General features: G+C 35.2%; 1 protein-coding gene across 12 annotated transcripts; it reads left to right on the forward strand.

The window, feature by feature from the left end:
- Positions 1–27,820: 27,820 nt before the first annotated feature.
- On the forward strand, positions 27,821–98,534 carry LOC138715423 (uncharacterized). Of its 12 annotated transcripts, none has more exons than XR_011336310.1 (5): positions 33,106–33,358; positions 42,747–42,956; positions 51,036–51,229; positions 55,634–55,753; positions 85,681–88,884. XR_011336310.1 is itself a non-coding variant. In XM_069848313.1 (5 exons), the coding sequence occupies exons 4-5, from the start codon at positions 55,751–55,753 to the stop codon at positions 95,609–95,611; spliced, it is 5,874 nt and encodes a 1,957-aa protein (XP_069704414.1). In that variant the 5' UTR covers positions 33,106–33,358; positions 42,747–42,956; positions 51,036–51,229; positions 55,634–55,750; the 3' UTR covers positions 95,612–98,534. The 12 variants fall into 12 exon arrangements, 8 of the variants coding, with proteins under 8 accessions (XP_069704410.1, XP_069704412.1, XP_069704414.1 ...); XM_069848313.1 differs by lacking the exon at positions 85,681–88,884 and adding an exon at positions 89,741–98,534; XR_011336307.1 differs by lacking the exon at positions 51,036–51,229 and having other exon boundaries at positions 85,681–88,442.
- Positions 98,535–128,633: the final 30,099 nt, after the last annotated feature.

Here is a 128,633-nt window from a genome sequence, read left to right on the forward strand (position 1 = left end):
CCCTGCAACTCACGAGTTGATTCTCGTTCATTACCCGACTTATATGCAGCCATTGTACCTAAACAAAAGAAATCATACTCGTGTCGTGTTTATTATGAAAATATTTTTGTGATAAGATACGGTTTTTAAATTATTATGATTATTATTATTATCATTATTATTATTATTATTATTATTATTATTATTATTATTATTATTATTATTATTATTGTTGTTGTTGTTGTTATTAATTTAAGTTACGGTACCTATTTCCTTAAGTACAGTTCAACAATGTGAAAGCTCTTTCTTACAGATTTAGTCCTAGATCATATATACTAACAGATAGCTCTTTTATATAGGCTTTAGGGTTTGCAGTCGAGGCCGGCTTGATGTAGTTCAATAATCGTCAACAGATGGCACAATGACCAACACCATCACGAGACACGAACTCTGAACCGGTCTGGTCGGTCTAAATCGATTATTTCTTGCTTACGTGATATTCTCGTAAGCAACGGTATGTACTGTCGACAATTGATGACCATGGATAAATATTATTGGCCTATATGACCTAGGCAAGTTCGGAACGAGGGAGTTCTAATTATAGTTGTCACGTGGGCGAAGCGGAGAGATAAGATAAAGTACGCCTTTGTATTGAATAGAATACAATGCAGAGTCTCGCGCAAAGCCAATCTACCTAGAATTTTTAGACCATGTTATAAAGTTATCGGTGGGCTAAATTATGATTCGTTATCTCTTCTGTTTTTATATATTTGTCGTGAATATTATTTATATTATCAACTGAGTGTATAACATAATTTATCCGTTAATTGATATTTCACTAATGATAAATCCAAAGAACAATGGGAAATAAGGGACTAAACACTGAAAAATAAATAAAATAAGAGAATTTGACGTTCATAATTATAATGTTGTCGGAGTTTTGTTATACTTTACTTTGAATTATTTTAATTTGCACCACAAAAACTTATGAAAATTAATTTAACATTACCTATTTAGTTATGATAGTAGTATATTGGAAAATTTGTGCATATAGCCTGATTACAATATATAAGTAATCCTATCCTAACCTAACCAATGGTAGTCTTGTTTATTTCAGACTTGTTCGTATAATTATACAAAAACAAGAATAATCTAGTTTGCAGCCTGTGATATTGTCTCGTTTACAGTATTATATAATATACATATTACGATATTTACTAGGTACTTTAACAATATATAGTTAATAATATTATAAAATATACAGGCCTAATCCATTACCAAGAAATAGCCCTTCCCTCACATGTTCAATACTGTTTACCTCAAAAGGCCTTCAAACCTTAAAAACTATTAGAAACTGGATTAAAATAGTCATGTTGATGTAGGCCTACAACATTACATTTTTTGTCACTACTCCTGATCCCATTCTAACAGTTTCAGGTTTTGTAATTTGTAACAATACTAACAATACTGATGGGTCATTCCATAGTCACACACGTAACATTTTCGAACTATGATCTTCACAGGATACTTAATCAAATACTTAGGAGTTCATGAAAGACACATCACTGTTTTTTAACGTAAGCATTCTAAAATATAAACAGAAAATCATAATGAAAAGGAATAATTAATAATGTAAAAAATATTAAATATTATATGGTGTGACACATGAACATTTTCTTGCCACTTAATTTATTACCAAAATGGAAAATGTTCATATTATTGTGCCAAATGTCATAAATGCATTTAATTGTTTTTGAAACAATTGAGACATTTGTGAAGTACATGTAACTGCTAAATCGCATACTTTAATAAAAATAACAGTGCCATTAACAAATAAAATATTACAAATTATATTGTGACACACGAACATTTCTGTCAAGTTGATTACTAATCTTTTCAAATGCATATAGAGATTTACCGTATACACTGTGTCTACAGTTCTTATTATACAAAGCAACACTTGATTACACACCTGTGGAGTAACGGTCAGCGCGTCTGACTGCGAAACCAGGTGGCCCGGGTTCGAATCCCGGTCGGGGCAAGTTACCTGGTTGAGGTTTTTTCCGGGGTTTTCCCTCAACCCAATACGAGCAAATGCTGGGTAACTTTCGGTGCTGGACCCCGGACTCATTTCACCTTCATATCATTCAGATGCTAAATAATTTAGATGTTGATACAGCGTCGTAAAATAACCCAATAAAAAAAAATTACACTAAAGTACACTTTCAGATTTAAAATATCCACGGTTGTTTACAACTATATGTGGTGATATCTCCTGTGTAATGTCACGTAACAAATACATCAATATAAGCTATCCACTTTTTCTGCCATTTGTAGTACTTCCCTTTTTTTTTTAACAACACAGACGCTTTAAATTCTTCGCCACTACAAGCTTTTGTAACTTCCTCTGCTTATCTGACGTCTTTTTTTAAATTGATTATTTAACGATGTTGTATCAACTACTAGGTTATTTAGCCTCGATGGAATTGATGATAGTGAAATGATATTTGGCGAGATGAGGTTGAGGATTCGCCATAAATTACATGACATTCGCCTTACAATTGGGGAAAACCTCGGAAAAACCTCAACCAGGTAACTTGCCCCAATCAGGATTTGAACCCGGGCCCACTCATTTCACGGTCAGATGTGCCTACCATTACTCCACAGCAGTGGACCGAACATGGGTTATGTACATTAATTCTTTTGACTTTCGGTTAGCTTTCTTAAGAATACGCATAAAGAAATGTAGTGTTTTCCAGGCTATCCTTGTAATATTAGTGACTTATTTCAACCAGTTTGTTACTAAAATATATACAGTACCTAAGTGTTTACTTGTGACACTGGTGATCCATTTAATTGGTATATGAGACGAATTTAATTTTGTGTTTTACAGAAGGATACATATTGATTTACTTTTGCTCACATTGATTTTAATTTTATTTGTTGTAGTCCAGTTTTCAATAACGTCAAGCTAGTTTTGCAAGGCGGTGATATAAGATTTATCACTAATTTTTTCTGTATATTATACAGTCATCCACGAATAACTTTGCCTGAGAAGTGACATTTCTAGTCAAATCCTACAATAATTTTCAGTAAATATTTTGCACCGAGAAGCTATTATACATTTAATTTTACTTCTGAGACCAGTGAAATATATGCCAATTTTATTAGAAAGGTGCATGTATAATTATCCAATAGCATGATATTATCTGCAACAAAAACTAAAGGGCATGAAAGAAAAGAAGAAAACATTAATGCTGTGGTTCTTAGAGTTCCATTAGAGTTACACGTTCATTGTCCACTGAAAGTTGTATTTCTCTATTGAAGTGTAAAAGAGAAACTCTCATAAATTATGTCAGAAACAAAGAAAGGCACCACCCAAATATGTGGGATAATTAATTTAATAATGTTATTACCGGGACTTGAAAAAAGCAATCATATGTAATGGGTGGGGAAAAAAATACTTTTTAATCGCGCTTCTATAGTTCGACAATGCTGACTATTCAGAGTTTTGCCTGACAGGTGAGCTACCATAAATTCCTTGAAGTCCTAGTTATTACTGAAGCCAAATGTGTGTCTCTTGTCAAGAGTCCATTTTATTTATACTTGTTAAGACATCATTCATAGACTAGTTACCGCTTTCAGTTTTGATACTCCATACACTGAAATTAATCTATTATTATTCGTCCTATTTATACATTTATATTGAATGATTCGGTCTACCTTCATAACACATCTCATCACAATACTCGATAAAGAGTTGAATTAACTTCCATGCTGCGTTGTATTTATTTTGTCATGTTCCTATAGCAGGAATATTAAATAGGAATTCCTTAAAACAGATTTATATTCACTCCTATGCCTTTATATAGAATACCAGTACATATACTGTATTTCTTAAGATTTGGTTACTTTATAAACAGTATGTTAGTGCAAGAACTCTTTTTTTCATATATAATAATTCTGGCATGTGTCAATAAATATGCTTGAGACCTCTGTCTCTCTGAATTACTCTTTACTAACTGGAAAAATATTCCAAATTTATATTTTAAAAAAGTATTAAAATATCCTCACAATTTAGAGCATAACAATTCCCGAAATAATCATCCTACATTAAATTATTAAGATAAAAATGATTCAATCTATCGCTTGTAAAAATACCTTTATGGTCCTAATAAATTAAGAAATAATTTACATCCAACAGATTTATTTTAAAATGGCCTGCAGTTATTATTTTGAATTTTATTGTACCTTAATAAATTGAGTTAAGGTACAATAAGATTTCATCAAGTTTCAAACAAAGTAATTCCATCTTTCCAACAGGGGGACAATAAATACTTAAAGTAATGCTAAATTCGAAAAACTTACTGATGCAACTTAATTTCATATTCTATACCACTGGCACCAAAAAAAAAAATGTCCTATTGTTCATACTGATTCAAGATGAATAGTTTCTTAGTGTTTGTCCATTCCACTTTTTTTTATTGTCCTTCCCATTTCTATTTCTCTCATTTTTAGTAGGTACTTCACATGTAGTATATGTTTTATTGTAATACATATAATGACCATGAAGATATTTGGATATGTCTTAAAAAATTCTTGCTGAAGATCACTGTGGTAACATTCTGCCGCATCTGTAGTTTGTACATTTTGAAATTTTCGTGCTTCAGCTCAGAATTCAGGCGGGGGGAGGGGAGGTTGATGTGCCAATGTAGTTTTCCAGAATATAATAATATTCAAAACATTCTCTAATAGGAGGGGCCTCTGATATTAGCTCTGCAAAAAATCTGATACTGGTACTTCTGTTGCTGGTAAATAAGAAAGAACGAAATGTAAAAATTTTTAACCACTTTCGAATTTCAGGTGCTTTGTGTCTCAGCTGCTGGTTTGACGTACGGTTTGTTTCCTTTAATTTTCCAGAGCAAAAACTGTCCTAAGCGAAATTTACACTCTGTAATTTTAACACTGGGAACATTTATTTTGGTAGCATTGCGTGATGCTATTTCATAATATAACAAGAGCTTTGAAATGATTAACTGCTAACTACTACCTGGGTGAAAGTAGCACTGAAGCAGTTCCTGTGATTTCTGAAGTGAAAACTGTTCAATTTATAAGGAATTTTTTGTGGAGATGCAATTGATTGTATATGCAAGGTGTAAAAGTGCCTAAACTAACTGACCCCAGTGCTGTCATGGAGGCCACACGAGGCCATATATCGTATGGAACCTACAATTTTTTTTTTAATTAATCGTATGGAACCTACAATTTTTTTTAATTAATCGTATGGGGAAATGAAAATTTTGTCTGTAAGGAGCCATACGGCATATGGGTGCCTAAGTTTTGTACATGGAGATCTATACAGATCTTAGATCATCTCTTGCTGTTCCTACTGTACCTACCGGTATTTTGTTTGATGTTCATAAACAAAAAATTATCCACCTCTTCAGCACTGGAATCCAGAATTATATAAAATAATGGTTGAAAAACGAGAAGTGCTGCAAATATACACTCCAGGATTCATCGAGACAAGTGTGCATCAATGGTGGTGCTACATGGTGTATTCTTTAAATCAAACTTGTACAATTAAATTGTAAAGCAAAACAATTTTACTTCTTCTTTAATATTAAAAAAAAAATAATTAAATGATAATTGGAGAGATAGAGAGAGGAGAGTAAAATATATTTCAAGGGAGAAAACAAGGGGTGGGGTGCATGGCCAAGAAAAAAATTACCATTACAGCACTGACCAAACCTAACCTGGTTACAGACTCATGTATGGAAGGTTAAGAAGCTGAGTATGAAGGAAACTACCTCAGCGCTAATCAAGATTTTCAGGTATAACTCCCTGCAAAGTTGATTTGAATAATTTATAGGGAAAAATTGTTCCGGGGCCGGGCATCGAACTCGGGACCTTTGGTTTAACGTACCAACGCTCTACCAACTGAGCTACCCAGGAACTCTACCCGGCACCGATATATTTCAAGGGAGAAAACAAGGGGTGGGGTGCATGGCATAGTGCAGCGCTAGTTTAACTCTTATAGATGAACTATATATATATATATATATATATATATATATATATATATATATATATATATATATAAAGAACTTCAAGTGTCAATATTGTCTCAAAGGTTTCTGTGTAACAAACTTCATTTAGAAATGTCCATCTGCGATTATGTTAAACTGCAGAAGAAGGAAGAAATATTGTCGTAATATGAAGTTACTCAAATTTTCAATTAAGGACAAGGAAAGGCTACAAAAATTATTTTTGATTTCACCCTTATAAATTGAACGATTTACACTTCAGAAATCACCGTAACTACCTCAGCACTAGTTTATGTAATTTAAGGACCAGTATAAATGAAATTTGATTAAAGTGAGAAAGAAATTCGTAAGGGAGGCGATCGGGAGGGATTGAGGTTGTCTACTAATTCGTTACAAACAACTATTATAGACTATTTCATTTGACTAACGATGATTTGTAGAGAGCAAAATATCTACAGTAGGGTAAATAATCTAAATCAGTACGTTTATGAGAACGGATATAAAAGTGCCAGGAAAATAACAGAATTACCTTATATTGCAATTAACTCTGCATTGGCAGAGAAACGGCATAGGGTATCGTAAATCTGCTGAAAATTAGAAAATTGTATAAAAAATGCATGCAGAGCGAATTTTCCAGCCTGATATCATCTCGCCCACGTTATGGACATAATTCAATACCGTAAGACTGATATGAAACGAATACTAGAACAATTTGTTAACCAAAGACGATGTTCAGTAGTTATTTAACAACATACAGAGCAAATAAAAAAACAAACGCATATTCTAGCAATAGTTCAGATGAAAAGAAAATGATTTGTACGACCGCTTATTCGTAAAAAGAACAGTGCCAGCTGTGTAGCCTACATGAAGCAATATATCAGGCCTACGTAATGAACACATTGAATTTAATGTGGACGAGAAACGTACCGTTATTATTTATCTGCTTCCATATCGCATCATATAATACACCTGTAAAATGAAAACATGTAGGCCTAGCAAAGAGGAAACATGTTTGGGGGGGAGGGAGTTGTAATTCTTCCCCTATCGGATAAATTTCAGAAGACGAATACCTGCTTTTCCTTCATATTAAAAAAAATTGTAATCTTGTGCACACAAAATAAATTAGTGCCTTTTCGTGAGCATCATGATGTGCATTCAACAAACGCAGACAAATCTGCTCTTTTTAGTATTTTGTGTCAATTGTTGCTAGTGAGGTATTGTATACTGAAAATTAAAAACAATTAGATATCGTACATCAAATGATGACAGATTATATATTGAACGCAAACAACATTATATCAGCCATGTACCAAAATGTCATCTATGTGTGTTGATGAATTTGGGTAAAACAAGCTTCTGTATGCTACAATTTAGCGACACATCAAAGTAACATAACCTCACATTACAATGAGAAAGATATTTGGAGGTGGCATGACGTAAAAAAAGTCATCCCACAGTCGTATTACTCTCTGTACTTTTCAGGTATTCTGCCATCTAGTGTTGGTTATTGCAAGCTCATTTCTCGACACTAGCGACGCATAGCGTCCGTTATTTTCCAGTTGCGTCTAAATTTAATATAAGCTTGATCAATCTGTTTTATATATGATCTAGGATATTATCCATGTTCCACACTGCCTTCGTGCAACAGTAGCCTATGTAGGATCGCGCAATTTAATTGTACGAATCATATTCTCTAATAAATCTGATATTATTTATTAGCTGTCCATTGATGGAGAATATGTTCATGGTGCTGTGCCCTAACATAGTGTTTAATTATTAATATACCGCGAAAAATATAATCGGCTAATGTCATCGTTATGAAACTCCTAGGGTTATAAGCATTACTTTTACTAAAATCGATTTATTTTGAATTGTAGTTATTTACTGCATTCTTTAACAGTAACCTACGAAAAATGACTTTCGTCGTCATAATACACTGAACAGCTGATTTAAAGACGATTCAAGGACTTTGAAACATGTTCCTGAAGCAGATGAGAGATTGAAAGAGTTGGAACAGTTGGCACTGATGTTGTAAATACATTCTTATGGAACTGTTTCTTTGAAACTGTTATTTTGGAACAGTTTCGTTCATGGAACAGTTACAGTCGAAACTGTCTCTTAAAAAGAACAGTTTATCCCATCTCTACTATGTTCACGCATGATTACGTATGTTCACACTATTTGCTTACATTGCTATGCTATGTCACACTCATGTATTGGCAACACTGCCAAAGTCAAACTTTGTTAATTTTTGTTATGACCATGGCGTCAGTAAAAACCTTATCAGTACACGTTCGTCTCACTCGTTTCATTCCATCAACAGACACCTTGTCCATCACAGCTGTAACTATGCCTGACCGGGACACGAACCCAGATTTCTGACCACTTTGCCACCGCAGAGGTCATTGGGTGTACCGTATAAGATAAAACACTGATGGAGCAGGAATACAAGTGTTGCAAGTGTTGTACTTATAAAAGGAATTATCTGATAAAATCTGCAGAGTTATATTACTTCCACTTTGTATGTCCTGAATATGTTAATAAATTCTTAAAAATAAAACTGTCAAGATAGATCGTGGCGTAATTAAAAGGAGTTTATGGCAAATATCACCTCGAATTTTGAAATCAAAATCCCTTCTAATATTATAGGTGACATAGAGAAGTTAATTAAAATTGGTAAAGAAAAGAGTTTCAAGTTTAACATTCCCTTGCACATTTTATTATACTAATGTCAGTTAATAATTTTTTAGTGTCTGAGATGTAATTTACCTGCAGTTGAATTATATTATCATTTATTTTAGATTTTACAAAATAGTCTATATTTCCTGCTCTTATTTACTTCAATAATGCAATGTCTATAGAGAATAGCGACAATAATGCGCCAGTTTTATTCATATCATAATAACGATCTGTCACTTGACATCTCGCCCCCATTACACACCCTACTGTAAGCGTGAAATATGAAACACTGGCTTGGGGTTTGGCCGCCACTGACGAACAGAAAGATCCTGTATGCATTCTGTGCTTTATGAGAAGCTAACCCACGCCGTCTGTTTAATATTGCTGAAAGGTGTTGTGAAAGTGTGTATGTCTGGTTCTGTACTCCAAGAAAGCCAACATATTACAATTAAGCTACGGCATTAATCGAGCTAAATGTTCAGATTTCACAAGTCGCTGACCACCCAAATCCTCAATTGAAATGTGTGTATTCAGTGTTATAAATGCTTCTGTGAATTAATCATTCGGCCCGGCCGCAGGCAACTCGAACACATCAGAGTGAGGGAGAAGGACGGTCGAGGGTTGAAGTTGGCCTTTAGCAAGCAAGTACCAGGACGCTCGAATTCCTTTAATCTCTACTACAGTACACTTCAGAGTCTCTTACAAGGATAATACAACTGTAGTGTCGAGCTCAGATTCCGACGACGATAGTTTGGCACACGAGAGATTGTTATTATTATTATTATTATTATTATTATTATTATTATTATTATTATTATTATTATTATTATGTTGTTGTTGTTCGTGTTGGGAGTGGTGTTGTTGATCTCCTCCATTATACAGACTTACAATCCTATGCGCTGTAGGACAGAGTGTCTCTGGACCAACATTAGACTAGCTTACAATGCGGGCCTCCCTGACCGTGTGGTCAGTAATTCAGGGCCACTGCCGAGACGTTACAGGACAAATTCAAGACAAAAGAGAAACACCCAGATAAATCTCCATACACGCCATTAGCGGACGGTGGGTTTGAAAGTTGAGGAGGCCAAGACGTGAATGATGAGAATATAAAAATATAAGGCCTGTGACGTACCTCATTACCAAGCGCAGAATTTATAGATTTTAAGAAATTAAAATTAGGTTTTCCAATTTATGTTTTAGGATTTTAAATCTTATGTTTAGGAATTTACATGATTTTAGGGGAAAAATTAATATAAACAACATACTGTTAATATATTACAACGGCTTGGTAAAGATTGCCACTCTTTGGGACACAAGTCCTAACCTACGAATTAGGTCTTTTTAGGTCATATTACATTAAAGAATGTTACTCTTTGCTACATAAAACGAACAAGAAAAACAATATTTCGAGAGTAACGAGATAGCAACAAAATTGATTCGAACCTAAGAATCCGGGGCTTGCTCATTACTATTACATAGCCTAATTTTACAGCACATTAACTGGACGGTCCTCTTTCTTCGCAAACCGATCAAATAGGCCACAACATACTGAATAACTGCTACTAGAAGAAGCTAGAGACAAATCTGCATTTGTTTCTAAACTCTCGATATATTTAAAATACTGTATAAGTAAATACATCTCGTAACACAAAAGAATAAAATAACAAGAACACCCGCAAAAAAGAGAAAATCTAAAACCAAGAAGAGAGAAAGAGAGAAAGCTTCCGAATACAGCCGAAACCGGCCGTGACTAAGCAGTACAGTTGTCAGCGGTGGGTAGGACATCTCCAAATCGGCTCCCTTCGCACGTTCTAGTCAAGTTTAAACACTGTTCTAACCAGCTATCTTATTGGTTGAACTGCTGTTGTCATGGTTACCGGGGAGTAGCGTCATGTAGCCGACTCCTCTCTCCCGCTCTCACATAGACACTGCAGGCTGCTAGATGTCGACTATACAGGTTACAGCGCTATCTGTTATTTTTCAGTACGAATTATTTGTACTATGTACAGTATAGCGAGCGGGCATCACCAACAGAATGTGGTCGACTTTACGTAACTTACATCTTAGTCGTAGTGAATAATAAAATTAATATAAAAGGAAAAATGTTCGTCATTTGCTGTAACTTATCTGTGATCTTAATTCAGTTGAAATTATTACTGGCATATTGTCTTCTGGTAAAATATTAGGGGAGGCTCGGCCTCCCTTGCATCCCCTGAAAATCCGCCGCTGAATTGCATGCCAGGAATACTGACGGACACATTTACCTAAAAAATCCATCCATACACTCGCTAATTATTTTCAAGCATTGATAAGGTCAATATACTTATATATTTATGCTACTCAGTTCTGATAACACATCACATATCAAGCACTAAGATTATGCCTAAATACCAAGCGAGTTCATATCACGCAGTGTTCAGGACGAGCAGCTAAATAACACATCACATACATTATCAAGCACTATGTCTCAATGCCAGGAGAGTTCATATTATCACACAGTGTTCAGGGTGAGCGGCTAAGTTAATGCATCACATTTCAAGCACCACAGCATGTGTAAATGTCAAAGGAGTTCATATCACGCCCATATGCCGAGAGCTTCCATAGATATTGTGTGAGAAATATTTCCAAGTCATGTCATTTCTCAGCGTCCTGAACATTGTGTGACATGAACTCTCTTGGTACTTAGGCATAATCTTAGTGCTTGATATTGTGATGTGTTATCTTAACCGCTCGGCCTGAGAACTGGGTAGTATAAATATATAAGTAGATTGAACTTATCAATGCTTGGAAATAATTAGCGAGTGTAGGGATGGATTTTTTAGGTAAATGTGTGCGTCAGTATTCCTGGCATGCATGGACATTTATCTGGGTGTTTCTTTCTCGTCTTGAATTTGTCCTGCAACGTCTCGGCAGTAGCCCTGAATAAAACTGACCACAGAGTCAGGTAGGCCCGCATTTCTCGGTCATCTGAAGTTTCTGTTTGAGATCATTTTCTTTTTTACGTATCTAAAAAACAAACTATTCGTCAGCACACCTCGCATAGTCACTTTACTATTAGAGACTGGATTTTTATTATTTTAAAAATACAATAAAGGAAATCAAAATGGCATCAATGGCTGTGTAAAGCAACAAAATAAAAGTAGTGAAGTAATAAAAATTAATTCTGTAATTATAAATTGGCACCCGTCAGATTTGTCCACCGCACCCTGCACTTCAGCCCTGTCCAACATGGACATTCCGCGGTATCTCTTTATGGCGCCCTTCGCAATGAAATTTCAAATTGCCGATTTTAAATTTTAATTCATATTTTAAAACAAGATATTTTTCAGTATTTGAATAAATATTTAAGTTTAGAGTTGAGGTTAAATGTTTTCGCAGTATTTCCGTGAAACATGTCATTGCTTACAGATAAAGGAATGCCGCACTCATGTATTGGCAACACTGCTAAAGTCAAACTTTGTTAATTTTTGTTATGACCATGGCGTCAGTAAAAACCTTATCAGTACACGTTCGTACCATACCGATTTTATATATTTCATCTTAAAAGCGCCGTTCTCAAGCCCAGGAAATTTGTTCTAACGGCATTTTTATTCCGTCAAACAGGCCGACTCTTGGCATTCACATTATTGCAGTGCCTAGAGATGGGAACGATATATCGGTTTTTACGAAATACCGATATTTCGTTTCGATATATCGATATCGAAATTTTTATTCAATATATCGTATTATATTTCGGTTTTCTCATAAATTTATCGGTTTTTTATTTGTTTTTGTGGAATTATTATGAACAATAAAATCCACACTAGTCAACTGCGTTAATACCTTGAGAGAAGGTGTTATGAAAGTGAGCAGTTACATAATTGTGCAACTTTGAAATATCCAGTCCAATCAATGCCTTTCTCTGATTGGTTGGTCTGGAATTCGAATTCGAACTGTTTATTATGTAGTACCAAATTCAAAATGCAACGTATGCGAACGTGAAACTGAGACGGGAGGTTTATCTACTACTGTTTTAGTATTAATGTTCTCCAGGCAGGACCAACTGCCACTCTGAAAAGAAACCGTCTGACTTCAAAACTTTTATTTTTTTATGTTTTGAAATTAAAAGAGAAACAAGGATATAATAATGGTTTGAGATTTGTTTATGGCTAGAATTTCTATGCACAGCCTAGTACTCACATTGTTTTTTTATTATATATTTTAGTACACAAAAATTCTATCATCATCATCATCATCATCATCATCATCATCATCATCATCATCATCATCATCATCATCATTGGTGTTTGGAATGTTGGAGTGTAACAATAACTTGCAATGGGAACTTACTGCAGAAGGATTGTATCAAATCAATTGTGAAGTTTGTTAAAACTTGTAACATTCTAAATACAGTTTACTTACGTACATTTAAAAATGAATACAAGTAGTCTACTGTTTACTTACATTTAAAAATGAATACAAGAATTGTTTACTTAAATTTAAAAATTATTACGTTGTTATCTAAAAAAGAGCATTATATTTGTGTCCTGGATTGAATCTTATATAAAATTAGAATAATTAAATCGTAGATTGGAATCCTAAAGAAAATTGAGGTGGATTGGAAAGAGAGAAGGGTTTTCAGTAACCTATAAATGAAACAACGAGTCAAAGGAGAAGAAGTTAGAAGCAAGTGAAAAAGGGAGAAAAGTACGACAAGAATGCCGTTTATCACCTACCCTGTTCAACATCTACTTGGAGGATTTAGTGAAGAACTGTTTTCAGAACATGGGAGGAGTGTTAGGAGGGAGAAGAATAAAATGTTCAAGATTTGCTGATATGGTGTTGTTAGACGATACTAAGGGATAAGCTACTGGAGCTAAATGACAGCTGTGAGCAGTATAGAATGAAGATAAATGCCAACAAGACGAAAACCATGGTCATAGGAAGAAAAGTAAAGAAGGTAAACTTGCGAATTCTAAATGAGACAGTAGAGCAAGTGGGCAGCTTCAAATACTTGGGCTGTCCTATAAGCAGTAACATGAGCTGCTGCCGAGAAGTCAAAAGGAAATTAGCAATGGCAAAGGAAGCTTTTAATAGAAAAAAGAGCATCTTCTGCGGAACTCTAGAGAAAGAACTAAGGACGAGACTAGTGAATTGCTTTGTGTGGAGTGTAGCATTGTATGAGGCAGAAACATGGACATTACTACGAAGTAAAGAGAAGCGAATAGAAGCATTTGAAATATGGATATGGAGAAAGATTGAGCGTGTTAAATGGACAGACTGCGTAAGAAACGAAGCTGTGTTGGAAAGAGTGGATGAAGAAAGAATGATGCTGATACTGATCAGAAAGCGGAAAAGGAATTGACTGGGTCTCTGGTTAAGAAGGAACTGCTTACTGAAGGATGCACTAGAAGGAATGGTGAACAGGAGAAGAGTTTGGGGCAGAAGAAGATATCAGATGATAGACAACATTAAGATATATAGATCATATGCGGAGACAAGGAGAAAGGCAGAAAGTAGGAGAGACTGGAGAATGCTGGGTTTGCAGTGAAAGACCTGTCCTTGAGCAGAATATATATATATATCAAAGAGGAAAGCGGAAAATAGGAGACTGGAGAATGCTGGGTTTGCAGTGAAAGACCTGCCCTTGGGTAGAACACTATGAGTGAAGTGAAGTGAATAATGTTTCATTATCAAATACTGACCGTTATAGAGTTCACGTAACACTTTCCCATTGTATCATTTAAGCTCATCTTACCTCCACCATAATTTTGATTTAGGCTAGGAAGTACATAATAATTATGGTATTGAAAATTTATTGTTTCTCATTGCAATTTTACATTTAATATTTTGACTGTTATGTTAATTTCAATGCTAATAAGGAATAGGCTATTAAGATTTAAATTTATCGTAATAAATATTCACCTGCAAATGTAATTGTTTTAGAATCTATTAGTTTCCTAAAGAAATAGCGATATATTGTTAATCGTTTCGATATACCGATATATTTTCTGCAATATATATCGTTCATCGAAATTAGGTTTGCAATATACTGCAATATCAATATATCGATATTTAAATTATTTCCTCCATCTCTAGCAGTGCCATAAACCTCCTACAAAAACAGAGATTTGCCAAGACGACAAAGGGAAACCCAATGTCAGTATTTCCTCAAGTTTCTTTAATCCCAACAAATCAGTGCCACAAATAAGAAACGAAATATTTATAACGTCATACAATAAGAATGTAAAACAGTTTTGATTTCCAAGTTTCTTGCTCTCAGCCGAACATTCAGTATTAGGCCTACTTGTGAGCTTGTGAACTACGTTGTGAGTGCTAGTTCAATATCATTGTGTCTTGTGTTGAGATGAGTTGAATATTCAACGTGTTATCAGTGTTTTTTCATTAGGATATAGAGGGGTAATTCAGATAGGTTAGCAAAAATTTTCAAACTCAGAAAAAGCTTGATGTTGTACAGAGCAAAGAAGTAAACATACAAATAGAACATTATTTTGACGTATTGTGGAATTAATTTCACTAAAGAGAAATTACTATTGACACTGAAATTAAGCTATCCGATTTACCCGACCAATTTGAAATGAAGAGGGGCTAATTGGATACTGCTGCGGAGTAATATGGATAGCAAGAAAATCGTATGTAATGTTGATTTTTTTATGCACTGAAACAAATTTATTAATTACAAGATTAATTTATAAACAATTATCACAAAGGAATTGCTTTCGTCCTTGAGCTCCGACGCACTCTCATGAAATCATACCTTACATTTCTGGGAGCGAATCCATTCACCTTTGAGAGTTGATGACTTGGAGTAATAACTGATCATGCAAAACACACATTTATAGTAATTTCCTCTTCACTTGCCTTTTAGCGTTTTTATTTTTTCTTTCACTTTCTTTGACATTGTGCTAAGGCATATCGTTGAAATGAAGTCGATTTTGTTTGCCCTTTAATTGGACCCCTTTCTTTGCCTTAACAGCTGCTACATTTTCTGGTTATGTGCTGTGACAGGCTGTTTGCTTAGCTCAAGACGATTTTTGCGTTGTTTTCTTCTGAGGGCTAGGAAGAACTTCTCTAAGATTTTCAGAAGCGATTTCCACAGGAGGCTGCGAAGTACTAGGTTGTTTTTCAGGTTGAATTACTTCTTCGTTTTGCATGTCTTTAGTAGTGGCAGCAGTGAAAGAAACTGCAAAATGGAAGTCCTGGATTGTTTGCTCTGAAGGGGAAAATTCCTGTACAGAAAAATACATTTATTGCCAGATGCAGTTGCCTTCCAAGAATATAATTGGATCTTAGTTATATTAGATCGTGGATTCCTGTGTAGCCTGATGTTGCTTCACAATGATAATTTATTAGCTTTGAGTGACTTGAAAACACAACGATCGAGAGCTGCGAAATATGCGTTGTGTGTGAGGGAAGACAAAGGATTTGTATGTAATTGTCCTGGCAATATTGAAGAGCAGAAAGTGCTGCATGGGATGAATGATCATCTACAATCAGAAGAACTTTCGCTGGTGTACGATGTTCCTGGAAATGATGGAGAAATGTCACGAATATTCATTCGTTAATAGAAAGTAACTTTTAGTAATTATGCACAAGAAAAAAAAAATATAGTAGAAACGTTTTGCGGGCTATGAGGCCGTGGTCTGTTGGTTGTGTGACCAAACGTTTCGTTCACTGCTGCGGTGACCATCTTCAGTGGTGTATATTGCTGGTGCGGCTGGTTCTACTGCGCGTGCAATATACACCACTGAAGATGTTCACCGCAGCAGTGAACGAAATGTTTGGTCACACAACCAACAGACCACGGCCTCCTAGCCCGGAATACTTTTCTACTATTGACGCCGGCCGTGAAAGCCTACACTCTAATATAAAAAATATATACAGGATGTTTAAAAAATACGGGGCATAATTTCAGGTATGTATTTCCCACATGTAGACAATCAAAATAGTTCATTACAACATGTGTCCGGAAATGCTTCATTTCCGAGTTATGGCCTTCACAACATTGAAATTCACCAGAACGTTTTTCTTTCCGCAGGTCGTTGTCATTACAGAAGATGTTCAAAATGTCCACCTCCTGCTTGAATACAGACCTCACATCGATGTCTCATTGACCTGCGAACACGATCCCAAACTCCAGGAGTATTGCGTATGTATGTCCTCAGAACATGCCACAATTCGATTCCGAAGGGATTCCAAATCAGGCACCGGAGACGAATAAACCAATGATTTTAAATGGCCCCACAAGTAGAAATCGAGAGGGTTCAGATCAGGTGAGCATGGAGGCCAAGCAATTGGGCCACCTCTACCTATCCATCGATCAGGAAACCTTCGATCCAAGTACCGGCGAGCCGTACGACTGAAGTGTGCAGGAGCGCCATCATGCAAGAAGTGAATGTGTTGACGATTGATCAGTGGAGTGTCTTCTAAAACATGAGGTATGAAGTTTTCCAGGAAGTTTTTGTACGCCTGCCCCGTAAGTCTGTTTACAAGTACATGGGGTCCAACTAATCGATCACCAATGATACCGGCCCACATGTTGAGGGAGAACCGCACCTGGTGATGAGATGGAACAGTTGCACGTGGGTTTTCATACGCCCATACATGCTGATTGTGGAAATTTGTAATGCCATCTCATGTTAACTGTGCTTCATCTGTAAATAATACTAAGGCAGAAAGTTCGGATTTACACCACACTGCTGCAAGAACCACTGACAGAACCTAACTCGTGCAGGGTAATTGCTGGTGATAGGGCCTGTACACGTTGCAAATGATAAGGATACAATTGATATTCTTTCAACAGTCTCCAGACAGTCGTATGAGGAACATTGACTTGCAACGTTACCCTTGTGTGCTGATAGAAGGAGTCATGTTCACAGCCTCCAGAATCTCCTCCTGTACTTCTGGAGTTGTAGATCTTGGTCGTCCCCTTCCCAAACCAGGAGAGTTAAATTTTCCATACTCGCACAGACGGTAATGGAGACGTACAAATGTCTTCCGATCTGGACATTGTCGCTGTGAGTACCTCTCCTGGTACAAACGACGAGCCAGCGCAGCATTGCCGTCCGCCTTACCGTACATGAAGTGTATCTCAGCCAACTCTTGATTTGAATACATGTCGCACAGTCTAACACCTACACAACACTGAATGTAACCTTCGCCTCGGAATGAACTGTCAGAGTGCCCTCTTAATGCCTCCTTTGACGGCAACGACCTGCGGAAAGAAAAACGTTCCGGTGAATTTCAATGTTGTGAAGGCCATAACTCGGAAATAAAGCTTTTCCGGACACATGTTGTAATGAACTATTTTGATTGTCTACATGTGGGAAATACATACCTGAAATTATGCCCCGTATTTTTTAAACACCCTGTATGTTTGATATCGGTATGGCCCCACGCAAATGTATCCAAATAGCCCCGCAGGTTATCTATAACCGAGGAGGGCGTAGTTACTGAACAATGCAAGATATAGCGCCGCCATACAGTCTGACGGACTGTTACATACCACGGACACGATCACAGATAAAAGCGATATGATATTTAGTGTGTGAAGGCAAATAAAGCTTACGTTCACTGACCACAATATTACATACTGCAAATACTAGAGATGTTTCTTACTTACCATCCGTTAGAATAACTCGTGTTACTTGTCTCAGGATGGGGCAATTCTCACCAAATTAGCCACAAATGTTAACAACACTCATTCAATGTGAAACTGAAAACGACCATATAGCGTCGTCGGTACACACAGAGCATGCGCAAACCCTTAACATTATCCGTATAGCCCCGCTATCTGATTTACCCCTCTGTACCCTACTGTTTAAATTATTCAGTTATTAATAAGTAATATTTTAAACATGATTCTTCTTAATATGGCAAAAAGACAAAGAAATCATAGCTTTAATAGTGAATGGGAGGACCAATATTGTTTTATTGAAAGCAGAGGAAAACTTGTGTGTTTATTATGTAATACTGGAGTATCTGTTCCTAAAAAAATAATGTAGATCGACATTTTTTGGCTAATCACAAAAACTTTAACAGTGAATTTCCTGTGAATTCTGAACTAAGGAAACACAAAATGAAAGACCTAAAATCTAAATTAACATTGCAACAATGTGTGTTTACGTCTGTTCAGCAAACCCATAACGAGACTATAGTTTCTTACAAAGTCTGTTACGTCTTAACTAAAAGGAAATTAAAAAAAAAAAACTTTCAGTGATGAAGAAGTAGTAAAAGAAGCAATGATAAATGCCACTGAGTCTCTGTTCGATTGTTACAAATATAATCTGCACTCGGACCATCAAAGGACCTCAGTTGTCTTACCAAACTGTTGCTAGGCAGGTTGAACAGATTTCTAATAATCTGGAATCTCAATTACATCTGGATTTGAAATCGTGTGAATATTTTACACTCCAGTTGATGAAAGTAGTGATATGTCTGACATTACTGAATTGTGTGTATTTGTTAGAATGGTTCTTAATGATTTTACAGTAAATGAAAAGTTTTGAAACTATTGCCACTTCATGAACGTACCAGGGAAGAAGACATAATTTCATCCGGTCCTTAAGTATGTCAAAGACAGTAACTTACAACTTTTGAAGCTTGTTGCAATAACAATAGATGGGGCGCGGTATATGACTGGCAGAAATAATGGATTTCTATCTCTTTCTGCTAAGGATGAATCATTTCCAAAATTTCTTTCTTATCATTGTATTATCCACCAGCAAGTTTTATGCGCAAATATTTTGAAGTTCGATCATGTTATGAAAGTTGTAGCTCATGTGGTGAATTACATCAGATCGTTTTCTACTCATCATAGATTGTTCAGACATATTTTTAATATGAAATGCTGAATATGGTGACGTAATTTAAGCAGACGTAAGGTGGCTTAGTAGGAGGAAAACGCTGGAACGATTCTGCTGTCTGCTGGATGAGATAAGAGACTTTTTTAAATCAGCTCCCGAGCAATATTATCTCGAACTTGATGATATATGATGGCTAATAGACTTAGCTTGAGTTAAATTTCGAATTGCAAGAAAAAGATGGTAATACTTCAAGCAGAGCGGGTAGAAGAGAAAGTGACGTTACTTCCTCCTGTTCAGTGGTTCGTCGCCGAGTGGCGCTAGCCCTATTTTCCGTGCCCAGTTTCAGGATCACTATTCAAGTGAATGCAAAATATTTAAAAAATAACCCATTAGATAAGAATGTATTGTAGAGTACAATATTTTACTTCTTTAAAAATGTAATATTACTACATTAAGAAATTGTGAGTTATATAACACAACCCTGAATAGTAAATATAATAATTAACGGAAAAATGGAACATTGTGCCGGCTTCAGCCAGAAATACGCAAAAAAAAGTACAGCATCGCAAAACTTAACATTTTTTTATGGCATTATAAAGTACGCATTGATATGAAATTATAGTTTTTATACACAAGAAAGAATGTAATATAATAAAGGAGACACTTTATCTTCACCAATAGTTTTTATCTACTATTTAGTCATTAGTTGCAGTTGTATCTGGTTTATACATAATTCAGGGGAACAAAAAATATTACGTACAATTTAGACTCATAAATTAAGCTTCGATATTATATCTATGCTAATGTAAGTTTTGATCTTTTGAAATAGCTAGGTTATTTTGTGTTTTGTAAAATTAAAACAATTTGGTAGCACTATATTAAGTAGTTGTATGTTACTTATTGGAGAATATTAAATTAACGACTTTTCCATAAGATCTATTATTTTCTCATACGCTCGATTAGAAATCTCTTATGATGTGGAAAAGTAATAAACAAATGTAATAAAATTGTAAACCAGATTAAGTTCTAGCCTAGATGCGAAGTAGAATTATGCTGTACTTTTGTTGCCGAAATAACTTTTACGTTAATTACGACTAAAGTGCTATTATTAAAAATAAAATAATTAATAATTAAACATGTATATTTAATGAAGTAGAAGCTAGGTGCTCGGATTCGATTAGGAGTTCACAATTAGCTCGTGAATACAGCACATTTTTTAACTGGCACATAGATTGAAAAATCTTCAGATGTAGAAAGTCTATGGTAACCATCACAAGATAATCATTTTCTAATTCCAAAATGTCGCTCTAGGAGATTCTAGTTAATTTTTTTCTGTCAGAATATATTTAAATCTGCTATCCCACAAGAATGAATATATTTCGCTAGTGCTCTGAATTGTCAGTCTAAATAATTCAAGGGTTCTTTCTTAGGCAAACGTGTTCTTTGTATTGTCAATTACGTGTCATATATTTTCTAAAATCGTGTAATGCTAGAATCCTTTGTACAGGGCAGACGAGAGAGTCTTTGAGTTCAGCGTATCTGCAAGGTCGTTCATTCACCTTTGAATTCTTTTGTATTTTCACTTTCCTCGAACCCATCATAGTTTATGACTCTAAAAAATATATCGATTTTGAAAAACTCACACTAAACAGCTGAAATGCTGGTCTGGAGTTCATTCACTGGAAGGAATTACGGTGAATGTAACTAGACATAATTTTGGGCATTCAGGTGTGGTGTAATGGCACATAAATGCATACAAACGCATGATTAGCTAAGGTGTACTTCTGATTTTCGGGTGGCACATCCAATTATTTTTTACTCAGATATTTAACGATGCTGTATCAACTGCTGGGCTATTTAGCGTCAATGGAATTGGTCATAGCCAGATGGTATTTGGTAAGGGTACATTGTTCTGAGAAAGGATTGTTGTCCTCATCGTTGGATATTTTCTCTTCTTTTCTTTTTTAAGATATCGAGGCAAGTTCGGGAAAATATGTGTTATGGCATACGGTTTTGGTCGCCAGTTCTTGCGTGGAAGTCCTACCTCTTTACTGGAAATAATAAATTTATCGGCTCTTACAATCAAAAGTCGTCCTCGGTAGCACAGTTGGTATAACGCTGGCTTTCTATGCTTGAGGTTGAGGGTTTGATCCCGGTCGAGATCGATGGCATTTAAGTGTGTTTAAATGCGACAGACTCATGTCAGTAGATTTACTGGCATGTAAAAAAACTCCTGTGTGACAAAATTCCGACACACCGGCGAAGCTGATATAATCTCTGCAGTTGCGAGCGTCGTTAAATAAATCATAATTAAAAAGAATCACAATCAAAACCGCAGAAAAATGGTTATCACAGATATAAGAACGAGCATACAATTTTCTGTGTTCGTGGAATTGCTGTACACCACTTCTGAAAAATAGTCTAGTTTATGGATGGATAAAAGAAACGTCTCTTCCTTACAGATTATACAGTATAATTGGATTTACATCAAGAACAAAACAATTAGGCTTATTACTACTCGCTCACATAAACGGCACAATAAAAATCACCCGAACACCACAAGAAATATCCTCTTAATTCCATAGCAGAAGGAGTTCTATCTGCTCTGTCCACAGTATTAAGAGGAAAACTGGCACCTTAGAACGATCGTCACGCCAATGTTTCGCTCAGTTGCCGTGGCGACACTAGGGGTTTTAAAAGTCCCATTAGACCCTTGCCGAGTTACCGCACTTTCTATTCTAAACGCTCTGCTTCAAATATAAATGCCCATTTAAATAGAAGTTCGTCTTCACACTTTCCAAATTTGAAATCTATGGCAGAAACAGTAAATGGCGGCAAGCATGATCTTTCATCTTTTGCCAAGCATCCTGAAACTTTTGGGTCGAAATTTGGTAATATATATAGCCAGTTTTCATTGCTAAAACCAGTGATACTGTTTGTCAATAATTATTATTGATTCGCTTCTGTTGACGTTTGTGAGCTTGGTGGTAGGGTGTGTGAAATCTTCGAAAATTATAATCTTTAAGAATTAGAATTGGAAATCTTCAATCTGATCTTCAATCAGACTTTTCTTTGAAATCGTCCTACTCAACATGTAGCAATTTCTGGACTCTGGTGGACAGAGAAAAATATCCATTGTCCATAGCGTTGCTCTGAAAATTTTGGGAGGGGAAGCCATGATCCCCTATCTAGTGCGTATATTTTAAATATCAATTAACAATGGTACTGTCCCGCGAGATTGGAAAGATGCAATAGTGGTGCTAATTTATAAGTCAGGGTTTCGCTCAGATACAAAAAATTACAGACCGGTCAGCCTCACCTCTGTGGTTTGCAGATGGAACACTTGATTTCAGCATATCTAAGGCAGCATTGGGATGACTCAAATTGGTTGCATAACTGTCAGCATGGATTTCGGGGGGGGGGGCTATTCATGTGAGAGTCAATTAGTAACTATGTCAGGATTTAGAAGACTGAATAGATTCCAGTAGCCAAGTAGATGCAGTGATTATTGACTTTTCATGCGCATTCGATGTGGTCCCACACGATATATTGTTGATTAAACTACAATCAACGGGGATTGACTTCAGAGTGCTCCAGTCGATCAAGGAATTTTTAACTTGTCGCACTCAGAGAGTACGGGTAGAGGAGGAATTATCGAACCCAATTGAAATTACTTCCGGAGTCCCACAGGGGAGTGTCTTGGGGCTTCTTCTATTCCTGGCTTTTGTAAATGATCTGCCAGTTAATATCTTGTCTAGAGTTCGCTTATTTGCGGATGATTATATGGTATACAGGGAAATAAAAAGTTATGAAGATACTACTCTTCTTCAGAATGACCTCAATAGAATAAACGATTGGTCAATAGCCAGCAAAATGAAAATAAATTCTCTAAAGGGCAAAACCATCAGCTTTACAAGGAAAAGAAATAAAATAATCGCATCGTATACGTTAGAGGACCATTCTGGAAGTTAGCAAATGTAAATACCTCGGAATAACATTTAGCAGCGATCTCGGCTGGGGGGAACACGTTACAGACACAGCGAGAAAAGCATGGAGAGCGTTACACTTTGTGATGAGGGTACTAAGAAAAGGCTCTGATAAATCCAAAGAGATTGCATATAAATCACTAGTACGTCAGTAATGGAATATGGTGCTGCATGTTGGGATCCTTACAGATTAGAACATATTAAGACACTGGAAAAGATTAAAAAACGGGCTCTCAAGTGTTGTCGGAAAATTCACCATTAAAATGGGACACACTCACGGACAGGAGAACGCGAATTCGATTATGCGCACTGTTCAAAACATACAGAGGTGAGCCTGCCTGGAGAGAAATAAAAAATAGGTTGCAGCCGACAAATTACTCTTCAAGGAACGACCACTGATATAAATTGAGGGAAAGAAGACAGAGGACGGACACTGGAAAGTTTTCTTTTCTCAATCGTACTATAAGGGACTGGAATGCTTTATCTGCAGACTTATTAAAGGCTTTACCAACAACCAAAAATGTATTTAAAAATAGGCTTAAGGACTTTACTAATAGGCGATAATTATACACAGTATTTAAAGGGTGTAATTGATATCTTGTTATTGAAGTGTTGTATCAGTGAAGAATTATGTTGTATCAGTGAAGTGTGTTGTGTAAGTGAAACGTGTTCCTGTCAGTGAAGCTTTATAGTTTATAGTGGCAGTGCAAAGTATTTGAACAGTGAAATGTTTTTGAAGTGTTAGTGAAATCAGGATAGAATCAGTGAAATGTGTCGTAGTTCCAGTGCAGTGAGTGAGTTGACAGCGAAATGAGTGTAGTGTTGAAAGGTACTCGTGCAGATATGAACATATCAAACTCGTGGGTTTTAGTTCGAACTTAGGTCTAAGATACAAATTAAATTCACTTTAAATGTTATTTTAAGTGATCGTGCTTCATTTAATTTAGGATGTTCCCTGTTATTATTATTATTATTATTATTATTATTATTATTATTATTATTATTATTATTATTATTATTATTATAAATTATTGTTAGTATTAATTATTAGTATTATTAGTAATTGCATTTTTTATTAATTGTGTTTATTATTGTCATTATTGAGTGTAATTAGTTACCACTGCCACCGGGTATATACCCATTGCAGTGTGAATAAATACATACATACATACATACATACATACATACATACATACATACATACATACATACTCGTGTTTTGGTTAAACATATTTTTGTGAAGTTGCATTTTCGCCTATGAACATCATCAAAAACAAATACCGATTTTGCCTGACAAGATTCACACCTGGATGAAGAGTTAAGAACAGTCTGTTCCAGCTACACACCAGATTTTTCTCAACTTGCAGCGAGCACGCAGTGTGAGTAAACATAATTTCATATATTTGTTCTTACTGTTATTATTATTATTTTATTATTATTATTATTATTATTATTATTATTAGTAGTAGTAGTAGTAGTAGTAGTAGTAGCAGCAGCAGCAGTAGTAGTAGAGTCGAAGTAATGGAATTGTAACCTGGCACCCGCGTACCTCTAGTTATCATTCAAATGTGCCCAAGTACAAACATACGTTGGACAGGCCTGCTGTACTTCATTGGTACAGCTTGTAGCATGATATTGCATAAAAAATAAGTTTTTACATTTGTTGTGTGTATGTCATTTCTTTCGTGCCCGTGCGGATTCTTTAGGTCTCGTATTTTCAAGTTTTACTTGAAAACCGTCAACGCAGGTCCCTAGCAGCCATCTCCACCTCATGTCAAAGCCGGATGCACTCACCCTCCGTGCTATAGTGCAGAGGGGGTGGGAGTCCGGGTTCCTAGCCGTCGGGTGACCACATGAGCAAGCAAGCGCGTGGCTTGCGACAAGACACAACGTTTTCGCGGGCGTTCTGACGTCATAGCGTCATAACGCTCAAACCCCCGCCAAAGAGGGGGAGAAATGGCGCGAAGCCCGACTGTGTATATAAGGCGGACCCAATTGCCATAGGGATATTCGTTGCCGGCGAGTTTAGCGCTGGGACCTGAGGTATTCTTGTCATCGGTGCGGGGGGGGGGTTGCAGGTAGATTCTTTTGTTGCTACAGCCAAGCCAAGCCGAGCGGAGTGGGAAGTATTAATCGTCCAAAAATATGCAGTCTTCAGTTCTGTAGTGTGTTCTAGTAGTGTGTGACTGTGTGCACGTGTTAGGTACTCTATATACGAGTGAAATGTTTTCAGTATGATTGTACTTCCAGACTGCCGCTGTCACTGTTCCCTCCCACTCCAGTACCGCGCTAGACTAGTCGGAACCGCATTCCTCTCAGCACTAAACTCCTCAGAGGATGACAGTAGGTGGGCTGCTACCATGCTCCCTCTGCCACCCACATCTCTTTCTCTGATCCAGCGTGCTGTACTTCGTCGGACCGGGTTTTCACTGCCGACACTTTCCCCGGAACAGAAACGCCTCGCCGGCTCTGTCTCCGCTTCCCCGTTTCAATCGCCCTAACCAATCTATCCTACTATTGCTCTTCTTGACTACCTCCCTCACCCGTTTATCACATTGTCTTTTCTGTCTTTGACTTCCCTCTCTGTGGACGCCCATCGCCGGCCATTTGTCAGCGGATCTCGTTAGCAGAGAGGTCTTTACTTCATCGTGCTCGAACCCTTTTAGAAAACACTCTCATTTCTCCTCTCTCCTCTTTTCTACGTTGCTAGCCCGTTCTCTTCATACCAGCCCCTCGCTACTCTCTCTCCCTCGTCTTGTCTTCGTTTATACCCAGGCACTCCCGTTACCCCTGTCCAATATTCTCAGTCTTGACAACAGTACGCTTTCAAGTTAACTTCAGCCAGAGTCACAGGGACAAAAACGGCAATCTTCTACAGTTTCTCAATGATCATCATGAAAGAATTCGTCAATGCTATTGAGCAAACACTTCCTTGCCGAAAATTACAATAATCCTCATTTTATAGATACATGAAGACTCCGCATATCAACAAACATACAGAAAAATCCTTTCGCGCCCTAACCGATGATTCGTCCGTCTTTTCGCCAGAAAATGAGGCATGCATCGACACGTGTGGACAATGACAGATGACGTGACATAACCGACAATTATTTGTAACTAATAGCCTAACATAAAAAATGGAATGCATGCGGTCTTTATACAAGAACGTATTGTACTTACATTACGAATTCTCCACGTTAGGTAACGGACTGTACCTAAAGGGTTTCTCCTTATGATTCTATGATTTTTGGCCTGAATTGCCAGTAACTGGCTACCCATTATAGCTTGAACTATTACTGTACATAATATCGTCGTTGTTTTTATGGAACCTCCTATGTAACAGTACAGAAATTAATTTTTCAGAAGAAAGAAAAAAATAATTAAAAATCAATAGGTCTACGCTGATCCTCGATGATGTTATTTACGTTCATTATATTCACCAACACTTTCTACCGAAGTATTTTATATTCTTATGTGTAGCCATTGATTTATATATAAGTTTTTCTTCCTCCTGAAAACAAAAATGTTCTCTATTGTCACATAGGAGATGTCATAAATACAACGACGATATTTCGGAGGTCACGCAATTTAACACTGTACAGCACTGACAAGGTACGCGTATTATAGTAAAGAACAAATAACAAATAATAATAATAATAATAATAATAATAATCATCATCATCATAATGAAATCTGACTGACCGACCATCGTTTCTACATTGGGTTAATGTTTTGAGTGCTGACGCATCATTACACAATCAGTCTTATTAGGTTATCACGTCTCATTGCAAAGATTCGCTATGGACCCTGCCTACAAATCACATTATTTCGTGACAACCTTAATTAATTGTTCAGCTGCTTCAAATGTCGTACTGCTTCCACGTATTCAGAAAAACAGCAACTCTGACATTAGTAGGCCTATTTTGAAAATGTGTAACAGATGTGCTTCCAGGAAGGGGTCTTATTTAACAACCTGCAGGGATTTCAATTGGGATCCGTGTCTTTGCAAGTCCAACTGAGCTACTACGGCGGCTAGAGAATACCGATACAAGTGAATGTATTGTTGGGTATAATCTTAATAAAACTGACGAAATAGTAATACAAAGGACCCCAACTTTTAAGACAAACTATTGTAATTGCCACAGCTTAAAATAACTGAAATTCAGCTGATTGTTTATTAATCTTCAACTTATTGTATTTTCCCATATTAACAATTTACTTATCGCAAGAGATTATTCAACACGTGACACGGTATGATATCGCAATCTCGACCGGATACGGAAATGGGGAGAAAATAACGGAAGCTCTGAACATACGAGTAGATAGACACGTAGCTTTGAAGTTCTTCTCGTGAAATCAGTACATTTAGCAGAACTCCAGAATGCTGCAACAACGATAGTGATATTTAAAATGTGATCCTTACCAGAGAAGGAAAAAGAAGTAAGTATTTTTCAGTTTCGTTGCCAACTTAGCCTTTATTCACTTTGATATGGAAACTGAACAGAGAGGTAGATGTGGGTAATCATCCAGAGAAATTCAGCTTTATAATTCCATTATATTATTTCTTTATTTATGGGAGAAGGTGGGTGAAATTTTGGCCATTTTTGGGTAAAAACCAATTTTAGAAATTTATTCGTCATTTTTTTTTTTGTGTAGGTTCTTAAGCCTGCCATGTTAAGGGATATAATAAGCTAAATTTATCGATTACATTTTTTAAACTAGAATATTCATTATGTATACACCGACCCTTTGTTATTACTTATTACTGTTAATGACCCCAAGTTTCGTAAGTAGCACGATAATAATTGTCTTCCAGTTATTTAAAAGAAAAAAATTCTTCTGGAGACATTATGTTTACAGTCTCTCATACAGGTTTCTTAAGCAGTAAGAAAGTTTACAGAGAAGATGATATGAGCTGTGACAAAATAGATCACCATTACGTGTTCTTAAAGTAGCGACCTATAATTTGTACTATATTTTAAGTTACATTCCATGTTCCTGATTCGTAACCTACACATTTAATACGAATAAAAGCCGTAAGATGGTTTATAGGCAATGGCTGTAAATAGGCAGACTGAGTATAGAAGTGAACTTTTCCTATTATAGTCGAGCGGACAACGTGATTTCTACTAGTTTATCATTTTTTTGCGTGAAATGGACGTTGTTCTCTAGGATGCCCAAAACTTTAATGATGTCGAATATCTTGAAGTAAATTTTTTACATTATCTTCAAAATTTGTATATATGCAAAATAAAAACTGAAGTCATTATATTTTATATTAGCCAGTCAGAATGTGCGTAGGCCTACTGGTTTTGTCGAGAAGTTAAGTGACTTGAAACATTTTCATACAATGAAGTACAGATTGAGAACGCTATCGACAATATTATTGAATGATTCCAAAAATATTTCATTATATCCAATAATGTGCTGCAATGTCTGAACATGAGAGAGGCAACGGAGACATTACAACTTCGTTTTATTTCATACAAACAAATTTTCTCTTTCTTCCACTCATTGGAGTTCAAAAACCAATCAGCAACCTTCTCGTCATATCAGGTTGAGTCAATTGTCAAAATATTTTCAGTTTGCAGGGATGTTAGGATAGTTGTATTCAGTACGGTCACAGCTTTGGACTTGGATTCTCATTGTTTAAAATGTTCTATTTCTTCCCTCTGCACTTAGCCCTACTCTCTTCCCTCTCGGAATTTATTCTCCTACTGGCGCATAACCGATTTACTGAAGCTACTTAGCTACCACGTGCGGAGACAAGAATGGGCAGCTTCGAATTTCCAAGAATTTCAAAACCGGCCACATCTTAGCAATGAACACACTTAAACCGTATTTGCGTGATTATAATAGGCTACGCACATTTGTTTTTACAAAATGTTGTCTTGAAAATTGGGATGCGTATTAATTCGTACTCAAACACTCAGATTTTAACAAATTAAAATTAACGCTCTATTTATGTTACGGGATATGGTGGGAAACAGCTGACAGAAACGGAGCGTCTTTAATTAAGCCAAAAGATTTACAAATAATTAACTTACAGACGATAGTTAGTTATTGTCAGTAAATGTTCTGACACCCCTGTTGACCAGATGTTCGAGTTCTGATATTGCAAATGAGGGTGAATGTGATGTACAGCTAGAGATAAGGCTATGCCTTTATTTAACCTGTCTTGATGTAATTTTAAACTTGAGTGGTTTTTAGCATAGGTGTGTATTGTATTCGCCAGTTTTTTTTTCTGTAGGCTATTTTACGATAAAAAATTGGCGCGTGTATTATATTCAATGGGGTAAATACGGTACTTTCGAGTTCTTACATTTTCACGGCAAACCTAAATTTGAGAAAAATTTAATTAGAGCTTATAAGTGAATGTTTTGTACCTCTCGGGGTATAAAATTCGATCGTGTGAGAAAAATGAATAACTGAAATAAATTGAAGAGTCCACTGCAAGAATGATGGATGTCACTTTCTTGTCGAAAATGAACCAAGACTGTCAATGCATAGCTTAAGACATATAGAATGTTCATACAGAGTTATATGGCATTAACACTGATAGTTATTGTCCAGAAATGATCGGAAAATCACAGTTAAGCTTTGAGCGCTAAGCATTTCAAACTTTCAATTGCTTCTCCTGCAAAATGTATTCCAAATGACATCAATCATTCTTGCAGTGGACTCTTCAATTAACATGGAAGATATTGGAATTTTGCGGGGACTTAAGAAAAAAGTAGCCTATAAGTGAGATATTTATAAATGAAATTTTACTGTAGACCTAATTCATAGTTTCGACCAATGTGCCTATGTTACGTTGAATCTCTCTTAAACATACCTGCAATAAAATATTATATCATTGATTTAAACTTCAATCAGTTGTACATTTTAATTAAGAAACCGATATCCGTGCACACTATTATAATTTATTATTGTTGTAATTTCATATGCTTATAATTAAAATACTGAAATATAATTAATTTGTCATATAGATGTAACAGACAGGGTGTAGTGTACCATGATTATGTAAAGAACGGAATTTTTTTCTTTAAAACATTAAAATAATTTCGTTTCTTTCACTATGTCTTCTTAAATGAAGTTTGTGAATTATGAAAACCTGACATTAAATAAAGTTTGTGTATTATTACAACCTGATTTCTTTTTAAAAACAGTTTCTGTGTATTTAATCGCATAGCGAAGTGGCGTGTAGTATGGCTTCCCGCACCTCTTCCCCCCTACCGTCACCTGGCACGCTTCCCCTCGTCCATATTCGCCTATAGCGCCAACTCCATATTCTTACTCCCTCCATGGTGGCACCATATTTTGACATATGGTGTTTCCTCCATTTTAGTATTATCACAGTCTAATACATACAGTCACGAAACTTCAACACTTTTTCTGCCAACATTCGCGACACTAGCGCCCAAGCGGCAGGCAAGGCACTGGTCATAGTCTCGTTCAGCCAGCACGTGCTTTAAAGGGATGAGAGATGTTATAATAACGTTTTAATCATGCATCGGAAATCGGAATAAAGGCAATGTGTGCAATGACGAAAATTGCAGTAACAAGTTTAAATCTCCGAATTTCAGATTCCCTAAAGACCAAGAGAAAATCATAACTCAGGAATAACCAATAATCCACGCTGTAGGTAGCCTACGTTTTGTGTTCTATAAAACATTTATTAGTTATCAGTTACCTATTTGTATGTCAGGAAGGAGAGTTTAAATAAAAACAAAGTAAATACCTGTTACAGTATATTATTTTTTTTGCAGAAATCATATGTGTAAATGTGTAACCATTCCGATTTTGGATAATGTATCTACAGTTTTTAATGCAAGTAATTCCATACCTTTTGTATTCGTGTTTTTTTTTCTATATATTTTTCAAAAGTTGAACGTTATATTGCATTCAAGTAGGGATTATGGTGTTAATTTTTCAAGAATTCATGGAATATTGTAATCCTTTTGCAAAATATTCACTTCTTCAATAAATCCAGACTGTGTCGATAGATTTCTGATGTGTTGGTGTAGATTCATGTGGCAGACATATTAAGTTCTCAAGAGCCTTTTTAAATGTAATATAAAAAGCAATCTTTCCTGTAATAATTTGCATGACTGTTATTGGTGTTGATTTTACATTTCCAGTGATTATTTGAGCCGTTCAGAGCAGAAGTGGTGTAAGTCAAAATTAGGTAATGAGATTTAAAGTAAATATTCTGTAAAATACAGCGCAAAGTAGCAATTAATATAGCCTTCGTGCTATTCACTGACTACTAATAGTTTAAATAAATTCAATATTAACTGCTACTTTGCGCTGTATTTTAAAGAATGTTTACTTTAACCCTCGTTACCCATTTTGACTTACACCACTTCTGCTCTGAAAATAAAATTAGGCCTACATTTTCTGAGTTAATTGAAGTCACAATTTTTTCAACAAAATTGTGTGTTCATTTATTTGTTCTCACCTACGTCATATTAACAGTAAGGGCATGTAAATTAGGGGAGAGTCGGGTAGTATCGGACATCGGGTAGTATCGGACAGTGCGTTTCTTTACCTTTTTTTACTATACGATGATAGTACCTGAATGACATGGTTACGTTTCTGTGATGTCGCATAGAGAAACGTAACCATGTCATTCAAGTACTATCATAGTATGGTAATGAAAGAAACGCACTGTCCGATACTACCCGACTCTCCCCTACGTATTATATAGGTAGGATAAGTTAAAATTAAGCTTATGTGTGAAAACTGTAAATGTAATGTAAAATGCGGTGAACTTGCCATAAACATTTAAACCATAATATGAGCACTATTTGTCACTCAAAATAATAAAGGAAATACCGGTTCTTAAGAAATGGAAAAATAATGAACTTCATAAATCAATGTCTGTCATATTAAGGTTTAAATCTTCCCCTTTTTTATTTTCAAGTTTACCTCAGTGGCCGAGTTAACCCCAATTTGCGGTATGGAAAATAGTTAATTTCTCAGGAAATAGGGAGAGGAGTTCACCACGCAATGTACCCTACAATTTTGAAGCTACTAATTTTGACTCTTCTCATAGGAAATATAGAGTTCTAATGATTCATAAATATATTCAGGAATGAATTTAATTAACCATCCACGTACGAACAATTATTATTTCAAACCATGATACGTGAACAGTTCCATGATTCAGTTGTAAGGAGCAGAAAGAATTACGTTTATTCTCAGCTTCTGAAACTTGTAGATTAACTGCGTGTGAAATTCTTCTAGGATTCTAAAGTAAAATTAATAAGAATCATATACACTTACTGTATAGCATAAAAATATAAAACAAATTACGCAAAACCCGTTTTCTGATGTGTTATCATATGTCGTGTGCACACTTTTAACTTGCCTGCCGCTAGAGGGCTACTGTCGCGCCAGCTGTCAAATGTTGGCATATTTTATACGTATGAGTTGCGTGACTGTAAGTATTAGATTGTGGTATTATATAAAACTCAATGACTGCTTTACAGCAGGGTTTCAAGGATTGAGTTGGCGACACTGCATCTGTGCCAAGTCAAGGCTTTTTAAGTTCAAATGTATTGGTGCGAAGCAAAGCAATCCCCCCCCCCCCTCACTTCCACAGTCCACCATTCCAAAGTCCTCACTAAAGCGGCTGTAGGAGTCAACGAGTCAACGTACAAGGAAGTTTCGTCTTTTGCGTTACATCAATTTTGTAGAATTTGTTGTTCGTTTCTACACCTAAAGCAACTACATTATGATTTTTATACATTGCATAATGTCTCGTACAAAATTCAGTGACGTAAGCTAGTGAGTGGATAAGGGGAAGAGGTCAACAATCAGTACTAAAAGTTACCTGCTAGGCCTACTTGATGAACTGGTAAGTAAAAGCCCATATTCTTAAGAGTAAAATATGTCCTCGTAACACAGTTTGCTCATGTTAATTACGGTAATGGTCATATAATAATAATAATAATAATAATAATAATAATAATAATAATAATAATAATAATATTAATAATAATACAATAATAATTGTAAGAGTAATAATAATAGAAATGCCAATAAAATAATAATAACAATAATAATAATAATAATAATAATAATAATAATAATAATAATAATAATAATAATAATAATAACAATTATGACAATGGAAATAATTGTGGTAATAATATATTATTATTATTATTATTATTATTATTATTATTATTATTATTATTATTATTATTATTATTATAATCTGAGCCATTTATACCCGAACCCACACTTTCTGAAGTCGAAATTGCGACAGAAAATCTGAAAAATTATAAGTCTCCAGGTATCGATCAAATTCCAGCAGAATTAATACAAGAGGGTGGAAGCGCATTATCTAACGAAATTTATAAGCTTGTACTTGCTATTTGGAAAAAGGAAATTGTACCTGAGCAATGGAAGGAGTCCATAATCGTATCTATCTTTGAGAAGGGGGACAAGACTAACTGTAGTAACTTTCGAGGAATATCACTTTTGATGACGTCGTACAAAATTTTGTCCAATATTCTTTTCAGAAGATTAACTCCATATGTAGATGAAATTATTGGAGATCTTCAGTGTGGTTTTAGGCGTAATAGATAAACTATTGATCAGATATTTTGTATTCGGCAGATAATGGAAAAAAAAAAAAAGGGAGTATAAGGGTACAGTGCATCAGTTATTCATGGATTTCAAAAAGGGATATGACTCGGTTAAGAGAGACGTTTTATATGATATTCTTATTGAATTTGGTATTCCCAAGAAATTAGTTCGATTAGTTAAAAAGTGTCTAAGTGAAACGTACAGCAGAGTCCGTATTGGTCAGTTTCTGTCAGATGCGTTTCCAATTCACTGTGGGCTAAAGCAAGGAGATGCACTATCACCTTTACTTTTTAACTTTGCTCTAGAGCAGCGTTTCTCAAAGTGTATTCCCCGGAACCCCGAGGTTCCGTAAGCAACTCTTAGGGGTTCCGCCAATTCCTGATGTGAAATTATTTACTTTTTAATCTCTAAAATATGTTATAAAACATGAAAAAGAATAAGAACAAAACTATAACTGTTTATTCACCCATTCTATTGGCAATTATCAGGACAACAATGGGTACCGTTTACGGCAATCCAATCACTAATGCACATTATTGAAATAATAATAGGTGCGCTTGAAATAACTTAAGTGTTTGCAGCTAACACATTTTCCAACAATAATGCACAGGTGTAAATTGTATACGGAATTAATTGAATATTCTGTGAAGGATATTTCGCAGAGTTGTTTTGACGTTCCTTCAAGAAAGCACAGGAAACTTCTTCTGGAGAGGAAAGGCCATTATTTTGAAGTTCAAGGTCAGTTACATATGTGTTAATTTTTTGTTTTAGTTGGTTATTTAACGACGCTGTATCAACTACTAGGTCATTTAGCGTCGATGAATTGGTGATAGCGAGATGGTACATGGCGAGATGCGGCCGAGGATTCGCCATAGATTACCTGGCATTCACCTTACGGTTTGAGAAAACCTCGAAAAAAAAAACCGAACTAGATAATCAGCCCAAGCGGGGATCGAACCCGCTCCCGAGCGCAACTTCAGACCGGTAGGCAAGCGCCTTAACCGACTGAGCTACACCGGTGGCTAGTTACATGTTAATTTTGTGTCTCAAAGTTTATTTAATAATATTAGAAAAAAGGTCAAATGTTTTAAAGAAAAATTGTGCGAGTTTTGTCATCCCTCCTTCAAAATTGTGGAAATAGAGGGCGAGACCGATCATTGCGAACTACGTCATCGTATTTTTAATACAGAGATAGAGAGAACGATCCTAACTCTACTTTTTTTTAACACAGAGTGACACCGTATCATGGATCGGTGCCTTAAAACAGGATCATTAAAATAATCAACATCCAAGTGTGCCACTACAACTTCAATTATTCCTAAACAAGTAGGTGGGTCTAATGAAGGCGAAACGGAAACACCAGGTTTACAAAATAGCTGCTCATCATTTGAAAATGTGAAGAGCCAACATCCAAAATACAACATGAACCTGTAATTAAAAAAAATATACATGTAATGAGAGTTACTTAGCCTTGGGTTTCATGAATGCTGAAAATTGCCCTCACTGTGTAATATGTGGCAGAATTTTACTTAATAGTTCGACGCACTTTCAAAATTACGTCACCATTTTGAAACAAACCATGCTCAGTTTCATGACGAGAATATTGATTTCTTTGATAGGAAACGTCATGAGTTACTAAATTCACAAAACTTCTTAGCTCAGACATCTTATAGTACAAATGCAAAAGGAACAGAAACATCTTTCAGTGTAAGCTACAGAGTGGCTCAGGCAAGTGAGTCCCACACAGTAGCCGAAAAATTAATAAAATTCTGCAACCTCAGTTTAAGAATCTTCCTGTGATAGATTTTTGGCACAGCCTGAGAAGAGAGTACCCAGTCTTATCAAAGAAAGCTATTGCAATTACACTTCCTTTTGTAAGCGCTTACATATGTGAAACTTGGTTTTTCTGTGTATACGTCTATCAAAACAAAACAAAATACCGAAACAGACTAAATGCAGAACCAGACACGAGACTTCAACTTTCCAACATTAACTCCGATATTAAAGATATATATGCAGGTGTAAACAACAAAAACACTCGTTCCACTGATCTATTTCAAACAAGTGTTTTTTTTTCTAAAAAAAGATTAAATACCTGTATTTTAGTGTGAATTACAAAACAATGTTACCAATGCAAGTGGGCATAATTTTATTTATGCTTGTTATATTTACCGATCTTTGTAACAGTAGCAAATATATTTCAGAAACATTTTTAATTTTTAAATACGAGTATGTGTAATATGTGATTTCAGAAAACATGTTTAATATTAGTGGTAAAAATAAGTCAAGTTACTAATCTTTGTAACAACAGCAAATAAAGTTCAACATTATTTATAATTTTTAAATATGTATAATATGTAACATCAATAAAAATGTGCAATGTTAGTAGTAAAAATACATTTGGTAATTTAATATTTGTCTGTAATATATATACACATACACACATCACTAATATTCCGCTGGGTTCCACAGATTTTCTTTGGGTTTAAAAGGGTTCCGTGGATAGAAAACTTTGAGAAACGCAGCTCTAGAGTATGCCATTAGGAAAGTCCAGGATAACAGACAGGGTTTGGAATTGAACGGGTTACATCAGCTGCTTGTTTATGCGGATGACGTGAATGTGTTAGGATAAAATCCACAAACGGTTAGGGAAAATACGGAAATTTTACTTGAAACAAGTAAAGACATAAGTTTGGAAGTAAATCCCGAAAAGACAAAGTATATGATTATGTCTCGTGACGAGAATAATGTACGAAATGGAAATATAAAAATTGGAAATTTATCTTTTGAAGAGGTGGAAAAATTCAAATACCTGGGAGCAATAGTAACAAATATAAATGATACTCGAGAGGAAATTAAACACAGAATAAATATTTGAAATGCCTGTTATTATTCGGTTGAGAAGCTTTTATCATCCAGTCTGCTATCAAAAAATCTGAAAGTTAGAATTTATAATTACCGGTTGTTCTCTATGGTTGTGAATCTTGGACTCTCACTTTGAGAGAGGAACATAGGTTAAGGGTGTTTGAGAATAAGGTGCTTAGGAAAATATTTTTGGGCTAAGAGGGATGAAGTTACAGGAGAATGGAGAAAGTTACACAACACAGAACTGCACGCATTATATTCATTTCCTGACATAATTAGGAACATTAAATCCAGACGTTTGAGATGGGCAAGGCATGTAGCACTTATGGGCGAATCCAGAAATGCATATAGAGTGTTAGTTGGGAGGCCGGAGGGAAAAAGACCTTTGGGGAGGCCGAGACGTAGATGGGAAAATAATATTAAAATGGATTTGAGGGAGGTGGGATATGATGATAGAGACTGGATTAATCTTGCTCGCGATAGGGACCGCTGGCGGGCTTATGTGAGGGCGGCAATGAACCTCCGGGTTCCTTAAAAGCCAGTAAGTAATAATAATAATAATAATAATAATAATAATAATAATAATCCTTGGCGCTACAGCCCTTTAAGGACCCAGACCGACCAGCCGGCTGCTGACCTCACATCTACATTCCTAGAGGTGGACGATCATTCAATCAGAATGGGAGTATCTTGTGGTTAGCACGATGATCCCCTCCAGCCTTATAGCTGGCTTTTGTAACCGGATTTCGCTACCTATCGGAACGCGAAGCTGGGCGGATACCGGTCCCGTACATCACCCGAAATTTCATGAGAAAATTTATTGCTCTATAAGGACTCGAACTAGAGCGCATTCCGTAACGCGAGTCCTAGGAAGGATGTCTTATGCCATGACGCCGCGGCGCGAGACAGTCTAATGTAGTACTATGATAAAAACTGGAATTGATTGAACACCTCCAGAGAGTATTGCATAACAACAGTAACATTTACAGTTTTAAATACAAATTTGAAAATAATTCAGAAACAGACGGCTTAAAACTTATAATAAGCAAAATTTCACTCATGAATAATCTTCATTTCAAAATATAATATATTTAATTCAATGGTATCATTTGTAACAAGTGCAACGAAGCGCACGAAATGGCTAGTATCTAATAAGAGTATAAATGTACAGTTGCTTCAGAGATAAGATACGCCCACTGGTTACATTGCGCAACGTTTCCTGTGACCATGACATAAGATTTATTTCTATCTTAATTCAATTTAATGTTATCTGTTTTCTTAAGTTGATATAGCTCTACATTTCGCATCTTTTGCAATATTGATTAACTGTAGAAAGCTTGTTCATTTTTTTTACATATAGCTGTGCTTTTTCATAATATTCTATATATTGAACCAAAATGAAATATTCAATTTTACAGATATTTTAAAACGATTCCAATAAGAATAGTTTTGTCATCAATTTCCATATTGTGCAATTGTTGTTCGAACTGCTTCATCACTCATAATCAATCTAGTAGAGGAAGCTAATTTTTATTTTTTTATTTTATTTATTTATTATTTTGCTAATAATTATAACATAACATATATTATATATAGAAAAAACTTTAGCTCGCCCCTGAAAGAGGAGAACTCGTGCTCAGGGGCGGATTCCTGAATTGAAATTAATACGTACACAATACAATTTGTCTTATGTCTACTATGCAATTATAGTATATAAATTTAAATTTACAGTTTTTCAATTTTTATAAAATCCATACATAACTTTTTAAATTTAATACTAGAACTATTAGAATTGACAAGATTAGGATATTTAAATATAAATTTGTTATATATTCTTGTGCCTAAATTACTACTATGATTAAATACTGTAACAGTGTTGCATTTCGGTTCAAACAATCTTAAAGAATTCATACCTTTTGTTTCATAACTATGAGAATACAATTCAAAATTATTTCGATTTTTATGTATGAATTTTATTAATACAATATAATAAATTTGTCTTACATTAAGTACATTAAAGTCTGAAAACAAATTTTGAGATGGAAAATCAATAGGTTTATGAAGACATATTTTAATTATTTTCTTCTCTAATAAATAAAGTGGATTAAAATTGGATTTAAATGAGCTACCCCGTCCTATAATTCCATACATAATTGCCGATTGAAATAAAGTTAACTATATTGTGCGTAATAAACTTATTGACAAGTAATTCCTCATTAAAACAAAATAATATACTATTTTACGTAATTTATTACAAAGGTAATTAATGTGTTGGTTCCATTTTAAATGATTATCGAAAATTATGCCTAATTATTTAACTTCAGAGGACTCTTTAATAATCGGACATTTACACTGTATAAGACAACAATCAGAATTATGTAATATTTTAATACTTAATATAGACGTAGGAGGTTTGTTACATTTTTCAGATAATGAGAATGGAATAATTATGGTTTTATTTTCGTTGATAGAAAGGTAATTTATGTCAAACCATTCTTTTTATTAATTTAAGTCCATTATTTGAATTATTATATGCATCATATCAAGTTTTTCCACCAAAAAGTAAAACTGTGTCATCTGCATAAGAATAGTGAACTCCATTGTATTGTTGTAAGTCAATTTTTAATAAGTCATATATATATATTGAAAATAGAATAGGGCCTAGAACTGTGCCTTGGGGAACACCTATATTAATAATTGAAGGTTTCATTTCAATAATTGTCAATTTTCGTTATTTGAATTCTGTCATTAAGATACGATTTTATTAAGTTTAAAGCATTGCCTTTGATTCCTAATAAGTCTAATTTCTCAATTAATATATCATGTTTCACTGTATCAAATGCTTTTCTTATGTCCAGAAAAATATCAATACATTTGTTACCTTGATCAAATTCTCTAACAATTTTTTTAGTAACTTGATATATTTCATTATCTGTACTGAATTTTTTTCGAAAACCAAATTGATTATCACTTTATTATTATTATTATTATTATTATTATTATTATTATTATTATTATTAATTATTTGAATTATTATATGCATCATACCAAGTTTTTCCACCAAAAAGTAAAACTGTGTCATCTGCATAAGAATAGTGAACACCATTGTATTGTTGTAAGTCTATTTTTAATAAGTCATTAATATATAATATAATATAATATAATATAATATAATATAATATAATATAATATAATATAATATAATATAACAGCAATGCAGGTATTATTTTATATGGCAATCCATTTTTATCAGAATTTAAGTTCTCGATTTTCAATAACAAGTTTCGTTATTAATGAAAATTTGTCCCACAGAGATGACCCATTCTTTCTCGTCGTACGTTTTACAGTATTCAAGTTTGTACCTTTATTTTCGCTTTCCTTTGACTGTTATTAAAAGGATATAAATAAATTCTAAATTTTTGTAGTTTATGAACTCAAAAAAGAAGAAAAAACTCAAATTTCTCTGTTACTCACAAGAACATTTTAAATTCAAAACAGTAATGCAACTGGTTTCATAAGTAGGCTATGTAACTTATTTCAGTATTAACCAGCACTACAGCGTAACTGGAAGTGCATAACAGACATGCCTCCAGAACTCAAGAAGAATGTCGCTGTGACATATGCAAATTCGCTTCTTCTACTAAGTTATATCGATTTCCTGTTGTCCCATTCAGAGATTACTAAAATGGTCCTCGCATCTTTCCCTTCCTTTCTTGCAAGGGTTATCCAACTTAGCCTCTTCCTGACACCTCTCTTCTCCCAAGCTTTTTACTCATCGTTGTTGTCCATTCTATACCTCTTGCATTTAAGTTCAGCCTTATCTGGTCCAACTACCTCTTTCTTGGCCTACCCAACGGTTAATTCATTCACACTGTTCTGTACAAGGGCAGGTCCATCACTGCAAACCCAGCTTTCTCCCATCTTCCCTATTTTCTGCCTTCCTCTTTGTCTCCACATGTGATCCATATTATCTTAAAGTCGTCGGCCTGGCTAGCGTAGTCGGTATAGCGCTGGCCTTTTGTGCTCGAGGTTGCGGGTTCGATCCCGGCCCATGTCGATGGCATTTAAGTGTGTTTAAATGCGACAGGCTCATGTCAGTAGATTTACTACCATATAAAAGAACGACTGTGGGATCAAATTCCAGCACACCGGCGACGCTGATATAACCACTGCAGTAGCGAGCGTCGTTAAATAAACCATAATCTAAAATGTTTGTCTTAATGTAGTCTATCATCTCATATTTTCTTCTGCTCCGAACATTTCTCCCGTTCACCATTCCGTGCATCCTTCAGTAAGCAGCTCCTTCTCAGTCAGTGACCCAGCCAATTTCTTTTTTTCTTTCTCACCATTTTCAGCATCATTCTTTATTCACCCATTCGTTCTAGAACAGCTTCATTGTTTATTTCGTCTGTGTATTTCATATTCACTCTTCTTCTCCAAATCCACAGTTCAAATGTTTATAGTTGTTTCTCTTCACCTTGTCGTAGAGTCCACTTTTCTGTCTCGTCCAATGTCACACTCCACACAAAGCACTTCACCATTCTCTTCCTCAGTTATTTATCCAGAGGTCCGCAGAATATGCTCCCTTTTCTATTAAAAGCTTCCACGGCCATTGCTATTGTCCTTTTGAATTCTTGGCAGCATCTCATATTACTGCTTATAGTACTCCCCACGTATTTGAAGCTGTCCACATGCTCTTCTGTTTCATTTAGAATTCACAAGTTTACCTTCTTTATTTTTCTTCCTATGATCATGGTCTTCGTCTTATTTGCACTTATCTTCATCCCATACTGCTTACAGCTGTCATTTAACTCCAATAACATATCCTTCAGCGTCATCTCCTCTTCTGTTAACAACGCCACCATATCATCAGTAAATCTTATGCACTTTATTCTTTTTTTTCCTACTATCACTCCTTTCATGTTCTTAAAGCAGTTTTTCACAAGTAGATGTTGAAACGAGTAGGTGGTAAAGGGCATCCTTGACGTACTCCTCTCCCTATTTCACTTCCTTCTGACATTTCTTTTTCTATCTCCTGATTTTGACTCATTATTTCATATAAAGATTATTATTGAACAGCGGTCCCAACGGTAAGCACTGTAAATGACGGCTCAGTGCAGTTTGAAAAATGAGTAAGGACGTTTCGGTTCACAATTGTTTGATCGGGTATGCTATATTAAACCTTACGTACACGGCCAGTTACTGTTAGTCTGTCAATTCCTTTCCATTGTTTTCTCAGAATATTAAATGTCATTGTAGCTATTTTTAGCGTAATTCCATACAAGTAAATCACTGACGGTTTATGAATGCTACAAGTTTATTTTTGCTTAGAGAATGAGAACGACGCCACGAGCCATTTCATACATATATTGCTAATTATTAATTATCCTTTGTTGTAGCAAAATTATTTTATTCGCTTTGGGCTTCTTCGAATGTCGTATCATGGTACTTTTTTGGAAAGATTACATGATACAGATTTTAAGTACCAATTTTTGAAATGTTTTTTTTTTCCCCCTCACTTATACCGAAATTCAAGAATGTTTCACAACCCCCAAGGACAAAAAATGCCGCCTCCAAATTCAGCTGCCCCAGACTACACATTGGTAAATATGGGCGCCTCTACCTGTACAACTAAATGAAGTACGAGTCTGTAAACACATTTGTAGAAATGTAATATTTTAAACTTCAATTCCATTCTTTGAAAAAGTTTTCTATAGGACGTGTAATTATATAAATAACCTGCTAAAATAACAGTATTTTAAAACGCAATTTTGTACAACTTTCAGTCATTTTTATTTGTTCTGGAGGCCTGACTCGGGACGTCGCAGAGCCAGAGTGATTCTGCAGTATTGCTGAATTAAGATAATTGCGAGGGGAAACGAGACAATTGTCGAAGACGTCCCTCGCGCTCACAAATGTCTTCGTGACCCAGACGGGGATCGACCCGGGTCGTCATGGTGGAACGAAGAAAAGCTAAAAACGCGACTCCAAGCAAGGTAAAAATAGTTCATAATGTGTCAAAAAATAATTAGGAAAATATAACACTGACACCATTTTATTTTTCACAATATGCTGATGTGAAAGACAAAAAGTACAGAGAAATCTTGTGAGGCTCATTTTAAATAAGTGAGGTAATACATGCTATTCTCATGTGTCAACTTATTTTTCTCTCCAAATGAATACACTTCACGCAAATCATTCCTAGATGAAATTATTAAATCTTACTGAATATCAATATAATTTACCCAAAACTTCAAGAGAATTTCTTCTAGACAAATACAGCAGTTGCTTTTGTTACATTCCAATTTTTAGATCTGCATTTTACTTTCTTTTTTCTATTATGTAATATATTCACATTGTTTAGTGTGGATTTTGATATGCTATTATTTTTTGTAACATGTCAGTATTCTGTTCTTTAACTTTTTGTCAAATTTTCACACCTTGTATACTTTGTCACCTGGTAAAGTGTAAGAGAAGGCTCTACGACCTTAATTATGCCAGTATTAATAATTATGCCAGTATAAATAAGTAAGTAAATAAATAAGTAAATAAATAGATAAAGGTAAAACGTATCCCCGTAACATGCCATGAAGGCACATGGGGGGCATAGAGGTAGAGCCCCATGCTTTCCATGACCTCGGCACTAGAATGAGGTGGTGTGGTCGGCACCACGCTCTGGCCGCCTTTTACCCCCGGGAAAGACCCGGTACTCAATTTTATAGGAGGCTGAGTGAACCTCGGGGCCGTTCTGAAAGTTTGGCAACGAGAAAAAATCCTGTCGCCACCTGGGATCGAACCCCGGACCTTCCAGTCCGTAGCCAGCTGCTCTACTAACTGAGCTACCCGGCCGCGAAATAAATACATAAATAATTAAATAGATGGTGGTAATAATAATAATAATAATAATAATAATAATAATAATAATAATAAAAATTATTATTATTATTATTATTATTATTATTATTATTATTATTGTTATTATTATTATTACAGCAATGTATAATATGGCACAATGCAAGTAACTTTGTATGTGCCAAGGATGCTGAAAATATGTAGGTCACTTAAAACACAAGTAAAATTTTGCATCGTGGCCGTCGTAAAACTCTCAGTTTGCTAATTTACATATAAAAATTAAAACTGCCATGAAGATGAACACATTTCCTCATTATACACTTTGCGTCTTTCACAATTAGACAGTTCTTTCATCATGTTACAAATGACATTAAAGTTTACATTCCTAGTCTTTAATATTGTAGTCATTTTCAAGAAATCACACTTGATAAAAATAAAAAGGTACACACAAAAGTAATACCTTACTCGCAAAAGTAAGACATATTTTGTCTTCATCTGTAAGTTGTAGGATTTAAGTAGACAATGTGAACTAATCCTCTCTCATTTACCATTCATCTGACTGGAGGAATAAAATCCTAGCAGAGAGGCACAACAAAATGTATAAAGAATTCTCGGTAATGTACGATAATGATGATAATGGTTATGACGGTAACAGTACTACTACTACTACTACTACTACTACTACTACTACTACTACTACTACTACTACTACTAATAATAATAATAATAATAATAATAATAAATCTGTAGCCGAAATTTTTCTGGTAATTTTCTATTTTCCAAAAATAATTGGTCCTAACATATATAATTAACCACCCTGAAACCGAAAATCGCATTTTTGAAATTTTTGTTTGTATGTCTGTCTGTATGTTTGTTACCCTTTCACGCGATAATGGCTGAACAGATTTATATGAAAATTGGAATATAAATTAAGTTCGTTGTAACTTAAATTTTAGGCTATATGGAATTCAAAATACTTTATTTAAAAAGGGAGTTATAAGGGGACCTGAATTATATAAATAGAAATATCTCGCTTATTATTGATTTTTGTGAAAAATGTTACATAACAAAAGTTTCTTTAAAAATGATTTTCGATAAGTTTTATTCTTTATAAAATTTTGATAGGACTGATATTTAATGAGATAAATGAGTTTTAAAATTAAAATAACGCCATCTAAGACGGTGCAATGAAATAACAAACGACTTCTCTATAAGGGGCCTTGGACAACAACAATCGAAAAAGGGGGACTTGGATAGCAACAATCGAAAGCTATTAAACTTAGCCTATAGACAATGTTTCTGTGTTTGCATGAAGTAATATCGGAAGCTAAATTAACCGATTTGTATAATTAATTATTATTTCACCATTGGAAAGTGTAGTTTCTCTAGAAGGACATACTGCTATAATGTTATTACAGTTACTTCTTAGTAAATCGAGGACAGGTAAGATTAAAATAGCTTCCTATGCACAGAAAATTTGATAGGCTTTTTTGTACATTCGTTTTCTGTATTTCTTAAAATAATATTTGTGTACACACTCATTTTAATTTCAGAGAATTAACGAACAACGAGAGTGTATTGATTTAGTATGCAGTAATAGTACATTAGCTTAGCAATCCATTATTTTATAATTCAAATTTTAACTATGCTCAATCGAATCGTGTTAAAATACATAAAATAGACTATATATGCAATAAATGCAATGCAAAAAAAAATTGGGTTATGAGCCAAGCAGATTATGTTGCGCTGCTGTAAAAGTTGTTGCTTCTAAGATTCACGAGCCCCCACAACAAATTAAAAACTGTCTTATCGGAGTACATCCGTTATCAACGCACTTTTTATATAATATAATATAATATAATATAATATAATATAATATAATATAATATAATATAATATAATATAATATAATATAATATGTATACTAATAATAAATATGTAGCCGAAAATTTTCTGGTAATTTTCGCTTTTCCAAAAATAATTGGTGTTAACATGTATAATTATTCATCCTGAGACCGAAAATCGCTTTTTTGACATTTTTGTTGGTACAGTATGTCTGTCTGTCTGGATGTTTGTTACCTTTTCAAGCGATAATGGCTGAACGAATTTCGATGAAAATTGAAATATAAATTAAGTTCGTTGTAATTTAGATTTTAGGCTATATGGCATTCAAAATACTTCATTTAACGAGGCCTGAATTGAATCGAAATATCTCGCTTATTATTGCTTTTTTGTGAAAAATGTTACATAACCAAAGTTTCTTTAAAAATGATTTCCGATAAGTTTTATTCTATGTAAAATTTGGTAGGTCTGATAGATTTTTAAAATAACAATACAATACGTTTTCACCGCCGCCTCAGATTGTAGCGTTGTTGTTCCTGCAGTAATTCCCATGTGCAAAATATAAAATTTTTGAGTAGGAAGAAAAAACACATTTATTCATTCCATGGCAATGGTACATAGGAGATCGTGAATTTTTACATTTTCGAAAGAAAGAAATATAATTACATATCACTGTTTATGCTGTATCACTATTTAAGTTATTTGAAGGTTTCAGAATCATAGTGGGCCAAGCGTCATTTACTGAAGACGTAGAAAACAAGGGTTAAAATTAAGTTATTACCATAATTCAATGGAACCATATAGCAAGTAATATAAAGTTTACACATTAAAACTAAATGATATGTCTATCTTCATTAAACTATTGCGTGTAATAACAAATAAGAAACATGTTAAAGGAATTGTCATTGCACCAAATGAGTGCTCTCTGGACCAAAATGATCGCTATTTAATTATTTAAATACAATTTCAATTAAGTAACATATTAAAGGATTTATCCTTCTAACAAACACAAATGTTCCCTGGATCAAACGTCCTATTTTAATTATGTAATTACTTTATATTTATTTCTAAACGGTGCAGCGGAGCGCACGGGTACGGCTAGTAGTAGTAGTAGTAGTAGTAATAATAATAATAATAATAATAATAATAATAATAATAATAATAATAATAATTCCATTATGATACATTTTACTCCAATATAAGCTACATCATATATTATTATCAAGTGTATGAATTGTTCTATAACACAAAAAATCAGGAAGAAACTGTATTGGAACGGATAGCCACTGCTTTTTATTCCGAACAGAGACATATTAATCAAATATACAGAATGAACCGTAAATAATGTAATTAAATTCAGAAGGTTCTTCTTTGAGATGTTGCAAACAAAAAAGTTTCATATAAAGTTGCTCGTTTTTGCTTCCTTTTCGAAATAAAAATTGTGTCTTATATGAAAAAATTCATAATGTGTTTTAGGAGAGTCATTGATTTAATTCCAATATAGCCTATTCAATCAATTTAAGAGTGCAGGGTATTATGATAACATATGATTGAAAGTGCCATAGGCGCCGACTACGGGTACGCTCGGTCGCTCAAGTAAACCCCAAATTTGAGTGGGTATGCACAGCATACCTCATTGAAAATTGTAGTATTATTTTTTCTTTACGTTACTATTCTGTAAAAAAAAATAAACGTCGTCATCGTACCCAACCGGCACTATAAAGGTTTGCTTCTTGGCCATAATTAAAATCGACTCACTCATCGCATTGATGGGCGGCTGGCTATTGTAATACACGCTGTAAAAAGGTTATCTTAAAACAAACGGCTAATTGAATTCGTAGGAATTAAAATCCACGTTAACATAAAAGTGAAGTGACCGTTTTCTAAATAGTCCGAATATTAAGAGAATGCCGCTTGTTAAGTCAATGCGTACTGTACTCCAACCACGAGAAAGTCTCCAGGGAATGAAAAGGAGCGGGGTGATGCTGTGAATGAATGTTGATGTCATAAGATGTCATAAGGTCACACACGTGGATACTCATATCTCTATTGGTTATCTCTCAGAGCACAAACCATAACATTGATATACACATTTTTATACTACCCTAGTTACAAAATTAGTTCACTGTTAATCTCCTGGTCTTTTAATCCCTCCATACAGGAAATAACATATGCAGGAGAGCGCATGATTTTTAAACTGACGTTATAACTCTAATATTATCTATCTACTTCGCTCCAATAGATGACGCAATAGTAAGCACATTCCTTTCACGGTTTATCTCCTGGTTGGAGAACAGTAATGTAAATTGAAGGCGGTAACCTTTAATAACTAGAAATGAAGTCGGTTGGGTACGATACGATGAAAACGTTTGTACTACGAATTTAATTAACGGTTTCTTTTAGGATAACCTTTTGACACAACACATACGTTACCAGTGAGCCGACATACCTGCTGCGCAGAGTGCCCCATCCCTCCTAGCTAAAACATTCAGTAAATGGACAGTACTTATAACAACTTGGCGAAGTTCTTTGTGCTTCAATTCGCAGCTCTGCAACAATCACGAAACGCAACAGCCAGCGAGAGATTTTTTCTTGTGAAATCATGTTGGATATAGTGTAACTTATACTGAATTTGAATTTCCAGACTTCAACAATTGAACGAAGTACTCAGAAGTCAGAACGTGTAGACCGCTAGACGTTAGTTTGTGTTCTGTTTGACCTGTGTCACTTATGCTTGAAATTATATTATGTCTTCATGTCTTGCGTATCAAAATCGTTAACATGGAGAAGTATATAGTGAAATACAAAAGGACTTTGACTGATAATCGTGATGGTGATATCGAATCGACAGCGTGTAGCAGTAAATGTGAGCCATCTTCGGCAGCTTGTGACAATGAAATCCGTTACTATTTCTGGTAATTCCACGAAAAAGGATACAGCCGCAGGGGCAGGACTTTTAAAAAACATTGGGTAAAAACATATACATGGATTCAGTATTACGAAAAAGATGACAGAGTTTATTGTTTTCTGTGTAGGTCTATGTGTGAAAACAAGAGATTGCCTCCAAAAACTGTTACTGCGAACAAGGATTCCTATAATGGATTCGTTAAATACGGCTTTAAGAACTGGTCCGTTGCTCTAAAACGATTCAAATCTCATGAAAAAAGTAAGTTGGATATGTGTTCAGTTAGTACAAATAATTCTATGAAAAAAGGAGTAAATATTCTGTCATCAATTAGTCATTCTAAAGAAAAAGAAATGCAGGCCGCTACTGTTTGTTTAAGGAAAATTTTTACTTCAATATTGTTCTTGGTTTGCCAAGGATTGGTCATGTTGATGAGTCTTCTAATTTTGTCAATCTTCTGAAATTACGTTTCGAGGATGTACCCGAACTGAAACTAGGGCTTAATCAGACTAGTTACAGGTGGATGTCTCATGATATAATTAATGAAATTATAACATTGATAAGCATGTCTCTTCAGAGAATTTTGATTCAACAAATAAAAGAATATGATTTATATGCATTAATGTTGGACGAGACAACCGATATATCAATTAGAGACCAGATGTCTGTTTGTTTTCGTACTGTTGACCAAAATTTTGCTGTTCATGAGTTGTTTTGTGGTTTTTATGAGCTCTTATTAACTGATTCAGATACCCTGTTTAAATCTGTGAAGGATATATTATTAAGATATTCTACAGAGGTGTGAAAATTATTAGAATAATCTTAATTTTAAAGGTTTTTTAATAGTTCCTTCACTAATATTCATTGGATTGATGAATATTGGTATATAACATTACTATACTGATGTAGGATATATTTACTACTAACAATGCCGGAAAGCATTGTTGTACATTGGTATTTTTCTTATTTTACAATTGTTATGGGAATTCAGAAATTATTATATTATGTTGGCGGAATTGGAAACATAAAAAATTAATTAAGAAATGCTTTAAACAAATTGTTCTTTGCGTTTACATTGTTGTGAAGGTTCAAATGAACGTATACATATGTTTCGTGCATATAATTTTTTATGTTTCCAATTCCGCCAACATAATATAATAATTTCTGAATTCCCATAACAATTGTAAAATAAGAAAAATACCAACGTACAACAATGCTTTCCGGCATTGTTAGTAGTAAATATATCCTACATCAGTATAGTAATATATACCAATATTCATCAATTCAATTAATATTTGTGAAGGAACTATTAAAAACCCTTTAAAATTAAGATTATTCTAATAATTTTCACACCTCTGTATTTCTGTGAATAATTGTCGTGGGCAATGCTATGACTGCGATAAAACATTACCGGTTGTCTGCAAGGATTACTGTCACGGGTAAAAGAAATTGAACCCAGGGCTAATTACATTTACTGATTGGCTCATTCCCTGAATTTAGTTTTTCAAGACTCATTTAATAACATTCCAATATTAAGAGATATTCTGTCAATTCTCAAAGATTTGATTTCATTTATTCGTGGTTCACCCAAGAGACTAGGAAAATTCGGAAATCTTAAACAATTGCTTTCAGATTCTCATGACATTGAAGCAGGTCAAGGTTTAAGACCGTTCTGTCCAACGAGATGGTGTATGCGTGTTGTGTCTCTGTTGTGCATAGATAATAATTATGAAGTTCTTTTGCAATTCCTTAATGATACGCAAGATAAAAGAAATGATGCTGGTGCAAAAGCTAAAGGTTTCTAAAATGTCTGCAAAATGTGAAACTCTGTGTCATATCAAGATGCTAATTTTTGTATTCCAAAGAATATAAAAACTTAATGCAGTACTTCAAAAAGTTTCATTGAATTTCCGCCTTGCTCGTAATTCTGTAGATGCTGTTTTGTCTTCAATAGAAGGAGCCAGAAATACAGATACATTTTTATCACTTTGGGAACATGCTAAAGAAAAGTGTGATGCATTGCAATTAAGTCTCCCCACTGTTTCACGCCCTAGAAAATTGCCATTGAAATTAGGAAGTGGTGACAAGCATAATTCATCAGATATTCAAGAAAAGTTGCGAATTATACATTTTGAGGTAGTGGATCAAACAGTAAGCAGCTTTAAAAGCAGATTTCCGCCCGAAACAATGTCGCACCTTGTCAAAATAGAACAGTTTTTATTAGGCAAAGAAGATAGTAGTTACGTTACTTCTTTTTACGGTGACGATTTCGACTGTGTAAGACTGATTCTTCATAGAGATATTTTGTTGGATGTGGTAAAACAACATAATGTTACACTAGATAGCTTTGAAAATGTAGTTCAATACTTGAGTAGGACAGAGGATGACAAGTGTGTAGCTCTGAAGAACATGATACCAGAATATGTAAAATTATTGCGACCTCTTTTAACGATACCTGTATCAACGTGTACTGCAGAACGTTCGTTTTCTGCACTTCGAAGACTGAAAACTTACACCAGAGCCACCATGAACCAAGACCGGTTAAATCAAGTTTCATTATCGAACATCCATTCCGATATCGCAAGGGAACTGAACCTGGAATTTCTAATCTACGAATTCATCAGCAAAACAACTGTCAGGAGGAGCACGTTCCAGTCTCTCCCTATTTAGGTGAGTGATAATGTATTTTAAGTTAATTTTGTAGCATTTACATTTACTATAATTATACAGGGGGTAATTATGAGTTTTAAAGTGTAACATGATGAGCATACCCCAAGATTTTCAAAAGTCGGCGCCTATGGAAGGTGCTGTACTGTCTTACTATAGGCTTTTATTTAAAAAGTGTGCTGACAGCGTTTGTACTCAGATAACTAATTTTTTAATTGTTGTGGACGTCTTGAATCTCAGGAAACGCAACAATCCGTTTAGCTCAGCCCGTTGTTTCCATTGCATTTATTGTATATTTATCCCCCTTATGTACTGTAACACAATTCGAATGAGCATAATCAATATTTGTATCGTAATGGAATGCTAATATACTATTACTGCATACTGACTCTCTACACACTCTCTAATTCTTGTAATACACTGTTGTTATTCGTTAATCCTCTGAGAAAGTTCAACGCTGTTTTCTCTTTCTCCACTCTGTCAAGTTCGAACTCAGGTATCGACAAGCAGCTCAAAGTGTTCGATACTAGTTTCTCTTCGTGGAACCATGAAATATTTGCATTGTTATTTCGTAAACGATTTTCATTTTCTTCCTCACTCTTATTAAGTATCCGAATTTTGCTTTGTCTTGAGGAAAAAGTGTTTCGGGATAACTGAGAATTTTGTTCAATTGGCATTTTGAAGTATGTGAAAAATAATATTCAATGTTATTGTGTAGAAGCTTTTCAGAGTATACCACCCGAAATTATTAATGTCGAAGTTACACTTATCCACTAAAATGAACGAAGCACAAATCGAATTCAAAGCCCCATACGTACTATCTCTCCTTGAGCAGACAGCGGAGTCTGGATACTGTCTGCAATGAACCTCTGTGGACGAAAGCACACCCGCGCATAATACTGGATATAGAACATACAAAATGGGACACATTATTTATTACTCTCCAACGTGCACTACAAAGTAAGTTGAAACTTAATATTCTTCTATTCCACAAGGGAAAATGCACTTAAATAATTGAAAATTTTAACAAACCACAGCTGAGACACGATTTAATCAACGAGAAGTTTATATACTTAATAGGTAAGAGTTCTGGATAATGCACAACACTTCATATTGGATAATAACAAAGCAAGATCTTAAGCACGAATTCTAGCTTGTGGGCCATCATCCCAAACCCCGACTTCCACCTTTCTGAGCGCGACTCCTTATTCACTCGGTCATTTATGTCTAATGTTGTTAATAAAAACATTTAACAATAGGTAACTCAGTCACAACCTCATACAATGCCAGATGATACAATTGCGTTATTACAATAATTAAATAATAATTAAAAATAAATAATTAGTAAATAAAATACAATCATTTTGTCCGTGGAGAATTCCTTCTTGGTATAAAGGAAAACTTTTAACGTGTTCCATAATTAAAATATATGATTATTTCAGTCCACGGAGTATAGGTACATCTGGTGCAAGGATAATTTCTTTAACATGTTTCTTAATTGCTATTGTATCTAAGTAAGTGAAATACTATCATTTGGTTCAGAGCGCACCCGTTTTTGGTGCAAGGATAATTCATTTAACAGGTTTCTAAATTAGTCTTGAATACATTCTCTAATAAATCACTTCAAACGAATGTCAATATAGCATGGAATGTGTACAAAGATTATTTGTTTTGTGTGTTTTTTTATTTAATGTTACTGTCAGAGGCCGTTTCCCCAAAGATTTTTTCACTGCTTTTCCTTTTTCTGTTTTTCTTTTTCCGCCAATCAGGCTGATTGTATTGGCCCCACTGTGCACCATTTTTTAGGTAAAAAACAAATGAAAATTAACATTATACATAAATATTATTTTAAGAAATAGAGGGAAGAAATATGGGCAAATGATAATCATAGGCAATCCATTTCGTTTCACTTTGAACTTTGAAAAATGATTCGGATAACTTAGACAATGGAAATGAAAGCCTCTAATGAGCTCCACAGTAAAAAAGAAAACTAATTTTTACTTCATTTGTACTTTATTTTTGGCCAGCAAAAATATTACTCTTTTACAAAAACACTCTTAAAAATACAGTTATTTCACGGACCAAAAAAAAAAAAAAAAAAAAAAAAAAAAAAAAAAAAAAAAAAAAAAAAAAAAAAAAAAAAATTAAACTTTGATATTTTCCCAGACCGCACACGAGACTGATGTCTGATTGAGTTGCTTTATTTCATTATCAAATGAAAGTAAAAAATAAAATAATTTTACAAATATATACATGGCACATAATAAATATTTCGTGAAGTACACAGTTTCATTACCGTACTTAATTATACTTCAGTGAACCAAAGTAATGTATAGGCCAACTCATAGTTTATTTGGTCCACATAGAATACTAATATTATTTTTACAACATTTTAATTTTTGGTGAAACTCGATGTGCTCCTAAACCATGCACGGTAAGATAAACTTACTTGAATTATTGAAAATAACCTAAAAATTGTAACAATGGCCTTAATTACATAAAATGAATTAACTAATCAAAATTTGTTCATTGCAATATATTGAATTACCTTTGATTATCTTTTGCATAATTATTTGACTGTATATTATGCCACTTACCAAACTTAAGGGACTTCGAAATACCACAACTGATAATCATCATCATCATCATCATCATCATCATCATCATCATCATCATCATCATCATCATCATCAACTTTCAGGTTTAGGCCTTCAGACCTGTTCCGTCCTCAGGGAATATCGTCAGTCCATCTTGTTCTTGGGCGCCCAACATCTCTACGTCCTTTGGGCTTATAATTTAGCATTATTTTGGGAAGTCGCGTTTCATGTGGTCATGCCAATTTCTCTTCTGTTGTTCCACTCTGTTGTTCATATTAAATATGTTCAGCTCTGTTCTGATATCAGTGTTTTTCCTGTGGTCTAGGAGGGTAGTCCCTGCAACTGATCTTAGGAATTTCATTTCCGAAGTCTCTATTTTCCTCTTATCTTTCCTATTTAAGGTCCAATTTTCGCATCCATACATTAGGACTGGTGTGGCTACTACTTTATAAAATTTCAGTTCAGTTCAGTTCAGTTCACAACTGATAATACCGTTCTTAATTAATTCTAGAGCTGGTGAGAAAAATTGTAAGATATTACAGTAGTCTGTTGAAAATATTAATCCTGTCCATAGTTTTATAATAACAAGCTAACAGTAAAATAAATACCAAAATATTACAAACAAACGTCATGCAGTTTTTTTTTGGTGAAATCAAAAAAGTATATCGCTTTGTAATTACATATCAGCGTCTTTATCAATTTTTAATTAAATATTCACTTAAGACACCATATTAATCGCGGTATGATGAAAGAATTATCCAAATCGATCAGGTATCTTCTGAGATTACTTCATATAAACACACAACACTCTCTCTTTACATATTAATATTGACAAACATTTATATGCCTGTAATACATTACAATGACATCCATATAAAATAGTATTAACTGAATATCTTCCGTTTCTTGTGCAAGGCCGCCTTAAATAAACGCAGAGTCATTTGTTTTCACTTCATTGTTTGAGGCGGCATTGACATAAAGCGCACTGTTATATGAAACTCATATAATTTCGTTAAATAATAGCCCTATTGAATTTTTTTTATAGAATAAAACTTGTCGGAAACATTCTGTACAACTTATGTAGTTCTGATATAACATTTTTATAAAAAGATCAATAATTAGCGAGACATTTCGATTTATTGAATTCAGGGCCACTTATAATCCCCCTTGTAAAGAATTATTTTAAATGCCATATAGCCTTTATTCTAAGTGGGACTCAACTTCATTTATATACCCGTTTTCATAGAAATCGATTCAGCCATTGTCGCATGAAAAGGTAACAAACATTCAGACAGACAGACAAAAATAAAAAATATGCGACTTTGATATCAGGATAGTTAATAAATTATACATGTTAACACCAATTTATTCTTCAAAAAGTGAAAAGTACCAGAACAAATTTGGCTACAGTTTTATTATTAGTATAGCTAAGCAAAGTATGTCTCTGTTCTAGTAGAAATCGATAAATGAGTCACAATCGAAATAATGTGTTAAGCAAGAAAACATATGGACTGGAACTGACAGATCAAAGCCGCATATGCACAAACAAATAATTTACCGGGAACAATAGTCTGGCTATATGTGAGGAACAAAATTATTTTTGTTTAATCGTACCAAATCGTGCTGGATAGCGCTTTTGATTTCTCCTCCACAGGGGTGCACCAGTTATTTATCTTAAACCATACAAAAGCATGTTTCAGCAGCTTTTGGAAGAAGCACATTTTACAAAAGCAGATCTGCTATAGGCCTACTGGTAAGCACTTAGCCTTATCGTTAGATCAAAACCTAAGTATATGGTAATTTCCTGCAGCTGTAACTCAACCTATCAGGAGGACTGAGAGCTGACCAACAACACCTATCACCTACCAGAGAGCTGTCTGATGAGCAGTGCAGAAGTCGTTTGAAACGTAACAAGTGTAGGTATAACATGGTGAGTAAGATGGTAGTAGTAGTAGTAGTAGTAGTAGTAGTAGTAGCAGTAGTAGTAGTAGTAGTAGTAGCAGTAGTAGTAGTAGTAGGAGTAGTAGTAGTGGTGGTGGTGGTGGTGGTGGTGGTAGTAGTAGTAGTAGTAGTAGTAGTAGTAGTAGTAGTAGTAGTAGTAAAGAGATTTAATTCTTAATTTAATGGAAGATAACGTTATCAAAATAGAGACAGGCTTAAACAAAAGTGGTAACATACAGTATACCTTTATAAAGGAGTAGCTCAGTCTTCTCCTTTATCCTCGGTTTTAACTTGGTTATTGATAATAGGCCTACTCTTAAAGAATTAACTGAATCTGAAAGAGCCCAAGAATGTGGTTACCAGTTATCTCCTACTGTTAGCCCGTACCAATTCTTGCCTTCGCCGATGATTTGGCCCTCATTAGTAAGGAAGGATATTGAGTCAGCTTCTCTATTAATGGATTTGACGATTCAAAAAAGTGTTTGAATATTAACCCGGAAAAATGTAATTTCATTAACATTAAACATGGTAATCTCAGCTGAGACACTATCACCTTGAATTGTGGAAGTAAATGAATTCTATTGGACCAGGTGAAATCGTAAAATATTTAAGAATTACATTTTCTGCAGAAATTTTATCTGATCATCCAAGTATTATTCGGAACTTTTGGTAAAGAAAAAAACAAATATTATGTTTTATTTAAGCACACTTAAATGCCATCGACCTGGCTCGGGATCGAACTCGCAACCTTGCGCATAGAAGGCCAGCGCAATACCAACTTGCCAACCAGGTCGATTTTGGTGAAGATATTGACTAGTTAATCACCGCTAATTTACTGAAATCTGATCAAAAACTGAATATTATGAATCAGTATATTTGGCCAAAGATCATTTATACGCTCCAAAATACACCATTGAATAAGATTCCAAAATCCTTCTTACATAATATTGATAAAACTGTCGGCACAGGTGTTAAGGAAATTGTGGGTCTACCGCACGATTATCCGAATTACATGCTATTGGCTCCGAAGAATCTTCGAGGCCTTGATTTATTTACTGCTGTATGAGAAGTATATAGCCAATATTACAACATTGTCAGAAGTCTTCTAAAAACAAATGACGCAATCTACATTTCTGCAGAGATCTTGAAACTGAAAAACAAGCCCTTTCACAATCAAATATTCCCAACAACGCAGAAGCACATTCGATGACAGGACGAAGTTTAAGATCTGAGTTACGGCAGGAGTCGTTTGATAATTGGTGTCGTCTTCCACAAAAAGATAAAGGAGTGGTAACTTACAGCGAAGCTCCAAAAGAACAAGTTTTGGATTAATAATAGAAGAGGGATATCATGCTCACAGTGGGCCAATGCCATAAATATGTCCACAAACATCGCAGCAGTACGATCTGTGCCAGGTCATTCCTTCCAAGATGAAAACTGTCGCCACCCACGATGCAGCGAAGTAGAAACCTTTGAGCATGTTTTCAGTTATTGTCCTAAAGGAGAATTACCGAGGAACAACCGCCACAATAATGTGAGAAACTCCATCACAACCACTCTTCGGAAAGCAAAGTGGGAGGTTTACGAAGAAGTGCACTGCTTGGCTTAGAATGGGTCAACCAAAAGAGCAGATATTATAGTCATCGAATACCGGATCCAAAGAGGTCTTATTCTTGACCCCACTGTCCGTTTCGAGAAGGATGATCAACAAGCCAATAACGTTAACGACGAAAAGAAGTCTATTTTCAATCCATGTATTCCTCAATTTATTAAGGGATACAAAATGAATATTAATACACGGGAAGTGAAATGACTTCTTTTTGACGTTAGGAGAACTTCATTTAAGTTAACCAAAACCATTCTCCTTTCTCTTAAACTTTCTAATGAGAACATTAAACGAAATTTGCCTAATGGTACTGAGAGATTGTCCATTTTACACAATCACTTGTGTAACACTACATAATATTATTTACATCATTTCAATAAATCTTCATTGTACCTTCAGCTCATATTTATCCGAAATCAAATTGTATTTATTTTTATCATTGTTTTGTACGCAAAACTGCATGTATTGTATTCTTCACCTGATATAAAAAATTAGGAACATTAAATCCAGAGCCCACACCTGTGGAGTAACGGTTAGCGCGTCTGGCCGCGAAACCAGGTGGCCCGGGTTCGATTCCTGGTCGGGGCAAGTTACCTGGTTGAGGTTTTTTCCAGGGTTTTCCCTCAACCCAATATGAGAAAATGCTGGGTAACTTTCGGTGCTGGACCCCGGACTCATTTCACCGGCATTATCACCTTCATCTCATTCAGACGCTAAATAACCTCAGATGTTGATAAAGCGTCGTAAAATAACCTACTATTTTTTTTTTAATCCAGACGTTTCAAATGGGCAGGTCTTGTAGCACTTATGGGCGAATCCAGAAATGCATATAGAGTGTTAGTTGGGAGGCCGGAGGAAAAAGACCTTTGGGGAGGCCAAGACGTAGATGGGAGGATAATATTAAAATGGATTTGAGGGAGGTGGGAAATGGTGATAGAGACTGGATTAATCTTGCACAAGATAGGGACCGATGGCGGGCTTTTGTGAGGGCGGCTATGAGCCATTTGTAAGTAATCGTTGTTTTGAATTGTCTCCGCAAATCAAATTGTACTTATTTTTAAATTAACCTTTACTTTGTATTCTGGATCCTAGTGTCTGCCGTAATGTTGGCCAGATGTCTGAAATAGCAGCAGCAGCGGTAGCAGTGGCGGTAGCGGTAGTGGTAGTGGTACTAGCAGCAGTAGCAGTAGCAGTAGGAGTAGCGGTAGCGGTAGTGGTACTAGTGGTGGTGGTGGTGGTAGTGGTAGTGGTCGTGGTCGTGGTAGTGGTAGTAGTAGAAGAAAGCGACATAATATTAAACCAACTGGTGTCTGTCGCATCCTACCTTCCGTGACTATATTTTATGTTTCCAATCATTAAATGGGGTCCCGGCAAGAAAGTGCCAAGCCACATTTATACACTTTTGAAATAAGGCAAGTTGAATGTTTGATCAAATCCTCAAATCACAGAAAAAGTTAAATTTTGATTCTACGTGTATAATGAGTTTCCTTGATATATTTTAAATTAAAATGTGAAATATATTGTACATATTTGTTTATTATGTTATATTAAAAATTTATATTTATATGTATACTGTTCTGTGGCTTGACACTATCTTGGCCAAAACAATTACTAATTATATAGTGTGTAGTTTTATTGACATTAGAAATGTTATATTTTCAACTATTATTCACCATTTTTAAGACAAAGAAACTTTATATTAATTTCGTTACTTCACAAAAGACAAACAATAACCTAAAATATAGGGTATTTCAAAAGTCATTTCAAACATTAAACTCCTATAAATATTATAATACTTGAGATAGGGGAAAAACAAAAACATCACAATGTTGGGCAAACAACGGGGTTTACAAAACATTGAGAAGATGTCCATCGTTCTCTTGTTGAACATACAGCATTCTGTCTGCGACACCATGCACAGCATTTTGCAGATAATATCTTGGAATATTGGCAGTTTCTTGCGAGATGGATTGTTTCAGTTGCAGTAGGGTTGTTGGATATCAGAAAAAATCGTTCCTTAAGGTAATCTCACAACCAAGAGCGGCCAGATTGAAATTTGGAGATCGCGGAGGCCACATTGTTGAAAAGTGCCTCCTGATGACTTTGGTTGGAAAACGAACCTCAATTACGCGTGTTAACTCTACCATTAATTTTTAGCAGGTTATTTTACGACGCTTTATCAACATCTTAGTTTATTTAGCGTCTGAATGGGATGGAGGTGATAATGCCGGTGACATGAGTCCGGGGTCCAGCATCGAAAGTTACACAGCACTTGCTCATATTGGGTTGAGGAAGAACCCCTGAAAAACCTTAACCAGGTAACTTTCCCCGACCGGGAATCGAACCCGGGCCACCTGGTTTCCCGGCCAGACGCGCTAATCGTTACTCCACAGGTGAGGACAACAATGGAATAAGATAGACTGTTATAGTAAACGGGGAGCGCTACTACAGCATGTTACAGAACTTCGTCATCTCTAGAATGTGGAATCACGATATGGAAAACATAATCTTTATGAAAGATGGCGCTCCACACCACATTTTATCCTTGCAAAACAATTAATTACTCAGATTTTTATCGATCGTGTCATCAGTAGGCACTTTCCAACAATTTGGCCCCCGTGATCTCTAGATTTCAATCCGGCCGATTTTTGGTTGTGGAGTTACCTTAAAGAACGAGTTTTCCTGATATCCAACAACCCTACTGCAAGATGCCATCTGGCAAGAAATTGCCAATATTCCAAGACATTATCTGCTAAATGCTGTGCATGGTGTCGCAGACAGAAGCTGTACGTTGAATAAGAGAACGGCGGACATCTTCCCAATGTTTTGTAAACCCCGTTGTTTGTCCAACACTGTAATGTTTTTGTTTTTTCCCTCTCTCAAATATTATAATATTTATAGGGGTTTAATGTTTGAACTGACTTTTGAAATATCCTATACATCTTCCACATCATATTCCCCATCATCATCAGATATCAAGTTGAGGTAAAAGCCATGGTGGATTTGGGGGGACATATTCCATTAGCTTCATTACATCTGTTAAGTTTGATTTTCTTTATTTTCACAGGTCCCACATTTTTCTGTCTACAGTCATGGTACTTGCATTCCCTTTTTTCCAAGAAACCTCTTCAAACTTCATATTCATTCTGCTGTTGTTCATTCGTCCTCTATGATGGAGGTTGTTTTTCAGGACTATTGAATGGAGATCTGCCGTGAGCTGACTCTTTTTCTTCTTCTCGTGGCAAAATAGGTCTACTGTCATCTTGAGGGAAATGTATTACTGATATATTTGAAACAATATTGTAATAATGAATTTTTTCTTTCAGTAATAAAATACCATATTATAAAAGTCAAATTAGTTCACATGTTCATACTACTCAGAAATCTACTTGATGGTAATTCAATAATATGGTAATGCACTCATATAAATATTAAATATTTAGGGCAAGAGAATGCCAAGCAACATATTACAAAAATTAGGGCAAGAAAATGTCAAGCAAGAATTTTAAATTTAAGAATATGAACAAAACGTTAGACATTAATGGACAGTATCATCACTTTAAATAAATAATGGAAAAGCAATTAGAAACATGTTTTTTGAAATGAAATGCATACTTTGTCCAATCAACACATCTACATTTAACACTTTGAGGGCAATATAATGCCAAGCAACATTTAACTGTATTTCAATTTCTGATGTTAATTCTTCTTCAGAAAGTGACAAACATTCAGAATAGAGCTGGAATCACTGCCTTCATCATTTGATTCATTAGAAAACTTCAGCTTCCTCCTGTGCACCATTCTCTCCAAACTACCTTTGTTGCTTGACATTGTCTTGCTGTTACAGAAGGTGCATGAAGTATTAGGGCAAGAACATACAACGAATATAGAGCCATCTGTTAGGTTTTCTGCAGAAACTCTTGACACCATAATTTTAAATATCTTATTTCCCATGGGATGGCATGATTAGTTCAATTTGGCCAAAAATGTGGCTTGGCACTTTCTTGCCGGGACCCCCTCATTTTTCTTAATCCTCATTTCATCCTTCACGTCATTATTCACGAAGAAACGAAATCTTCCTCTGTTTCTGCGTGTTTTTGGCTGCCATTTCACAATTATTCTTGAGGCCACCTCTCTTCGATCACTCTCCTTATGTGGCCCTACCATCTTAATATCCTGGGTTCGACTGTCTAAGTAGGCCTATTGTTATATCGGCTCCGCCCTACTTATTTCCTCGTTCCGCACTCCAAACATTGTTACACCACAACATCTTCATCGGTAATTATCCATTTCCATCGTTATCAATTTCATTGCGCTCATGTCCGTTATTCCTCATAGTTTAGACCAGCGATGTCAAAAGCAAACGCATTTTATGACTTTGATAGGGTAAATTAGGGTCTGTTGGACAGTCGGGCATGTTGGATACTTTGTACTTTAACGTGTTACCTCGCCACTTGTGGGCACCACATTCTGCTAGAAGTCAATGACGGAAGTAGCTCTGAGTGGGGCTACTTCTGTCATTGACTTCTAGCAGAATGTGGTGCCCACAAGTGGGGAGGTAACACGTTAAAGCACGAAGTGTCCAACATGCCCGACTGTCCAACTGACCCTAATTTACCCTATCACACACGGGCGCCAGGCGCTAGGACACGGCCAGGAGATTGACAAGGTGAATCGTGTAGAAACCTGCTGATTGCAGAGGGATAGGAAATCAGTGGTGTACATGTACAAACAGTAGGCGGGCATCATGCGTGTACACGAAATGTGATATGAAGAACAACATTTCTAAATACGTACACGTTTATGTTTTTTTTTCTACATTGCTTTTGTAAAAATATAAGTAATAGTTGAATATGACACGATTGAAATGTGTAACATACAAAAACAAATTTCTCTCAAAAAGTAAAATGCCACATTATAAAGGTGCGTCCAGACTTGCAACAGAACATCGTAACGCAACCGCGCTGCGTTCCTATCTGGACAGCGAACGGTACTTCGCAACTTCGGCGCGTAACGTGAGTCCGCAACCTGAGCGTTACGGACCGAGACGCGCTGTGTTCCATCACTTGTTTATTCCAAGGAAAAATCAAAGGATCAAGAGCGTTGAAGTTGCAGTAAGTGTGGACGTGCATGGAAGCTGGACGTGTAACACCAATTCGTTCGCATGTGTGGCTGCAGTGCTAGTGCACTGGCCTTCCATGAAGACGGTCCGGGTTCGGTCTAAGTGGAATGTATGATGGAAAAATAGACGTTGCATAAGGGTTTTCTCGGGGTACTCTGTTTCCCTCTTTCATTCCAACACTTCACTTCTCCTTCATTTCATCTCTCGGGACAATTAGATAAAGCGGTCCGCACAGCAGCGCCGACTATGCTCGCCACTAGTGACCTGGCCGTACCGAAATAAGATAATCGAAATTTCGCTAGCAAATTCGCCATATATTCTTTAAGCATTATTTCAAATGCAAGGTTTACGAAATATAAGGGCGGTCTTTTGAATGCACTAGAAGAAAATACAGATTTAGTAAGATATTATATCAGGTTATTACAGCGAAATGAAGGACAAATATGATGTGATTTAGGAAATATCACTGAAATCGACGAACTCAAATTTCGTGGCAATCGTCGTCAAGCGCTACCTAGGCTACGTAATTATTACCACATTGGCGTTGTATTTTTGGTTCAGAGAAAATAGCTCGTTTTTACGAAAGAAACGTTCAGCTGCCATAAAATGAATTATTGTTTTGATTACATTGCTTATCAATTTTACGAAAAAAGTATCATCAGAACCATGGGCGACTAGAAACATCACTAGCGTCCACCGCTGTGGAGTAACGGTTAGCTTGCCTGACAGTGAAACGAGCGGGCACGGGTTCAAATCCTGGTTGAGGTTTTTCCGGGAGTTTACGTCAACCCATTAAGAGCAATTGCTTGGTAACTTTCGTCACTGGACCCTGGACTAATTTCGCTGTCATTATCACCTTCATAGCATTGAGACGCTAGATAATCATAGATGTTGATCGTCTGGCCGCGAAACCAAGTGGCTCGGGTTCGAATCCCGGTCGGGGCAAGTTACCCGGTTGAGGTTTTGTCCGGGATTTTCCCTCAACCCAATACGAACAAATGCTGGGTAACTTTCGGTGCTGGACCCCGGACTCATTTCACCTGCATTATCACTTTCATTTCATTCAGACGCTAAATAACCTAGATGTTGATACAGCGTCGTAAAATAACCCACTACAAAAAATACAACACTAATGAAGCGAAAAGCACATTCAACCATATTGAAACAAAAGAAAATGCGAGCGGGTTTTAGTTCGCACGTAGTATGTCTCCTCTCACATTATTTATCCCTTCATCTAATTCACTCCAACCTTGTCGCATTCCTCGGCCTTATGTCGCTTAGCTATCCCATCATCTAACCCATGAAACCTTTTAACTCGCAATATGTACGCAAATAAGTTGCGTTGCAAAATTATTCAACTCCTATACTTATGGCAAGTACGGGTTTCCGATGTTAATCTAGGTTCTAAAGGCTTGAGGCTCCAGGTTCTATTCGGGCTCCTCAATAGATGATGGAACCTTACCTGCAGGGTCAAGGAAGGATAACCTACTTGTTAGCGTAGGATTAACGTCAATCAATCAATCAATCAATCAATCAATCAATCAATCAATCAATCAATCAATCAATCAATCAATCAATCAATCAATCAATCAATCAACCAATCAATCAACATCCATTCGTCTGTCTGTGTGGGCAGTGAACATGGAATGGACCGAGCAAAACACTTTGCACTTTATGGAATTATACGGAGGTAAAGAAATTTTGTGAAATGCCAAACACCACAAGGAATTTTAACGAAAGTTTAAGAAACGATGCTTGGGAGCAGCTGGCGACCTTGATGTTACGACCGAGCGTTACGGACCGAGACGCGCTGCGATCCATCGATAGTCAGTTTTTCTGCGTAACAATCAAAGGATCCAGAGCTCTCAAATTGCAGTATGTGTGAACGCTGACACAAATACATTGGTCTGCGCATGCTGACGTCACAATGATTGCAATTTGAATTTTATAGTTTCCGAATTATTAAATTCAGCAAACCATGCTGCACCAATACCATGTTCATGCTTTATACTTATTTATGATTATTTTATGTTCAACTTCATTATTATTATTATTATTATTATTATTATTATTATTAGCATCATCATTATCATCATCATTTATATTAATGCGACTATTTTATTGACTCGTATTATTTCCCGATTTATTGTAGTATTATTTCTTGATTCGAAGTTTTTCATAATTTATATTGGTTATGCAATAACCCGTAGAAAATGACTGTTCTAATGCAGTCAATAAGGATATAATAATTTATATTGTAATCCGTCTCACTGGATAATTACTTTTTCAAGTTTAATGTGGTTTAATTTATTTAGAGACGTCCTATTCAATCAATACGGTCCAAAATTGTAACATCTATGTTAATTCACATTCGGAAACCAAAATCACTGTCATTATACAAAATATTCTGTCAATAATACGAATAATCAGTAAGTATAACGTTATTGGCATGTAAAAATATCTCAATAATATATTATTTTACTAGCAAGTATAAATAATAATAAATATTTGTATACATATTGCTGATGTCTACACTTCACTCAAACACACGCCATAATGAATTATTTATTAAAAATTAAATACACGCAAACACTAAAAAGTAATTAACACTTCTTAGGAACACAAAATTGAAGACACTCTCAATTTCTCAATTGTTAATTGAACATAATTCAATATACCGACACGAAATGAGTTTAAATCACCGCCAATTACCGTGGTTCAACTCCCTAGATTTTAACTTATTAAACAATAAAGTACTACAATAATGAGGCATATCATTTCTGTCTATGACTTTCTATTCTTACAGTTCTGCATTACGTGTATCATAATCATGACAATTTACTCGTAATATTTTATTATATTCAGTTTCGTCATGCATAAACAGCATTAAACATTTATAAAATAGAAGTATAGGCTATACAAAGAAATAACAATATTCTTTATTCCTAAACAAGAAAAAAAAATTACAACGTTTTGTACTTTAAATAACAAAATCGCTCTAATAACTCGTTTCTGAACAATAAAGACTCTGCTAATATTTACAGAATTTCTCCTTAAAAGGTACCATAGTTAAAATGAGAATAATATATAGATAAGAGAGAATGTACAGTCAACGTAGACCTAAGCTGTAAAAATAGCAAAGTTCACGGTATTTAGCTTTTTTTTTAATAAAATCAATGTAGGCCTACCATTGTAAAGTGTTTTCGACAAAAAATTCAAGAAACATAATGTGGTTACACAGATGTAATATAACAATTATTAAAATTGATAGATGGACGGAAGGACAGACAGACAGATTTATTCGTTCCATAATATTGTTACAGTTGCTTTAGAGTTTAGAATAAAGAACATGTCAAATTATTTCGTTTAAAACACAGAAATGCAAATATGAAATATATACAGAATTAATACCTTAATGACAATAACATATTATACAATAGAATATGTTTACCATTTCATAGTATTAAAATATTTACACTACCAATATGTGAAATGTCAAGAATTCATCTACAGAATAGAAAGTGTGAGATATTAAGTACGGTAATTTTTAGTTCTACTTTAAATAATGCAGGGTTTTGATTATGACTCAATGTCTTGAAGACTATTGAAAATTTTTATTGTTATGCAAGGTACTCCCTTTGATAGCATGATAAGTTTGATGATGGCGTTTGAAAATCATTCTTTCTGCGGGTATTTATACATGTATGGCTAAAGTAGTTGGAAAATTTTCTTTATTACATTAGAGGAAATTTATTGAAGAGTATAATGTACTGATTTGTTAAAGTCAGAATCTCTAATTTAAAAAAAATGGTCTAAATGATTCTGTAGCCTTTCCTCCAACTATTATTCTAATTTATCTTTTGGTAATAATATATTTTTACTATCAGCAGAATTTCCCCAAAATATTGTTTCGTAGAACATAATGAAATGAATATAGGCAAATATATTGTCTTTAAGATACTCCAATTTACAAATTGTTGTAACGAACTAATTGCGAAGCATGCTGAGCTAAGTTTGGGGGTTATTTCATTAATATGATGTTTCCAGTTTAATGCAGACCTATTATTAATATGCAAACCAATAAATTTGGTTGTTGATGTTTCTAGTAGAGGTATATTGTTGATAGTTGTGTCCCATGAGGTTTTAATTTAATTATGTTAGTTTTATTAATGTTTAAAGCTAGTTTATTGGTTGTAAACCAGTCATAAATTTTAAGAAGAAGTGTTTCTGTTTTATATTTGATTGTGGCAAAGTTGCTGTCTGTAATTATGATACTTGTGTCGCCTGTAAATAGTATAGGATAATCTGTTCCTTTCATTAAGGGGCCAAGATCATTTATAAAAATTAGAAAAAGAAGTGGCCTTAATAGAGACCTTTGCGGGACCCCTGTATACACATTTCCCCATGTTGAAATAGGTTTAAAGGTGTCACTAAGGTGTCACTGAATGCGTTGATTTCAACTTTTGTTTTCTGATGTGGAGATATGATTCAGACCACTGTTATGCTATGCCTTTAATAACATAATATTCTAATTTCTAAAGTAGAATTTCATGATTAATACAATCGAAAGCTTTGGAGAGATTACAAAATATCTCTTATACTTGTAATTTCCTATTAATTGCTTCCAGAATTTTATTAGTTAAATTAAACGAAGCTTGTTCACTTAATGTAATCTTTCTGAATCCAAATTATTGTTCTGAAATGAAAATGTTGTACCAATCAAGATGTTGATATACTTTTTTATAAATAGAGTGAACAATAAGTATGGAATATTGCTAATAACTTCTTAAATTTTACAAAAAAAGTTTTATTCAAAAAGTTGTTGGAGATAAAACATACAATATGATACCAGTTTTCGAAAAAAATTAGATATTCAGACATAAAGGGTGTGACAGTAAAGTTATTTTTTAAAATGATACTCTATATTAAAATTTACATATTCCGATTCTCCATTAAATGTTATGCTTGAATGCATACAAATTTTACCCGCTGAGTTAGTTCTGTGGTAGCAAGTCTACCTCCAGACTAGTCGGTCCGGTTCGATTCCTGGCGGAGTCAGAAATTTTCATTAAATCCCAAATCTCTCCGCAGTGCATATGAAGAGAAGGCATATGTCCCTATTGATAGTGATTCGTCCGTCAGATGGGGACGTTAAGGCTGGCGGCCCCCTTGGTGCTACTCGACAGGAGTAGGCTACGTGCCGGCACCGGTTTTCCCTTCTTCCTTCCTCACCTCCATCATCATCCTCACCCATTCCCTACACTACACTTACACATACACTCACCCTAGTACACGACATAATTCTTCATAGATACACATCATGCGTAACGTGGCCCGCTGAAGTGGTGTGCAATTTGAAAATGGGTCACAGTCCTGCCATCTATGTGCAGTATGCGGAACCCGAATCACGCAAGTCAAGTGAGTAAGCATTAGATACACAGATAATATTAAAATGGATTTGAGGGAGGTGGAATATGATGGTAGAGAATGGAATAATCTTGCTCAGGATAGGGACCAATGGTGGGCTTATGTGAGAGCGGCAATGAACCTCCGGGTTTCTTAAAAGCCAGTAAGTAAGTAATGTTCAAAGTTGTTTTGTTTTTATTATTCAAGTTTATAATAAATTGTTAAAGTAAAGTCATTTGGCTTTAAAGATTAGTTTGTGTTTAATTGAACTGATAAAATTCTGGAAGCAATTAAAATTCTGGAAGCAATTACAAGTAGGAGGGGTATTCTGTGATCTCCCCAAAGCCTTCGTTTGTATTAATCATAAAATCGTACTACAGAAATTAGACCTATTAATTTGCGGTCGTTACTCTTTCTACTTTAAATATATTGAGTTCTCTTTGTTTTGCATGAGATTCTAAGAGTTTGTTAAGAGTTGTATTCTAGACCTTGTAGCCAAAATATTTCCCAAAGATATAAGAAAGTACGAAGAAATATATTTTTTTTATCTAGAAACATTGTAGCCAAGAGGATACAAGATTTCTCAGGGGATACTGAAGGAAAAAAAAAAAGTAAATACTTATGTAAAGAATCTATTATTTAGTTTCTCATTATTTCTTGATGAAAGAACAGACGTGTCTGACACCTCGCAGCCACGTAGCTTTTGTTCGTGCAATAAATTAAAACTTCATGCTTACAGAAGAACTATTACAGTATTTCTAAATCGGTGGAAAAACATAATTTAGATTTTAGGTAGTATGCACAAATATACCCTATAACTGAATATTGAACACACTATTACTTTAAAGTGCCTGTTATATTAAGTTTCGTACAGATATGCGAGCCGAAACCCGTAAATACGTAGTCTACTAGTCGTTAAAACTGAAGAATATTGCTGGAGAGCCTTTTAAGTGTAGTGTAAATATTTGTAATTTAAATATGTATTGTATTGATTAAGGCTGGTTGAGTGGAAGGGAAGGCCTTATGGCCTTAACTCTGCCAGCGAAAATAAAACATTATTATTATTATTATTATTATTATTATTATTATTATTATAATTGTTATTATTATTATCGCAACCATGTCCCGCGCCAAGGCAAGGTTACGCACGGTTGTTGCGCTGTTACGTTGCGCGGTGAACTTTTCCAACCCGAGCCGGATTCCGCAACACTACGGCCCAGTTGCACCAACCTTTGTTAAATATTTAACATGTCGTTACGGCAGTTTAACAATAACTTAACGGAAGTGATGTTTCATGAACTGTTGTTACTGATAACATCATGTTAAACCCAATGTTAATTTAACATAGTATACTCCCGCAGTTAAATATTTAGACGTCCTGTTACAGCGTGAATCATGGCTGTCAGAGAACATATGTTACACGCCGCATTATTATATCGAGATATATTTGCAGTGAAAACAATTAGCTGCAATCACTACTTCAGCATTTTTAGTTATTCAGAATAGATATGTTCATAAATACTAAAATGATTCATATTAATATTAGCACTGCATCCACAGTAAGGAGAAGATATGTGTTTATTAACGTAAGCATTTCTGTGATTATTATTTCGTATTAACGCTCAGATATAATTGCAGGTTTTCAAAATGATATTTCTTTATTTCACTGATTTAACAGTTCACATGTAATTATGACCAATGACGTGTGAAGATATGTTAGATATATAAGATATGAAAATAATAACGCTTATTCAGCATCACAATTATTTTCATTTTCTATTGCTTCTATTTGATCCTGGATAATTGAAAGATTCTTCGTACATCAACTTTGAGAGTGAAAGTACCACCGTCATTTTTCAAATGTTCCACTGTATCTTGTGCATGACCCGTCTTAACATTTCTTTTAATATTTTCATAACATTGATTTGTTTTATAACACTGATTTTTTTTCATAGTTCGCGTTGTCATATCCAAATGGCGATTGAAAATATTTGGTTAAAGAGACCCATGCGTGTTCCTTTTTCCTAATGAAAGTTTCATCACTACGTTTGAGTTCAATTACATTCATATAATTGCTAGATCTACTAAAATAATTATATTTCTCATATGAGGTAAAATTACTGCTCCTTACACTTTCTTTTTCTCGATTTCCGTTGTAATTATCTTAGTCTCCAATACTTCCATAAAGTAAAAAATATAATTCTCCGCTAAAACAAATGACTACACCAACTAAAGGCACATACAGTAAACTTTTATACAATCACTGCTTCTTTGATTTCTGTTACATTACTCTTAACATCATGTTACCTAACCAAAGTACCTCAAATGGTTGGTGAAACACTATTACACTAACAGGATGTTTAATTTTTAACAACGTTAATTAACATGCTGTTAGCGTTATTTTAACGAAGTTTGGTGAAACTGGGCCCTAACCTACCAGCGTCCGTCAGTTCAGGTACTCCTACTTTCAATCATGGACGTAGCTGCAGCATCCTGTATTTATTTGCATTTTGCGTGCAAAAAGAAACGGAAACAGGCAACGGTGGCAAACACAGTTACATATTATATGCAAGTAGAAATAAATGTGGTGATTCAAATTTTCTGGCTGACTTGAAGTTCAAAGCAGTTGGTGGACATTATAAAAATTTTACCAGAATGTCACCTACAGACTATGAATATTTGGTAGGACCTAATGTTGAAAAGAAGGATACCAAATTCAGTTCAAGAAAGAGTGGCAGTGACGGTTCGATTTCTGGCAACCGTACAATAATAATCAATAACATCGCTGAATCAACACACCAGACTAAAATTAGGTTAAGAGTCATAAAGGAAGAATCTTTAAAGGACTTTGAAGCTGAATTAAAAAATGAAACCTGTAAATCAGTATATGTTAATGAAGATATGAATAGTAAATTGAATGCGTTTCATAATACATTCTTAAATATATTTGAATTCAGTTTTCTTGTAAAGCACAAAAATTCTCAAACATCTAAAAATAATTGGATTACACAAGGATTATCCTCTTGGCTACAATGTTTCTGGATAAAAAAATATATGTCTTCGTACTTTCTTATATCTTTGGGAAATATTTTGGCTACAAGGTCTATAATACAACTCTTAACAAATTCTTAGAATACAACTCCATCAGAGAAAGAAAGACAAGTATTTACAATTTTCAGGGACATACAGGGTGATTCACGATGAAAGGTACAGTTGTAAAAAAAAGTAGCCACACTCGTGAACAGCGAATATTTTGTAAGTCCACTTCGGGTCACGGCGATGTTACATGATGCATGTGCTTGTAGAAGCAGTTCCGGAACTATGGAATTATTCCATATCTGGGTATCATAGACCAGCAGCAGAGTGCTCGCTTAATGATTCGAAGGTTGTGAGTTAGGCCCTTGTTGAAGTTTTCCTTTTATTTTTTAATCGTTCATTAGCAATATAAATAACATTCAAATTATCATTTGTATTCTGTTATTGTTCTTTAAAGATATAAATAATATTCACGTTATTTATATTCTGTTACCGTTCTTTAGCAATATAAATAATACTCAAGTTATCATTTATATTCTGTTTCCGTTCTTAAGCGTTATAAATAATATACAAGTTATTTATATTCTGTTATTGTTCTTTCGCGATATAAATAATCTGTATTTTATGTAAGTAATTATTATAATATAAATAACCATTTTTCTTTGTAAAATAGGTTGTTCTATTTAAATAAATAATTATATATTTTATAATATCTTAGATTACTTAAACAAACTGATATTTATCATTTATATTTTGGTATCGTTCTTTAGTGGTACTGTATAAATAATATTCAAGTTATTTATATTTGTATCGTTCTTTAGGGATATAAATAATATTCAAGTTATAATTTATATTCAGTTATCGTTCTTTAGCGATATAATTAACATAAATTTAATATTTAGTTTGGAAAAATACAGTTGCATAATACTGGTGTTGGTGTTTTCTTTTTATATTGTTACATTATACTATCTTGAAATACAATAAATTGAAAAGCAGTGACGAGGAACTGAACCCCAGACGTTGACATCTAAATTCCAACGTTCTTCAGACTGAGCTACGAGGACACAAGTACAGAAACATTTGTGGAAAAATTTGCCCAATCCCACTCCAAGAGGTTCTGATGATTTGTAGAAGTTAGTCAGAATGCGGGGGACAAAGGCTAATTGGGATTCCCGGTCTCTGATCGGGTCAAAAATTCTGATAGAACTAATATTTAACCTTTGCGGTGAATTTCGGTGAAGTCCGGAGGGCCCAATTAGTCAAATCCACACTCCTCATCTCCACGCTTGGGCCCCCTGTGATCTAATAAGATGCGAAAGAGACAGTGGTGTGCGAAAAGCAACGGGAAGTTATGGCATTTATCCTTCTCAAGAAAAACTGCAAACATGAGCAAACGAAGCTTTTAATAGAAAAAGGAGCATCCTCTGCGGACCTCTGGAAAAAGAACTAAGGAAGAGACTAGTGAAGTGCTTTTTGTGGAGTGTGGGATTGTATGGGAAGAAACATGGACATTACGACGAAATGAAGAGAAACGAATAGAAGCATTTGAAATGTGGATGTGGAGAAGAACGGAGCGTGTGAAGTGGACAGACAGAATAAGAAATGAAGTTGTGTTGGAAAAAGTGGGTGAAGAAAGAATGATGCTGAAACTGATTAGAAAGAGAAAAAGGAATTGGTTGGGTTACTGGTTGAGAAGAATAATAGACGACATTAAGATATGTGGATCATATTCGGAGACTAAGAGGAAGGCAGAAAATAGGAAAGATTGGAGAATGCTGAGTTTGCAATGAAAGACCTGCCCGTGGGCAGAACACTTATGTATGTATGTCCAGAATTCCTGGAATGTCATGTCTGAACACAGTCGCTATTTGCAAGGACTAGTCGATTTCTTGCCCACTGAACTGCAAGATGTAATCGAAATATAGGGAATATAGACTAAATATTGAATCGTGGCTTTTTGTTTTGATTTTAAACGTTTAATTGTTTGAATGTTCTAAGGCAGACTTCAGTAAGTTTGTTTTGTTTATGCCAGGAAAGATATTTTTGTTGAGAATAACATCTTTTTTTTTCTTCCCATTTGTAGCCATAATGTCATAATAAATAATGGTAAAGTCATGTCATAATACATTTATAAACTTGATGTTAATTACTAAAATAATCATAAAAGAGACGGGAGCAATTATGTATATTTTCTCTCTCTCTTAAAATCAAAACAAAAAAACATGAAAACACTAGGTTGTGTTCGAACGCAAGACCGCTCAAATACAAGGCCGGAACGCTACCATTACACTATAAAGCAACACACAGAATACTTTAATTATAACTGTAGATATCAGGCAACGTGGTCCAACAACATGTAACATCGCCTGTCTCCGAAATGTAGCGAATATACCCGAAGGGATCTTTTCTTCTGGAGAGCGGCCACTTTTTATTTTGACAACTGTACATGGTTTGAAGGGTGATAATATTGGTGATTCTGAAAAAAAAAATGTTTATACGAACATATGTCCTGTTCTTAACGATTTCGGAGAAAACTAATGGAAACAATAAGGAACATGAAAGTGCAGGTGATAGTAAACTAAAACATTGTTTCCTTATGGTCTGTTTAATTGTGTATTTTCTTTAGATGTTCAAGAAGTCCACCGTCAACTTCAGTTCACTTTGCAGCTCTTGTAGACAGCTGCTGTGTTGCTGATCTGAACTGATTCGGACATTCCTTTACTTGAGCACAAGCATGTACAGATGTCAAAAAAAAAGTGGCCGCACTCGTGAACAGCGAATATTTGCAAAGTCCACTTCGGATCGCGGCGATGTTACACGATGCATGTGCTTGTACAAGCAGTTCCCGAACTATGAAAGTGTTCCATGTCTGCGCCTCGTAGGCCAGCGGTAGAGTGCTTGTTTAGTGATTCAAAGGTTGTGGGTTCGGGCCTTCGTCAAGTTTTCATTTTATTTTTTAATCGTTCTTTAGCGATGTATATGCTATTCAAATTATCATTTATATTCAGTTATCGTTCTTTATGGATATCACGTTATTTATATTTTGTTATCGTTCTTTAGAGATATGTATAAAATTCAAGTCATCATTTGTATTCTGTTATCGTTTTATAACGATATGAATAACAATTTTTATTATTGTATCTCCAATGGTGGTTAGCCCTATTTTACATATGTATGTTAGGGCTATAGTTTCATACACAAAAAAGATAAGCATAAAGAGAAATAGAAAAGAAAATTAAATTAGCTTACGCGATGTAAACAAAACATAAACAAACCGTAAATTAGGCATTGCGATTGCAAAATAAATATCAGGTATCAATTTGAAACATACAAAAACATTAACAACACACATACGTAACACTTCTATAACACAAATACGCAGCCTTCCGTACCATTCATAATAAATTAATACACAATAGTCATACAAACACAATCAAACTATAATTACGACATTGCGACGACATCAAGCATCACATAACTGACTCACATACATAACAAATCAAGCATCCGTTACAACACATACACTTCAACATAGTAACCACACTTTTAAAAGTTACAAATTTGGCTCCAAGAAGAATAAATAGGACACTGTTACTAATTACTATTCTTCTACAATTTCTTAAATATATCTGTAATAAATCTGTGAAATTCCGATATGAATAATATTCACGTTTTTTATATTGTTATCGTTCTTTAGCGATATAGATAATATTCAAGTTATCATTTATATTCTGTTTTCCTTCATTAGCATTATAAAATAATATTCAAGTTATTTATATTGTTATTGTTCTTTCGCAATATAAATAATCTGTATTTTATGTAAGTAATTATTATAACACAAATAACCATCCTTCTTTGTAAAATAGGTTATTTTATTTAGATAATTAAATAAGTATTATATAATATCTTATATTAATTAAACAAACCGATATTTATCATTTATATTGTGTTATCGTTCTTTAGTGATACTGTATAAATAATATTCTAGTTATTTATATTGTAATCGTTCTTTAGCGATATAAATAACATACATTTAATATTAGGTTTGGAAAAATCCAGTTGCATAATACTGCTATTAGTTTTTCTTTTTGTATTATTACATTATACTATCTTGAACCACAATAAAATGAAAAGGAGTAACGAGGAATTGAACCTGAGACGTTGACATCTAAATTTCGACGTTCGTCCGCTGAGCTACGAGGGCAAAAGTGTGGAAACATTTTCGGAAAAATTGGCCCAATCACACTCTAAGATTTTCTGATGAATCGTAGAAGCTAGTCCAGGATGCGGGGGGCAAAGGCTAATTGAGATTTCCCGGTCTCTGATCGGGTCAAACATCCTGATAGAATTAATATTTAACCCTTGCCGTGACTTTCGGTGAAGTCCGGAGGGCCCAATTAGTCAAATCCACTCTCCTCATCTCCATGCTTGGGTCCCCTGGAATTTAATAAGATGCGAAAGAGATAGTGGTGTGCGGAAAGCAACGGGATGTTACCGCATTTAGGCCTATCCTTCCCAAGAAAAACTGCAAACATGAACAAAGGAAGCTTTTAATAGAAGAAGAAGGATCTTCTGCGGACCTCTGGAAAAAGAACTAAGGAAGAGACTAGTGAAGTGCTTTGTGTGAAGTGTGGCATTGTATGGGGAAGGAACATGGACATTACGACGAAATGAAGAGAAACGAATTGAAGCATTTGAAATGTGGATGTGGAGAAGAACGGTGCGTGTGAAGTGGACAGACAGAATAAGAAATAAAATTGTGTTTGAAAAAGTGAGTGAAGAAAGAATGATGCTGAAACTGATTAGAAAGAGAAAAAGTAATTGGTTGGGTCTCTGGTTGAAAAGAATAATAGAAGACATTAGGATATGTGGATCATCTGTAGAGACTAAGAGGAAGGCAGAAAATAGGAAAGATTGGAGATTGCTGGGTTTGCAATGAAAGACCTGCCCATGGACAGAACACTTATGTATGTGGGTATGTTCAGAATGCCTGGAATATCGTGTCTAAGAACAGTCGCTATTTGCAAAGACTAGTCGATTCCATGCCCACTCGACTGCAAGATGATCGAGATAAGAGGAAGATAGACTGAATATTGAATTGTGGCTTTTTGTTTTGTTTTTTGAACGCTTAATTGTTTGAATGTTTTAAGGCCGACGCCCGTAAATTTGTTTTGTTTATGCCACGAAAGATATTTTTATTGAGAATAAAATCTGTTTTCTTTCCATTTGCAGCCACAATATCATAATGATAAAGTCATGGCATAATATATTAATGAACCTGATGTTAATTACTAAAATATTAGTAAAAGAGAAAGGAGCCATTATGTATAGTTTGTCTCTCTCAAAAACATAACAAAAAAGAACATAAATAGCACGTGGTTGTAGTCGAAAGCAGGACCTCATGAATAAGAGGCCTGAACGCTACCATTACGCTATCGAATCACAGAGAGAATACTTCAATTATAACTGTAGATATCAGGCAACGTGGTCCACCAACATGTAACATCGCCTGTCTCCGAATTATAGCGAAGATACCCGAAGGGAACTTTGTTCCAGGAGAGCGGCCACTTTTTCTTTTGACAGCTGTACAATCCGAACGAGAAGTTTCCACTTTGCACTTGTAGACTTCGCTCTTAAGCCAACCTCACGCAGAGTAATCCAATGTATTAATGTCGGTGAACTCGGTGGCCAAGAAATGACTCCACCGCGACCGAACCAACGCTCGGAATACGTTTCATTGATCCTACTACAACCTAATGTCGTTTTGGCTGTGTCCGCATATAAATGCTGATGAAGGATATGAGACTGACGCCCGTGATTTTCAAACAGCTGTATGTCAGATTCTGTTAAGAACAGGGCATATGTTCATAGAAACTTTTTTGTTCAGAATCACCAATATTGTCGGTCTGGTTGGCGCAGTTGGTATAGCGCTGGCCTTCTATGCCCAAGGTTGCGGGTTCGATCCTTGGCCAGGTTGATACATTTACTCTTCTCTCGACGCCCTCTCAGAGTAGGGCCTACCAGCTTTCCGGAGAAACTAACGGGCAACGCGAATAACATGAGCACAAGAACATGCAATTGCGGTTATGAAGAATGGGCCCATGTTATGTTTTCTGATGAGTGTAGATTCTGCTTTCACCCCGATGGAACGCGTACCAGGGTTTGACGTCAACCTGAGTCAGTAGAAAGACTTCATGTTCAGGAAGTCCATATATACGGAGTTGGTTCAGTCATGGTGTGGGCAAAGACGTTATATAGTATACTAGACTCACACGGAGCGCTGATGTCCTGTCCAAAATTGAAACCAGTCTGCGCATGTTTACGCCGCCATGATACTGATAGAAACAGCGGTAAACATGGTTGTGACCTGCTTGTGCTGTGTTTTGTCTCGGGTGTTTTTTTGTGAACACTGTGAAAGTGATGTAAATTGTTGTGATAACAGTATGAAATTTTATGCCTTGTAAGTTAAGGTTGCTATCAATGGGTCGGTTCCTTCGATGGGCTGGCTCGATTTCTCCATAGGTATTGACAGTAGGTACACTCTGGTGGCTGTTTAGTGTACTTCGGATTTACCAAAGTGTCGCCATAGTAGTTGTGAGTTACTCGACGCAGACACAAAATAGCAGTGAAAGAAGGTAAAATTTTCACGTTTTTCTTTTAATTTACTAGTGTAATGAAGGAAGCATTTCTGTCAAATATTAATCCTGTGTAAATTTCTACAGACAGTGTCTGAAAGTACGATTAATTCTCATTATTTAGTCATATTTCCATAAAAATTTAGTTTCTGTGAACGGATACAGGGCCATGTTAAACGATGCAGTGCTAGTAGCCTTCAATGAGCCACTCCGAGTTGCTATGAATGAGCTAGTGGCCCAATGATGGAAACCATTACTACTGTTTCGAATTAGTTAACAAAGAGCAGTGCTAGCTGATTTAATACCTGTATATTGTAAACGAATGATTAGTTATACATGCATATATTATAAATATGTAGGCCTATGTTTTCTTTCCTAGATGTCGTCAAAAATGAAATATAGTCAGTGGCAGGAAGATGATATGTGTCGTGCTTTAGCTGCAGTACGAAATGGTGACATGGGTGTCAATGAGGCTGCCAGAACATATAGTGTGCCTAGGGTAGCATTACAAAGACATTTAGCGGCCAAGAATTGTTTTGCTGTTGAACATAAAAAAATTATAGGTAGCATTGCTGATCTTCCCACAGAAGTGGAAAGTGAACTTATTGCTTATGTTCTCAAACTTGAGGAATTTATTATGGTTTTTACACCAAGGGAATTGCGTTTGCTAGCTTTTGATATAGCCGAAAGGAACGAAATCCCTCGTATATTCAGTAAAGAAAAGAGAATCTTCGGAAAGAAATTGTATTATACATTTATGAGGAAACATCCCGAACTTAACTTGAGTCAACCAGAGTCGACCTCTTTTGCTCGAGCTAAGGGGTTTAATAAAGAAAACGTAAGTCACCTTTTTGATACCTTGCAGAAAATTGTTGACGAAAACCAGCTCGATTCAACGGGAGTATTCAACGTTGATGAGACTGGTTTATCAACTGTGTAAAAGAAACCTAGAAAGATGCTTGCCTTCAAAGGTAAAAGAGCAGTAGGTTTGACAGACAGTGACGACAGAGATTTCTCTACTACTCCAGTTTGCTGCACAAGTGTTGCGTGTCAGTATGTTCCACTGATTATCTACAAACGTTCGCGTTCTGCGAAAGGATTAGAAGATGGAGCTCCACCGGGAACAATTTTTGCTTATTATCCTGAAAGTGGATACATTAACAAAGATGTATTTGTGAGGTGGTTAAGGCATTTCATCGACACTGTCCGTTCTTCAAAGGAAGGAGAAGTCTTGCTTCTTCTCGATGGACATTCAACTCACACCAGAAATCTCGATGCTCCAGATATTGCTCGAGAGAATGGAATCATCATGCTGGCACTTTCAGGGCACACTACTCTTAGGTCGCAGCCACTGGACGTGTCGTTTTTTAAGCATTTGAGTAAGCAAACCTGAAGTTGTTATCCAATTTCACATACCACGACTGTCTGGTAAAGCGTATGGAATGGCGGCAACAATAGGGACTGCAGTTAATGGATTTGCAAAAACAGGAGTTTGGCCAGTCACCAGGGATTGCCATTTTGTGACAGCGATGCAGTTTGAAACAGATGATGTTCCCGTTAAACAAAATTTCTCTCGGAAGAAGTGCAAATAAAGCTCAGAAAATGATAGTGATCACGAGTAATCCGTACAAGCAGAGACTGGAAGAGGTAAAAAGCAAACAACTAAAAGGAGACGTCTTGAAAATTTTGCACCGGAGAAGTCAGCTCAAACCAAACTCTCATTTTCTTCAAATAGTTGAACGAGGTGTAATTCTAAGCAGTGGCGGTTCCTCGGGGGAGGGAAGGGAGGAACGTCTTCCTCACATTTTTCTGCTTTTGAAAGTAAATACCAAATAAAGTATGTGCCTTGAAATTCAAGGAAGATTTGATAATTTTTAAGTTCACAGCTATAAGAAAACCTAGGTTGATCGAGTTTTAAACGATGCGGGTTCATATGCTGCTAGAAAACTGTGAGAATGATGCGAGATTGTTTGTGTGGAGGAAAGCCAATCCATTCCTCCTTTACTGCAGTTAGCACACATAGACAACAGCGCACTAGCGGCCAGAGAAAGAAGCAGAGTTTTAAAACTAGTAAATGAACGGAGAGGGAGGAGATCCTCCTCTGAATCAGCGCATGGGCGAGAAATAGAAACCGACTGGTCGTGCAGCAACCTCGCTACCGCTGCCATCTAACGATCTTGCATTCAACCAGACTATAACACATGTAGGAGGAGGCACAATAAAACAGTTTTAACGCAACGCTATGAAAGACACCATATAAACTTTTTTTAAAAATTATAAATCAAAAATTTTATTCATTGCACTTTATATAGGCTACTATTCATGGTTTGAAACTTTCAAGGATATTTTAAAGTTAAAGTTGTGTTTATATAAAACAAAGAGGAAGTAGTTCTACGTTAGTGTCGCAGATCTTTTTGGCCCCTGAAATTCACTTCCGTTCATTGTGTACTAGGTAGGGCAATAGCCAAGTTGTGAGTTTTGTACAAATATATTTAAAATTGAAAGTAAGTAGGTACTCAAAACTACATTATTTTTAACATAAAAAGTTGGGTACTGGCAACTTTGAACAATAATGGTAGTATGACTTTACAAGAACTGATATTCTTCAAAAGCATGTGATACTGAACTTGTAAAATGTACATGTGGCAACACAGACCACGTGGGTGGGTGCAATGTCATCGCTTTCCTCAGATTATTTCCCATTCCCATTTCCGTGGTTCCGATTACGTGTTAGTTGCTATAGTCTCTTCCAACACGTGTGATGCTGTAGTGTGCTCGAAAAATGCTGCGAGGTGAATTTGCTTGTAATTGTTAATTTGTGCAATTATTCAATAAATGAATGGCAGTGAAAACATTATATTTTATGGAAAATTTAGGAAACTCAGTTTACAAGAACAGATTATTGTATACAGAAGGGAAGGCCAACCCCAACACTACCTGGTCTTACATGTGTGCATGTTGGCTAATTTGTAGCATGTTTCATTCAAGAAGGTGTAATTTCATCCTGTTACCTTCTTTCCTCCTCTTAAGAAATACGCAAGAGCCGCCACTGATTCTAAGGAGTCATGGTATTGTGGCATCTATTGCAATGGCATAAAAGAAGATATGATTCACTGTCTGTCATGTAACCAGTGGATTCATGGGAATTGTGCTACTGTTCCAAAGGAGCCAAAGTGTTCTATTGCGAAAACTGTGACTAAAGTTTGACAACGTTTTATAAAAGTTTCGTTTTGTCTCGTCTTAGCTGCTATAAAGAATACTGAATTCATGGTTTCCATTGCACTTTCTTTTTTAAGTTTTTCAGTTTTTTATTTGGTCAACCAAAGAGAGAAGAAGGATAGAGTTTAATTGGCATAACAATAAGTAACGGTATGTATAGTCTAATACTTCAATTGTCTTGATATGTTTTGTTTTTAGTGTATATAAATTGTTGTTTTGTTTGATTAGCCCTTAAACTTTCGTTATTTTGAAATGTTTTCGTTCTGTTTAATCACGCTAGAGAACAAATAGTGCCTAAAGTGTTTTCTTTTTATTTCTGTAAGTTCGTAAATAATTTGAGATATAAATGCTGCAGGTCTTAGCCTGATTACAAATTGACAATGATGTATTTCGTTTTCTTGTGTTAATGAAATATCTGAAGATTTTTTTAAGTGCCCTAGTGGTCTTGCTTGCGTTCGAATACACGTTCTGTGGTTCCACATGCCAACACACTACTCATATTAACGCCGAAGATATTGTGTATTGTCATTACATTTATTTAGATGTGGGTTGTTATTTAACAATATTAATCTGCAGCCCATTCATGGAAACTACCTGGCTCAACGAAGGAAACGAGTTTCCTTCATTGGGTTGATGATGCTTACTTTTATTTTCCAAATATTTCATTAACATCGGATACTTATAACTTCTATTTGTAGTGTAGTGAAATACAGAAGATAATATTTAAGTTTGCTTGAAAAAGGAAATAAATATTACTTTATCCGAGGATATTGTATAAGATTTATTTTAAGTGGCCCATTGATAGCAACCTTACCCTAAATATTATTGTAGTTGATATGAAGTGATGTGCTTTGTAAATAGTGTAAAATGGTAGTTTCCTGTGCGGCGTAAACTGCAATAACACGTGGCTTACAGGGTCAGGAAGTTCTTTTCACAAGTAAGTACACAAGCTTCAAAATAATAAAATTGAATTCTGGAGGCTACATTGAAACTGTAACATATGCGTATATTTTAGATACCGTAGTTGAAAAAGTTTATAATTAGGCAACAATCCATCTTTACAGGTTTTCTTTGACGAAGGCCGAGCTACTTGCTAAATGGCTCATTTTAAAAGTAATGGCATTAGAATTTTGAAAGATGATGCTGTACGATCCCTGTTTAATTTTCCAAGTCATTTGCAAAAGGAATGATATACTTTCTCTGTTCTTACAATATCAATATCATTAAAAATCAATCAGTACTTTACGACAATAAAAATACTTAATTGTTAGTACAAGTATATCAGACTGTAGAGAAATCCCACTGAGTGAATTATTACTTACACATCAGATGTTAAACACAATTAGTGGAAAGATAACTTTTTGTTTTCATTATGTAAATTAATTTATCTGCAAGATAATAAACATTGATTCAAAATCTATATGTGGATAAATAAATAAATAAATAAATAAATAAATAAATAAATAAATAAATAAATAAATAAATAAATAAATGGCTACAATAGCTAAGCCTACTTTGTGAACGTATGATTCAGGGTTCATGATCAATATGTATAGGGGTTATTCCATATGAAATCGATCAGTAAAAACCTCGCATTTTTTAATACTCTAATTTTTTCCCTATTTATACAAGGTGCTGAGGAGAGTGCATTTGCAAAAATATAATATCGAAAGTCAAACGGTTTTCGTATTGTTGAACGACAAATATAACGTATTTTATAAAAACAAGCCTCTTTCAGCGCTCAGAACTCTGGAACCATTTATTGCAGAACATTGAACGAGAGCTCATTTTGAAGCTGACATTTGGTAGGTTATGATAAGAAGTAATCCTTATTTTTATTATATACAGAGAGACAGATAATCTGATTTTACATACTTTTAGGCTTTTGCCCATTTGTAAAAATGTGAAAAAATATTGAGAAAAACCTTGCATTATTAAGAGGGATTCGGCATTGTTTGCTTAGTGTCACGGCAATAAGTTTCGGGGGTATTAAATAAATTATATTCACACGCCTAGACTTGAAAGGCGCAACACAGCACACACTGGCCGAGAACTGAAGATAAGAGAGCAATTTACGTCATTTTACTCCTGTGTTTATGAAAACCTGTGATAAAACTAGCCCAGCTATGCGCTACTAGACGAAACATTACATGTTTATGTCTCCTGGCCTTGCTTGCCTAGGCTATCTCCCGCCTCACAGTCAGCTGGTTAGCTCACGCGCGTACTATTTATTTTCTTTATTTGATTTTTCAATACTTTTTTATTAACGTTGCACCAGTAAAAAATACGTGTTTATTTGTACTTTGAATGCGGAATCTAACCATATATTTTAAAAATATTTTTTCGTGAGCAAAGATGTCTTAATTAAGAAAAATCGAAATTTCTCCATTTCCATAAAAAATAAGAAAAACTGTTTACATGTCAATATAAACTTTAACTTTTCAGCATCAAAATAAACCATGATTTTGATCATTGGGTGAAAGGGTTTCGGAGCCACAACAGTTTAAAGTTGCTAATTTTATGAAAATACGATAAATTAAAATATTTTTAATTTAAACACTATGAAGTTCTGATGCCTCAAACTTTGCACAAAGCATTGTATCATAGTTGTCTACGGACAGAAAAAGTTTCATTGTATTTTAAAATTGCAAGGTCAATTTTCTCTATATTTCGATCGATTTGAGATGGAATAGCCCATAGGCCTAACTAGACTAATAAATTAGCCGTGGGTTTGATCTTGTTGGAGAACATGCTGTTTCAGATGTAAGGAAATGATACATAAAACTTAACAACAGGTATATGCTGATTATCACATATTTATTTCGCTTAAGAATTTGATTATAATAAGAACTTGTGTAATCAAGGTGCGTATATTTATGTCTTCTGATCTAAGAGTAATATATGTTAAAATAATTTTCGATTCTCTGAAACCTAACAATATGCTTATGAACGTAAAATTATACATTCTATAATGTGTATTGTGTAGGCCTATTTATGGATGTATGAGCATGTTTTCTATCAATTGCTACGTACGTATTTTCTTTCCTTTAATGCTCTGACGCATATCAATGAAACTTTGAATATATTTATTTCGTCCTGATTTACGTTAAACGTCGAAAATGGACATAATCTGTCAATTTTAGATCATCACAGCATTAAATTGTGTGATTTACGTACTGCTATTACGCGTCTCTCTCCATCATCATGGCGGCAAGCGCAGCGTTCAATTTGCCCCTGTTTCCTCGTTCCGCGCAGCCGAGACTGTAGGGGCTTGGGTGTGGGTAGGAGTAATGATGGACAGAAGAACAGGCCTCGTTTTCCTGGAAGGGACAATGATTCATAATGTGCATTAAAATTCTGTTCCGCAACCAATTGTGAGACCATTTTCTAACGGCTTAGGAGAACGTTTCATTCTTATGCATGACAATGCTCGCGCTCATACTGCTCCAGCGGTTTGTAAATGGTTTCAGCAAGAAGATATTTCTGTAGGCTACTGCCTTCGCCTGCTCAGTCCTCGGATCTTAATTCCATAGAACATGCATAGGGTAAACTTCAAAGGGCTTCAATACCACGTATGGATAATAAAGAGAACGTTGAAGACTTCCAAACTGCTCTAATTCAGGATTGGGATAATCTTCTGCAAGAAAACATTGAAAATCTGATTTCAAGCATGCCGAGGCGATGCCAAGCAATATTATATCCACAAGGAGGTCTTTCTCGATAATAAGAACTCATCTAATTTCAATTGGTATGGAATTATTCAATTTGTTTTGTTAAAATGTTTCTGATATTTTACTCTTCAACATGCAGGATTTGAGTTATTGTTTGGTTTTCAACATAAACAATAAAAGTAATCACTTAAATTTAATTCACTTGTTTGTCAGTCAAGGTAATTTAGTTCCTAGATATAAGGTAATTCAAATGCTATGAATAATAAAATGAAACAAATAATGTACTTGTCCGTTAGAGTTTTTTGAGCAGTGTATTTGTGAAATGTCCGCAATCACAGTGTACAGTCACCACTATTACCAACATATTTATAATGTTAGAGTATTACTGTTCATAAGAGACGCCTTTGATTTGCTGCAATAATGAAGTCGCTCTCATATTTATTCCAAATTAAACACTATAATACTTTGCACGCAAGGACAGTTACATTGGTTATGAACTGTACGGGGCACATCAGTCCTTCTCTGTCCATTATTCTTAAATATAGTAACTTAATTGCACTCTGTCACTACATATTATGATGGCTGATCATTGTGTAAAATATGCCTACAGTTTACGCACAATAACGCAACACTTACACATTTGTCTTTACGCTGCAATGTACATTAACAACATTACATTATTTTTCTCACCTCAATATCATCACAATGAAGAATGAAAACATCAAAACCACAATCCACAGTAGCATTTAATTAATAATCCATGTACATGCAGTAATCTCCACTCTCCTGCGGATAAATTATTTTATTTTAAGCTCACAAAATATTGACGATTTCAACTTTAAAATAGTAATACATTTCAGTCTTTTCATACCCTGGTATTTGCACAGGCTCCGGCAGTTGGTTCGGATTAGTTTGGAAGAGCTGCAAAATGAAATAGGAGTAGCGAAAATGAAATTTTGTCAAGGAAACATGAACTTCCAAACATGCAATTTTGTTAATGATGGATGCTTGGCCAGTTAACGTACGCATTTTTGTGGTATCAGTATATATTGAAAGTAAGTCCGTTATTCAAACACAACGCCGAGTTCGCCGGGAGTTCAAGGTTCAGAGACACGGTAGGATTCCTTCGAGGAACACAATACTGAGTTGGTTTAACATGTTTAATGCCAGAGGAAATTTACAAACTTCATTTCATGGTAATGGACGTTATATTCGTTTCAGAAAATATCCAAAGAGTGAGATTGGCTGTGCAACGAAATTCGTCAAGATCTGCAGTATAACATGCTGCGGACTTGTGCATATCTGACAGGACAGTACGTCGATATTGCACAAGGATCTAAAATTTCATCCCTACAAGATTCAAGTTGCTCAGCAGTTGAAACCACAAATTCGGACCTCTCGACTTCATTTTGCAATGGAATTTGGTGCCGTTCTTCAAGAAAATGATAGTATGTTGAATAATTTGTTTATGTCAGACGAGGCTCCTGACTTCTTTATGGTGGGGATACCTCAAAGCAAGAGTGTTTCAAACCAGACCACACTCTATCCAGGATCTGAAGAACAGAATACACGCTGGAGTGCAAGAAATCGACGAAACCCCACGTTTATTTCAAAGTGTCATGAACGATTTTCGTGTAAGATTACAATAGGTCATAAAATATTAAGAGGATCACTTGAAATAGGAAATTTTTACATTCCAATAAATTCCATTATTCAAGCTACACACTGTGTTATTTTTTTAATTTTTGAACCTTATAGTCCCTTTACAACAGCACTTTTAAACAGACAGAACCAAATGACGGATCCTGTATAACAAAGACATTGTAAGTCTCTATCGTCTGAAACGTGCCTCTAGATCAGCGTTTCTCAAAGTGTGTTCCCCGGAACCCCGAGGTTCCGTACGCAACTCTTAGGGGTTCCGCCAATTCCTGATGTGAAATTATTTACTTTTTAATCTCTAAAATATAATGTTATAAAAACTTGAAAAAGAATAAGAACAAAACTATAACTGTTTATTCACCCATTCTATTGGCAATTATCAGGACAACAATGCGTACCGTTTACGGCAATCCAATCACTAATGCACATTATTGAAATAATAATAGGTGCGCTTGAAATAACTTAAGTGTTTGCAGCTAACACATTTTCCAACAATAATGCACAGGTGTAAATTGTATACGGAATTGGTTGAATATTCTGTGAAGGATATTTCGCAGAGTTGTTTTGACATTCCTTCAAGAAAGCACAGGAAACTTCTTCTGGAGAGGAAATACCATTATTTTGAAGTTCAAGGTCAGTTACATATGTGTTAATTTTTTGTTTTAGTTGGTTATTTAACGACGCTGTATCAACTACTAGGTCATTTAGCGTCGATGAATTGGTGATAGCGAGATGGTACATGGCGAGATGCGGCCGAGGATTCGCCATAGATTACCTGGCATTCACCTTACGGTTTGAGAAAACCTCGAAAAAAAAAAACCGAACTAGATAATCAGCCCAAGCGGGGATCGAACCCGCTCCCGAGCGCAACTTCAGACCGTTAGGCAAGCGCCTTAACCGACTGAGCTACACCGGTGGCTAGTTACGTGTTAATTTTGTGTCTCAAAGTTTATTTAATAATATTAGAAAAAAAGGTCAAATGTTTTAAAGAAAAATTGTGCGAGTTTTGTCATCCCTCCTTCAAAATTGTGTAAATAGAGGGCGAGACCGACCATTGCGAACTACGTCATCGTATTTTTAAAACAGAGATAAAGAGAACGATCCTAACTCTACTTTTTTTTAACACAGAGTGACACCGTATCATGGATCGGTGCCTTAAAACAGGATCATTAAAATAATTAACATCCAAGTGTGCCACTACAACTTCAATTATTCCTAAACAAGTAGGTGGGTCTAATGAAGGCGAAACGGAAACACCAGGTTTACAAAATAGCTGCTCATCATTTGAAAATGTGAAGAGCCAACATCCAAAATACAACATGAACCTGTAATTAAAAAAAAGATACATGTAATGAGAGTTACTTAGCCTTGGGTTTCATGAATGCTGAAAATTGCCTTCACTGTGTAATATGTGGCAGAATTTTACTTAATAGTTCGACGCACTTTCAAAATTACGTCACCATTTTGAAACAAGCCATGCTCAGTTTCATGACGAGAATATTGATTTCTTTGATAGGAAACGTCATGAGTTACTAAATTCACAAAACTTCTTAGCTCAGACATCTTATAGTACAAATGCAAAAGCAACAGAAATATCTTTCAGTGTAAGCTACAGAGTGGCTCAGGCAAGTGAGTCCCACACAGTAGCCGAAAAATTAATAAAATTCTGCAACCTCAGTTTAAGAATCTTCCTGTGATAGATTTTTGGCACAGCCTGCGAAGAGAGTACCCAGTCTTATCAAAGAAAGCTATTGCAATTACACTTCCTTTTGTAAGCACTTACCTATGTGAAACTTGGTTTTTCTGTGTATACGTCTATCAGAACAAAATACCGAAACAGACTAAATGCAGAACCAGACACGAGACTTCAACTTTCCAACATTAAATCCGATATTAAAGAGATATGCAGGTGTAAACAACAAAAACACTCGTTCCACTGATCTATTTCAAACAAGTGTTTTTTTTTTCTAAAAGAAAAGATTAAATACCTGTATTTTAGTGTGAATTACAAAACAATGTTACCAATGCAAGTGGGCATAATTTTATTTATGCTTGTTATATTTACCGATCTTTGTAACAGTAGCAAATATATTTCAGAAACATTTATAATTTTTAAATACGAATATGTGTAATGTGTGATTTCAGAAAACATGTTTAATATTAGTGGTAAAAATAAGTCAAGTTACTAATCTTTGTAACAACAGCAAATAAAGTTCAACATTATTTATAATTTTTAAATATGTATAATATGTAACATCAATAAAAATGTGCAATGTTAGTAGTAAAAATACATTTGGTAATTTAATATTTGCCTGTAATATATATACACATACACACATCACTAATATTCCGCTGGGTTCCACAGATTTTCTTTGGGTTTAAATGGGTTCCGTGGATAGAAAACTTTCAGAAACGCTGCTCTAGATGTTTCGCTTGAAATTTTTCCAAAAGAAGATACTTTAACAACATCTCAATTTATATAAGTTTTGCAACAAGAACTAAAGCTTTTGTTGTGTGGTGGAGACCAATCTTTGTTCTTATAGTCAGTTTTCCTACACTGTTTCCCATGGAAGATTCTGTTGCCAATTTCGTTTCAATCCTCTAACCAAAGAAGAAAATTTTCGTTTATTCCCCCCACCTTCTTAGTTTGCATTTCGTATCTGTATTATTACCACGGTCTGCAAGTCTATTCTCAAATACATTCACTTTTTTTTCCCCCACATTGAGAGCCACAATTTTTTTGCCAGAAATCTCGCATCATTTTGTATTTCTACAGAAGTTGGTTATAGTACTTTATATGACTGTTATGGGAAAATTTTGTGTCGCGCGCGAACACGCACCACGCACACCTCGTTATTTGCTTCCTTCCCGAGATAAAAATTGTTTTTTCATTAAATATTTCATAGCGTGTTTTGGGAAAGGCATTGATTGAATTCCCAATATACTCAGTCAATTTAAGAGAGCAGTGTATAATAAATGAATAAAAAAATTGCTTTGTAATTTAAATGTGCAGAAATTTGATCAGAACAAATGTAATTTTTCATTCTGGAAAGAAATTTATCAATGTTACATTTGTTCGAATCACATGTCTGCACATTTAAAAAACAAAACTAAAGTTCTTTCAGTCATTTATTACCCTAATTCACTCATCTCTTAAATTCATTGATCATATTCATAATTAAATCAATGGCTTTCCCAAAACCACGAGATAAATTGATTCGCTTAAACAACTTTTTCTTTTTCGAAAAGAAAAAAAAAAGCTAAATTTTATTAAACTTTCTTGTTTGAAATATCTCAAAGAATAAACCCCTGTAATTAATGACATTACTTATGGTTCATCCTGCATATATAACACATGGAGACAGGATAACCGAAGCCAATCATTATTATCAGAAAAATAAATAGGTTTAAGATATACTCGTGAAATCCCTGAAACTGAATTATTGCACCATAATACAATTTTACTTTCCTACTTCTTATATTAAAAAATTTTATACAGTAGACACAGTCAATAATGCTGATAAATTATAACAATCATTTTTGTAAAACTGAAATTAATAACGAAGATGACGTTGGTGAAAGTAATTTTAAAAATAATATGTTCTTCTTTAAAATGTTTCAGGAACCCACTGCGCAGATAACGTACAAAAAAACGAAGGGCTTTGCCGATGGACGTGGACTGGAGTATGAAATCAAAATCGCAACTCTTCTATTTCTGAGAGCCCAGCGGCTAACACAACATTTCTACATAGCTACCAACATGGCCGACGCCGGCGCATTCGACGACGTTGTGATAGTCTACAAACTCGAGGGATCAGAGCAGTGGAAGTCGTGCTTTATACAACTAAAGCACAGAACAAGTGAGAAGAAAATCAATATGCAAAAACTTCTTAATTTCACTGGAAATGGAGACTTCTCTCTTGGTAAGTATAGTCAGTCCTACACCAAAATCAAGAAGAGATTCGAAGCTGGCGATAGTGAAGACCCCGTGTTTGGAGGTAACTTCAGGGACTCCGAGTGCGTCATATACACAAACGCAACAATGGACGATCAATTATGTAGCAGAGAAAGGCAAACACACAGCAATATTCTTCCTTTACTACAGACAAACGAAGAACCTGGTTCAGTATTCTCGTTCAGTGAGACCTCAGATCAAGACATTTACGGTTACTTTAACGAGTTGTTGAAAGTGAAAGAATTCTTAAGGTCACAGAAATTTGCAAGTATTTCAGATGAAGAATTTCATACTGCAATCGAACAATTTAAAACTTCACTGATATCGAAACTACCGGAAATGATTGAGTCAAACTTCCGTAAAGAAAGAATGGAGAAAATGCGATCAGCATTACATGATTTAGAGGACTACAGTGATTTCCTTCGCAACATGTCTTTCTTTATTAAGCAGCTAAACGAGAAAGAAATGGAAAATATATTACTTAAAGAGATTCAGAACATATTCTGCACAAAAGATAATGACTCTGAGAGCATTAGGAAAGAACTTTATGACGCCGTTTCACATTGGTGGAGAGAAGAGGACTATTATCTCACAGAAACAACTCCATTCTGGCAAGAGATAATTAAAAGCAGATTAAAAGAACTAAGCCAACGTAAATGCAATGAAATGAAAGAACTAGGTCTAGCTTTCCAAAATATTAGCTTCCAGTTAAATATAAATAGGCCTATTCTTGAATTAAACATTGTCACAAAATTACCATTGCTGACTTGTTCGAAAGTATGCCAAAGTTTGGACACGCCTCATATCGTGATGGGATTGCAGTCAATCTTAACTTTAAAGAGGGAAGTTCTGGCTTTGTGGCCCAGTAAGTGGTGTACCACTCTGGTGGTGGAATGTGAACAAGTGGAACAGAGCGTAGAATTTCTATATTTCCAACAACCACAACATAGGCTAATAATTGTCTCTAGAAAACCTGTTCAATGTGATGAACACGTTACAGATGTAACAAAGTTCAGTGACTTTGATGAACGTTCACAACGTATGATTGGAGAAAGGGAAATCACCTTCCAGGGATATCAAGTCAAAATTAAATCTCTTCTGACTCATGAAGAGATGCATTCAATTAACGAGGATGTTTTACTACAAATTCTGGCCTCTAATGAAGTCACCGTTGGAAAGATTATTCGCACTGAAAAAATTGAATACATTTCCAGAAACTTAAGCCATTGCATTTATGTAAAGGAAACATTTCTGAATACTAACAAACAGAGAGATGTAGTGGCCATTAGTGGTGTAGTTAAAGAAAACATTTCCCTTCTCTCATCTGGAAACGATGTATGTATTGCTATACTTACTTCAGACAACTCTTGTAAGTACTTTGCCATTGATGTCAACAATTATGACAATATTACGACACAAGGTAAAGAACGTAACGGTAATGTTAAGACAGAGAAGGAAGTTGATCCAAATCTCTGTCGATTTACGATAATAAGAAACTCCACAGAATTCAACAGACTCTGTGAAAAGTTTCAAAATGTCCACTGGTTTGAACTACAAACAGACAAGAAATTGATGTGGAAGATCTCAAAGCGTGACATTTCGGACATACAAAAATACATAGATAAGACTGAAAGTGTTTCCTATGACCAAGAACAAATGTTAACTATTGCCGATAGAATCATCCTCATCATTGCGGAACCAGGAATGGGAAAATCTACGCTCGCGTCACAGATATCCACTGGATTAAAGCAAATACATCCAAGCAAGTGGGTCATACTAGTCACATTAAACGACTGCACGCATTTGCTACACAAATATGAAAATAAGGAAATATCCATAGAATTCGTGATCGAAATCTTGGCCCACGCTGCAGACGTAAATGATTCAGAACTGGGAAAATTTCTATTTGCATCTGGCATGAAACATATGGCAAATGTAGTCGTTCTCCTGGATGGAATTGATGAAATAAGTCCCGATTATACTAACCTTGTTTTATCATTTACCAAAAAAATATTGAAAATGGGAGTTTCCCAAATTTGGATAACATCACGTCCTCTTCAGACAAATGTGCTAGAGAAGGAACTCTGTGTGCTACCATACACATTATTGCCATTTACTGTCGATAATCAGGTCTCATTCTTAGAAAACTATTGGACAACTAATAATTCTCAAATAGACAGTTCAGTGAAAAAAGAATTTGCCTCACGACTGATTCAGATAAACACACACAACCTGTCGGAGAGAGAATCGCAGTTCATGGGTATTCCTCTTCAGGTCAGAATGATGGCTGAAATGTTTGAACATGATCTCAAAACATTCAACGAGAAGGGAGATGTGGCTCTACCAGAAAATATTAATTTAACAGGAATGTTCAAGAAATTCGTGCAGTTCAAGTATGACTTTTTTAACGAAAAGAAAAAGAAAATTGATTTAAGCAATGTAAACGTCAAATCTACATTCGGAAAGTTCTACGAGCAATACGATCAAGAGCATGCTCTATGTTCACTGGCAATATTGCTGCCTGAATCAGATAAATGTATTTTAAGACCGAAAGAGATCTGGCATGATATAAATGACGTTGTTAACAACTTAGAAAGTGAAATCTTTCGTATAGGAATTATAGATGGTGTAATGAGTAACATGCCACAATTCATTCACCGCTCTTTCGCGGAATACTTCTTTGCTCTATGGATTATGGGAAACTACAAGCAGAATAAACAATTCCTTAGCAGAAGTTTATGTCAGCACGAGTTCCATGTCATGTGGAGAATGTTAAACTACATGATTTGTGAAAGTAGCGATTTACATATGGCAGTACTAAACAATGACAAAAAACAAGTGAAGGAACTGTTAGAGAACAAGATAAATGTGGATAAGGAAGATGAGTATGGTAGGACAGCCCTGCACCTTGCATCATATTATAATCACAGAAATATCGCTGAGGAACTGCTAAACAATGGAGCAGATATTTATAAGAGAGATTTTCTGACATATAGGTCTCTGGATTACGCTGAAAGTAATAATGCCTGGGCTACAGCAGATTTGTTGTTATACCATTGTAAGAACGCAAAACGTCGGTTATTATTCAGAAGAGATAAATTAAGTCTCTTGAGAGATAAAATTACTGATTCAAACTACGGCATTAGTGCTTTATTAGAAAGTGCTCAGAATGGATACACGGAATTAACAAGCTATCTTCATTGCAATGGCCTAGACATAATGAACATTATACTAAATTCAAAGATGCAGACAGCTCTTCACATTGCTGTACTAAATGAACAACATGGTATCATTGATCTTTTATTAGATATTTTGTCTCACAGAGAGAACAAAAAATGGAAATGGATTCGCAAGTTATTTCCTACCGAAGATACTTCCAAAGACAATATATTCAATAAAAAAGACATATATGAGAACACTGCTTTAATGTATGCTGCGGAAAAGAGAGATTCCTTATTAACAAAAAAGTTATTACTACATGCAGCTAATGTTAATGCACAAAATGTTTATCATGAGACTGCTCTGCATAATGCAACATTGGTAGGACATTTTCCTACAGTTGAATGTTTATTGCGCCATGGCGCAGATATGAACATAACTGACAACTCCGGACGTACACCTCTGGACTTAGCAGTTCTTTATGGACATTTGCCTATTGTAAAGCATTTGTTAGCTGGAAACGAAGCTCTTCTTACAATTTCAAATTCTTTTGGCGCAACACCGATCCATTATGCAGCATATAACGGTCACACGTCTGTTGTGGAGTACCTAATTGAACGAAATATGGGAATAGATGTACGTACTGAGCACGGGGATACCCCATTACATTATGCAACTGAGCGAGGACATTTGCATACTGTTGAATGTTTATTGCGCAATGGCGCAGATATGAATATATCTAACAACAACGGATACACACCTCTGTACGTAGCAGTTGACATTGGACATTTGCCCATTGTAAACCGTTTGTTAGTGGAAAACGAAGCTCTTCTTACAATGTTAAATTTTCATGGCAAAACACCGCTCCATTATGCAGCACTTATCGGTCACACATCTGTTGTGGAGTACCTAAGTGAACGAAATATAGGAATAGACGTACGTAATGAGGATGGATATACCGCATTACATTATGCAACTCGGCGAGGACATTTGGCTACTGTTGAATGTTTATTGCGCCATGGCGCAGATATGAACATAACTAACAACTACGGAAGCACACCTCTGCACTTAGCAGCTGAGTCTGGACATTTGCCCATTGTAAAGCATTTGGTAGTTGGATACGAAGCTCTTCTTACAATTACAGATACTTATGGCGATATAGCGCTCAATACAGCAGCATACAATGGTCAAACGTCTGTTGTGGAGTACCTAAGTGAAGGAAATACAAGAGTGGACGTACATAATAAGAACGGGAATACTGCATTACATTATGCAGCTGAATTAGGACATTTGCCTATTCTTGAATGTTTATTGCGCCATGGCGCAGATATGAACATAACTAACAACTACGGAAGCACACCTCTGCACTTAGCAGCTGAGTCTGGACATTTGTCCATTGTAAAGCATTTGGTAGTTGGATACGAAGCTCTTCTTACAATTACAGATACTTATGGCGATATAGCGCTCAATAGAGCAGCATACAATGGTGAAACGTCTGTTGTGGAGTACCTAAGTGAAGGAAATACAAGAATGGACGTACATAATAAGAACGGGAATACTGCATTACATTATGCAGCTGAACTAGGACATTTGCCTATTCTTGAATGTTTATTGCGCCATGGCGCAGATATGAATATCACTGACAACTATGGAAGCACACCTCTGCACTTAGCAGCTTTTTCTGGTCATTTGCCCATTGTAAAGCTCTTGTTAGTAGAAAACGAAGCGCTTCTTACAGTTGCAGATTCTGATGGCGATACAGCGCTCCATAATGCAGCATTTCACGGCCATACGTCCGTTGTGGAGTACCTAAGTGAACGAAATATAGAAATAGACGAATGTAATGAGGAAGGGAATACTGCATTACATTATGCAGCTGAGCAAGGACATTTGCCTAGTGTCGAATGTTTATTACGCCATGGCGCAGATATGAAAATAACTAACAACAACGGAAGGACACCTTTGCACTTAGCAGCTCTTTCTGGACATTTGCCAATCGTAAAGCGTTTGTCAGTAGGAAACGAAGCGCTTCTTACAACTGCAGATTCTGATGGCGATACAGCGCTCCATGGAGCAGCGTATTACGGCCATTCATCTGTTGCGGAGTACCTAAGTGAACGAAATATAGAAATAGACATACGTAATGAGGAAGGGAATACGGCATTACATTATGCAGCTGAACGAGGACATTTGCCTACTGTTGAATGTTTATTGCGCCATGGTGCATATATAAATGTAACTGACAAGAACGGACGTACATCTATGCACTTAGCAGCTATTTCTGGGCACTTTACCATCGTAAAATATTTAGTGGAAAACGAAGAATATTTTTTAAACTTAAATTCTGAATGCGATACTATTCCGTGCATTAGTGTATAATGATCATGCATAGTCTGTGAAGTATTTATTTGGCGGAAGTTTAGGAATAAATATATGTAACAGAAGAGGGATTGAAGTAACGAAATTTGCCTTCAACTCTCCAATGGTTATAGAGTCACGACGTAAATACAAATCGAGCTGATAACAAGGGACGTTCATCTGCACATGTAGCAAGTACTTTAGTACTATTGCCAAGTGCTAAGATTTTACTAGAAGAAAGACACTTAGAAATATGGAATCTCATGCAACTTAAGGCCTATGTTCCTTTTTACAGCATATAATGCATATTTGTTGAGGATTTTTTAAGCTATCAGATGTAGATATAAGCCTAGATCATATATACCTAAATTGTTCGGCCTTATAGGCTTTGACGGTAACAACTTTTGTCAGGTTTACTATGCTGCCATGTGGTTGTTACGTAAGGAGTGACGTCATAACTCCGATTTGAATTTCATTAGCGACTGTACTGCCATCTCGTGTTCGTTTACGGGGCAGACGAGTGGCGATCCTAGCGGTTGTTTTCTTAAAAGATTTTAATATATGGATGAGTAATCTGTTATAGATATGATCTAGGACATAAGTAACAAAAATTGAGGAACTGCGATATATTCCTCAGTAACAAGATATGTGTATATTTTTCATCTCATAGTCTTACACGATGAAGATATTAATATACAAGCATATGCAAAAGATGGACGCATCATCAAATAGACGACATTGGAGGACACTGCAATGTTGCTGAATGTCTTGTGTAAATTGTTGTTCAAATTTGAAAGTGAAGAAAGAAAACATAAGTAGTGACGAATCTCTTGTTTGCAACGTTCTATGTGACAGATCGTTACTCAGACAATTTTGATAACCTGAAAGGTATAGGTAAGATATGAGCTGCTGCACGAATCCATTAGTAAACGCTGCATTTCTTGTGACTGGACAATTGATGGTGTTATTTTTGTAGAAATGGGAGCCATAAAGCACTAGTAACTTATGCAGATGATGTGAACTTCTAAGTGTGAGCGAAAAATTGTTCACAATTATTATTAAAAATTATCATTAACTTTAACTCTTTGTTATAGTGTTAAATTACATTATATATAAAGCCTATTCTTGTATAGTGTTATATTATTAAGCTTATTATTAGTATCAGCTTTAAAGTCCATTTCTATCAATTGAGGCGGTTAGAAGCAAAGGGGTTTAAATTAAGGGGAGAGGATGGTATTTTTAAAAACTTTTTTCCTATTTGGTATAAATTATTAATTTTTTGTACGTAGAGAGCTCATAGCTGTGGCAACTCAACCAAATAAAAATATTTTGAAAAAAATTATTTGGGGCCCAAATTTGAAAAAAAATATATACCCAATGCAGGATTGTGCTAAAACCGATATATCTAAACCGTTTTTAAAGATAGATTCAAACAGTTGTTGCAATGTATTTGCAAAAGTATGTTCTACAAACTGTCTGTAACAGAATTTTGGTATTAATCCCTACGTTTGCAAAATAAACAGTTAAAATTTAGTAACAATTTTCCGATTTCCTTTCTTGCAAAGAAACGGACGCATTTTTAAAATGAAATAATTAACAAAATTCTGATACAGAGAAAAGTTTTCTAATAGTCTAAAGAATGTGTGTTCTAAATTTCATGCATGTATCTTTAATAGTTCAGAAATTATATCCATTTTGTCTGGCAATGTAGCAAAAAAATATTAAGTTACTGGAAACCGATAAAAGCGGGTGTGTGATTTAAAAATCCATAGCGCAGGAAGTTTAAAAATGACGTCTCAACATTCGATAAGGGCACAAATACCCACAAAATGTTATACAATGCATTCCACACATATCAAAGGGCATTTTAAAGAAAAAAACATTTTTTGAAAATTTAGTTTACCGGAAACAACAATAAAAGTGGGCCAGTGAATTAAAAATCCATAACGCAGGATGTTTAAAAATAGCGATCCACACATATCACAGGGTATTTTAAAGATTTTTTTTTTTGAAAATTTAGTCATTTTTCATAAAAAATACCATCCTCCCCCCTTAAATTTCTAAAAAAAATGATTTAATTGCATCCAGGGTAAACTAAAGCATTTAAAATATCAGTGCTAAAGGGGTACATCTTTTAATCACATCGCACATTAACATTTAAAATTAAAAATTCACGAATGCTTAGTAACTTTTAATCACACAGAATGGAAAATAACGTAAGTGCACTTACACCCCTTAACTTCTGACCGCCTCGATTTAGATCGTTAATGAAAAGAGTAAGAATAATAATATTCATTTATCGCAACTTCTTGTCTGAACATTTACTGTAAATTGGCTAATCTCATTTATAAGAAAAGGAAGCCTACCTATCTCTTCTCTCTGTTGTAGCTGACAATGACAGGTTCCACCACACCTCATCTCACAGATTCTAACAAGAGATTTCTCAAAACATACCACATTCCTTCAGGTGGATCACATCAATGTCTGAAGTACTGTAAATGATTGTGATGAAATCCATTCCATTTTCTCAGATGTAAATTAACATGCACTTGATATTTTTGAATCTTCGTTCAAATTAATATTTCTTCTTGGACAATACACTTTCATGATTATATTCTTGTATTGTTTAGAAATGATCGTTTGAACAAGAAAGCAGGCAGTGATACAATTTATGTTGCATCAGATTTTAATAAAAAAAATTATAGCCTATATGCATCTCTTGGCGACAATGGTGAAAAACCAGAAATGTTATTTGAAGAAATATATTACCAAATATGTAAGCTATTACAGTGTATTCGCATTATCAACCACGTAAGATTAATGATATTGCAGAAAATTAAAGATCCTTATTGAAAGAACTTACTGACTACGATAATGTTGTGATCCTTGGTGACGTCAATAAAAAAATTACTAGCTCTATCTTCGATCTACTCGAGACAACTAATGACAATGTTCCAGGCTTTTGAATTATGTCCCTACATCCTACCCATCATACACAGCTTTCTGAATCAGAACTAGATATAATACTGTACCAGAAAGCCAGATAGACTGTTGACATATGGAAAGTGTGCAGCGCAGAGAATACCATATCATAATAGGGTAGACTGTATAGTTATTGACACATTAGGCACTTTTTTTTTTTTTTTTTACATTTCTCTCCTCCAAACTCGGGAAATATAGCCGTCACTGGGTTCAAACTGTAAACTGAGATTTAAAGGGAGATGTTTTTAGAATTGACTGAGGAATTTGCAAAAGGGACTAAGTCCGAAAAAAGAAAATTTTAAGAAAACAACAATATATAAACAAACAATAACATACCCACAACATATACTTAACACACAATTACAGTTCAATATACATACATTATTCGACGTCATGATACGTCATAACACACAAACAACCAGCCCAACCATAAGAGCAACATACCCCTCACCCCTACAATTGACAAATGCACATCGCAGAATTCACGATCGCCAGTAGTTCAGGAGACACTGATGAAGACGTGACATCACGTCGAAACGGGCCGTCCGTCGAAGGTATATACCTTTTTTAAAATTCTAACAGTTTTAACGTATGACTAAGGAATTTTATGTTTTTAACAAACAAAGTGTTAACGTGAACTATAATCAATGAACAAGAAACCTTTTTGTATGGATCTGGATGTATCATCGTGGTACACAGTTTAAATATGTACATTCTATAGGACTTGGTTCCTTTTAATGTCGAAATCCAAGAAAAGTATATGGAGAGCCAGAAACGGGTATAAACTCAATTTGAAAAAAAAATATGGACTTGGTCCCTTTTGCAAATTCCTGATTCAATTTTTGAGCAATTGTATCATACCTATAATAAAGAATAATTAAATTTCGGGGTTCGAACCGTCGACTGAGATTTAAAGGAGTGGTTAATGTGAGAGGAGACTTTCATTGTGTATATAATCATAAACAAATATAATTTTGTTTTTTTTTATACGACTCTAGTGTCGGCTTCTTAAACTACGCCGTCAAGTGCATACATAAAACCATCAGCCTTCTTTTGTTATGGCAGTACTTTCGAATCCCGTTGTACTGGCATGCGTGCAAGAACGACCTAAGCAGGGACCGCTAAAGTTTACCATTGCCACAGTTTTTATTGATTTCCCAAAAGTTATTTTTTGTCACTTGTGGGGTTTTAGAAATAAACGATTCAGATATGATCATTTGTGTATACATGTAACAATATTCTTGCAGATTGCATTAATTACGCGGGCAGTATGTTTACGCATGATTACGTATGTTCACACTATTAATGTATTGTCTACAATGCTATGTTATGTCACACTCATGTATTGGCAACACTGCCAAAGTCAAACTTTGTTAATTTTTGTTATGACCTTATCAGTACACGTTCGTCTCACTCGTTTCATTCCATCAACAGATACTTTGTCCATCACAACTGTCACTATGCCTGACGGGAACTCGAACCCAGACATCTGACCACTTTGCCACCGCAGAGGTCATTGGGTGTTTAAGATAAAACACTTATGGAGCAGGAATACAACACGTGCTACAAATGTTGTACTTATCTAAGGAATTATCTGATAAAATCTGCAGAGTTATATTACTTCCACTTTGTATGTCCTGAATCTATACTAATAATAAATCTGTAGCCAAAATTTTTCTGGTAATTTTCGATTTTCCAAAACTAATTGGTGTATGTATAATTAACCATTCTGAAACTGAAAATCGCTTTTTTGAAATTTTTGTTTGTACGTATGTCTGTCTGTCTGGATGTTTGTTACCTTTTCACGCGATAATGGCTGAACCGATTTATATGAAAATTGGAATGTAAATTAAGTTTGTTGTGACTTAGATTTTAGGCTATATGGCATTCAAAATACTTTATTCAAAAGGGGGGTTATAAGGGGGCCTGAATTAAATAAATCGAAATATCTAGCTTATTATTGATTTTCATGAAAAATATTACATAACAAACGTTTCTTTAAAATAATTTCCGATAAGTTTTATTCTATACAAAATTTTGATAGGACTGATATTTAATGAGATAAATGAGTTTTAAGATTACAATAACGCCATCTAAGGCGCTGTTCTGAAATAAAAACAAATGACTTCGTCTATAAGAGGCCTTGGACAAAAACAATCGACAGCTATTAAACATAGCCTAAGAGAATGTTTCTGTGTTTGTATGAAGTAATATCGGAAGCTAATTATTTGTTTAATTATTATTTCACCATTGGAAAGTGTAGTTTCTCTAGATGGACATACTTCTACAATGTTATTACAGTAACTTCTGAAACATATAGCAAATAATGTAAAGCATACACATTAAAACTAAATGATATTTCAGTCTTCATTAAACTATGTTTGCATATAATAACAATTAAGAAACATGTTAAAGGAATTGTCATTGCACCAAATGATTGCTCTCTGGACCAAAATGACCGCATTTTAATTATTTAAATACAATTTAAATTAAGTAACATATTAAACGATTTATCCTATCAAACACGAATATTCCATGGATCAAACGTCTTATTTTAATTATGTAATTACTTTATATTTATTTCTAACAGGTGCAGAAGAACATAGGCTACATTAAAATTGGACAGATGGACGTTAAATTATTGAAAGCAATAAAAATTAGAAAAAAAAAATAAGGCATATTGTATGATACTAAAATGGTCTCCTATTCTACAGTCAACTGTCTTTTATTGACGTCAACCAATCATGCCTTCTTTCGTTGTAAATGCGGCCATATTGCTATTGAAATATGAAATAAAATAACATTAAATTAATATTACAAAAATGAGGGACAGTTTCTTGATTGAATGTGTCATGGGCAATAATATACAATACAAAATGACATAAAACACATATTTGTTTAGTTTTTATAAATTCAAAATCAAACATAATAGACAGCTAATGTGAAACATTCATAATACTTAAATTCAAGCACTTAAATACGTAGCTCTCCGTAGCGTTGTGGTAAGATGAATGACTTTGATGTATGGGAACCCAAATTCGAACCTGAGCTCAAGTCCTCTTTTTATTATTATTTTGATAATTTATTTACATTATTTTAGATACGTTATTTTATTTTAACCCGCCATAAAGGGAGTTTTACTACATAAATAATATATCCGTAGTATTTTATTTATGCTATCTCAAACAAAGTTACCATACAATAATTATACTGAAATCTTTATATATAAAAGTGAATGTGGGTATGTATTTTCTGCATACAAATCTACACGCTTTGACCGATATGTGCCAAAGTTTGCACATTTAACCTTCATAACCAGGAGAAAAGCATAGGCTATATTAAAATTGTACAAATGGACGTTAAATTAATTAAAGAAAAAAATAAATACGATCAAACATTCATGTGTAATATTAAAATGCTGTCTTCTATAGTCAATTTTTTTTATTATTGTCATGTGTATTCAACTTCGACTTTCACGAGGCCATGGAAATTATAGCATTGTTGGTACACATCATGAAGGCTAAAACTAGATAATTCGTACAATAAATATCTTTATGCAGTCCAGGACCGTATTATGAATTTCTCGATGCAGTTGTAAATAGTGAGCAGGCTGTTTTTTATCAACTGAATTCTAGAATTCTTTCAAACTACAAGGATTGCTACCACATAATTTACTTAATATTGAATAACCAGAAGTAGACTACTATTACGAAATATTAACCCACCAAAATTATGCACCAACATGAATTGGTGTGAAGAACTCATGCGAAACGTAATAGAAGTCGCAATATTAACTGGAAAAACGAAAGGAGAAGACGATTTTATCTCACGTATTGCTATGATACCCATTCTATTTAATGCAATTGCAATTTCAGTGCGACTAGCATTTGTAATGACCATTTTAAAATGAAGCTCAAGGACAGTAGGCCTACCTCAAAGTTGCAGACATTGACTTAAAAACTGCGTGTTTTTCACATCCTCGACAAAGGAGCGGAAAAAAAATATTTACACATATCAAAAAGCAATTCAATGATATTTCTGTCATGTTGCTAATGTAGTACGTGAAGGTACGTAAGCCGACTGAAAATAGCATTGTATTAATTCTAAAATATACGTTTCTCAAAATATTGTTGTTCACGTCCGAAAATATGTTACTGTGAAATTCTATCTTTATAATCATGTTGCAAATGTAGTATGTTATGCGTTGTGGAAATAACAATCTCTTAATTTCTAAAATACCGTTAAGCCTATACGTCTCTCAGAATATTAGTCTTTATGTTAAGAAAATTACTTATTGCAAGTTTATTGGCTATTGTATCTGTATTCTGTGTATAAAATAAGAATTAATATAATATGTTCCAAATTTGTGAGATATAGTTTTCCAAGTCATATTTAAAAAAAAACTGCGTATAATATAAGTGGGTATACAGTGGTCAAAGGGTAAAACATCTTCCAATATATATTAAATTATATATGTACATATTGATTCGATGTTGAAACTGATCCGAAAGAGGAAAAGGAATCATATTTTCGTTGGGTTTTGCTTTGTTCATAGTTTGATTTTTCTATTATTTTATTTGTATTTCTGGCGGTGTGGAAGAGAAGGCCTGATGGCCTTAACTACCCAGAATAAATAAATAAAAACAAATAAATATATAAATTGAAAAAGAAACCTTGAACGTCAGGCACATGATGACATGTTTTCTTTCGGTGCCTGAGTTAACGCTGGCAGGCATTTCGCTAAGGAGTTCATCAATTCATGTAAATGACGTTAAGTAAAGATTAATCTTAGCTTAGCAAAGGCAATTCGTTTTGGTTGTCTATAGTTAGGTTTACGAGATTTCGGAAAATGTAATAAGCAGTTTAATTAAAAACACAAGCAGAAAGGAAAACCCGTGCAACGCCGGGTGCTTTTAGCTAGTATATAATATAACAAAGAGGAAGGCAGAAAATAGGAGACTGGAGAATGCTGGGTTTGCAGTGAAAGACCTTCCCTTGGGCAGAACACTATGAGTGAAGTGAATGAATGTTTCATTATCAAATACTGACCCTTATAGAGTTCACGTAACACTTTCCCATTGTATCACTTATGCTCATCTTACCTCCACCATAATTTTGATTAAGGCTAGGAATTACATAATAATTATGACATTGAAAATGTATTGTTTCTCGTTGCAATTTTACATTTAATACTTTGACTGTTATGTTAATTTCAATGTTAATAAGGAATAGGCTATTAAGATTTAAATTTATCGTAATAAATGTTCACCTGCAAATGTAATTGCATTAGAATCTATCAATTTCCTAAAGAAATAGCGTATATTGCTAATCGTTTCGATATACCGATATATATTTTCTGCAATATATATCGTTTATCGAAATTAGGTTTGCAATATACTGCAATATCAATATATCGGTATTTAAATTATTTCCTCCATCTCTAGCAGTGCCATAAACCTCCTACCAAATCAGAGATTTGCCAAGACGACAAAGGGAAACCCAATGTCAGTATTTCCTCAAGTTTCTTTAATCCCAACAAATTAATGCCATAAATAACAAACGAAATATTTATAACTGTCATACAATAGGAATGGAAAACAGTTTTGATTTCCAAGTTTCTTGCTCTCAGCCGAACATTCAGTATTAGACCTACTTGTGAGCTTGTAAACTACGTTGTGAGTGCTAGTTCAATATCATTGTATCTTGTGGTGAGATGAGTTGAATATTCAACGTGTTATCAGTGTTTTTTCATTACTGTTTAAATTATTAAGTTATTAATAAGTCATATTTTAAACATAATTCTTCTTAATATGCAAAAAGACAAAGAAATCATAGCTTTAATAGTGAATGGGAGGACCAATATTGTTTTATTGAAAGTAGAGGAAAACCTGTGCGTTTATTGTGTAATACTGGCTTATCTGTTCCTAAAAAAATTATACAGAGCGATATTTTTTGGCTAGTCACAAAAACTTTAACAGTGAATTTCCTGTGAATTCTGAACTAAGAAAACACAAAGTGAAAGACCTAAAATCTAAATTAACATTGCAACAATCTCTGTTTACGAGGTCTGTTCAGCAAAAACATTACGTGACTATAGGTGACTATAGCTTCTTACAAAGTCTGTTACGTCTTAGTTAATAGGAAAAGAAAACTTTCAGTGATGGGGAAGTAGTAAAAGAAGCAATGATAAATGCCGCTGAGTCTCTTTTCGATTGTCACAAATATAATCTGCACTCACAGCATCAAAGGACCTCAGTTATCTCGCCAAGCTGTTGCTAGGCAGGTTGAACAGATTTCTAAAAATCTGAATCTCAATTACATCAGGATTTGCAATCGTGTGAATATTTTACACTGCAGTTGATGAAAGTACTGATATGTCTGACATTGCTGAATTGTGTGTATTTGTTAGAATGGTTCTTAATGATTTTACAGTACATGAAGAATTTGTGAAACTATTGCCACTTCATGAACGTATCACGGGAGAAGACATATTTCATCCGGTCCTTAAGTATGTCAAAGACAGTAACTTACAACTTTCGAAGCTTGTTGCAATAACAATAGATGGGGCGCGGTCTATGACTGGTAGAAATAATGGATTTCTATCTCTTTGTGCTAAGGCTGAATCATTTCCAAAATTTCTTTCTTATCATTGTATTATCCACCAGGAAGTTTTATGCGCAAAGGTTTTGAAGTTCGATCATGTTATGAAAGAACTGTAACTCATGTGGTGAATTACATCAGATCGTCTTCTACTCATCATCGATTGTTCAGAAATATTTTTAATATGAGATGCTGAGTATGCGTAATTCATGCAGACGTAAGGTGGCTTAGTAGGACACTGTGTACTCTGAATAATAGATAAAAAGTATCGACTAACCAATACTTTTAATAATAAATCTTTGCCCTGCCGTAGACCGTTATGATCGGGATGACAATCTCTTTGACTAGGTGATACAAGAAAACACTTTATGTAAACTTAAGCTCACTCCAAGAACATTTATTAACAACCAGTAAGAAAAATAGATGTGAACCAATGTCTCACAAAAACGTGCAATCACTCGTAATTCACCCTTCAAATAAGGTTGTTGATAATTTCAGTTCACTGACCTGGCATTCGTAAAATCACGCACTAATAATGCCATCTGTTTTCCCTATCTGAAAACATGAGTAATTAATTCGACAAGCCCTAGCTTGTCTGACGTAGAATAAATCTAAGTTACCAAACCCACTAATAGCTAACATAGCACTGTTTGAGGAAAGCCAAGTTCTTATCCCTCACTCTTTAAAATACCAGACTCTTTCTATAATTCACACATAACCAACTCTATCATAATACCCAAAAAACCCCTTTACAATCCTGCTGAATCGGTCTAGCATCCAGCGCAACAATGACCTCTCTCTTCCATTCTCATATTTACACTCTCACACCGTACATCACTCCACAGACTGGAAACAATTGTTGCAGGCGATAAATCACAATCCTCTTTCGACACCCGACGTCTCTGGTATCACATCACAGCTATTTACCCGCGATCCCATAGCGAATAACCACACTAACAACTCACAGCTAACCCCGCTGTCGCCCCATCCTTCCTCCAACAAGGTCTCCTCGTAACTGACTTGCAAAAATCGAATTCTCCCTCAAAATGAAAAGTATGTTAATGCGCCCTCGAAGTAACCAATCACTAACCAAACCTAAATCACGTGATCAATAAAGTTCGCTCCTTATACGTGCGGAATAATAGAGCTATAATGGAAGAAAAGAAACGAGTTATCTAAAGGAGAAAGTAATACTGAAAATGGAGAAGAAGTAAAGCCATCTATGAAGAGGGAGGTAAACTAATACTAAAAAGAAATAATAATAAGGATAGAAAGAAAAGAAAGAAAGGGGAAAAAAATAGAAAGTAGTGTGCCGAAATAAAACAGCACACAGTACAGTTGTACTACTATGAAATGTATGTGAATATTCCTTCTTAACTCTCTATTGTCTTATTAACGTTTAAAATACAACTGCAATATTAAGAAATTTGTGTTAGTACTTTTGTTTAACAGACAATATAGATAATATCAAACCGAAAGAAAGCATATAAAAATAACAGCATAAAATTTCACTTTCCGTTTGAAGTTTGTGCACCACTGTTTTCTTAATCCAACAGGCTGCTTATTTCTCCCTCCATACCTAGCGCTTGATGCCCGTGCACGACGTCAAGATCAGAAAAACGCGTTTGCTTTGACATCACTGACTTATGGTGATCATGTGCTTTACATGTCAAGGTGCTTCTGACGACTTACAAGACAGATTTATTTCTGTATTAAATTATGTTTGTAATATCCACGAATAGAGACATATTAAAAGATGTGCACATATTCACAAATACAATAGGGAGAGGGAATGGATCAAATCTGGGTCCAGCGATTACAATTCTCTGAAAAATATTGTATGCAACCCTGCCTTTTTAAAAGACCTAAAGCAGACTAATCAGTTTTGTCGTACGAGGAAATTTGAATCATATAACGAGAAATTGGTTGACACGCCTAAGATAAAACACTTTCCATATGGTGGAATGGTAATAAGAACTATGATTGCGATAATGGACAATAATTACAACGTGAAAAGAGACGTAACTGACTCCAGGCTCCAGTACTCGAAAGGCACTAAACGAAGGGTGGAAAAGGAAACACACAGTAGGAAGGAAAACGCGTGGAGAGAAGATATACAGAGAAATGTGTTGGAAGTAGCTCGTGCTTATCAATTACTGCAATTCGATGATCCACATATTTTAGGGGTTCTCTCAAACATAGCCCCCATGCCTAAATCGTGTGACTCAGCAACTATGGTGCAATAGAATAATATAAACCATTGACGTGAGGTAAACACGTATCTGTAGTCCCTTCACAACGAATATTTCACGTCTTACATACATTGACTCACTCACAAAGAGAGGACACGCTCTGTATATCACCGAATTAAATCAGATTTTGTGAAATGAGAGTACAAGACACACTGTTTAAAGTCATGCCTGGTATGGGTGGCCAATGACCACTCGTTTTGAAAATATTGGCTATTGTTTATGACATACTTCCGTTAGGTGCCTAATAGGGAAGCATTAGACTGTGTAACAGCGTAGCTCCTGTGGTTGGATGCTGAGTTGTTATTCAGGCAACCCGAGTTCGAATCCTAATGCCATCTCATTTTTTTAAACTTGATATTTATTATTATTATTATTATTATTATTATTATTATTATTATTATTACTATTATTATTATTATTACTATTATTATTATTATTATTATTATTATTATTTTAATTCACTTTCAGTTGTCAGTTCCTATATTCAAAGCCATGTTGAAATATGCGTGGTGTGCATCAAAATTGATAAACGAACGAGAAGTGTTTGTGAATGTGAAGGATATCTGTTTCGCAGCAGAAGTGCGGAAAAATGTGTGTGACTGTGGACAACTTTCTTTCATTTGCTGTGCATGGTCCAGCAAATATGTAGGTTTTGTGTGTTTTTATGACATCATAATGAATCGGGTACAAAATGAAATGGAATAGCTGCTACAGAAATAGAACAGACACCAGTGACACATCTTACCTTCCTACGTGAGCAGTATTTCATTGTTTATCCTTTACAATACAATGTGAGTTAATTAGTAATTTGTTTAAAACATGATGAAGCATTCAATACATTGAGAAATATGATGTAGGTATGTAAATACATAACTGTGATCACAATATTAATCATTACTAAAAGAAAAAAATATAGGACCAGTTAAAATTGGAACTCAGGTTGCCTGGATAACAACTCAACATGCAACCACATGGGCTACGCTGTTACACAGTCTAGAGTCTGTGTGATGTATCTTGTCTCACTGTGAAAAGAGAGAGAAAGGAGATATGTCTTACTTCGTCTGTATTGTTATGGCAATGGGGGAGTGAAGCGATGCCGTCCGTCTATCCAGTGGCGGAAAGGACCAGCTGATACATTCTGTAGCGCAAAATAAAATTACAAAATATCTCTCTTCGTACTGTGTAGTTCCGTCACTGAGCTTGTCTTTCAAGAAATTGAGTTCCGGTAGCCTGCACAATAACAAGGTTTTGAAAGGAATCCTGAAAATTTACAACCTTCCTATAATCTCCACCCTCATTTGAAGGGACTTAATTTTATTGCTACTGAGATAAGATAAACCTTACCAGGTAATAATGCTTCCCTATTGAGCACCTAACTCAAGTATGTCACAAACAATAGCCAATATTTTCAAAACGAGGGGTCATTGGCCACCCATAACAGGTATGACTTTAAACAGTACTTCTTGTACTTACATCTTACACAATCTTATTTAATTCGGTGATATACAGAGCGTGTCCTCTCCTTGTCAGTGAAGGCGTTGACTTAGATTATAATTGATCGAAATATTAAACCTTTTCAGTTTGAACCTTTACCAGACCCAAGTCGTTCTAATCACAGAATGGATTGTACACGGGATTTAAAGTGGGATAGAGTTTGGGTAAATTATTATTATTATTATTATTATTATTATTATTATTATTATTATTACTATTACAGTATATGCATGTAATAGGTACTAAGTGAGTTAATAATAACTGACTGTAACATATGAATATGTACAGGGACATCATTTCATTTTTACTTCAATTTTTATTATACCTGAGTTTTTGAATGTACTTCACTACCACCCCCTCTACTAGCAAACTTCTAACCGTCTTCCACACAGAACCAAGACCGCGTATGCAGTCAAAGTCGCCTTACAGTTATAGTAAGCAGTACTGAGTTAGTGAATATAGTACGTTTCAGAAATATGTTCGCGTTTTCCAGTGTAGAAAGAGCTTTCAATATTGAATCATATTTTCGTACAGGTACTGTCGTCCGTTTGCCTACGTCGCATCCCGGTTTTCGCCACCCGCTTCTGCTCTGTAAAGACAAGTGGCTGGGTTGCTTAGCTCTTTTCTGAAAACGACTACGTAATATTATACAACTGTTTAAAATAACACCCACACCGTGGAGTAACGGTTAGCGCGTCTGGCCGCGAAACCAGGTTGGCCGGGTTCGATTCCCGGTCGGGACAAGTTACCTGGTTGAGGTTTTTCCGGAATTTTCCCTCAATCCAATACGAGCAAATGCTGGGTAACTTTCGGTGCTGGACCCCGGACTCATTTCACCGGCATTATCACCTTCATCTCATTCAGACGCTAAATAACCTAAGATGTAGTAAAATAACCTACCTACTAAAGTTTAAAATAACTTAAATAAAAGGGCCTCGTTAAGTAATTAACTCTTACATGATTTCTCCCCTTTCTATGACCCTGCGACAAAACCACTTGGACGGACAATAGATAGCATGTCTGGGTAATTTTATCTTTTCGGATCGGGCAGAAGTGAAGATTGAATTTACAGTACGTGAGGTAGGCCTACTCTTTTATAGAGTAGGTACAGATTTATTTCAACATGAGTTACTAGTACGAAGGACGAAACTGCTAATTGAAATTAGGTACAATAGTCTATAGTGAGATGTTATGCAAAAAAGAACTTAAGTCTGTATCGAAATGAACAGCCACCATTTTAAAAATTGTGTTTAAATATCCATATTATGGTTATTTTTCAATTTAACTTCATTCTCTGTATTGCATGCTAATGTGATGTAGACAATATAATATACATTGCATAATGAATACGTCCGAATGGATAGATCAGTTCGTGAGTAAAAACATTGTTAATACATTACAGTATTTTGTTTGAGACAAAGGAGTTCTCGTAATGTTTGGTCTTCTTTGAAGGAGTTTGCAGGTAGAGAAATTGTAATATGTTTGCGATCAGTGGCTGCTCGTGAACTTGTGGATTGGGAGAGGTGCAGATTTTGGTACATACAAATTTCACTTGTTGATACCATTACTAATAAGTATAGGACAAAAATAAATGCACTACATACAGAAAAATCAATACTTTCTGATTTAGTAGGGAGATGTCTGTGGCATTATTTGATAATATATAAAAAAAACTAATACCATCGATTTCAGTCTGAATTTCTGATCGGCAGACACTCAACTTGCAATCTACTAGTTCATTCTGAATTGTCTTAGAATTACCTTTAAACAGTGGTATGTTCCAAATGATTTTTTAGAGACTCGTTTAGATCACTCACGAACTTTAGCAACCCACGAAATACACCAGAGTCCTTCGAATCGTTTTTTCATCACGTCCCCTAAGGGAAAGTTCATATTTGCCAAAAATCTGATACAATCAATATTTTCAAAAAATAATTTCACGATTTTTTCTCACTTGTTGATTATATTTGAGAATGTTTGTTCTGTTCGTTTCACTTAATTGCGCAGCAATATTAGTTTTGCCTAACATAGCCAATGAAACAACGTTTTTCACGTGAGATTGCGAAGAATCGTGCTTATTAATTTTTAGGGGCAAATGTCCTAAATCTGTCACACCATTCCTAGTCTATGCAATATCACCACCAAAGAGGAGGCAACCACAAATGCTCAGCATAAATTTCATTGTTATACTTCCTTACATATATGTACTATTCGGCTGGATGAAGCTTGAGTAAGATTTAAGTCGGGTAACGAACGACCCTTTAATTTCACTTCATTACATCAATTTTCTCCGCAAGGGAAAGTTGAGAAAAACAAAATTAATATTCTGTAATTCACACACACACTCATGCTTGCACATTTGTACTAGTTAAGTTACGGTACTAAAATGTCACACCAAAGCAACACTCAGATATACTGATGGTCAACAATTTTCTAAAACTGGAAAAGAAGTCTCTTTCGTATTTTACGTTCTATATCAAAAGGATTATACTCGTGCAATCATTTTGAGTTAAGGAAAATATTAGGTTCTGCTGGATATATACGTAATAATAAGGCAAAGGAGAATATTAATTTCGTTATATTAACTCGATTAGATTGTACAACAATAAGTATGTGAAGAGAAAATAAAAATTTTGTCATTAAGTTTCAAGGGAATAGAGAATCCATTTGACGTAGCATTACAATAGCGGTGTGGGAGGGGAGGAAAGATCTTCCCTTGTCGCCTGGCTCTGCAAGCCACTGCAGCGAAATATGGGTTTTAAACAGCGGCAGTTTCCCTCTGCTTCCCTTCACCTCTCTACCCCCTGACCAAGCAAGACACACTCTCTATGATCTGTCCCACCCTGCAGATACCAGGACGACTTTGAATGCGGTGTCAATTCCAGTACAGTCGACGCGCAAAAAGATAATGCGTAAGATAATAGTACATATTCTAGGCCAGATTAAATATAAAGCAATTTACCAATAAAAGCTGTAACAATAATTCTTCTACAAATTAAAATAAATATTATTTTTATTTTCCTGTCAGAGCAGGGAGTGCTGCACTCCGCAGCTCTTATGGACGAGCCGCCCGTGTTTGCGATATATCTCACACAAAGTAGAAATATAGACGTTTAGAGCCACATGAGCATCTTCTACATCAGCAGGTTTCGGAAAGTGTAACATAACAGTGTCTAGTTCTTCCTGTTTGAGGATAATGAGGCCTGCTGTTGGATGGAGAGTAGTTCAAGAAGCACAGGTGAATGATCTGACTGCAGCTCAGGTAGAGTGTAGGTGACTAGTGGACATCCAATATGGCAAAATCAATAACGTCAGGCGCATGTCTAGGATTATAAGGATAATGAGTTGGTTCCGTTGGAGCAAGCGTCGTAAGTCCACTTTGCTGAACGAAACTGGAGAGTTGTCTTCCTCGATGACAAGTGTTGAAACTATTCCACTGCTGATGTTTAGCGTTGTAGTCTCCGGCGAGGACGAAGTATTGACTGAAATTTGTTAAATATCTAAGATGTTGGAGTGGAAAGGGACTCTAGGTTGGGCATAAATTGCTGTGAAAAGAATTTCAGCAGCTACAGTTTTACTATTACACCAGTAGCTCTAAATCTGGATTATATTGTAGGTCTACATGTCGATGTGGGATGGAACCTTTAATGAAGATTGCAGTACCTCTATGATAAAGTAAAGGACTGTCTGTGCGATATACTGTAGGGCCTATAGTTTCTTACGACAAGACGGTCTTGTGGTGTTAAGTGATTCTCGTTGACCAGCATAATATCAACATCGTAATTGAAGAGAAATTGTTTGAATTCGCCTAATTGAGACTTCAGTCCATTGGTGTTCCAATATATAATTCTTAAAGATCGACGTGGCGGTGTAGTCTTATTTACCATGTTGAGTTGGCTTGTTGAAAGACTGTATAGTCGTCATTAATTCTTGTGTAGAAGATAATAACAATGATACTTGTTTAAAACTATCCTTGATATCAAGTAGAAAGTTTTGAATGCTGAACGAACGCAACAATTTATGCAGTTCGTGTAATTCTGACTGTAACGGTTGAGTTGATTGTCGATAAGCAGACTGAGAATTGGTAGATGCTATCTTAGCCCAGGTTGAAGTTAGGTCCGAAGGTGATGGGGATTTTATTCTGAGTTACTTTGTACTATTGGTTTCGGAGTGGTGAGATTGGCATATGAAATAAACTTTGGACATTGTCGGTAACATGCAGTGTGTTTATCTCCACAATTTGCACAGAGCTCTTCATGTTCTACACCTTTCTTTGGACAGTCGGCTATAGCATGTTCTCCCGCCCACTTAACACATTTACTTTGGTGATGACACTCTGTAGGCACATGACCAAAAGCATAGACAAATAAATAGAAAGACCCCCAACTCAATGCATTACCTTCGACACGCTATTGACGCGACGTGGAGACACTTGGCGGCAAAACATCGGAACTACATCTCGTTACACATAGCGGCAGAATGCCGAAATAACATCCCATGTTACACGTCCCGATCGGTATTACAGGTATCCGTTATGCCAACATTAGAGTCCGATCGGTACTGCAGATACCTATTATACCAACACATACTAGTATTTTTCATATCGCCAAAGGAGTGTGTAATGGTTTATCAGTTTAAATAACATGTTGAGGTTAAATGTTTTCGCAGTATTTCCGTGAAACATGTCATTGCTTACAGATAAAGGAATGCCACACTCATGTATTGGCAACACTGCCAAAGTCAAACTTTGTTAATTTTTGTTATGACCATGGCGTCAGTAAAAACCTTATCAGTACACGTTCGTACCATACCGATTTTATATATTTCATCTTAAAAGCGCCGTTCTCAAGCCCAGGAAATTTGTTCTAACGGCATTTTTATTCCGTCAAACAGGCCGACTCTTGGCATTCACATTATTTCAGTGCCTAGAGATGGGAACGATATATCGGTTTTTACGAAATACCGATATTTCGTTTCGATATATCGATATCGAAATTTTTATTCACTATATCGTATTATATTTCGGTTTTCTCATAAATTTATTGGTTTTTTTATTTGTTTTTGTTTTTGTGGAATTATTATGAACAATAAAATCCACACTGCGTTAATACCTTGAGAGAAGGTGTTATGAAAGTGAGCAGTTACATAATTGTGCAACTTTGAAATATCCAGTCCAATCAATGCCTTTCTCTGATTGGTTGGTCTGGAATTCGAATTCGAACTGTTTATTATGTAGTACCAAATTCAAAATGCAACGTATGCGAACGTGAAACTGAGACGGGAGGTTTATCTACTACTGTTTTAGTATTAATGTTCTCCAAGGAAGGACCAATTGCCACTCTGAAAAGAAACCGTCTGACTTCAAAACTTTTATTTTTTATGTTTTGAAATTAAAAGAGAAACAAGGATATAATACTGGTTTGAGATTTGTTTATGGCTAGAATTTCTATGCACAACCTAGTACTCACATTGTTTTTTTATTATATATTTTAGTACACAAAAATTCTATCATCATCATCATCATCATCATTGGTGTTTGGAATGTTGGAGTGTAACAATAACTTGCAATGGGAACTTACTGCAGAAGGATTGTATCAAATCAATTGTGAAGTTTGTTAGAACTTGTAACATCCTAAATACAGTTTACTTACGTACATTTAAAAATGAATGCAAGTAGTCTACTGTTTACTTACATTTAAAAATGAATAAAAGAACTGTTTACTTAAATTTAAAAATTATTACGTTGTTATCTAAAAAAAGAGCATTATATTTGTGTCCTGGATTGAATCTTATATAAAATTAGAATAATTAAATCGTAGATTGGAATCCTAAAGAAAATTGAGGTGGATTGGAAAGAGAGAAGGGTTTTCAGTAACCTATAAATGTAACAACGAGTCAAAGGAGAAGAAGTTAGAAGCAAGTGAAATAGGGAGAAAAGTACGACAAGAATGCCGTTTATCACCTACCCTGTTCAACATCTACTTGGAGGATTTAGTGAAGAACTGTTTTCAGAACATGGGAGGAGTGTTAGGAGGGAGAAGAATAAAATGTTCAAGATTTGCTGATATGGTGTTGTTAGATGATACTAAGGGATAAGCTACTGGAGCTAAATGACAGCTGTGAGCAGTATAGAATGAAGATAAATGCCAACAAGACGAAAACCATGGTCATAGGAAGAAAAGTAAAGAAGGTAAACTTGCGAATTCTAAATGAGGCAGTAGAGCAAGTGGACAGCTTCAAATATTTGGGCTGTCCTATAAGCAGTAACATGAGCTGCTGCCGAGAAGTCAAAAGGAAATTAGCAATGGCAAAGGAAGCTTTTAATAGAAAAAAGAGCATCTTGTGCGGAACTCTAGAGAAAGAACTAAGGACGAGACTAGTGAATTGCTTTGTGTGGAGTGTAGCATTGTATGAGGCAGAAACATGGACATTACTACGAAGTAAAGAGAAGCGAATAGAAGCATTTGAAATATGGATATGGAGAAAGATTGAACGTGTTAAATGGACAGACTGCGTAAGAAACGAAGCTGTGTTGGAAAGAGTGGATGAAGAAAGAATGATGCTGAAACTGATCAGAAAGCGGAAAAGGAATTGACTGGGTCTCTGGTTAAGAAGGAACTGCTTACTGAAGGATGCACTAGAAGGAATGGTGAACAGGAGAAGAGTTTGGGGCAGAAGAAGATATCAGATGATAGACAACATTAAGATATATAGATCATATGCGGAGACAAGGAGAAAGGCAGAAAGTAGGAGAGACTGGAGAATGCTGGGTTTGCAGTGAAATACCTGTCCTTGAGCAGAATATATATATCAAAGAGGAAAGCGGAAAATAGGAGACTGGAGAATGCTGGGTTTGCAGTGAAAGACCTGCCCTTGGGTAGAACACTATGAGTGAAGTGAAGTGAATAATGTTTCATTATCAAATACTGACCGTTATAGAGTTCATGTAACACTTTCCCATTGTATCATTTAAGCTCATCTTACCTCCACCATAATTTTGATTTAGGCTAGGAAGTACATAATAATTATGGTATTGAAAATTTATTGTTTCTCGTTGCAATTTTACATTTAATATTTTGACTGTTATGTTAATTTCAATGCTAATAAGGAATAGGCTATTAAGATTTAAATTTATCGTAATAAATATTCACTTGCAAATGTAATTGTTTTAGAATCTATTAGTTTCCTAAAGAAATAGCGATATATTGTTAATCGTTTCGATATACCGATATATTTTCTGCAATATATATCGTTTATCGAAATTAGGTTTGCAATATACTGCAATATCAATATATCGATATTTAAATTATTTCCTCCATCTCTAGCACTGCCATAAACCTCCTATAAAAACAGAGATTTGCCAAGACGACAAAGGGAAACCCAATGTCAGTATTTCCTCAAGTTTCTTTAATCCCAACAAATTAGTGCCACAAATAAGAAACGAAATATTTATAACGTCGTACAATAAGAATGTAAAACAGTTTTGATTTCCAAGTTTCTTGCTCTCAGCCGAACATTCAGTATTAGGCCTACTTGTGAGCTTGTGAACTACGTTGTGAGTGCTAGTTCAATATCATTGTGTCTTGTGTTGAGATGAGTTGAATATTCAACGTGTTATCAGTGTTTTTTCATTAGGATATAGAGGGGTAATTCGGATAGGTTAGCAATAGTTTTCAAACTCAGAAAAAGCTTGATGTTGTACGAGCAAAGAAGTAAACATACAAATAGAACATTATTTTGACGTATTGTGGAATTAATTTCACTAAAGAGAAATTATTATTGACACTGAAATTAAGCTATCCGATTTACCCGACCAATTTGAAATGAAGAGGGGCTAATTGGATACTGCTACGGAGTAATATGGATAGCAAGAAAATCGTATGTAATGTTGATTTTTTTATGCACTGAAACAAATTTATTAATTACAAGATTAATTCATAAACATTTATCACAAAGGAATTGCTTTCGTCCTTGAGCTCCGACGCACTCTCATGAAATCATACCTTACATATCTGGGAGCGAATCCATTCACCTTTGAGAGTTGATGACTTGGAGTAATAACTGATCATGCAAAACACACATTTATAATAATTATCCTCTTCACTTGCCTTTTAGCTTTTTTATTTTTTCTTTCACTTTCTTTGACATTGTGGTAAGGCATATCGTTGAAATGAAGTCGATTTTGTTTGCCCTTTAATTGGACCCCTTTCTTTGCCTTAACAGCTGCTACATTTTCTGGTTATGTGCTGTGACAGGCTGTTTGCTTAGCTCAAGACGATTTTTGCGTTGTTTTCTTCTGAGGGCTAGGAAGAACTTCTCTAAGATTTTCAGAAGCGATTTCCACAGGAGGCTGCGAAGTACTAGGTTGTTTTTCAGGTTGAATTACTTCTTCGTTTTGCATGTCTTTAGTAGTGGCAGCAGTGAAAGAAACTGCAAAATGGAAGTCCTGGATTGTTTGCTCTGAAGGGGAAAATTCCTGTACAGGAAAATACATTTATTGCCAGATGCAGTTGCCTTCCAAGAATATAATTGGATCTTAGTTATATTAGATCGTGGATTCCTGTGTAGCCTGATGTTGCTTCACAATGATAATTTATTAGCTTTGAGTGACTTCAAAACACAACGATCGAGAGCTGCAAAATATGCGTTGTGTATGAGGGAAGACAAAGGATTTGTATGTAATTGTCCTGGCAATATTGAAGAGCAGAAAGTGCTGCATGGGATGAATGATCATCTACAATCAGAAGAACTTTCGCTGGTGTACGATGTTCCTGAAAATGATGGAGAAATGTCACGAATATTCATTCGTTAATAGAAAGTAACTTTTAGTAATTATGCACAAGAAAAAAAAATATAGTAGAAAAGTTTTGCGGGCTATGAGGCCGTGGTCTGTTGGTTGTGTGACCAAACGTTTCGTTCACTGCTGCGATGAACATCTTCAGTGGTGTATATTGCTGGTGCGGCTGGTTCTACTGCGCGTGCAATATACACCACTGAAGATGTTCACCGCAGCAGTGAACGAAATCTTTGGTCACACAACCAACAGACCACGGCCTCATAGCCCGGAATACTTTTCTACTATTGACGCCGGCCGTGAAAGCCTACACTCTAATATAAAAAATATATACAGGATGTTTAAAACATACGGGGCATAATTTCAGGTATGTATTTCCCACATGTAGACAATCAAAATAGTTCATTACAACATGTGTCCGGAAATGCTTCATTTCCGAGTTATGGCCTTCACAACATTGAAATTCACCGGAACGTTTTTCTTTCCGCAGGTCGTTGTCATTACAGAAGATGTTTAAAATGTCCACCTCCTGCTTGAATACAGACCTCACATCGATGTCTCATTGACCTGCGAACACGATCCCAAACTCCAGGAGTATTGCGTATGTATGTCCTCAGAACATGCCACAATTCGATTCCGAAGGGATTCCAAATCAGTCACCGGATACGAATAAACCAATGATTTTAAATGGCCCCACAAGTAGAAATCGAGAGGGTTCAGATCAGGTGAGCGTGGAGGCCAAGCAATTGGGCCACCTCTACCTATCCATCGATCAGGAAACCTTCGATCCAAGTACCGGCGAGCCATACGACTGAAGTGTGCAGGAGCGCCATCATGCAAGAAGTGAATGTGTTGACGATTGATCAGTGGAGTGTCTTCTAAAACATGAGGTATGGTGTTTTCCAGGAAGTTTGTGTACGCCTGCCCCGTAAGTCTGTTTACAAGTACATGGGGTCCAACTAATCGATCACCAATGATACCGGCCCACATGTTGAGGGAGAACCGCACCTGGTGATGAGATGGAACAGTTGCACGTGGGTTTTCATACGCCCATACATGCTGATTGTGGAAATTTGTTATGCCATCTCATGTTAACTGTGCTTCATCTGTAAATAATACTAAGGCAGGAAAGTTCGGATTTACGTCACACTGCTGCAAGAACCACTGACAGAACCTAACTCGTGCAGGGTAATCTGCTGGTGATAGGGCCTGTACACGTTGCAAATGATAAGGATACAATTGATACTCTTTCAACAGTCTCCAGACAGTCGTATGAGGAACATTGACTTGCAACGCTACCCTTCGTGTGCTGATAGAATGAGTCATGTTCACAGCCTCCAGAATCTCCTCCTGTACTTCTGGAGTTGTAGATCTTGGTCGTCCCCTTCCCGAACTAGGAGAGTTAAATTTTCCATACTCGCACAGACGGTAATGGAGACGTACAAATGTCTTCCGATCTGGACATTGTCGCTGTGAGTACCTCTCCTGGTACAAACGACGAGCCAGCGCAGCATTGCCGTCCGCCTTACCGTACATGAAGTGTATCTCAGCCAACTCTTGATTTGAATACATGTCGCACAGTCTAACGCCTACACAACACTGAATGTAACCTTCGCCTCGGAATGAACTGTCAGAGTGCCCTCTTAATGTCTCCTTTGACGGCAACGACCTGCGGAAAGAAAAATGTTCCGGTGAATTTCAATGTTGTGAAGGCCATAACTCGGAAATAAGGCATTTCCGGACACATGTTGTAATGAACTATTTTGATTGTCTACATGTGGGAAATACATACCTGAAATTATGCCTTATAATTTTGAAACACTCTGTATGTTTGTTATCGGTATAGCCCCACGCAAATGTATCCAAATAGCCCCGCAGGTTATCTATAACCGAGGAGGGCGTAGTTACTGAACAATGCAAGATATAGCGCCGCCATACAGTCTGACGGACTGTTACATACCACGGACACGATCACAGATAAAAGCGATATGATATTTAGTGTGTGAAGGCAAATAAAGCTTACGTTCACTGACCACAATATTACATACTGCAAATACTAGAAATGTTTCTTACTTACCATCCGTTAGAATAACTCGTGTTACTTGTCTCAGGATGGGGCAATTCTCACCAAATTAGCCACAAATGTTAACAACACTCATTCAATGTGAAACTGAAAACGACCATATAGCGTCGTCGGTACACACAGAGCATGCGCAAACCCTTAAGATTAACCGTATAGCGCCGCTATCTGATTTACCCCTCTGTACCCTACTGTTTATATTATTCAGTTATTAATAAGTAATATTTTAAACATAATTCTTCTTAATATGGCTAAAAGACAAAGAAATCATAGCTTTAATAGTGAATGGGAGGACCAATATTGTTTTATTGAAAGCAGAGGAAAACTTGTGTGTTTATTATGTAATACTGGAGTATCTGTTCCTAAAAAAATAATATAGATCGATATTTTTTGGCTAATCACAAAAACTTTAACAGTGAATTTCCTGTGAATTCTGAACTAAGGAAACACAAAATGAAAGACCTAAAATCTAAATTAACATTGCAACAATGTGTGTTTACGTCTGTTCAGCAAACCCATAACGTGACTATAGTTTCTTACAATGTCTGTTACGTCTTAACTAAAAGGAAATTAAAAAAAAAACTTTCAGTGATGAAGAAGTAGTAAAAGAAGCAATCATAAATGCCGCTGAGTCTCTGTTCGATTGTTACAAATATAATCTGCACTCGGACCATCAAAGGACCTCAGTTGTCTTACCAAACTGTTGCTAGGCAGGTTGAACAGATTTCTAATAATCTGGAATCTCAATTACATCAGGATTTGAAATCGTGTGAATATTTTACACTCCAGTTGATGAAAGTAGTGATATGTCTGACATTACTGAATTGTGTGTATTTGTTAGAATGGTTCTCAATGATTTTACAGTAAATGAAAAGTTTGTGAAACTATTGCCACTTCATGAACGTACCAGGGAAGAAGACATAATTTCATCCGGTCCTTAAGTATGTCAAAGACAGTAACTTACAACTTTTGAAGCTTGTTGCAATAACAATAGATGGGGAGCGGTATATGACTGGCAGAAATAATGGATTTCTATCTCTTTCTGCTTAGGATGAATCATTTCCAAAATTTCTTTCTTATCATTGTATTATCCACCAGGAAGTTTTATGCGCAAATATTTTGAAGTTCGATCATGTTATGAAAGTTGTAGCTCATGTGATGAATTACATCAGATCGTTTTCTACTGATCATCGATTGTTCAGAAATATTTTTAATATGAAATGCTGAATATGGTGACGTAATTTAAGCAGACGTAAGTTGGCTTAGTAGGAGGAAAACACTGGAACGATTCTGCTGTCTGCTGGATGAGATAAGATACTTTTTAAAATCAGCTCCCGAGCAATATTATCTCGAAATTGATGATATATGATGGCTAATAGACTTAGCTTGAGTTAAATTTCGAATTGCAAGGAAAAGATGGTAATACTTCAAGCAGAGCGGGTAGAAGAGAAAGTGACGTTACTTCCTCCAGTTCAGTGGTTCGTCGCCGAGTGGCGCTAGCCCTATTTTCCGTGCCCAGTTTCAGGATCACTATTCAAGTGAATGCAAAAGATTTTTTAAAATAACCCATTAGATAAGAATGTATTGTAGAGTACAATATTTTACTTCTTTAAAAATGTAATATTACTACATTAAGAAATTGTGAGTTATATAACACAACCCTGAATAGTAAATGTATCAATTAACGTAAAAATGGAACGTTGTGCCGGTTTCAGCCAGAAATACGCAAAAAAAAGTACAGCATCGCAAAACTTAACATTTTTTTTATGGCATAAAGTACGCAATGACATGAAATTATAGTTTTTATACACAAGAAAGAATGTAATATAATAAAGGAGACATTTTATTTTCACCAATAGTTTTTATCTACTATTTAGTCATTAGTTGCAGTTGTATCTGGTTTATACGTAATTCAGGGGAACAAAAAATATTACGTACAACTTAGACTCATAAATTAAGCTTCGATATTATATCTATGCTAATGTAAGTTTCGATCTTTTGAAATACCTAGGTTATTTTGTGTTCTGTAAAATTAAAACAATTTGGTAGCACTATATTAAGTAGTTGTATGTTACTTATTGGAGAATATTAAATTAACGACTTTTCCATAAGATCTATTACTTTCTCATACGCTCGATTAGAAATCTCTTATGATGTGGAAAAGTAATAAACAAATGTAATAAAATTGTAAACCAGATTAAGTTCTAGCCTAGATGCGAAGTAGAATTATGCTGTACTTTTGTTGCCGAAATAACTTTTACGTTAATTACGACTAAAGTGCTATTATTAAAAATAAAATAATTAATAATTAAACATGTATATTTAATGAAGTAGAAGCTAGGTGCTCGGATTCGATTAGGAGTTCACAATTAGCTCGTGAATACAGCACATTTTTTAACTGGCACATAGATTGAAAAATCTTCAGATGTAGAAAGTCTATGGTAACCATCACAAGATAATCATTTTCTAATTCCAAAATGTCGCTCTAGGAGATTCTAGTTAATTTTTTTCTGTCAGAATATATTTAAATCTGCTATCCCACAAGAATTAATATATTTCGCTAGTGCTCTGAATTGTCACTCTAAATAATTCAAGGGTTCTTCCTTAGGCAAACGTGTTCTTTGTATTGTCAATTACGTGTCATATATTTTCTAAAATCGTGTAATGCTAGAATCCTTTGTACAGGGCAGACGAGAGAGTCTTTGAGTTCAGCGTATCTGCAAGGTCGTTCATTCACCTTTGAATTCTTTTGTATTTTCACTTTCCTCGAACCCATCATAGTTTATGACTCTAAAAAATATATCGATTTTGAAAAACTCATACTAAACAGCTGAAATGCTGGTCTGGAGTTCATTCACTGGAAGGAATTACGGTGAATGTAACTAGACATAATTTTGGGCATTCAGGTGTGGTGTAATGGCACATAAATGCATACAAACGCATGATTAGCTAAGGTGTACTTCTGATTTTCGGGTGTCACATCCAATTATTTTTTACTTAGATATTTAACGATGCTGTATCAACTGCTGGGTTATTTAGCGTCAATGGAATTGGTCATAGCCAGATGGTATTTGGTAAGGGTACATTGTTCTGAGAAAGGATTGATGTCCTCATCGTTGGATATTTTCTCTTCTTTTCTTTTTTAAGATATCGAGGCAAGTTTGGGAAAATATGTGTTATGGCATACGGTTTTGGTCGCCAGTTCTTGCGTAGAAGTCCTACCTCTTTACCGGAAATAATAAATTTATCGGCTCTTACAATCAAAAGTTGCCCTCGGTAGCGCAGTTGGTATAACGCTGGCTTTCTATGCTTGAGGTTGAGGGTTTGATCCCGGCCGAGATCGATGGCATTTAAGTGTGTTTGAATGCGACAGACTCATGTCAGTACATTTACTGGCATGTAAAAAAACTCCTGTGTGATAAAATTCCGACACACTGGCGAAGCTGATATAACCTCTGCAGTTGCGAGCGTCGTTAAATAAATAATAATTAAAAAGAATCACAATCAAAACCGCAGAAAAATGGTTATCACAGATATAAGAACGAGCATACAATTTTCTGTGTTCGTGGAATTGCTCTACACCACTTCTGAAAAATAGTCTAGTTTATGGATGGATAAAAGAAACGTCTCTTCCTTACAGATTATACAGTATAATTGGATTTACATCAAGAACAAAACAATTAGGCTTATTACTACTCGCTCACATAAAAGGCACAATAAAAATCATCCGAACACCACAAGAAATATCCTCTTAATTCCATAGCAGAACGAGTTCTATCTGCTCTGTCCACAGTATTAAGAGGAAAACTGGCACCTTAGAACGACCGTCACGCCAATGTTTCGCTGAGTTGCCGTGGCGACACTAGGGCCCAATTGTATAAAACTCCCTGACTAAAGATCAACTTTGATCGAAGATCGAAAAGTAAACCGAGTTCACACACTTCTTCTATTGTATAAAACTTTTCTGCGATCAAATTACCTTGGTTCAAATGCAATCTAAGTTCACGTGAAAAGGATTTGGCAACATCGCATAAACAGGTGAAATACGTGATGCGCGGACCATGTTATACAACGAGTTAGATACTATAGAGAGGCTAAAGACCTCTGATAAGCGCTCCCTGCGGAGGCCAACAGTACTATGGATCGTTCCCTAAAAAACATGGCGTCTTTAGTACCGCCAGCCTCCGCAAGGAGTGCTTATCAAAGGTACACTGTAACGAGTTGGTACATGTATTATATTTTTCAGATACATCAATATTTAATTTAAACATTTCGCTATAGGTTTTGTAAAAAGCTGATTTATAAATGAAAAAGTAATAATTAAGACTTTAAAATTTCCAAAAATGTCTCATTCCCTCGGATTTAAATGAAATGTACCGTAAATCATAATATTCGTTGCTGGATAATTAAACCCTCTCAATACAGGTACCATGGCCGCAGAGAATTATAAGATAAGACGGACTGAGCATAAGCGAAATATCTGTATTAATAAGTTTGTACCATCAAGAGTTTAGTATTTATTGTGTTTATAGGGCCTACTCCAATTTTCTTTTTATTAATGCGTTAGGGCTCTTTTTGTTACCAAAGAGGAAAGTTAGCACTTGCATCACACACAATTTGTCATTATTGTTCAAAATAATGTAAGAACAGTTTTATTCTGCAAAAGCCTCTGCTTAGTTGCGAGACACGTGTGAGATCAATGCTTGTTTCAAATTATATTAGATTACACGATGTCGCCATCACGCGAAAAGAAGTGTACCTAGCTGTGGCTCCTGTTGTTTCTGATAACAATGTTAATCGTAAATATCTTATCGTTTCAATAAATGTGGTGAGTTATGATCATGAGTAACTTTCTATTAGTGTCATTCTTTAATTATTATGTTGCATGCTAAGAGATTATTTGTAGTTTTAATAATTTCAGTTTTCAAAAGTTCTCTGTGTTAATTCCAATTTCAAATGAATTTTTCTCAATAACTTAATTACTGGATATTTTTTTTAATTTTCGCCACTACCTTTCCTATATTTTACTCCTATTAGTTACATACGTCGTCTCTCTTGAAATCACCTGGTGAGCACTGAATTACATGATTTCATATTAGGTTAGACTAGCTGTAAGGTAATTAAATTTGTGACGAAGTCAAAAAATTATTTATTTTTCTTCTGCCGATTAAATTCATCCGTCTTTAGGTGCTTTGCTTTGGTTGCATCGAGTATAGCTTGTCATTTAATATCTGGGCTATATTTAGTGAAACTAATAAAACATAGGCCTACAGCTGTTATAAAACGTAAAGTTTTGTGTGTATTTTACTTTTTACTTATTAACATAGTCTTAATATGTAACTCAATTCACAATAATACTAACTTCATCACAGTCATTTCCTACAACATCCGAGCCACGCCCCTTTGTTTTGACTAACCGAAACATGGCGGACCAATGTTCAATTGTCTTCAACTTTCTGAGATCTTTGTCCTCTCTATAGTATCTAGCTCGTTGATGTTATACAAGTTTGTTCAGTGTTGCCAATCTAGCGATTTTAACTCTTTTTCAACAACAATTTCTTTTAACTTTTATATTGCTTAAATAGGGATTTAGTGACCTTTTTAGCACTCCATAGTGACAAAATTTAATCTTTCTTTGTTGATATGAGAAATCTAGGGACTTTACAACTACTTTTTCGCGACTTTCCGCATTACACTCTGTTGGAGACACTGGTTTTTTTTTTTTTTTTGCAATGTAAATAATGGAGGACAATAAGAAGAAGGTTGACTGTTCTCCAAGTTGTTATCATGTTATGGTGTTTGATAGTGCTAAACATAATAAAGCTTTATAAAACGACAATTTTCGTTTAGTAATACAGTTAATTGAACATTTATGAATGTACCTATCATATCCATTAATAATTAATGTTTGTTATAAACATAATATAATTATAGGTTATGTTATTTGATACTGCTGAACACGATAGAGCCTTATAAAATATAAGATTGTGTATTAAGGCAAGAAATTGAAAGAAATATATATAAATGTACCTAACATATCTATTAATATTAATAATAATGGATATTTTATTTGCACAATCTGTCACTCGTATATTTCAAACAGAAAGGAAATAACTGAACTTGGATCATCTAACTTAATCGGAGAAATTTCTTCAGTTAAAGTTGACTTTAGTTTGAGACAAATTAATCTCAGATTAGACTTTATACAACACAAAATTCCAAGTTCAGCTGAAACAAGGATCAATTTAACCTCTGATCTAAGATTAAATGGTTTATACAATCGGGCCTAGGAGTTTTAAAAGTTCCATTAGACCATAGACAAATAAATAGAAAGACCCCCAACTCAATGCATTACCACAGTCTTATACATACAGTCGCGCAACTTCAACACTTTTTTTGCCAACATTCGCGACACTAGCGCCCAAGCGGCAGGCAAGGCACTGGTCATAGGGTTGATACGCCAGCACGTGCTTTAAAGGGATGCGACATGTTATAATAACGTTTTAATCATGCGTCGGAATAAAGGCAATGTGTGCAATGACGAAAATTGCAGTAATAACAAGTTTAAATCTCCGAATTTGTCGTTCTTCAGATTCCCTAAAGACCAAGAGAAAATCATAACTCAGTCATAACCAATAATCCACGTTGTAGATAGCCTACGTATTGTGTTCTATAAAACATTTATTAGTTATCGGTTACCTATTTGTATGTCAGGAAGGACAGTTTAAATAAAAACAAAGTAAATACCTGTTACAGTATATTATTTTTTTGCAGAGATCATATGTGTAAATGTGTAACCATTCCGATTTTGGATAATATATCTACAGTTTTTAATGCAAGTAATTCCATAATTTTTGTATTCCTGTTTTTTTTCTTTATATTTTTAAAAAGTTGAATGTTATATAGCATTCAAGTGGGTATCATGGTGTTAATTTTGCAAGAATTCATGGAGTATAGTAATCTTTTTGTAAAATATTCACTTCTTGAATGAATCCAGACTGTGTCGATAAATTTCTGATGTGTTGGTGTAGATTCATGTGGCAGATGTATTACGTTCTCAAGAAATAAAAGAGGCTTTTTAAATTTAATATAAAAAGCAATCTTTTCTGTAATAATTTGCATGACTGTTATTGGTGTTGATTTTACATTCCCAGTGATTATTTGAGCCGTTCAGTGCAGAAGTGGTGTAAGTCAAAAGCAGGTAATGAGGTTTAAAGTAAGAATTCTGTAAAATACAGCGCAAAGTAGCAATTAATATATCCTTCGTTCTATTCACCGACTATTAATAGTTTAAATACATTCAATATTAACTGCCACTTTGCGCTGTATTTTACAGAATGTTTACTTTAACCCCTCATTACCCATTTTTGACTTACATCACTTCTGCTCTGAAAATAAAATTAGGCCTACATTTTCTGAGTTAATTGAAGTTACAATTTTTTTTAACAAAATTGGGGTTCATTTATTTGTTCTCACCTACGTCATATTAACAGTAAGTGCATGTAAATTACGTATTATATAGGTAGGATAAGTTAAACTTAGGCATTATGTGTGAAAACTGGAAATGTAATGTAAAATGCGGTAAACTTGCCATAAAAATTTAAACCATAACATCAGCACTATTTGTGACTCAAAATAATAAAGGAAATACAGGTTCTTAAGAAATGGAAAAATAATGAACTTCATATTAATGTTTAAATCCTTCCCTTTTCTTTATTTTCAAGTTTACCTCAGCGGCCGAGTTTACCCCAATTTGCGGTATGCAAAATCGTTAATTTCTCAGGAAATAGGGAGAGGAGTTCACCACGCGATGTACCCTACGAGATATGCCCTACAATTCTGAAGCTACTAATTTTTACTCTTCTCACAGGAAATACAAAGTTCCAATGATTCATAAATATATTTAGGAATGAATGAATGAATTAACCGACCACGCACGAACAATTATATTATTTGAAACCATGATACGTGGTCAGAGCCATGATTCAGTTGTAAGGAGCAGAAAGAATTACGTTTATTCCCAGCTTCTGAAACTTGTAGATTAGCTGCGTGTGAAATTCTTCCAGGATTCTGAAGTAGAATTAATAAGAACCATATACACTTATTGTATAGCATAAAAATATAAAATAAACTACGCAAAACCCGTTTTCTAATGTGTTATCATAAGTCGTGTGCACACTTTTAACTTGCCTGCCGCTAGAGGGCTACTGTCGCGCCAGCTGTCAAATGTTGGCATATTTTATACGTATGAGTTGCGTGACTGTATCTATTAGACTGTGGCATTACCTTCGACACGCTATTGACGCGACGTGGAGACACTTGGCGGCAAAACTTCGGAACTACATCTCGTTACACATAGCGGCAGAATGCCGAACTAACATCCCATGTTACACGTCCCGATCGGTATTACAGGTATCCGTTATGCCAACATTAGAGCCCGATCGGTACTGCAGATACCTATTATACCAACACATACTAGTATTTTTCATATCGCCAAAGGAGTGTGTAATGGTTTATCAGTTTAAATAACATGTTTAACCACAATATTTATATCACATTATTGTTTTAACATGTGAATATAAATATAAAGGTTGAACATGAAACTGAAAACCATTAACACACTCCCTCTTTTAACACCGTCATTTAACCCTTTTATTAAATTAATTTATCAAATTTGACTAATAAAAGTTTTTGCATCTTCTAGATAAAATATATAATTGAGATACAGGATGCGAATAGGATAGGATACTTCTCTCCAAAACACCTTAAGCACTATTTTTAAATAATGTTATGCATCATGTATTGGAAGATAAAAACAAAGATTGAGTATGGAATATTGAC

Source organism: Periplaneta americana, chromosome 15, assembly GCF_040183065.1.
Source record: "Periplaneta americana isolate PAMFEO1 chromosome 15, P.americana_PAMFEO1_priV1, whole genome shotgun sequence".
Classification (NCBI taxonomy): Eukaryota; Metazoa; Arthropoda; class Insecta; order Blattodea; family Blattidae; genus Periplaneta; species Periplaneta americana.

What these genes read in the sequence shown, in the direction of transcription:
- LOC138715423 (XM_069848309.1), top strand. Translation starts at nt 42,915, where the DNA reads ATGGTGGAACGAAGAAAAGCTAAAAACGCGACTCCAAGCAAG. An exon ending in AAAACGCGACTCCAAGCAAG is followed by an intron (nt 42,957 to 89,740) that starts GTAAAAATAGTT and finishes AAAATGTTTCAG; the next exon opens with GAACCCACTGCGCAGATAAC.